General features: G+C 34.8%; 16 protein-coding genes across 23 annotated transcripts in view; 7 read left to right on the top strand and 9 right to left on the bottom strand.

Annotated features, from left to right (window-relative positions):
* Positions 1-11,008: 11,008 nt before the first annotated feature.
* LOC142530223 (putative receptor protein kinase ZmPK1) lies at positions 11,009-13,458 on the bottom strand. The gene has a single exon (XM_075636026.1). The coding sequence runs from the start codon at positions 13,386-13,388 to the stop codon at positions 11,028-11,030; it is 2,361 nt and encodes a 786-aa protein (XP_075492141.1). The 5' UTR covers positions 13,389-13,458; the 3' UTR covers positions 11,009-11,027.
* A 599-nt stretch (positions 13,459-14,057) lies between these two features.
* On the bottom strand, positions 14,058-17,079 carry LOC142529594 (uncharacterized). The gene is made up of 6 exons (XM_075635162.1): positions 16,735-17,079; positions 16,477-16,609; positions 15,899-16,002; positions 15,672-15,816; positions 15,244-15,384; positions 14,058-15,156 (listed from the first exon to the last, which is right to left on the bottom strand). The coding sequence occupies exons 1-6, from the start codon at positions 16,773-16,775 to the stop codon at positions 14,266-14,268; spliced, it is 1,455 nt and encodes a 484-aa protein (XP_075491277.1). The 5' UTR covers positions 16,776-17,079; the 3' UTR covers positions 14,058-14,265.
* A 35,517-nt stretch (positions 17,080-52,596) lies between these two features.
* Positions 52,597-54,413, bottom strand: LOC142529903 (purine permease 3-like). Its single transcript, XM_075635603.1, has 2 exons — positions 53,612-54,413; positions 52,597-53,268 (listed from the first exon to the last, which is right to left on the bottom strand). The coding sequence occupies exons 1-2, from the start codon at positions 54,320-54,322 to the stop codon at positions 52,903-52,905; spliced, it is 1,077 nt and encodes a 358-aa protein (XP_075491718.1). The 5' UTR covers positions 54,323-54,413; the 3' UTR covers positions 52,597-52,902.
* A 1,218-nt stretch (positions 54,414-55,631) lies between these two features.
* On the top strand, positions 55,632-57,495 carry LOC142529077 (putative Peroxidase 48). The gene is given in 6 exon segments (XM_075634471.1): positions 55,632-56,095; positions 56,097-56,159; positions 56,363-56,551; positions 56,645-56,773; positions 56,775-56,811; positions 56,899-57,495. Coding segments are annotated over 6 exon segments (1,200 nt in total). The 5' UTR covers positions 55,632-55,816; the 3' UTR covers positions 57,402-57,495.
* A 205-nt stretch (positions 57,496-57,700) lies between these two features.
* On the bottom strand, positions 57,701-58,264 carry LOC142529411 (uncharacterized). The gene has a single exon (XM_075634945.1). The coding sequence runs from the start codon at positions 58,262-58,264 to the stop codon at positions 57,701-57,703; it is 564 nt and encodes a 187-aa protein (XP_075491060.1).
* A 1,290-nt stretch (positions 58,265-59,554) lies between these two features.
* LOC142529030 (large ribosomal subunit protein eL37x) lies at positions 59,555-60,889 on the top strand. Its single transcript, XM_075634389.1, has 4 exons — positions 59,555-59,700; positions 59,825-59,960; positions 60,448-60,549; positions 60,645-60,889. Exons 1-4 carry the CDS (start codon positions 59,698-59,700, stop codon positions 60,689-60,691), a joined length of 288 nt encoding a protein of 95 aa, XP_075490504.1. The 5' UTR covers positions 59,555-59,697; the 3' UTR covers positions 60,692-60,889.
* Positions 60,890-61,575: 686 nt separating this feature from the next.
* Positions 61,576-75,385, bottom strand: LOC142528828 (uncharacterized). Of its 3 annotated transcripts, none has more exons than XM_075634030.1 (15): positions 74,981-75,385; positions 73,766-74,159; positions 73,512-73,689; positions 73,235-73,374; positions 71,981-73,160; positions 71,776-71,876; positions 71,312-71,456; positions 70,287-70,355; positions 70,148-70,193; positions 69,783-70,063; positions 69,553-69,632; positions 63,065-63,200; positions 62,476-62,677; positions 62,305-62,387; positions 61,576-61,964 (listed from the first exon to the last, which is right to left on the bottom strand). In XM_075634030.1, exons 1-15 carry the CDS (start codon positions 75,087-75,089, stop codon positions 61,830-61,832), a joined length of 3,279 nt encoding a protein of 1,092 aa, XP_075490145.1. In that variant the 5' UTR covers positions 75,090-75,385; the 3' UTR covers positions 61,576-61,829. The 3 variants fall into 3 exon arrangements, with proteins under 3 accessions (XP_075490145.1, XP_075490146.1, XP_075490147.1); XM_075634031.1 differs by having other exon boundaries at positions 71,981-73,118; XM_075634032.1 differs by having other exon boundaries at positions 73,766-74,068.
* A 2,239-nt stretch (positions 75,386-77,624) lies between these two features.
* LOC142529410 (uncharacterized) lies at positions 77,625-78,682 on the bottom strand. Its single transcript, XM_075634944.1, has 2 exons — positions 78,410-78,682; positions 77,625-78,320 (listed from the first exon to the last, which is right to left on the bottom strand). The coding sequence occupies exons 1-2, from the start codon at positions 78,680-78,682 to the stop codon at positions 77,625-77,627; spliced, it is 969 nt and encodes a 322-aa protein (XP_075491059.1).
* A 10,306-nt stretch (positions 78,683-88,988) lies between these two features.
* On the top strand, positions 88,989-89,919 carry LOC142528614 (dynein light chain 1, cytoplasmic-like). The gene is made up of 2 exons (XM_075633678.1): positions 88,989-89,282; positions 89,502-89,919. The coding sequence occupies exons 1-2, from the start codon at positions 89,145-89,147 to the stop codon at positions 89,655-89,657; spliced, it is 294 nt and encodes a 97-aa protein (XP_075489793.1). The 5' UTR covers positions 88,989-89,144; the 3' UTR covers positions 89,658-89,919.
* Positions 89,920-90,272: 353 nt separating this feature from the next.
* On the bottom strand, positions 90,273-92,561 carry LOC142528613 (hydroxyphenylpyruvate reductase-like). The gene is made up of 2 exons (XM_075633677.1): positions 92,014-92,561; positions 90,273-90,902 (listed from the first exon to the last, which is right to left on the bottom strand). Exons 1-2 carry the CDS (start codon positions 92,515-92,517, stop codon positions 90,384-90,386), a joined length of 1,023 nt encoding a protein of 340 aa, XP_075489792.1. The 5' UTR covers positions 92,518-92,561; the 3' UTR covers positions 90,273-90,383.
* A 570-nt stretch (positions 92,562-93,131) lies between these two features.
* Positions 93,132-95,808, top strand: LOC142528611 (rop guanine nucleotide exchange factor 12-like). 2 transcript variants are annotated; one of them, XM_075633675.1, is made up of 7 exons: positions 93,132-93,688; positions 93,783-93,899; positions 94,123-94,277; positions 94,359-94,433; positions 94,539-94,802; positions 94,896-95,216; positions 95,318-95,808. In XM_075633675.1, exons 1-7 carry the CDS (start codon positions 93,382-93,384, stop codon positions 95,732-95,734), a joined length of 1,656 nt encoding a protein of 551 aa, XP_075489790.1. In that variant the 5' UTR covers positions 93,132-93,381; the 3' UTR covers positions 95,735-95,808. The 2 variants fall into 2 exon arrangements, with proteins under 2 accessions (XP_075489790.1, XP_075489791.1); XM_075633676.1 differs by having other exon boundaries at positions 93,463-93,699.
* An 8,454-nt stretch (positions 95,809-104,262) lies between these two features.
* Positions 104,263-104,908, top strand: LOC142529109 (small ribosomal subunit protein uS17c-like). Its single transcript, XM_075634501.1, has one exon. The coding sequence runs from the start codon at positions 104,328-104,330 to the stop codon at positions 104,781-104,783; it is 456 nt and encodes a 151-aa protein (XP_075490616.1). The 5' UTR covers positions 104,263-104,327; the 3' UTR covers positions 104,784-104,908.
* A 1,415-nt stretch (positions 104,909-106,323) lies between these two features.
* LOC142529407 (homeobox-leucine zipper protein GLABRA 2-like) lies at positions 106,324-110,015 on the bottom strand. Its single transcript, XM_075634941.1, has 6 exons — positions 109,950-110,015; positions 109,476-109,860; positions 109,297-109,395; positions 106,901-107,113; positions 106,560-106,734; positions 106,324-106,421 (listed from the first exon to the last, which is right to left on the bottom strand). Exons 2-6 carry the CDS (start codon positions 109,782-109,784, stop codon positions 106,324-106,326), a joined length of 894 nt encoding a protein of 297 aa, XP_075491056.1. The 5' UTR covers positions 109,785-109,860; positions 109,950-110,015.
* A 14,791-nt stretch (positions 110,016-124,806) lies between these two features.
* On the bottom strand, positions 124,807-127,485 carry LOC142529110 (homeobox-leucine zipper protein GLABRA 2-like). The gene is made up of 3 exons (XM_075634502.1): positions 127,217-127,485; positions 126,846-127,084; positions 124,807-125,399 (listed from the first exon to the last, which is right to left on the bottom strand). Exons 1-3 carry the CDS (start codon positions 127,283-127,285, stop codon positions 125,288-125,290), a joined length of 420 nt encoding a protein of 139 aa, XP_075490617.1. The 5' UTR covers positions 127,286-127,485; the 3' UTR covers positions 124,807-125,287.
* Positions 127,486-139,477: 11,992 nt separating this feature from the next.
* LOC142529405 (uncharacterized) lies at positions 139,478-140,354 on the top strand. Its single transcript, XM_075634939.1, has 2 exons — positions 139,478-139,576; positions 139,932-140,354. The coding sequence occupies exons 1-2, from the start codon at positions 139,478-139,480 to the stop codon at positions 140,352-140,354; spliced, it is 522 nt and encodes a 173-aa protein (XP_075491054.1).
* A 1,086-nt stretch (positions 140,355-141,440) lies between these two features.
* LOC142528636 (golgin candidate 5-like) overlaps positions 141,441-144,179 on the top strand; it is a 10,271-nt gene continuing 7,532 nt past the window's right edge. Inside the window, exons 1-3 of one of the 5 annotated variants that reach the window (XM_075633715.1) lie at positions 141,441-141,544; positions 141,700-141,923; positions 142,734-143,632. In XM_075633715.1, coding sequence (XP_075489830.1) covers positions 141,767-141,923; positions 142,734-143,632 — 1,056 coding nt within the window. In that variant the 5' untranslated portion in view covers positions 141,441-141,544; positions 141,700-141,766. Of the gene's footprint in view, positions 141,924-142,733; positions 143,633-144,179 lie in introns of all 5 variants that reach the window. The other 4 variants (XM_075633716.1, XM_075633718.1, XM_075633714.1 and 1 more) reach the window with 4 other exon arrangements.

Below are 144,179 nucleotides of genomic sequence, written 5' to 3'. Positions count from 1 at the left end.
AATGATATAATTATTAATGTATTTTTGCTATAATGCAAAATGATGATTATCTTGAAATACAATTTGTAGTGATTGTCAATAAAAATGATTGACAAATGACATGTGAAATATGAGCACACTTTAGCTCAGAGTTTCTAACCCAAAGTCGGTTATGATAAAATATTTTCAGTTGTCATGGATCAATTGATTTGACAGTGATATGCATAAAAAAATCCTCTTAGGATTTGAGGTGTCAAATGAATTTAGATTCAACGTCCAAAACTATTATTTCAATAGAACATGTCATTATATTAAAATGATCATGGTACATACTATTGATTTATATAAAGAGATTATCAATAACTGAAGATGATGGATTGGTTCGGACACCCGCGAAGGTGCTTCAAACACAATATTCTCAATGAGCTGCAATAGCTCGTGTTCTAATAATGTAAACACTGATGAATTGGAATGAGTTTGGTTTTAAACCAAGTGAAAAATACTCGAAATAATCATTCGTTAAAAAAGCTGATAATTTTAAAACTTTTAACTTGTGTAAACTGTTTAACTGAAATAAGAGGGATCAGTTTTGGCTTATATCAGTTCATTATGGTGAGAACTGAACTGATATCAGCTAGAAGTGATCAAATCAGTTTAAAACGAAAGTTAAGCAGTTAAATACACAAGATATGTTTATGGATGTTCGGAGACTTCAACTGCTCCTACGTCACCTCTTCTACCACCTCGGGTAGGATCCACTAGAAGAATTTAAGTTTATACAACGTCTTGTACAAATCCACTCAGCTTAGGACTTACAATACTGCCTAATTGAAGTCCTAATCTAGACATGAAGGCAGCATCTTTCAGCCAACACTTGTTTAACGTTTATGTGTCAAAAACTACATACACAAGTTTAATGTCTTTGCGCAAGACTCACTCAGCTTATCAGTATGATCGATCTTCTGTATATGTGAGTGCTTATGTGTGTGTGAGAACTGATCTATGAATATAATACAAAAGTTTTCTCACACACTGAGTATTTTGCTTCTAGACTAAGTTGTTGGCATGCCCTATTTTTCTCTTGTTTTCTGATCTTCACACACTTCATTTCTTTTGTTGATGGTCTTGATCTTGTATATATAGAGGCTTTGTGACCGTACATCAAGTCTCATCAAATATGTTCGTTGCAGTTTGAATTCGTTCCTCGAAATTTGTCTTGTACTTTTCGACAAGCTATTCTGGAACGTTTTGGCTTTAAGTTTTGTTGCAATGTCCATTATTGTCCTTTGATCAGACATTTGCTTTTATACCGTTGTGCACAGTTGGATTCTACTTAGATAAGCTTGTCGTATTCTGCAAATTGGTTGGTTCCTAATGAAAATTTTGTGTTTTTTTAAGAAAATGGGCGAGTATGAGTTTAATTATATTCCATTAAAATTTGCTTGAGCCTTAGATCGATAAGTTATAGGTTTTAAATTTATATAAACACTAGTAATTGATATGCGCCATGTTATGTGTTAGAAAAATAGTTTTTAAAACTTATACAATAGTTTTCTATCAGTGGGGAAATAAGCTTTTAGTGTAAATATAATTTAAATTTCAAGAGCCACTAAGCCTATTTTCAATCCATGCATATTTTTTGTTTTAACATTGTTTTTAAATTTTTCACTGTGATTTTGATATTGTAGATGTAGCAGTTTTGTATACTTAGGTACCGTTTGGTTCATGGTATGAAATATATAGTATGGAGATAAGTAATATTTTGTAATAATAAAATAAATAGAAAATGATAGTTAATATAGTGTGTGATTTAATTGATTTGATTAATTAAATTTGAGATAATATCATATTACTATTTTGTCATTGTTGAAAATATTAATAGAATATTAATATATTATTTATTAAGGATAATATCGTAATTTTATATTATTGATTTGATTGATGTGAGTTAAATTATTACGAATTTGATTGATAGTGAAATAAATAATTAATAATTTGATTGATCGAGATAAATAATACTTGTACAAAACAAGTGATATGATAGGACTATTTATATTAGTACTTACAATTACTTGAACCAAACAGTAGCTTAGGTGAAGTTTAGTTGGCTTACTTATATGATCAATCTAATAAAATATTTGGTCACAATTTGTATCACATCATTCAAATAATTAATTATTTACAACAAATCGATTAGATTATTGAGTCAAAATTATAATTTAATCATTCATATTTTTTTATTAATAAATTATTTTAAAAAAATATCATACTAACTTATCATTTCATCACAAATTTAATCAATTAAATCAAACATATCGTTATTTATTCAATATAATTCCATAAACCCTTACAAATTGTCTGAGGGATTTTGGCTTTATTTTGGATTCTGAATTTAGCCGTTTAGACGTGTCTCTCAAAGTTCAGAGGTACCACTCCACCAACCTAGGTGTAGAGAATCCTATGAGTAATGACGCATGGGAAAGCCCGTGAGGGAAAAGGTCCCAGTTAGGGATGTAATCGAGTTGAGCCGAGCCGAACTCTTGAAAGTATGAGCTTGGTTCGTTTATAATCGAGCCGAGCTCGAGCTTTATTTAACGAATATATGCATGGTTCACGAGCTTATTCAAGCCTTTATCGAGCCTAAACAAACTTAATAAATATGAATTATACATTTAAATTTTCATTAAATTAATTAAAAAGTAAATTATATATTTAAAGAAAAATATATTATTCTTATTAAAATTTGTAAATTTATTATAATAAATAAATTTAATAGATTTTCTATATATTTCATAAATAATATGCAAAATCAATAAATCAAATATCAAAACTATTATTTTTTCATCTAAAAGATTACTCATGAACTTACCAATGAACATGTTCACGAGCTAGCGAGTCGAATACTGTAAAGCTTGAGTTTGGTTTGTTTATCTTAACGAGCCTCGTTAAACGAGCTCAAACGAACTTTTATCGAATCGAGCTTCGAATAGCTCACAAACGTTTTGGTTCGTTTTCATCCCTAGTCCCAGTAGGAAACCCAAGATGGGACAAGGCCCCCGAGGGAGCCCGAGATCGGGATAGCCCATGGTCGTTACAATAAAAAATATGAACTGGTCTTGAACTGGTGTGGTAAAATCTGTTGGCTCGTCAGCTGAACTGATTTCACTGCTTCAGTTGAACTGATCAACTGAGATTCTTCATCAGTTGAGCTCTTCATCAGCTGCTCGGGCTTTTGAAGGTCTTCTGCTGAACTACCTCAACTGGACAATCATTTGAACTGGTATTTGATATATCAGTTGAACTGGTTCAGTTTGGACAATCAGTTGACACTTTCAGTTTGCGTCTCGATAGCTTCAGTTTTTTGGCTCGGTAACTGATCAGTTCGAACCTGATCATTTTCAGCTTTCTGCGCACTTAGATAAATTCATTAGAAACAAAATAATAAATTTTGTTAACATTAAAATCAACATTGCAAACATGAAATGTTCCAACAGAATATAATATGACCGATCTTTTTACAAAATTATCACATGCATCAACTTTTGGTAAATTAGTGTACAAGATCAAAATACGAAGAGTTGATTATTTCAAGTGATGCTTGCAATAGGGGGAGCAGTCAAAGTTGTACTATTTTTCCTCGTATATTATTTTTTCCCCACGTGACTTTTCATTTCAAGGTTTTTAACGAGATTAGCGAGAGATATCGTACTTTTTTTCCTTCAATAATATTTTGTCACATTAGGTTTTTCCTAGCAAGGTTTTAAAGAAACGCATCTTTCGTTGGGAAGACATCAAAGAAAGTATCTATTGATGTAATATTTTTTTCGTCCGGATTTTTCCCAATGTATTTTACTGGAATGGTTTTAACGAGACAACATTGAGTCCCGATGAAGTTTCTAAGCATCCATCTTGTCAAATGGATATTTGACGAATCGATTGTTTGTGTAAATAATCATCTAAGGGTGGGTGTTATAAATATTTTATTATTATATATGATTATCTTATTTAGTGAGATTTGTAATCAAGATAAATATGACAAGATAAAATATGTAAAGATTTGTATGTTGTAATCTTTTCCTATAAATAGGATGATTATGTTCAATGAAAATTGCGCCCGAGTATGAGTCACTCTCTCTTTTCTTTTATGGATTTTCTTTATTCATCTATTTCTTTTATGGTTTATAACAGATAGTATTTAAATAATTCTCAAATTTAGCATGAATATGAGAGAATAAGTTTTTGAATTTAGTAGTCTTATCTCAGTATTGGTGAAATAAATTTGTTTATATACCGAGGGCATGTAAGCAATAAGTGACTCTCCATGTCCAAACTTCGGACAAAATACACTTAAAATTGCAAAAAGGAAGAAAGTTCTTGTATTACGATTGAAATTTGAAATCAAAGTTAGGCTAAGGACCAAGAAAGTAATTTTGGGGAAAAATAATTTATTTTGTATTCCCGAGAAATGAATTTGCACCCTATGCCTCATCCAAATCCAAAGTATTAACAAGTCTCAATTCCAAATTCCGAAATACCTGTTAAGTTTTATATCCAAACACAAATGATGAATTTCATTGAGGATTTCAGAATTCAGAGACTTCGTCTGTATTGGTAAGTTACAAGGACAAACCAATTTAGTATAATTAGTTTAGGCAAAAACTTGTCTGAGACGGTCTCACGGGTCGTATTTTGTGAGACAAGTCTCTTATTTGGGTCATCCATTATGCTAAAAGTATTACTTTTTATTGTGAATATAGGTAGGGGTTGACCCGTCTCACAGATAAAGATTCGTGAGACCGTTTCACAAGAGACCTACTCATTAGTTTATATATATATATATATATATATATATATATATTAACTAGAAAAGTGCACGTGCATTGCACGTGAGCAACTAAACTGCTAAAAATATATGTCCGAAATTTTGATAATATTTAAATGAATTAAAGCATGGCTAGTAACATTTATCAATTGAAACAAACCAAACAACAAAAAATAAAAAATCATGATCATAGATGGTATATGAATTGGAGAAGTATCTTTATCCACATGACACACTTTTCAGTATGCTTCTTGGTTGTTTTACAACTCAACAACTCTTTGTCGTAGTTTGTTATATTATGCATATAACAATTTTGGTATACTCAGCAAGTATATGATCGTCTTTAACATCTATTATGTTATTTACAATCCCCATCTGTGATCTAACATGCTCGTAGTTTGTTTTCCTATCACGACATTTTTTCGGTTTTCTACATTGTTTTTATTCGTTAATCTTATTTTTCCGACTATTTGTTTTGTTGTTGAATGATTTTTCAGTTTTTTACAATCATCAACTATAACTCCTAAGAAAAAATGCTTTTAATAGTGATAGGTTTTCGCTTGTGGTGAAAGGCCATCAAAGTCCAATAGCTACGAAACTGAACTCACTTTTGAATGTGCGAGGAAATAAAGTGCAACTGACTCAATGTCTCAATGTACTAAAAATGCACAAAATTGATTGATTGGGTTCACAAAGCTTTAGAATTGTTCTCATACTAATATAAATAGAACGAGAATTATGCACAGTTTGTTTTTATGTATTTCTTTTTCGGAATAAATAATTTTTCTTTTTGAAAAACAATTTTATTCTTTGAGAAATATTGACATTTTATATGGTATCCATATGTCGCAAACCATGAAGTAGAAACAGAATCACTATATAATGCTTAAAAGTTTACACATACAATGCTTCAATTTCTTCTTCATTTTGCTTCATTGAAATTTAAATTTGAAATATCATTCTTGATCTTATCATTTTGATTTAAAATACGATTTATATATATATACATACATATATATATTTATTTATTTATATAATTCACATATATATGTATATGTTTCATGTTACTTAGTTAGACTTAATTTCAAATATCTATAAAAAAATTGTGTTTGAATTATATCATACAGAAATGAGGACATAATAATACGCAACATTATTTTTTTATTTAACATGTTTTTTTCATCCACTATGTTTGTCTTAACTTTTTTGTTCAAAACTTGATGCATTTCGTAGGCTATTTGTATGAAGATCCAAGTAATTATATAATTTACAGAAACCATTTATTACATTCTTCGTAGAATAGATGACCCAAAATACGTGGTTTTGATTGGTGTACTCTCACACCTATTTTCATGTAAACAACAAGGTAAATCATAGAATATCAGAAAAATCAATTACTGCCAACAACACTAACCAAATAAATAAAAGAATTCATAACACAAACAACCTTAGTAAGAAAAAAATGATAACTCAAAGTTTAAAAATGATTTATTTAGTATAATAACAAATAATTGAAGTATATACGAGCAACAAAAAGTATAAATCACTCTCAAATTAAATACTAACTCACATTGTTCACAATTTGTATAAAATTTTCAATATTTTTTTCAAATAAAGAGAAGACACTTTATTAACGTCATTCTTTCATAGATATTTTACTTTTTTTTTTAAAAAAGGAAAAAATAGTGCCTCAAAATCATCATGAAAAAATCCTTTAATAAGACCATTAAGAAAAATGGTCGTAAAAATATAATATGAAGTCATACAATTTTTCTTAAACCAAAAAAATATTAGATCGTTGAAAAAATATATCTGGTAACAACAAAGCATACTTTAACTTGATATACAATTAAGATTTAGAATCAAGCATAATCATTGAATTAGAACAAAATAGCATATCAAAAATATAATGGATATTATCTCTTTTAATAATTTATCCATGTTTGTCGTCCATTAGAGAACTCCTAGATCCACCAATTTTTTTAGTCCACCTATTATTTTCACAATAAATAATACTACAAAAATAATATAAGCAAGCACATAAAAACTCAAATTCAAATATCAATCTAAATAAAAAAAAATTGAATTGAGATTATAATAATGTCGTAAAAATTTTGAATATCGATTATAGACAGAAGTCTGGAAATAAATTTGCCCCAATAAATAAAAAAATGTTATCTCTGGATATTCTGAGACATAAGGTAAAAACTAAAAAATATTTCATCATTTTTAATATTTTTTAAGTCACTTGAAACTAAATAATCTAAGCAATCAGAAAACACAAAATTATGTGTTTAAAAATTAACAAAATATCTCAAGAATAAAAAATTGAAAAATAACCATTTTTGTGGGATATGTGATTTTTTTTTTCTATTTTCTTTCGGTAAACAAACAAATCACATAATCAATCCAAACATAACATGATCAATACAAATGATTTATAAAAAGAAAACATATTAACGTTAGGGTAAAAAACTCTTCTCATTGCAAGAACAAAAAATGATCAAATAAAGCATATTATTTAGTAATATTTATTTAGCAACGTATATAAAAAATTGACTAAATAACTTAAAAAGAGTGTTTGAAATCATTTACATACAAACATTTATCTCAATCACGTATCTCTATTGACACATAAAGAGTCTGAAAATATATTTATTCTAATTGAGATCAAGAAGTTTTATATGACCTTAATATTTATTAATAATTTATTTTTATTCAGTCCGACTCATCTCCCTTCGTCTTCCCGTTATTACCTATCATTAATATAGTATAAATTTTACATAAATTTGACAGCAGTGTATAAATTTAAGTAATTAAATTTAAATTAAAATAATAATTAGTTTGATTGAGTTAAGTTCACTATTAATGATCATATTAAACTAACATAAAAAATGACGTAAATAACATCATGAACATGACAAATTCTAAAACCAAAAATGGTAAAATAGTAAACTTACAAATGAAAGTCATATATTTAATAGATTAATTAATTAATAGATAATATATTATTTAGTAATATTTATTTAGTATCATATGTCAAAAATTGACTAAATAGCTTAAATATTTGCATTGAAATAATTTACATAAAAACATTTTCTGTCAATCACGCAACTCTGTTGATATATAAGTAGTCTAAAAATATATCTATTTTAAATGGAAAAAAGATGATTTATATGACCTTAATATTTATTACTAATTTAATTTTATTCGGTCTCACTCTCTCCATTATTAACTTGATGTTAATGTATAAATTAAAGTAATTAAATTTAAATCTAAAATTAAAATTAAAATAATAATTAATTTGATTGAGTTAAGTTCACTATTAATGATCCTATTAAACTGACATAAAAAATGATGTAAACAACATCATGAATATGACAAATTCTAAAACAAAAAAAAATGGTAAAATAGTAAACTTACCAGTGAAAGTCATATATTTAATAGATTAATTAATAGATAATATATTATTTAGTAATATTTATTTAGCATCATATATCGAAAATTGACTAAATAGCTCAAATGTTGGCATTGAAATCATTTACATACAAACATTTTGTGGGGACCCGGACGCTAATTCATTTCTTAATCGTCTTTGGGAATAATTAAAAACAATTAAAAACAGGGTCTAAAATTTTTTTTTTTAAATACAAAAGCGGAAACATATGAAATAAATCTTATTTCATTTACAAGATCAGTATCCAGATCTAAGTACAAGTCCTGTACAAAAGTAAATCATAACGACTACTGTTCATTCACTACATATCAGGTAATGAAACAGATCTACTTCTGGGTCCGAATCTCCACACTAAACTAGTCCTCTCTCGTCCTCGTCTTGACCCTGGTGCTGTCCCACCTGTTGTCATGCACACATACAAACAAGACAACAGCCGGATAACTCCGGTGAAATTATATTCCCAGTATAAACCATGTATACATGCATTTCATATAAACATATATAAAAGTATGAAGCAGATATTTATAACATGTATCACAGTCAGAAACATGAATCAATATCAAACTGTAAATCACACTCTGAACATGTATCAAAATCAGAAAACATGAATCAATATCAAGCGGTAAATCACGCTCTGTGACTCTGAGACTCTGACTCGACTCATTCCTAATCTAGGGATCCCGATCTGAATAAGAACACAACAATCTCCCACCTACTCTTCCGATCGTGGTGGCGGTACGTTCTTATTACGGACTTTGGTCCTGTCCATATTGAATCTCGCTGTAGAAGTTGCTCCACTCCTATACATTATCAATATGACCAAACGTCCGGTGTCTTGGCATATCCTGCCAAAGACTAGGCCTATCCGCCCTGGCATGTCCTGCCACTGACTCATCACAACACATACTAGACTATACATCTATAGCCTAAACATATCAAACTTATCAATTGCAAATATCGATGCAATAAGATAAAGTATGTGATTTTGGGAAACTCAAGTCAAATCAAACTCGAGTTGTGCAATCTCGAATCAACATTAATTTATACATTTCTCTTCTCGGTCTGACGAAGTCGAAGTCTCAAATTCAAATCTGTCCATATCAATCTGGCAATGACAATATCGAATAGACACGATATCAATATACTCTTCAATCAAATCAGTACTGGATATAATTAGAACTCAATCAAATTCTGTTTTAACGGCATAACTGTACACTCTCGAAATACCGGCAATACAATATCAGTATATACAACCAACAACTCATCTGATCCAAATCTGAATAATATCAATATATCCAGCAATACAGTATCAATCAGATATCAATCCCAACATCTCATAATCGATAACAACACGATTCTGATATCAAATCGGTCTAATCACAATCAAATCAACTCTGAAAATCATGACAATTATATACGGTATTCGTTCTTCAATCCGGTTTCGATTATACGATGTCTAACATATCAGAAACACCATATATGAACCATATCCGATTTCCTCCATATCATAATTTCAAAACATATCAAAACGTAATAAAACTTACGTCCAGTTGAAGCTCTCGTCGATAGGAACACGGTATTGAAGTCGGATTGAAAATCAGACGGACGGATCGAAATGTAAAGGCGTAAGGATTTTTCCCACAATTCTTCTGACCCTTTCTTGTTCTTTCTCTTTTCCTCTGAAAGAATTGAAGGAACTAATATATATATATATATATATATATATATATATATATATCAAGTTGCATGTTCATGATACGTGTCTCTTTCTTCCAACATTTCTGTCGGCGCTCGGGCGGTCAAGAAGTACTGCTCGGGCGCGAAATGTTCTGTCCAAATATTTTCAGATTGCACATTGGCGCTCGGGCGGTCACAAACTACCGCCCGGGCGCCGAACCTTCTGTCCAAGAGTTCAGCTTATACAACATTGGCGCTCGGGCGGTCAAAAACTACCGCTCGGGCGCCAAACTTTTTGCTCAAAGCTTACACCATTCGCATGTCTTACCCAATCTGGTCTCGGAGTGATCTGTTTATAATCATATCAATTCAAAATCAATAATCTCAGATTAATATAATCAAAATCTCGGACATTACACATTTTCTCTCAATCACGTATCTATGTTGATAAATAAGTAGTCTAAAAATATAACTATTCTAAATGGAAAAAAGATGTTTTATATGACCTTAATATATATTACTAATTTAATTTTATTCAGTCTCACTCTCTCCATTCGTCTTGTCATTATTACTTATTCTTAATATTAACAATTTTTATAATGTATAACATTATAATAATGATTTTCTATAAATTTAATGTTAATGTATAAATTAAAGTAATTAAATTTAAATTTAAAAGTAAAAGTAAAAATAAAATTAAAATAATAATAGCTTGATTGAGTTAAGTGTTTTATTAATGATTTTATTAAACTAACGTAAAAAATTGTGTCTAAAATTTATTTTAGAAACCATTAACAGCTGGAAGAAAACAAACAAACAAAATATTTATTATTATTAGCTTCAATTTATTTTAAATTCTATTAATTAGTATATTAAAAACAAACAAACAAAGATATTTTAAATTTCATTAATAATTAATAGATGAAAAACAAACAAACATGTATTAATGATTATTATTAAATGAAAATAAGGACATACATGTAAAGATGAAAAATAAACAAACATGTATTAATGATTATTATGTAAACCAAGACAAACATGTAAATTCACGGTTTAACAGATAATAGATATTTCATAAACCAACAGAGGGAGTTATGTTTCTAACATACTCAAGACTTCTCTCATCGTTGGCCGATCATCTCTGTTTTCCTGAGCACACTTTAAAGCCACTTCCACTAAATTCCCCAATCTTTCCGCGTCATACTCACCTCCCAAACTAGGATCAACAATTTTCTCAATCCATCCCTCTTCATTCGTAGTCTCCATCACCCAATTCATCAGCATCTTCCCCCCCATCCCGCGGCTTTCCGTCTCAACGTACAAATCTTTCGGGTTCTTCCCAGTCACCATTTCCAACACGACAATCCCATAACTATACACGTCAACTTTAGAAGTGATTGGGAGGTGACTAACCCATTCAGGAGCCATGTAACCTCTTGTCCCTCGTATCCTGGATATGTTCATGTTCTCCTCGCTGCAGCTTCTGTTCAGAAGCTTCGAGAGCCCGAAATCCGCCACCTTCGGCTCGTAGTTTGTGTCCAAAAGTATGTTCTGAGGCTTCACATCACAGTGGAGAACCCACTCCAAGCATTCTTCATGCAAATATGCTAGCCCTTTAGCCGTGCCTATTGCGATATCATATCTTTTCTTCCAATCTAGTTTGTTGGAGTAAAGATTTTCTAAAAGAGATCCGTGTTCTGAATACTTGAAAACGAGTATCCTATACTTCCCTTCAGCACAATAACCCCACGACTCGATTAAATTTGCATGATTCAGCCTTCCAATCAAGTTAACTTCAGCTAGAAACTCAGCTTCTCCTTGCATTGCTTCAATATTTAAGAACTTGATGGCCGCGATCCGATTATCCAATAAAGTTCCCTTATACACCACACCGCTGCCTCCTCGCCCAATTTCTTGGCTGAAGTTAATGGAAGCCTGCTTCAGTTCTGCATATGTGTATCTCTTGAATCCAGTAGCAGCTTGAACATACCCTTGTCTGGTTGGACTTGAACTTTTGTGGGTTAAATACAAGTATATAAGCAGACAAAAGATTTCAAATGCTCCGATTGCCATAGTGCACCAAAATAAGTACTTGAACCAGCCATGCTCCTCCTCCTTGTACTGCCTGCTAAGTTGTGTGACGGAGCTCGGACACTGCATGTCGATATGGTCTAGTGTCGAATTTCTACCAGCAGGCCCCCAAGATTGAGGTAATTTTAAGTAAAACCAGGACTGCACTCCCGGAGTTTGTAATCCATTTAACAATGTTGGCTTAGTATAACAAGTATACGAGCCAGTACTCTCTTGGTCGTACTGGAATCCTATACATTCACAGTCACTCGAGCACAATTTCTTGCATTGATCCAAAGTGCAGTTTGGGAAGAACCCCTTGTCGTAACCATAAAACTGAAATTGATTATGCTTAAGAAAGTATGGAGAATAGCTCTCGTTACACGGAAGCTTGAATTCTGGGACGCATCCTTTCGACCAATCGGCAGCGTTTTTCATCTTGTGTCCTGGTAAGCACGAACACCTCCGGCTTGAATCATGTCTGTAAGTGCACACACTATTGACACCACAAATGCCATGGATCTTACAAGGTTGCCTGAAGACTTGCCATGTGACATTCCAAATCCTCAGCCCTTTGTCTAAACTGTAAACTCGAAGGTTACCATCGTGATCCAGAGTCATTCTTCTCTGAGGCCCGAAACCATAATCCGATGTATTGTGCTGGAATCCATCCGACGAGTGAAAAGACCCTCTTAAATCAAAGGTGGCAATCTTGCTGGCATTATAGCTAGTCCTTCCTTCCTCCCAAATTGTTCGCCACGGCGGAGGCCAGTAAATACTACTAAAATCTTCACTATCGTAGAGAAGAGATAGGACGTTATCATTGCCAAACAACAACTTGTACAAACCCGAAGAATAGTCACTACTGCTTCGCGAGGCTACTAGTTTCGTATTTCTTCGAAGTGATTGGAGAGGAAGAAGTGTGTTCGTCGGGGAGTCGAAACTTTCCCAAATATCGACACCATCTTCTCTGTGGAGAACAAGATTGCCATTATCATGGAGTTTCAATAGCACCGGCAAAGATGATTCGGTTCCACTGGTCCATACAATAGACTGTCCCGCGTCATTTAGGACAAGATTTCCTGAGTCCAACAAAGAGAGCTCCGTGTATCTTCCATTAACCGGTTCATCCCGATTAGCCATCCAAACCACAGTCAAATTTCCATCGAACAGCGGCTCCGTGTACCATAACGAAAAGATGTACGCGTTATCACCAACCGGGTAGAAACCAGCAGTAAAAATTCCTGATGGTGAAGAGATTAAAGAGTCACGCTCAAGGACCAGAGACGAACCTCGGGTTAAAGTTTCATATCTGGTGGAGGATGATGGAAATGGTAAGAATAGGATCAAAGCAAAATGTGTAAGACCAAATACGATCTTCATATCTAGGAATGTATTATGTGTGTCTCCTCTGCTTCTTCAAATCCGGAGGTTAACGAGATGCCACAGCAGGTCGACTCATTCCGACGGCAGAAAAGTAGACCTATAGGAACCTTCGAGGAAATATAAAAACAAAGACTCGTCGTTGAAGTCCGGCTCACTATTTTCAAAGATATTAAAAATAAAATAAAATGAAGGAGAGTCGGGGTTAAAGACCCCGAAATATTATTTTATAAAATATAAATACTCTGATATAATTAAAATAATACAAGCCAAATTACTATAGTATAACAAAAATAACACTAGCAAGTTATTATAGTATAACTAAAATATATTGATATTTCATAAATCGATAGTGTATTCAGTGACAGTAGTGTGAGCATTAATTTTGATGAGAAATCGAGAAAGTTGGAAATAATATAACTAATGAAAGCAGAATCCTTTTTTTTTTAAAAAAAAAGAAGAAGATATTAGAAGCTTTTTAAAGAGCAAACGGGTAAAACGATGCGTACCATAACTCAACAAATATTTTCCCAAAGAAAACTCAACCATCTTTCTGATCATTATGCAAATCCTACTTCACATTTGATTGAGCAGAACGATTTGAATTCTAAAAATCAAGAAATCATAAATTAAATATATACTTTGCATTAAAATGGACGACTCCAATAATAATAATAAAAAAATATTGTGCTTCAAAACAGGATTGATATGTACATAACAGTAATTGCGAAAAGAAAAGAAAAAAAAACTACGAGTATGGTAAACTGGTATGAGTTGCATATCACAATCAAGTAATGTTGGTGTACATATTTCTTGAGCCATATATTTAACAAAGAATGTGGAGAAATCTGATGATGAAGAATTATCAAATATACATTCAACTCCTCCTAAGAGCTGCTAATCTGGCAACAAATTCATCGTAGTCCGGCAGTTTGGGATGCACATGCCCATTTCCATTCAACATCTCGGGCTGTAAAGAAAACGCTCTAGCGTGTCGTTTGTGGGTCTCGCTGGTTGGGCTCGTAGCTTCACTGGGAAGAGACGACACCCTGTTTGGAGCATGTTTAGTAGCTTTGGGCGAGTGTCCATGATCATGATCCGGTGGCATCTTGATGCTTGAGCCTGATTTGACGGTTCCATGGGGTGTTTTTTTCCTGCTGTAATGAAGTAAAAGCTTATCCATCATCTTTTCTTCTTCGTCTCGTTCATTGTTGTCGCCCTCGTCTAAGAATTTCAAGACTCTTTGCCCCTGTGCCGCTGCTTGTTCTTTGTTTGTTTCTTTCGGTGTTTCCTCGTTTTCAGAGTGGACTTGTGCTGGTGGGGGTTTGATGGGCCGCCTCCTCACAGATTTCGGTGCTGGCTTAGGTTTAACAGTGGGATATTCTTGATCATCTGTTTCTTTAGGTTCCGCCTTCTCCTCGCTCGTCGTCTTTTTCACATCGGATTTGATATATGGAGGAGGGATTGACCCATACTTGAGAGGCTTTTCTTCATGTTCTTTTTCATTCTGAACACGAGATTCTGGTTGGTTATACTTATACATCTCATTTCTTTTAATAGCATCCACTTGAATGTCCTTGATCGGAACATCTTCACTTCTGCATTTCTGTTCATAGCCAGAAAGGCCATCTTTCCTCTCAGGACCGGTACATTTTCTGGGGTTCCAGCGTACGTAATCTGACCTATTCCTGGATTCATTCTTTAGAACTGAACCCTCCATCCTATCACACGGAACGTACAGTTTATCTCTGAAATCATCAGCAATATCCTGTAAAATAGTTGAAAATTTTGCAAAATAAATTAATCTTTAGGCCTAGTTTGTGTTTAAAGTGTGTAAATATGACTCAGGTCTCACCTTTTTACCAGCAGTTTCATGATACAACTTGTTTTCCAGAGCTTTTGAGCTCCATTCCACGCCTGATTCCGTGGCAATATCTTGCAATAACTGAAGCTTCATTTCTTTCGATGGGTGGCTTGATTTCAACTTCTCAATGAACTACACAAGATATATCAAACTCTTGGATTAAATTCAAGTGACCGAACGCAAGCAGATTTATGTTCGACCGATTGAATCATTGCCCTTTTGGGCTTTGAAAGACTACATATTCACTCAGAATATAGATATTGTTGAGATGTGCATATCCTCATAGATATATATCAAACAAGAAATGAGCATAACCAACAAAACTGGAAATAAGAATCCGGCATAATGATTTACACGGTTCGAACATGTGGAACATCGATTTTTTTTAATGACACAAGGGAATTCACCGCAGACCATACCTGTTTGTCAACATAAAAATCCAGCGAATTTGTATATCTTTCGGAAAATAAAGTTCGAAGTTGCCTCAACTCTGGCAGTTCAGCCAGTCTCGCTGCTGCGAACATCAAAGAAGCTACAGCTTCCCTGCACTCTTGTGGACATTCCCTGTAAACATAAAACTGCAAGATTCAGACAAATTCGAAAACAATATCATTTATTATTTTCTATATATATATATATATCATACCTCTGTTTATCCACGGTTCCAAGATTGTTTGCTATGGTAACACAACATTGATCGACGAATTCGAAACAGCTGGACCGATTCAACTCGTTTAGAAGTCCTTCAGCCTGTTTCGAGATCGACAAAATGTTAAGGAATCCTTTCAAGTAACAATTCAGGAGCAGTTGACGAATCTTACGGAGAAGCACAAAATTCTAAAAAAAATTATTCATAAAATTCGAGTTCTCTTTACATGCTATTTCTTCTACTAAAGACAGAACGAGCAAGGCAGTATAATTTTGCTATGATCATAAATTTTACAACTCAAATATTCAAAACTTCGTCAAAATTTAAATCAGCCACAACTTAAATAGCAAAATTAATCTTTAAGAAACTCTTTCAAGATTTGACCTCAAGAAACGTAATCATTTACACAATTAACCAAGAAATTGAAAGAATGCGATGATAAAGAATAAAAAAACACAAATAAGAAGACAAATTCGAAGCAATAAATTCTAGAAAATCCATTTTCCAATAATTGAAAACTCATTAAATAAATAAAATACCCAAAATCTGGAGTAACAAATATGGAAAAAAAATACCCTTCCATAGGCGTTAGTATCCAATCCATTTTTAAGAAGATCAGCAATATCATTCCTCAAATATTTCTGGATTGCGTTTCTCTTCTTCTTTATCAGCTCAATTCGAGTCTTCGTCTGCTTAATATCCGACTTGCTAAATTCAAGAACCAAAAAAAAAAACCCCCCAAGAAAATACGTAATTAATCAAAAAATGAACCCACGAACATCGAAAAAAAACACCAAGAAAATGAAATTTATCGGCGTAATTGCAGCACTTACCATCTGGAAAAAAACTTGCTTTTCAACAACCCGTCGAACATTTTCTTTTTCTTCAGCAATTCCCTCTTCTCTCCTCCTCAAGAATGAGAAAAAAATCTCTGTGTGTGTGTATCTATATATTGTATGTATATCTCTAATGCCTGAAATATACGCCAAGAATAACCAAGACTGAAGAATATTTATATATAAACTGCAAAGAAAAGAAGCTGGTTCGAGTGAGGGAATCGAAAGAAGAATACTTATATTTAGTGGAAATCAGGTTTCCTTTTTTTAAAATTGAATTATTGTTATTATTGTGAAAGCCAATAATCGCCGTCAGACAACCTCTCAAGAAGATTGAAGATACAAATATACATACATAGATTATATATATATGGAGAGTGGATTCTGGAAGGTGGGTGTGCCACGTCAGATTCGAACCAAAATGGTGTAACAGTGGGAGGTTGAATGACGAAAGTGGGACTCCTTGTTCAGTGGATAACGGCTGTAAAAGGGGAGAGAGCGGCGGGGAGAGAAGGGCAGTTTGGGGATTTGAAAAGGTGTCGTGGATAGAATTTAGAGAGAGTACGAGGTGGCGGTGTAGGGTCCACATGAGAGTGGGGAGTGTAGGGAGAACAAATCGGGTCAACCTCCATGGCCCATGTTTTTAGCTTCATGTTATTTTTGTGTGTATGTCATTTTTTCTCTTATTTTTATTTCAATTTAAATTGGAAAATAAGAAATACGTCTTTGAAAATAAACCTTTTTTCCTTTCAAAATAACTTAATTGATGGGGTAATTTATACAAAAAATTGAAGGATTAAATATTCGATACGTTATCAAAACTTATAATTAATAATAATAATTTATTTCTATTCTTTTAAATAATACATCGGTCTAACTTTTGTTTATGACTATACATTAGCCACAAAATCTTAGAATATAAGACAACAATTGTTTCCTTATTGTCATTATTAAATGAAAAGAAAGTTATTACTTTTAATAGATTTTTGATAAATCAATTAGTTCCTTTCCAATTTAACTTATATCAATTAAAATAATAAAATAAATAAAAACAAACCCTTATATTAAAAAATGTATGAATCCGACTATTGGTTTATTCAAATAGAGATTGAGTATCATGAATTATGGTTAAAATTAATTTAATAAATTTAAAATAAACCAATATATGTAAATCCGACTATTGATTTATTTAATTATATTTAAAAATAAATAAATATGATTGTTAGGTCGTGGAAATTCTAACAATATTGATTTTGATAATAATAAAAAATTTTATTGTGTTTTTAACATATTTACTTAAATGTAAAGTTGTTATCTCAAGTTTGAAGCTGGAACTCGAATTTTGTAAACGGCTAGACTCTGGAGAGTTTCAGTATTTCAATGAAATCTCATAGCTCAATTAACTAATGACCAGCAGGCAAGACAATTTAACGAAAAACTCAATTTTATACAAGTCATATATCATACCATTCGGGTTAGTTCGGATGTTATCTAGACGAAATAGTTGTTTCAAGATCAAGATGGAAGTCCGAATACAACAAGCGGTTGGACTTGACCAACTCTGGTAATTCAAATTACCAAAGGTCAAAGCATGATCAGTCTATATAAAAAAAAAACAAACTAAAATAAGAGCAAACCCAAAAAAGGAAGTCAAAATAGATATATTAGCTTAATGAAAGCTTTTTTTTTGTGTGTGAAGATGTATTTGAGAACATATACAATGTAATAGATTAATTTTCCCCCACACACAATCACTCACACAAAAGAAAGCTGAGCTTCAAGAATAACTGAGTGTTAATTGTCACATAAAGACATTAAAGATTATGTTTTTAGTCTTGATACAAGGACGTTAAACATTATGCGTATTGTGAGGTTACGACCTACAATCGAGAGTGTGCTAAGAATTTCTATTAGGCAAATGATAAGTCATAAGTCGAAATATGTTTGTACAAAAGACTGTATAAATCAAACTCTTCTAATGAATATTTTCTAAGTGGAAGAAGTGGTGAACGTAGGAGTTTTATCTCCAAACATCCATAAAAAAAATTGTGCATCTCACTTTATTGCATTTAGTTTTTACTACTGTTTTTAAGATGTATATTGAAATATTTTATGTATATTCAAATACCAAAATATTGTATATTAAGTGTGGTCAAATATTTCGACCAAACTGTTTTTATTATTTTAACTTGCATACTTTTAAATGCTTTATAAAATTATTAACCGTTTTTTAAAAGGATTTTTTTGTGTTTCTTTTGTTTGATTTTAGATCCAAACTCAATTTAATTCTTGATGTTGGTTCATTTTTGAATATTTTAAGAACGAACAATTGTAACTCTTTTAATCATAAAATATTTTAAAATTTTTATTCATCCCTTCAAAACACATCCTCAATCCTAATCCTGGTTTATTTAAATTATTTAAATTAATTAAAATTAAATTAAATTTATTCATGAATGCAATCGTATATTGCCGTAAACTATAAGATTCGTGGCTCACTTTTTTATTCTATAATATTTTTTCCCTACTTTGTAATTTATAATTTAATCATTTTTTTAAAAAAAAGCAGTTGTTGTTTTTGTGAACTGGTGCCCCTTAATGTATAAATGGAAAGTTATATATAAATGAGAGATGGGTATTAATTTATTACCAGTGTCTAAATAATTCATCCCAATACTTGAAAATAATATATATTTCGGGTGAATATTTCTTTAGTTTATAATTGTGATTTTAGAAGTAGTCGTTATCCTAGACGCAACTAATGATGCATGCACTTAAAAGATCTAGTACTAATTAGTACACGTAGGCAGCATTTTGTAGGGGTGATAAGGTGGGTTTATGAAGTTGTAACACACCTTATCTCTTGTTTGGTACAATTTTTATTTAACCAAGTCAATCTCCCTTATGAATGATTAGGTTATATTAACTGGGATAAAATAATAACTCCTCACCCCTTAGGATTATTTATCCTACTCTTAATTCATCTTATTTTTTTAATTTTACATTTCTCCTAAATCCAAACTCACCACCACATCCCTCCACCGACCGTCACCGACCACCGCCTGCCGTCGCGGGATGCCGCCTCACGCCGTCGACTCTGTCGGCCGCCGACCACCGCCGCATCCCGACGCCGATCACCCCCTCCGACCCCCGCCGGCCACCGCCGACCGTCCCCCGACGCCGCCGCCGACGGCCGCTACCGACCACCCCCTCCTCCTACCGCCCAATTTTGTCAATTCATCAAAAGATTATTATTTATCTAATGCTTAATAATCATATCAAACATAATATTATTTTATTATTATCTATTTCAATCATTCTTTTTATTATTTCTCTCTTAATCATTTCAAAACTTTATCCTTCAACCAAACGTAACCGTAGTATCAATTTTGAACCCATGGAAAAATTGTTTAAACATTCCGAACATACATGAAATTATCGTTCCTCGATCATGTGCTATCAAATATAAATAAATGGATTAAAATCTTTTCACATTTCATGAGAAATGCCGATGAGTGGAGTTTCCAATACAAACTTTGAACGACTCTTCCTATTTAATTTGTCATTATTTAACCAAAAAATTTCCATTTTTTATCATGCCAAAATAAATCTAAAAATAAAATATATGCTTGGAACTGTGCGGTGAACGAAAGGCATGCAGGAGGAAGAGGCGCTTATTCGGCGGGGACCGGACTAGTTACGGCACTTGTCTGCTGCACATGGCACTGACTTGCCGTCGAAGGAACGCGAGTCCACCGGCCCCAATGAAATGCCAACCACCTCCATAACACACCAAAAAGTTGTCTCTATATATATATATGTGTGTGTGTGTGTGAGTGAGGATGACCAGTTGTTATGGAAAAAATAAAAAATACTCTATATTAAATTTATGATTTTTAGAAACATAGATAAAGATGATCACGTAAATAATTATTTTAATTTAATTATTTCGATTTATCATTTTTTCTTTTATCGTTATCTTTCACGAGCCAATTGAGATTCAATAATTATCTTGTAATATAATAAGTTATACACATAATTAATTACTTTACCTGATTATCAAATTAGCTAGAAATCTGAAATCTAAGGTAAAACTGGTCTTACCTACCTAAGACATTTATTTCCCGATTAAGTTTAGGTATTAGAAAATAATTTTGATTAAGTTATAGTTTTTTTTATAGGAAAAAATAAATAATTGGTGCATTTATTTAAATCAAGAAATTGTTGGCTAATGGTTACAGCTTGGATTCATTGAAAAGGAACCAATAACAACTGATAGCATTGTCTGATGCGACTTATTTGACCTCGAAGAACTTTAGGAAGATTTTTTTATATATAAATATAATATAAATCCTTAAAAATATGAAGCTAATACTTCTCTAAATTTCATATTTGTATCATATTACAACTATTTTGTTGTTTGTGAAGTGTGAAAGATAATAAAATTAGTATTATAAAAAGAAAAAAAATGCAATATTTTTCTATGTATATATTATTTTATGATTTTGATACCATATGTTAACAAATTTCAGGTTTGATGTATTATTTTTATTATTTTTGTAACTTTAAGCGTTTTTTCAATGTGATGCTGATGTGAAGCTCATCGGCGTTTACATGGCTTCAATATGACATTGACGTAAGAATGTCACATCAATACTTCCGATGAAAGAAGAACTAAAATTGCAAAAAACTGAAAGATACAAGACTAAAACTAAAGTGAGACAATATAAAATATCAAAATCGCAAGAGAAGATACATATATGACTAAAATTGTATTTTTTCCTATAAAAAATCATTGTGAGTGAATTTTTTATTTTTCATCGCTTAAATTAACTTTAATAATTTTGTAAAATATTAATTAAAAAAACCGATTTGTTACACAAAAATTATGTGTTCTTTGTTCATAAATGCATCTAATTCACATAGAGATAGTGGACGACTAGCTAGGTTAAAATATTTAGCACTATGCTTTCTTTTTTTCGGTGGAATAAACGCACAAAATAAGTTGACGCTTTTCGACATCGTGGTTAACACTTACACGCGTTTTAATTCACAATAAAGTCGCTAGAGAACCTATTGACAACGTATGTAATAAAGGTGAAAGATCTAATATTCATTAAAATTCAAATTAATTCCTATTTTTGAGAAATTAAATATACTGTTACGAATTTATTTTAGTTTTTCCAATAGAGATAATCAATGGTATTTACTCTTTAATTTGTATTATTTCTATTTTATTTAATATATAAAATTTATTTATAAAATAAAACAGAGAGTGTAAATAACATAAATACACGTGAGTTTCCATGAAAATCTGGTCGGAGTGAACTATAGATCACGTGACCCTACCACCAAGGCCACCACCACCTCCACCTTTAAAGTTCACTACATTTTTAGGGTTTGTTAAATTCCAACAAATTAAAGTCGACCTGCACCATAAATTAAAGTTAGACATATATATTAAATTTTCTAAATAAATATACCGCCATCAAAAAAATAACTTATGAAAAATTTTATTTTGTTTAGTTATATATATATTTTTTATTTTATTACTATGATGCTCCTCTTCAATTAAAAAAATTAGGGAAAGATGTATTTCTAATCACATGTAGTTATCTCTTTGGGATTTTGATCATTTATGTTGTTAAATTTCTATTTTAATATTATATTTTTCATTTTCATCGGGCATCGGGATTGATGATGTGTAATTGCGTATTTCAGTGTCATGTCGGCACCATATTGTTACCACGTAGGAAAAATGAATAAAAATGAAAAAATATTAATAATAAAAACACAGCAGTCTAAAACTGAAATTTGACGACATAAAAAATTACGGACCAAAATTGCAATGAGATAAATATACATAACCAGAATACAATTTCCTAAACATTATAGCAAAAAAACTATGTAATATACATACACATGTGTGTTGTTAAAAAGTTGAAAAGTAGGTATAAAGGGTGGTAGATATGATGCATGTTTTGTGTATTAGAGGTACTTGCTGTCATCTAAAAAAGTCGTTCGGTCGGGGGTGTTTGAAAGAAGCTCCACCGGCTTCAAATTTTAATAGGAAAAAAGTTATAAATTTATATTATAATAGAATGGAAATTTCTTTTTTTTTTTATACAAAATCTCAACTAAAATTATCCTTTTTTGGATTTAATTACCTGTCATAATTATTAAGTGAGCAACTCTATCCAGAGAGTTGTGGTTGTCGTTATCCTTGGTTGGTTGAGCTAAACTCGAATGTAGAAAAAGACAAAAGAGTTGTGGTTATCTTTGGTTGGTTGGGCTAAACTTAAAATGAGGAAAAAGACAAAATGATAATGATAATGGAATAAAGTATTTTTTCTTATATATTTCTTTCGAATATATTTTTATTTTATATTTTGGTTGGTCCCATTAATATATATTTTAAATAGTAACATATATTTTTTTTATAAAAAAAATATAATTTTCTCATCTTCCAGAGAAAATTCTTAATATGAATGTGTTGATGTAGTGTCATATATTTTTTTTATAAAAAAAATATACTTCTCTCATCTTCCAGAGAAAATTTTGAATATGAATGTGTTGATGGAGACTGATTATAAATTGAATTCGGAAAGAATTCTTTAACATATACATGAAGCTCGTGTAAATTCGATGAGTTAGGTGAGTAATTTATCGGGTCAGGGTTATGTTTATTTCTTGAGAATACTGTTAACTGGGAAAAAAGATCATGAGCTGAGGATCTGCGCACTTGGAAAGCAAAGAACGTTAGTAGGATGTCAGAAGGGTTTTCGGTATAACCACTCTGATGTTCAAGTCAGATGAGTCTACATGCAAAACAAATACTCATGAGAGTATGTAGTATATAGTGAGTGCTTTTGATAAATATTAAGTGAATGTCTTAAATGATCGAGCAAATCTAAATATTTATAAGAGATTATAAGCGAAAAAGTAATGATGACCTTGTTTTCGGTGTCTGACTACTCCTCATGATTAAATGGATGCACATGCCTTGTCCACCTGACACTATCATTGCTAACAACCCATATTGTCGCCAGTCTTGTTACATCGCCTCTACGTGCTATGACTGACATATTAATAATTTCGAGGCCATGTTGATCCATACCTGTGGACCCAGAATCAAGGCATGTCCTGAAATGCTTGGACAATAATGGTCATGATGAGAGGACACAAACAAGGTCCCTGATCCATTACGATAGTCTTCTTATATCGTTCGGGCTAAGCTGGGAACCTGCGTTTGTTTGAACATGTGCTGGTCTACTCCACTTCTCTAGTTGCTACATAGCCGTGATGGTTTATGTGAGAGCACTTTTTTTACCCAGGCTGGTCTTCCTCCCGATAACCCTAGGCTCTCGATCACTCTGTCCGAGTCCGAGGATGATCCGGGCTCTTTCCGGGACATCAATATAGGAATTTTTTTCATTTTATTGCCTTCACACTTCATCTTTTTTCCATAATAATTAAAAGTTTCAAAACTCATCATCTATAATAAGTGACTTCGCAGTCGCACCATGCCAATCTGAAACTAAGGAGGAATATGTATTTTTAAGTTAACATATGTGTGTGTTGTAACCAGGGGTATTCATCAAATGGTTAAAACTGAAAAACCAATTTGGATCATAAATTTTGGTTTATTCGGTTATATCTATGCTATATTATTAAGTGTGAGGACATAATAATAACTACCTAGAGAGGACACCAATTTTTTCCTAATATTACACTTTTGTTTTTTTTAATTTCAACACACAATCTTCCAATTTTACCCCTATATGATACTAATATTACACATTTATTTTTTTATTTTTTTTCAACTTCAACACACACTTTTATTTTTATTTTTTTATTTCAACAATTCAAATATCAATTTAGTCCCTCCATAATTTGTCAAATTTCACTTTAGTCCATCGATAATGATAAAAAAGATTGTACACACACGCATCGCGTGTGCAGAGTAACTAGTTTAAACGTTTTTTTGGCTGACTACATTTTTAAGTTTCGATTTAATGGTTCTGTTCCGATTTTTAAAATCAGAAACCATAAAAACCGAACTGAATGTTCTATATAATATATGCTAAAATAATTCAATTCGATAACGCATCCTTACATTTTTTTCCCTTATAGGAGTAGATTGATTGTTGTTAGAATTGATCGTCTGCATAAGATTTGAATTAGTTACAATAATCACAACAAGTATAAAACAAATATTTTAGAATAAAAAAAACTTTTATACTGAAATATTAAATAATTTTTTCAAAAACTATTTGTTACAGACAGTGCTTGTTCTTTGTTTATACTGAGATGTTTTCAACTCTTCATGATCTATTGATTGATCCATTGACCATTAATAGTTGTATTGTACTAGGTGAATGATGTGATTAACACCATTTGTAATGTAGTGTAATATTATTGTACATAGATTATGTCTTAGACCATGTATCCTTAGCCATAGATTGATTATTCCTTAGACTACGTAATTAGGTTTATTACCCATTAATTCTCCTTTTCCACCAAGTATGCTGAACGTCTTGAGGATTGGGATAGCAAAAATCATCAGATAATGACCTGGTTTTGTAACACCTCTACTTCATCAATTCATATTCAGTTCGCTGATTTTGATGGTGGAAAAGAAATTTGGGATTTCTTGCCAAAAAGATATCAAACCACAGGCCTTGCACATTATTATCAGTAGTTTACCACTCTTAACAGTCTTAAACAAGAATCTGGACAATCTGTTAATGAATTTCTTGCCGTCAATCAACCTATATGGAATCACTTAGATTGTGCTAAAATCAACAATGATCATCTCCATCTTATTCAAGTTCTTATGTCTCTTCGTTCGGAATATGATTAGGTCTGTGTTGCTCTCTATTACATCGTGATCCCTTGCCAAATTTGGATGTTGCAGTTAAAGAAATTTTATTTGAGAAAACGCGTATCGGTTTGATTCATGAATTTACAATTTGCATTGACATATGAAATTGAATACACGCTCATACTCATAGTCTGTTAACTTGCACAAGATCTGAAACAGAAGATATGTTTTTCATATATGCATCGAAGAATTACAAGGGAAAGGAAGCTGCTATTTATAGCAACTGAACCAACCAAAAACGTAAAAAGGCTGAAACACGTTTATTGGAATGACTAAGTTCCTATACACTAGCTAACACACCCCCCTCAAGCTTGGTATAAATTGCAAAGACCAAGCTTGGACAGCAAAAAAGCATGTTGTTCTCTGCCTAAACTTTTCGTGAATACATCGGCAAGTTGTTGATCAGTAGAGATGTGAGCTGTCTGAATGATGCCCAACTTGAGCTTTTCTCGGATCAAATGGCAATCTATTTCAATATGTTTGGTTCTCTCATGATACATTGGGTTGGCAGCAATGTGTAGCGCAGCTTGATTATCACAGAATAAGGTTGATGGACCAGTCAGTGTAAGACCCATATCACTGAGAATACCACGGATCCAAACAATCTCACAAGCGGCAGTAGCCATTGCCCGATATTCGGCCTCCGCTGATGATCTTGAGACTGTATTTTGTTTCTTGGTGCGCCAAGATAACAATGAGGGACCAAGTTGGATACAAAAACCATTCAACGAACGTCGAGACATGGGGCATGACGCCCAATCAGAGTCGCAATATGCTGAGATTGTCAGAGAATTCTGTGAGGAGAGTAATATGCCCAAACCAGGGGAGCCTTTCAAGTTCTTCACCACTCTAATAGCAGCATCCATGTGGGATTTTTTTGGGGAATGCATGAACTGACTAAGGTGCTGCACAACATAAAAAATATCAGGTCTGGTGATGGTAAGATAAATCAATCGACCAACCAACCGTTGATAAACATCGCAATCTGAAAGTAATGGATCATCAGATGGAACAGCTGAATTCGGAGTTAAGACAGAGTCCAATTCCATGGTTGTCAATTTCTTGTGTTGCTCCATTGGAGTGTCAAAAGATTTGCTGCCAGAAACACCAACATCCTCAATAAGCTCTAATGTATATTTTCGTTGGTTTAGATAAATGCCATCAGAAGATCGAGCAACCTCAATCCCCAGAAAATATTTCAACTTCCCAAGGTCGCGGATTTGTAATTGAGAATGTAAATAACACTTCAAGTTAGAAATCATATCTTCATTACTCCCTATAATGACTATGTCATCCACATAAACCACAAGGATTACAATATGATTGGAATCTTTTTTAACGAATAATGAATGGTCGTGCTGTGATTGTGTGTATCCTGCCACACACATGATCCCAGCAAACTTGAGATTCCATTGCCGAGACGCTTGCTTAAGTCCATATAATGACTTACGTAATCTACACACCTTACGTTTATCTTGAACATGATAACCAAGTGGCAATGTCATAAAAATCTCTTCATCCAGATCACCTTGGAGAAACGCATTGGCCACATCCATCTGCGTAATGGGCCACTGATATGTTGCTGCTAGGCTCAATAAGCACCTAATGGTGACAATCTTGGCCGTGGGTGAAAAGGTATCATGAAAATCAACTCCCGGCTGTTGAGTATAACCCTTCGCAACAAGACGTGCCTTGAACTTATCCACTGACCCATCGGAATTGTGCTTAACTTTGTAGACCCAACGACAACCGATTGGTTTAATATTATGTGGGAGATCAACTATATCCCAAGTGTGGTTCGATTCCAAAGCGACTAGCTCCAAATCCATGGCCGTTTTCCATCTAGAATCCTGCACTGCCTCATGATAGGAATGAGGTTCATGGGTAGAAGAAATGACAGCCACGAAATGTTGGTAAGGGGGAGAAAATTTAGAATAGGAGATATGGTTAGATATGGGATAAACACACTGGGAAGAGTTACTATGGGGGAGAGTAGAACAAGAAAATTCTTTTGTCCAGTGGGGTGCAACTCTTGTCCTAGAAGAACGACGTAGAAGTGGAAAAATGTTAGGATCATGTAACTGTAGAGTAGAAGGGTCAGATACAGGAGATGAACTCTCAAAGGAATCGGAACTAGGTGAATGGTTTGGAAAAGGAGGAACAAAAGAGGTCTCTGTGGCAAAAGGAAATATGGTTTCATGAAAAACGATGTCTCTAGATGTAAGAAACTTATTATTTTCAAGATTCATCACTTTATATCCTTTTTGCACATTTGAATAGCCTAGAAAAACACATGCTGTGGCACGGGCATAAAACTTGTGATCAAGATGGTGGAAGGAAACATAACAAAGACACCCAAGTGTTCTCAAATGATTGTAAGAGGGAGATTTATGAGACAGTAACTCAAAAGGAGTTTTATTGCATAATAATGGGCTTGGTGTTCGGTTTATAAGGTAGACTGCAGTCAAGACGCAATCTCCCCAAAATTTAAGGGGAAGGGAAGATTGGAAGCGTAAAGTTCTTGCTATTTCAAGGATGTGTCTGTGCTTTCGTTCAACCACCCCATTTTGTTGAGGTGTATATGGACAAGAACTGAAATGTACCACACCAAGAGAAGAAAAGAAATCTCGACACTCTGCTTTGAAGAAATCAGCAGCATTATCACTTCGGATCAATTGAACTTGAGCTGAAAATTGTCGTGCTACTAAAGCAAAGAATTGCTTGATCAAACGAAAAACATCAAGCTTAGAGTTCATAAGGAATGCCCAAGTGCCCCGAGAAAAATCATCCATGATTGTCAGAAAATAACTCTCCCCATTATATGTGGGTGTATTGAAGGGACCCCAAATATCAACATGTATAAGCTGAAATGGACGCAAGGATTTAGAGACACTCACTTTGGGAAATGTCAATCTTGTTTTTTTTTATTGTGGGCAAACTGTACAATGTGTCAAAGACATTTTTGTCGATAAAAAAGGTAACAAATACATTCGAGAAATTGACATGTGACCTAATCTCTTATGCCAAACATTACAATCAACAGAGATCCTAGGGACAGCAGGACTATGCTGAACTTGTAAAGTATTACAACGAAATGAAGGTGATGACTTATTGTTGGCTGTACTTGACTGCTGGAACAGATGATTGGTGAGATGATATAATCCATTTCTCTCTTTACCAATCCCAATTATCCTCCCATTGGCTAGGTCCTGAAATAGGAAAAAATGTGGGTATAATATGACGAAGCAGTTATGAGTTTTGGTGAACTTAGAGATGGACAAAAGATTGAATTGGAAATTAGGAATACAAAGCACATTAGATAAGATAATGGATGGTGATAAGGTGACTGAACCAACATGACTAATGACAAGCTTGCAACCATTTGGCAGTCTAACAGAACTAGAGGAACTTCCATGGATTTAGCATTTTGCAAGAGGGATGAACAACCTGTCATATGTTCATTTGCACCAGTATCTATGATCCAGTCATCACAAAACTTCAACATATTATCTGCCATATTAGCGATTGGATCATTGGGAGAGTGAATGGTATTAGCCCCCAACAGCTTCATGATCTCCGCATACCGTGCTAAAGTGAAAATAGGGGCAATAGGCTTGCTGGCAGCTCCTTCTTCTTCCTTAGATGGACAGTCCTCTGCTAAAGTCACGGCTACAGATGGTTTCTTAGGTTTTCCATAACCTCTGAAATTCCTTTTATTGTCATAACGAAGTTGCTGACCATAGAAACGGTGCCCTGGAGGATAGCCAATCAGTTTGTAACAATTGGCTTTAGTGTGCCCGGTCATGTTACAATGTTCACAGTGATTGGGATTCTGATCCTGAAACTGATATTTCTTAGTGTCCTCAGACTTGTATTGGGAGGAGTAGAACACCGAAGCTGGTTGTGTCTCTAATGGAATCAAAGATCGATGAGTTTCCTCTTGTGACAAAATGGAAAAGGCTTGTCCAACATTGGGAAGTGGATTCATCATCAGGATTTGGCTACGAATTGACATATAGCTATCATTCAACCCTATAAGAAATTGGATCAACTTTTGCTGTTGCTCGTGCTTCAAGTATTGCCTTGCAGTGTCACATTCACAAGATGGCAGAGTAACTAAAGAAGCATACTCGTCCCAAAGATGCTTAAGTTTGGAATAATAGACAGAGATAGTATTGTTTCCTTGAACCAGACGGCTGATATCACGATGAATTGAGAAGATTCGTGATCCATTGACCTTATCAAATTGCTCCTTCAAATCAGACCAAACTACTGATGCATCTGTGGAATAGACAATGCCACCAAAAATTTCTTTGGAAACGGTATTCATGATCCATGAAAGAACCAAAGCATTACAGTTGTTCCCACTGGTTCAGAGTAACATGTCCAACTTCAGGTCGCGGATATGATCCATTGATGAAATTAATTTTGTTCTTAGCTCTTAATGCAATAAGCATGGCTCTACTCCAGATTCCATAGTTTTCTACTCCGAGAAGCATATTGTTCACCAAATTCATACCTGGCATGTCCGAAGGATGTAGAAACAACGGATCATTGAAAGCATGTGCGGTTGTCATCACGAAATCACGGAATCAGGAAAGAGAGTTCAATTAACTGCAATCAGCAACACATATATCAGATTGCGATCGAGCGTTGCTTCGCCTGTGAGAATTCTTTCAATCGCGAGCTAGATCTTGATGACTAGATCAAAATCAAAATTCATCCAGCAGCAGAAGCAAGGGATTTCCTGCTCTGATACCATGTTAACTTGCACAAGATCTGAAACAGAAGATATGTTTTTCATATATGCATCGAAGAATTACAAGGGAAAGGAAGCTGCTATTTATAGCAACTGAACCAACCAAAAACGTAAGAAGGCTGAAACACGTTTATTGGAATGACTAAGTTCCTATACACTAGCTAACATAGTCCAATAGGTCGAAAGCTAGGAGATTTCATAAATCATGCATGCAATTCACCGTTGAGAAATAATTAAATTCATCGTGTCAAATTAGTTTAACATAGCTTGAGAAAGCTTGTTAATTATTTAGGAAATCTTGTTAAAGGTAATAAACATTAGTCAAGATTAATTATTGAAAATAACGAGAAGTAGGTGAACCGAGATTCCCAACAAATTCACTTCCTATCTGATTTTAATTATTTGATTGAACCGAGATTTCCTTACTCAAATTTCCTAGCTACAAAACTATCTTTATCATCTGGTGGATTGCCCACATATCTTGTACCCGATTCACTCGGATATCATCAAAGACAATTTTGCGCAAACTTTAATCTCCACATTTGTGGGTTTCATGCAGCAAAGGTTCGTAAAAAGTCCATTGTGTTCGGATTTTTATGATGCATGTGATATCAATCAAATAACTATATATATATATATATATATATATATATATAAATAATCTGAGACTTGGGATCAGAATGAGGAATCTGATACGTGGCTTTGTTTTACCAAACTTTTCCTTAGTGGCTTTCGCACACATGGAGGTTATTGGTTTTCAGCCTATATACCATATTCAACTCTGATTGAGCTAAGAAAATGAAAAATTTAAATCTCAGAATAATAATGAATATAAGATTCATATTTGGAACTTTTACAAAACATAAAAAGATTTATAAAAGATATATCAAAGAAATTAAACAACAGAGGATTTTACCGAGGTCCACCTCAGAATCATAAATTCATAAAAATCACCCATGAACGCCTTAAACGCCATCTCTCGGCTAAGCAGGCTAAAGGGCTACAACATGAATTTATTTTTCCTGGTTAAACTCGAACCTTGTGTTTACCATTTCCTGGTTCATCTTTTTACCTATGTTCTAACCAAAGACTCTTATATTACATTAAATTCCAAAAATTTAAATAGATCTTTTATTATCTCAATCTGATCTCAAGAACAAATAAATATAGATCATGTCATAGTAAGGTAATAATTTAGCACGAATGCTTTAGCCTGTCATACAGGCTCAACTAATGAAATATAAAAATTTAAAACAGTAAATAAAAACAGAAAATAAAAATAGTAAGAACTTACAAAGTTGTTACCAGAACTTCAAACTTTTATTGATATACTTCAGAAGGGTTTTTACAAGAGAGAAATGAGAGGGGAGCAAACTCAACCGTGTCCTCCTAAAGACACAGAATGAACCTATAAATAGATAGAAGAGCCGGACATGAAACTCCGGATTCCATCTAAAATAAAAACAGTACAATACTTTATTAAAGTTAATAATACAATGCATTATTAATGCAAATAGTAGTCAAAAAGTCTACAGTGATATGATATTCCACCCGATATGCCATGATGTGATATTCCACCAACTGCACCATCTGCAAATTCTTTTTCTGACAATTTTAATCATCTTTAATATTGTCTTTTAAGGAATTTTTCAAATTCTCAAAAATGTCATCTATCTGAGAAAATTGAGGAATATCATCCTCAGGGTCTTGAGCATCATGCATCTTCATAAGATGAATAAATTGATTTTCACTAGATTCGGACGCCATAGATTTATCTGATTTTGAATCAGCACCTCCAATATTCTGGAAAAGATCTTTTTTCATTTCTTCAATATAGATCTCGATCATTTTTTCTTTTGAATATATTTCAGAATATTTTTGAGTAAGAATCTTGAAAGGACTCATAGAGGCTTTTTCCTTTTCTTGTTGATTATTAATTTCTTTCTGGATCATCTCTTAATAATTTGTCCCAAAATTTTGTGAAACTAACCCTCCATATGCAAGGGATGCCTTCATCAGTGTAACCGAATTCTGGCTGCCATCTCCAGATCCATGGGATTCCAAATTCCATGAAAAATAGACATAGAGTCTTTCCATCAATCCAATGTTCAGAAAATGATTTTTTAATACTTGGAGAAACATTTAACCAAGTATTCATGGGTTTTATAAAAATCTCTGGCAAAATCTTTGCGGATGGACCAAATATCTTCCACCATATTAAAAACCAATTTGGAACTGGATAGTGAAAAATATTTTCACAAATTTTTAAAAACCAAGTATGTTTTCTTTTTTCATTTTCATAAAACAAGGTTTTATTAAAACTTTCAATATAATCCCAAAAATTGAATTTAAAACTCATTTTATGATTTTCAGAATAAAATTCTTTTTCAACTAATGGAGATATACCCCATTCTTCAATAGATATGATCTTCTTGATGATAAACTTTGAAAAGTTATAACTTCTTTTCTGCTGAGTATTACTGAAAAAGTGAGTTATGTCAACACTTTTTGTAGATATCAGAAGATTTTCATAAAATCCTCTTTGCTTATAAGAACCATATACATATGATGTATTGTTTAAATATCTTTCCATTATAGTCCATGGAGTTTTTTCCCATTGGGTATCTCTTTCTTCTATAAGAAGAATCAATTCTCGATGTTTTGTCTCTGTATATAGAGCTGAATCATTATCATCCTCTTTGATAATATTAGCATATGATGCTGAAGATTGAGAATATGTATTACTTCTCTGCTTTTGTTTCAAGAATTCTTGAAATTCATTGTATAACTCTTATTTTGCTCAGTATTACTGGCTGATAAACTGGATAAGTTCTGGGCTATAAGCCTGTGTTTACCATGCTGTGCAATGATATTAGGGGGTTTTCCCCTACCACCTCGCCCTCTGTAAGAGGACTTTCCTCTTCCTCATCGGGAATACATATCTGTAGATAAAAACATTAGGATAAATATTCTCGAGTTAAGAAATCTGGTAAGTGATTATCTTCACCTTTTTTATAAATGATTTCAAAATCAAAAGGAGCTAAATGAGCCTGCCATCTTGCAAACATTTGTTTAGAAACATCATGTTTAAAATCTTTATTAAACAAAATTTTTGCAGATTTACAGTCAGTTTTTATAATAAACTTTTGATTATATAAATCATCTTGAAATTTCAAAATACATCTGACAATAGCTAAAATTTCTTTTGCTACTGTGGAGTAATTTTTCTGGGCATTATTCCATTTCCCAGAATAAAATCTAATAAGATATTCTTGTTTATTTTGGGGATCTTTCTGTTTTAAGATTCCTCCAAAACCTATATCTGAGGCATCAGTTTCAACTATTTTATCCCATTGGGGATTAGCAAGCATAAGACAAGGAAGATTTTTAACATTTTCCTTAATATTTTTAACAGCTATTGTATGTCTTTCAGACCAAGATAAAGGATTTTTCTTTAACCTATCATATAAGATAGCAGAATCTTTAGTAAGATTTTTAATATAGGGAGAAATATAATTTAAACTTCCTAAAAATCTCTGTAACTGAGTTTTATCAGTTATAATATCAGGAAATTTTGAACCAAATTCTATACTTCTCTGTATAGGAATTATTTTTCCTTTCTCAATCATATGACCAAGAAATCTAATATTGGTTTGAAATAAAATCATTTTAGATTTTGAGATAACAAGTCTATTTTGAATAACAATATTTTTAAACATATTTAAATGTTTAAAATGTATTTCAATATCATTAGAAAATACTAAGATATCATCAATATAAACAATTATAAAATTGCTGTAATTATAAAAAATATCATTCATAATTTGTTGAAATTCAGAAGGGGCATTTTTAAGGCCAAATGGCATTACTGTCCATTCATAATGTCCTATTGGAACATTAAAATCAGTTTTATATCTATCAGATTCTTTTACCTGAATCTGCCAAAATTCTGATTTTAAATCAAATTTTGAAAATATGATAGCATTTACAAGTCTATCTAATAAATCTTTTTTATTATGAATAGGATGTCTAATCCATTTTAAAACCTTATTAGGAGGTTTATAATTTATGACTAATCTTGGAACATCTCTTTCCTGTTCAGAATGTTTATTAACATAAAAAGCAGTACATGACCAAGGAGATGGAGAAGGCTTTATCAAACCTTTTTCTAATAAAGAATGAATTTCATTCTTACATAATTCTAAATATTCAGAATTCATTTGACAAGGATGAGCCTTGGTAGGAATATTTTTTTCATCAAAATTCTCTTCATATGGAAGAGATATAATATGCTTCTTTCTATTCCAAAAAGCATTAGGAAGATCAATACATATTTCTAATGAAAACTTATTATAAATAAGTTTAATTTTTTCCTGTAATTTAGGATTTTGTAATTTATCATCTATAGTTAATATATTAACTTCTTCTTTTAAAGAATTAATCTGAAAAGTTTTCCTATCAATCTTTTCTTGTAATTCATTAAGAATTCTATGAACAGGTTTAGTTATGAACTTAAAGGAAATAGGATTACCTTGAAAAGTTCCTATAATACATGTTTCATCAACATAAGTTAAAGGATAAATTTGATAAATAAAAGAAAGACCAAGTATAAGTTGGCTAGAAATATCTTTTGCTAATAAAAAACTGGTTTGAATACAGTTTTTATCTTTGCAAATATAAACTTTTGGTAATTTATAATTTATTTATAATGGTTCTCCTCCTGCATGAGAGAGAGAATGAGTAGTTTTATGAAAATATTTCGTAGGAATTAATCCTTCCTGTATAACATTTAAATATGCACCACTATCAATCATAGCAATGAAATTCTTTTTATAAGAATTTTCAATTAATAAAGTTATATTGGTGTAGCATTTTTGAGATATAATCATGCTTAAAACAGATAAATGGTTTTTATCTGGATCAGGAAAAGAAATATCTTGAAGATTATCAAAACTATCAGAATTATTAAATGAATTATTATTATTAGTTTCAATGATTGAAACACGATAATTTAAACTATTATGATTGTGTTGTAAAATTTTTACTTGTTCTTTAAGATTTTCTATTTCTTTAACTAAATCCTATATAGTAACTGGATTCTGTTTACTATATTTCTGTTGTAGAAGATTTTTAACTTCTTTCATAGAGTAAGCTTGTTCTTGTTTAACAAGAATATTATTATTATTATTGCTAGTTGAAGCAGTATTCTCCATTTGATCAATAATTGTGGATTTTAATACTGGATCCTTAATCATTTTAAGAAATTCTAAAATATTATTGTTAGTTAACACATTAATATTTAAATCATTGAATTGAGACATTAGTTTATAAAATTCATCATTTTTATCTTCTATATGATTTAAACAAGATTTTCCTTGTATACAATTATTACATTCATTTAAATCATCAGAAATATCTGATTCACTATCTATTATTTCTTCGGAAATATAAGATTCTGAAGAATTCTCAGTTTCACTGTCAGAATTATTATTTGAATCCATTATTATTTTAAATAATGTTTCTTTTAGATTATCATCTATATCTAAATTATTAATTTTATTTTTAGCCCAACATTGATTAGCATAATGTCCTGGCTTTTTACATTTTCTACAAATTATTAATTTATTTTTGTATTTTTCTTCTTTCCGTAAATCACGGCTTTCTTTTCTTTTCTTCTTTTTATCTCTTTGTCTATCAGACAAATGTCTTTTCTTTCTATAAAGTTTTTCATCTTTTTCTTTAATTTTCTTCTTACCTTTATTAGGTAAGTCCATATCAAATTGATCACAAAATTTACCTAATTGTTTTTTCTCAAGTAAATTCTGTCTTTTATTTTGATTATTTAATTTTAATTCATTACAGAGAGCTTAAACCCTATTTAATGCAAGTATTAATTAAATTTCCATAAGTATAATTATCATATGGAATATTAATCTCATCTTTTCTTAATACTTTTCTAATTCTTTCAGCAAATAGAAAATGTAAACCATATATAAATTTAGCTTTCCAGAAACTATTATTACAATCTGGTATCTCATATATACGAGATAAAAAGGTATCTTTATACCATCTAAAATCAGTAAATGTTTTATATTTTAGATTACTTAATAAAGTACGAATCTTTTCACTATCATCAGTGAATTTACCAGTAAAATGTTCAATCATAGTCATTATTAATGAATAAAAAACATTTTCTGATTGAATATTATTCTCTATCTTAATAGAATTAATAATATCTTCTTTTTGGAATTTATTTAAATAATTATCCCACCAACCTTTAAGTTGGCCAGTAAAACCTGATATAATCATCTTAGCAATATTTTTATCAGTATTTCCTGAAGTTTTACACACAGTACTATACATAAGCATTCTGTGAGCAGTATTATAAATTTGTTTATCACTAAAACCATCAATATTCCATTCATAAATACTTTTCCCATTATAACTATTAGCAAATATATATTCTTGTTCTTCAATAAGAACGTCCATGGGAGTAGGTCTATTATAATAATATTTATTTTGGTTAGGTCTATCTGCCCATTTAATTTTATTAATTTCTTCATCAGAATAATTCTCATTATTATCTAACTCTTTATTAAGAGTATTTAAATTAAGATTTCTAAATTTTTCTTCTAATAATTTTTCTATATCAGAAACAGAAGATTTAAATTTAAAATTCTTTATATCTGGAGGGGATTGAATAGAAGAAGTAGCAATAGAAACAATATTAGTTTCTTCTTCTTTTGTTTGAATATGAACATCTGGTTTAATTTGATTAATGGCCAGAATTATTTTATCAATACGATCCTTAAGAAAAACTATCTCTTCTCCTATTATCGTAAGATACAAATTTGTATAATTCTGTTTTTCAATTATCTGATTAATATGTTTAACAGTTATTTGTAACATATCATTTTCAAATAATTTAGAAAAAGCAGTAAAATTTAAAATTTTATTATTCTTTTCTATAATAAAAGATTGTTGAGGAAGATAAACAGATTTTTGAATCTGTCCAGAAGAAAGTTTATAATTTCTTTCAAGAATAGAAATATAATCTATAATAAATGTTTTAAAAAACCAAGGAACAAAATGAATTAATTTATTCTGGTTTTCACAATATGTATAAAATTCCGAAACAATATACTCAAATTCTTCTTCAGAAAAACTTTTAAAGTACCAATTTCTGAAAGATTCCCATTTGGGTAAATAAAATTCTGCATTGATCCTTGCTCTAGCAAGAGATCCTTTAGTAAAATCAATTTTAGATTTACTATCCATTAAATACTAAAATTCATATCTGAAACTGTATCAGTTTCTCTAACTTTTTGAAAGTTACTTTTATGCACAATATTATTCTGATTAATAATTAATTCATCTACTGTATCTTGTACAGGAGACTCAACATCTTCTCTTATCTGAGAAGTAGAAGCTTTAGAAGTTTGAGGAATATCCACCAAATAATCTAAAGGCTAAATAAAAGAATGACTAGATCTTGATCTAGTATAGATAGAAGATAGCAATAATCTTCTTTGTTCATTATTAAACTGTATTTGAACAGATCCTTCATTATTTTGTATAACCTATTGTAAATCTCTATTTATTATAGGATTTCTAGTAACAGCTTGTTCAATTATCCAGCTTTCTGGAAATTCAATTTCTTCCCATTTTATAGATCTATGGGTTGTAATATTAGATCTATTAAAATTAGTTTCTATAAGAATAGTTTCATTTAATTTTTTATCTATTCTTTTACACATAGGATTCAGTGTAAATAATGGTTTATAATAAATACGATAACAGATACATATTACTTCTGTACCATGAGTATAATTATAACCATGAGTTTTAACATTTAATGTTAAAGAATCTAATATATTTATATCAGACAAAGATAAAGATAAATTTGGATAAACATCAAAATATACTGGATCATGAGCCAGACTAGATTGAATTATTCCCATAAGGGATTGTTTCCAATTCAAATTTCTACCATCTCTTAAAGCTGCTATGAAGCTTTCTGGTAGTCCTTCTAATGTTAAAGGTCTAAAAGCTATTTGAATTAAACCTATATGCATGAATCTGTAATTTTTCCTATAAGGTAAAATATCTTTATTGTTTAACAATCTAATAACCATTTCATTATCATGAAGAGGTACTGAAGATTCTGTAGTTTTAACTACTTGTTTAAAACTAATTTTTTCAAAAGTTCCTAACTTATATATCATTTTAGAATCTATCTTAGGAATAGTCCATTTATTCAATAAATCTAAATTCTCAGGTAAATCATATTCTTCATTTAAACTGTTTTGAACAGTTTCTTTAAAATCGAAAATATTCATTTGAATAAAAAGTGCTAAATTATTATCTAGACTATTTCCATGGCTCTGATACCATCTGAGACTTGGGATCAGAATGAGGAATCTGATACGTGGCTTTGTTTTACCAAACTTTTCCTTAGTGGCTTTCGCACACATGGAGGTTATTGGTTTCCAGCCTATATACCATATTCAACTCTGATTGAGCTAAGAAAATGAAAAATTTAAATCTCAGAATAATAATGAATATAAGATTCATATTTGGAACTTTTACAAAACATAAAAGGATTTATAAAAGATATACCAAAGAAATTAAACAACAGAGGATTTTACCGAGGTCCACCTCAGAATCATAAATTCATAAAAATCACCCATGAACGCCTTAAACGCCACAATTACTTCAAATATCATATCAGGTATTATAATGTATTTTTTAGATGTTCAAATCATTTACAATTTTTCAACGAATGCATTTAATAACGGATAATTGTTGGTCCCACGTGCGGAATTTGAGATAATAAAACTCGAAAATAAAGAATAAAATGGAAACCGAGATTTACGTGGAAAACCCCTAAAAATTATTAGGGTAAAAACCACGGGCAAGATGAAAAAAATTCCACTATAATATTTTATGGTGTACAACTCACTCACTGTGTTTCCAAAGAGAACACACACTCTCTTAATACAGGAGAACAAAACACCTCACAAATATTATAGAACTAAGCACTCAAATGCTTATAAGATGAGAGAAAACTCGAAGAAGGGATAATTTCAGAATGAAGGGGGGAGCTCTATTTATAGATCCTCTTGACCGTGTGAATACGCGTTAAAAACACGTATTCAAATTCCGTCTGAATTATTAGCCAACTTTCCAAGCCTGCAAAAAAACGTTTTAATAATTTTTGTCCCCACCCCATTTAATGTTTGCCGACATTTCTCCCACTTGGAGATTTGATTAAGAATCAAACACATCTCCACACATCCTTTCAATCTTGCCATTACCTGCTGCTTACGTCTCTGCTAGGCCACTTAAGAATCTACACCACTCAAACTTATCAGTGTTCACTGGCTTGGTCAGAAAATCAGCTATGTTGTCCTTTGTATGGATCTTCTGCATATCCACGCTTTCTTCTTCTACTACTTCTCGAACAAAGTGAAATTGTACTCCAATGTGTTTTGTCCTGGAATGAAAGGCTGGATTCCTTGCGATGTGCAAGGCACTCTGACTGTCACAAAACAAAGAACATTTTCTTGTTTGTGCCCGATCTCCTCCAATAACCTTTTAATCCATATTGCCTCCTTGCAAGCTTTAGTAGCTGCCATATATTCTGCTTCCGTTGTAGATAACGTCACAACTGTTTGCAGTTTTGAAACCCAGCTTACTGCTCCCCCTGCAAGTGTAAACACATAACCAGTAGTAAATTTCCTCTTATCAGGATCACCTGCATAATTTGAATCGACAAAGCCCTTGAGTATAAAATCCGATCCTCCATAACATAATGCAGCATTCGAGGTACCCTTAATGTATCTAAGAATCCTCTTAACAGTGCTCCAATGCTCTCTTCCAGGATTCGCCATATACCGACTAACTGCTCCCACTGCTTGAGCAATGTCCGGTTTTGTACAGATCATGGCGAACATCAGACTTACCACTGCTGATTCATACGGTACTCGAGACATCTCCATCCTCTCTGCTTCACTGCTAGGACACATCTCAGAGGATAACTTGAAGTTAACAGGAAGAGGGGTCGATATTGGCTTACTATCTTGCATGTTGAAGCGTTGCAAGACTTTCTTCAAATAATTTTTCTGAAAAAGCCAAATCTTTCTGTTACTTCTGTCTCGGTGAACTTGTATCCCTAGAATCTTGTTTGCCGGTCCCAAGTCCTTCATATCAAATTCCCTAGCCAAATGTGCCTTCAATCTTTGGACTCGATCTTTGTTGGGGCCTGCTACCAACATGTCGTCCACATACAACAGCAAAATGATATAATCATCACCAGACCTCTTGAAATACGTACAAGGGTCTGCACTCAGTCTGTTGTATCCAAGGCTCATGATATAGGAATCAAATCTCTTGTACCAACACCTCTGTAAGGCTTGAGATTCATTAGTCTTCATTGATGTGATATTCGAAGATATGAGAATGCATGACAGGTAATGAGAGGCATTAATTGAGATTATGAAGGGTTGCATGAAGTCTAGACCGCACCCGCGCTATGAACAAGATCGCACCCGCGGTTGATGGACAGAAAGTTGGCTATTTTTACAGTAGGGTCACCGCACCCGCGGTCCAAGAAAGAGTGCACCCGCGGTTGATGGGCATAGAGTTGGCCATTTTTACAGTAGCAACACCGCACCCGCGGTGCCAAAGTGACCGCACCTGCGGTCGATTTTTCTGAATTTTTGGATGGCCTGCCGAAGCTTGAGCGTAGCCGCGGTATATGAGCTACCGCACCCGCGGTCATACGTGTTTGCTGAAGAATTAAACACTTGCCCTTAACCATGCAATATAATGAGTTGTCCTTGTTCCTTTCCTTCTTCAGCAGATAGAACCGAGAGATTCAGGGGAGAAAGCTTCAACTTTTCTTGTGCTCTTAAGCTTGTGATTTTGAAAGATTCACACATCCAAACTTTAATCCGATTTCGATTTTGAGCTCCTCTCTTCAAGGGCTATCAAAGGATGTAAGTTTGGTTATGTTTCAGCATGTTTTGAAGTTTACGTGTTGAGGAAATTCTGTTATGCTTATAATCATATGTTCTTGAGATCATGGACATCGTAGAAACGTAAACGGATCGAGAAAATGAGGGCATATGCAATTGTTATGAATTTCCAGTATATATATGTATGAGCTTATGCAGATTTTGAGATATGATACATAGATTGTATTGATTATGAGTTGAGGATTAGGATTTGTTGAGATATGTTGAGATTTGAATGGACCGGTATCGAGAAACTATGCCGTTATACCGTCGAATTGTATCAAGATTTGATATTGAACCGTACTAGTATTAGTTTTAGTTGTGATTTGATTTTGTGCATCTCAACATTGTCATTTCAGATTTGGATTGACAGGTTCGATATCCCTACTGCGAGACTTCGATTTATTTCGACGACAAAAAGGTATAATTCATGTGACTTTGGGGAGATATAACTCAAATGAGATTCAATTTGAGTTTCCCAACAAAAATCACATACTAGAATAGTTGTTTATCTTTTGATATGATTATGATTTGTTTATAGATTTATATTCAAATCTTTTGATATGATTATGCATTTATAGATTTATATTCATGCATCTAAGATAGGAAAGTCATTGGCAGATTTGCCAAACTTCTAGATGTTCGGTGTATCGACGCATAGGAGCAGACTTTCTCCGATTGTAGACATTCGATACAGATATGACCTGAAGTCTAGAAATAAGATGTACCGTCACCCCGATTGGAGGGTAGGTGGCAGACAGTGACGTCTTATTCACACCGGGATCCCTAGAGCTAGAGTCGAGTCGAGTCAAGACATGATTTGATTTGAATTGCATGCCTATATTGATTTGGTTTCATAGACTATGGAACCTATTACTTTTGAATTTACTCATGACAGTATGCTTCATGATTTATGTTTTGTATATGCATGTATATCATGTTTTATACTGGGATTTGTTCTCACCGGAGTTTCCGGCTGTTGTTATGTCTGTATGTGTGCATAACAACAGGTGGGACAGGATCAGGGTCACGACAGAGATGAGAGATCGAGATAGCGTGGTGACTTCGGGCGCAGCAGATTACTAGTGGTTTCTTTTACTAGATATGTACTATATTTTGATTATGGTTGGGATTGAACACTAGTTTGTATATAAGTGTTGAAACAAGACATGTTTGTGCTTATGGTTGTTGAAATAAAGTAGAGACATTTTGCTTTATTTATACATTTGATTTAATGTTAAAAGAAAAATTTTGACCCACGTGTTCTAACAAAGATCCAATTATCCCAAAAAGAATGGAGTTAGAGCCCGGGTCCCCACAACCTCGGCGCCTGTTTGAGACCGTACAGAGATTTCTTCAACCTGCAAACCAAGTTCTCTTTGCCTTTTTCCGCAAAACCTTCTGGCTGGAGCATATAGATTTCTTCTTCAAGATCCCCATGAAGAAATGCTGTTTTCACATCTAGCTGTTCTAGATGTAGATCAAACACTGCACACAATGTCAGCACCACTCTGACTGTTGTAAGCCGAACCACAGGAGAAAATATCTCATTGAAGTCAATGCCTTCTTTCTGAGCATACCCTTTTACCACCAATCTAGCACGATACCGCTCCACTTGGTTATTGTCATCACGCTTGATCTTATAGACCCATCTGTTACCAATGGCTTTCCTCCCTTGGGATAGTTTAACAAGATCACAAGTTTTATTCATGTCTAATGCCTCCAACTCTTCTTGCATTGCTATCATCCACAAGGATACATCCGAGCTTTGAGTAGCCTCGTGGAAACTCGATGGCTCACCATCCTCTGATAATAGACAATATGCAATGTTGCTTTCAGTGACATAATCTGAAAGTCAACCTGGTGGTCTTCTGTCTCGAGTTGACTGCCTCACATTGGAAACCTCAGACTCAACATGTTCTTGTTCTTCGTGCTCTGGTACTGCTTCACAAGAAACTTGATCTTCGTCCGTCTTATTTTCCACCTGAAAAATAGTAGTTTCTGAATTCGATGTTCCTTTGTCTCCCTTTACTTTATCTTCCTCGAAGATAACATCCCTGCTGATGACAAGCTTGTGAACAGTAGGATCCCACAAGCGAAACCCCTTTACTCCATCAGCATGACCCAAGAAGATACATTTTCTGGATTTCGAGTCCAACTTTGATATTTCTTGCTCATTGTACAAAACGTACACCGGACTTCCAAATGTATGCAAATGAGAATAATCTGTTGGATTTCCGGTCCACATCTCCATCGGAGTCTTCAGATCAATCGCCACTGAAGGAGAACGATTGATATATAACAAGCGGTTTTGACTGCTTCTGCCCAAAATGACTTTTCTAGACCTACAGTCCTCAAAATAGCTCTTATTCTGTCCAACAAGGTCCTGTTCATCCGCTCCGCCACTCCATTATGTTGAGGTGTGTAAGCCGCCGTGAACTGTCTCTTGATGCCCTCATGTTGACAAAATGCATCAAACTCGTCAATGGTATATTCTCCTTCATTGTCAGTCCTCAGACACTTGATTTTCTTTTTAGAATCAAGTTCAACCCGCGCTTTGAAATCTTTGAAGACTTGGAAAACATCTAATTTCTTCTTAATTGGATACACCCAACATCTCCTAGAGAAATCATCAATGAACGAGACAAAGTATCTCGCTCCTCCTAGGGATACAACCGGTGCTTGCCAAACATCCGAATGAATCAGCTCCAATATGCTTTTGCTCCTGGCAGTAGAAGTGCCAAACTTTTGTAAGTCCCGGCAGCAGCTTCCGTTCTGAGAGAATTTTCAACCCTCGTTCTGACATATGCCCGAGCTTTCTATGCCATAACACTGTTAATTCTTCTCCTGAACCAATTGATGCAACAGCTAGTTCTGCCTCTTTGTGTGTTTTTCCCAATAGTACATACAGATTTGCAGCAACTTTTTCCGCTTTCATAACCACAAGCGCGCCCTTCACAATTTTCATGATCCCGTTCTCGATCCGAGTTTTGCACCCGATATCATCCAATTGCCCCAAGGACAAAAGATTTTTCGTCAGTCCCTTCACATGTCGTACCTCCTGTAGGGTGCGAATGGTGCCATCAAACATTTTAATTTTGATAGTACCGACCCCATCGATTTTCAAGGCATGGTCATTTCCCATGAATATAGATCCTCCTGAGACTGGTTCATAATGATCAAACCATTCTCTCCGAGACGTCATGTGCCACGTCGCTCCTGAATCCATAATCCATGTATCACAAAATTTGTGCCTGCCTTCTGCAACAGTTGCTGCTTCGCTGAATAATATTTCACCACTTCCTGAAGTACTGGCCACATTTCCTTGAGAACTTTTATCGATACTCGTACACTCTTTCTTGAAGTGCCCTTTACCACCACATTTAAAGCAGTAAATATTTTTCTTCTTACTTCTTGACTTTGATCTACCTCGCCTTTGGCTCCCACTGGAATCACGGTCCATAAATCTTCCTCTTATCATCGGTAACGCCTCTGCCTGCTTCGAGGTTACCAACCTACCTTCCTTATTCTTGCGCCGGCTTTCTTCTCCGAGAACCTGCAGTTAAGACATCGTCGAATCTTAGAAAGCCCATAAGAATATTGTTGGTTATGTTGATGATAAGTTAATCATATGAATCTGGTAGACTTTGAAGTAGAAGCTCCGCACGTTCATTTTCCCCTATTTTATGCCCCATGGAAGTAAGTTGGGCAAATAGAGTATTTAGTGTATTGATATGGTCGGTCATCGATGAGGATTCCGCCATCCGAAGAGTATAAAGCCTTCTCTTTAGGTAAATCATGTTGTGTAGCGACTTGACCTCGTACATCTTTGTCAGAGTATCCCAGATTACTTTGGTTGTTTTTATCTCAGAGATACTTGACAAAACTTCGTCAGCTATAGCCAGGTGTAAATTGGCAACAACATTATCATTCATCTCATTCCACTTTCCATCATCCGTAATCTCCACCGGTCTATCTCCAATAGCCGCCAAGCAATTCTCCTTTCTTAAAACTGCTTGTATCTTTATTTTCCACAGCATAAAATTGCTTCCGTTGAACTTTGCTATCTCGTACCTTTCCGCCATTATGTCTATAACAATTTTAGTAGACCGGACAAAATAATCCCGCCTTAAATAAAAAATCTCAAAAAATCTTTTCTGATGTAGAAGATCAGTCTAGGCTGCAACCACAGAGCATACTCAGAATTTTAAGAAATTTTTAAATCAAGGCTCTGATACTACTTGTTGGTCCCACGTGCGGAATTTGAGATAATAAAATTCGAAAATAAAGAATAAAATGGACACCGAGATTTACGTGAAAAACCCTTAAAAATTATTAGGGTAAAAACCACGGGCAAGATGAAAAGGAATTTCACTATAATATTTTATGGTGTACAACTCACTCACTGTGTTTCCAAAGAGAATACACACTTTCTTAATACAGGAGAACAAAACACCTCACAAATATTATAGAACTAAGCACTCAAATGCTTATAAGATGAGAGAAAACTCGAAGAATGGATGATTTCAGAATGAAGGAGGGAGCTCTATTTATAGAGCCTCTTGACCGTGTGAATACGCGTTAAAAACGCGTATTCAAATTCCGTCTGAATTATTAGCCAACTTTCCAAGCTTGCAAAAAAACATTTTAATAATTTTTGTCCCCACCCCATTTAATGTTTGCCGACAATAATGTATCAAATAAGATTGGATTTTAAAAATGAACAAAATGACAATTTAGAATACATTGTTTTCCGTAAAAAAAAGGGTTATATTATTAGGTTATGGAGAAGGGAAAACCCGATTGTGATTAATATGTATGACTAGCTAATAATCATATAATTTATTGGCTAATCGGTTAGTGAGTTTTCCGATGAATTAAGAAGGTGAAACCGATGAGAAAAAAATTAGATAGAAGGTGAATGGTTGCGCATATATTATATTTTTAACAATATAATTATCCATTATCAATTATTTTTTTCATATAAAAAATTCATGCTCTAAATTAATTTAGCTACGGATGCAAATTCCTTGTTTCTCCCATGGCCGATCGGTTCTCTTCATTCTGAAGTTAAGGCTCAACTTCTTTTGTTCACATGAGGTGAAAGTTATTAGGTTTCCAATTAGATTTGCAAGTTAAAATGAATTGTGTTATTTGTATATTAGTGGAAGATATATATTAGAAATTTTTTATCAGAAAGCGAACAAAGAATATGCATTTGTTTATAGCAAATTAGTTTTTGAAAATCTTTTACGAAAATTTATTTCATATCTTATTGATAGAGTATTAAAATTAACTCATAATTATGAAATGAAGATCGAGATGGAAGAAGGAATATTTCTATTAGATATATCTCAATTTTCTATGTTGTGTATTTTGCAAAACTGCAGCCGACATTGACAAATTTTAGCTGTTAAATTTTTTTTTGAACGGTTAGACTGACCGCTAAAAAAAATACTAAGTGCAGAAATTATCCGACTAGATTAGTGATATTGTATATATATTCAATGCAAGCGATCGATTAACTTAGCGGATAGAAATTATAGACAGACACATAAAGTTAAATGTGCAACTTAAAGAGACGATGTTTTATGGATGTTTAAAGATAACAATTGCTACATCACACTTTATTTCGTTTAGGAATGAATCTACTAAAAGACTTCGATTAATACAATAATTGTACAAACCTACTTCGATTAGGACGTATCACTGCCTAAATCGAAACTTGTAATGATAACTTAACAATAACTTTTAGTTGTTTAAGAATACTTGGTTCACCAGACAACAACTTTCCAATTGGCAGCTTTGAACGGATAAAGTTGGTAGGTAACACAAGTTCATCCTTAGACGATATGATGTAGAATATATGCATGTGCTAGAGAGCGGCTTGATATTTGAATAAGTAAGAGTACTCAAAATCTTTCGTAATATAGATTGGATAATACTTTAAACTTCTCTTCTTTGATGTTATAATTATGCATATTGATAGCCAAAGTCTTCCAATAGTCGAAAACTTTTCAATGATCATTTTTACTAACCCTCTTATGTAAGATGAAGCATGAGAGCTACATTTTATTTGTGAAATATAGTTGGTGGAATCAAATATGACATGCAACTTTGACCAAAGAAAAATGGATGAAATGTGACAGCTCCATTTTTTTTCTAAGATGTTGGTGGATCATACAGTCGGAAGCTTTTCAAAGCATTCCAAAGTTGGGAGAGCAAAATAAAAGAAAAGTATGTTTTCTTGAGTGTTGAGAAGCTTTCTTGTGTGAGTGAGAAAAAATATTTTTTCGTTTAAACTCAAGGTTGAGTTTTGAGAGATCGAGTGTTTAGTACGTATACATTTATACTATATTTCCATATAATATAGATTTGCATTAGCTCCATTGACATAGTCAATATTAGGTGAATCACGTAATTATTTGTGTTCTTGTTGATTATTTTATCCCACATTTTTTATATTATATTACTGTCAAGATCTCATTCACTTTAGTGAATTCCACAACAACTTGTATCAGATCATTTTTGTAAAATTTCTTAGAATTCTGAGTATAATATGTGGTTGCCGTTTTGTCTGATCTTTCACATTAGAAATTTTTTTTGAGATTTTTTGCTAAGCCTAAGAGAATCGATGGCCGGAGATGATGGATCGGGGCCTGGAATCAACAAGCTCGAAGGAACAGATTTTTCATTATGGTGGTTACAGATTAAAGATTATCGTATGACAACATTCTGCATCAACCTCTATCAGGAAAGAATCCATAAAAGATGGAGACTAATGAATGAGAGCTCCTTGACTGATAGGTGTTAGGTGTATTATGGTTGACATTAAAAAAAAACATGATACATAACGTGACAGAGGCACAAACCACTAAGAAGATGATGTCCATTTTATCGAAGATATACGAGAAGTCATAAGCAAACGACATAGGTATATCATATATATAAAAACTTTGTTCAACTTGAAGATGGGAGAAGGTGATTTGGTGGCTATACACATCAACGAGTTCAACAATTTTGATGATGATATTCGTGCATTTATCCTATTTGTGTCTTTACCAAATGTTTGGGAATCGATGCAGGCAGCTGATAACAATTCTGTTGGCAAAAAAAAGCTACAATTCAATGATATTAGATATCAAATTTCTTGCTGAAAAAGCTCGCAGAATGGATTCCTGTGAAGGAACATCATCGAGATCTGCTCTAAATCTCGAGAATAAAATCAGAGGTAGGAGTGACAAAAATAATTCTAACTGATGGAACGTAGATCCAAGTCGGGAAATGGAAAAAAAACACACATTTGAAAAAAAGTTGAAGTGTTGGGGCTGTAGTGAGACTGATTACTTGAAAAAAATTCAAATCAACAAGGAACAATGTTTATGTTGTTATTGAAGAGTTACATGATGCTTTGGGGCTGTGGTGATACTGATTACTTGAAAAAAATTCAAATCAACAAGGAACAATGTTTATGTTGTTATTGAAGAGTTACATGATGCTTTGTTGATATCTATGGAAAATTTGGTTGATTCTTGGACTATGGGCTCAGGAGAGTTTCATTCCATACCACTGGTAATCATGATGTATTCAATAATTACATTGCTAGCGATTACAAAAAAGTTTACCTTGCAGATGGAAAACCTTTGGAAATATCTGGCATGGGTGATGTTCATATAAATATGTCAAATAGATATGTTTGATAAATCAACAAAATAAGACATGTATCAAAATTGACACGCAATCTGATCTCAGTAATGATGAAGGTAATAATGTGACATTTGGTGATTGTTCCTATAAAGTAACAAAAGAGCCATGATTGTTGCTCGAGTAAAGAAAACTAGAACACTTTATATAACTTCCAGTTGTAGAGATACATTAGCATTTGTAGATGCTGGAGCTAATTCAAGTCTATGACATTATAGACTTGAGAATAAGAATGAGAAATGAATGAAGATGCTTGTATCAAATGGAAAGCTACTGGAATTAAATACTGTTGAACACAAGCTATGTGAAAGCTATATCTTTGGAAAGAAGAAAAGTGTGAGATTTTCAAAAGGCGGTTGAGAACCGAAAGCAACAAAGTTGGAGGTGGTTCATATTGTTGTATGGGGATCATCTCTTATGACATCCATTGGAGGCTCAAAATATTATATATCATTTATCGATGATTCGAGCATCAAAGTTTGAGTTTATTTTTTGAAAAATAAATCTGATGTTTATGAGACCTTTAAAAGGTGAAATTCTATGGTTGAGTATGACACCAACTTGAAGGTGAAGTGCTTACGGTCTGATAATGGTGGAGATGACGAGTTCAAGAAATATTGTTCATAAATTGGGGTCAAGATGGAGAAAACAATTTCTGGTAGACCTCAACTGAATGGTGTAGCTGAAAGGATTAACATGATAATGAATGAACACGCTAGGAGCATGAGATTGCACTGTGGATTACGAAAATCATTATGGGCTGATGTTGTTAACACTGCAACATATCTGATCAATAGAGGACCTTTAGTACTGCTTGATTGCAGACTGCTGTTTTGGAGCGGCAAAGAAGTAAACATTTCTTTCTTCAAAGTGTTTGGATGTTTATCCTATGTTCATATTAATTCAGCTAGCATAACAAAATTTCATATGAAATCGAAAAGGTGTTTTTTTATTTGTTATAAAGATAATAAGTTTGGCATTCAGAGTAGAGATGTAATCTTCAATTAGAAAATATTGTACAAATACAAATCAAGTATTGGAGCTGAAGATGAATGTCCTAAAGTCAAGAAGACTGATGAAGTGTCATTGAGAATTATTCATTTGAATGAATCAAAGATCAGTAACCAGGAAGATGAAAAAGAAATTGCACAAGATGATGACCCACAAATCGGTTATTGAACTCAGGATATCTTCGAGAACAATTAGACCATGTGAGAGATATTTCCCTGCACTTCATTATATTTTGCTAATAAACAAAGGTAAACTGAAGATCTATGAAGATGCAATGTAAAATGAAGATTCAACCAAGTGAGAGTTAGTCATGGAAGATGATATGAAATCACTGTCATCTAACCCGACGTGAGAATTGACAAAACTTTCGCAAGGCAAAAAATCATTATATAACAAGTGGGTGTACATGTTAAAAGGTGTTCATGATGGTAGTAAGCGGTACAAGACAAGATTTGTTGTAAAGGTTTTCAAAAAAAAGAAGATATTGATCACACTGATAATTTCTCTCTGGCAGTGAAGTTAACCACTATCAGAATTGTACTCGGATTAGTGGCAAAAGAAAATTTACATTTGGAGCAGTTAGATGTAAAGATGATGTTTCTTCACGGTGACCTAAATAAAGAAATTTATATGAAGCAACCACGGGAATTTGAAGTATGGGGGAAGAAAAAATAGTGTGCAAACTTCAGAAGAGCTTGTATGATCTCAAACAAGCTCAAAGGCAGTGGTACAAGAAGCTTGATGGATTCATGAGTAATAATAGTTCTCTAAAATCACTATTATTATGCGAAGAAGCCTAATGGTTTTTATATCATTCGACTACTATATGTAGATAATATGTCGATAATAAGAGCTTGTCTGAAGGAGATTGATAAAATCAAGAAAGAGTTATCAAAAGAATTTTCTATGGAGGATTCGAGTGTTGCAAACCAAATTCTTGGAACGAGGATATTAAAAGATTGGGTGAATGAAATCTTGAAGTCATCTTGAGAAGAGTACATGAAAAAGTTGATTAGCGGATTTAATATGGATGAAGCTAAACATGTTAATACTATTTTGGCTACTCATTTTAAACTAATCAAAACACAATCACCATCGATAGAGCAGGGTTATATGAACAAGATTCCATGTGCTTATGCTATTAGAAGCCTCATGTATGCAATGGTGTGAACGAGACCAAACGTAGCAGATACAGTGGGAGTTGTGAGCAGATTTGTGAGCAATCCGGGAAAACAACATTGGGAAGCAGTTAAGGATTCTCAGGTAATTGAATGGTGCTGTTCAGGAGTTCAAAATTGGGCTTACAAGGTTTCGTCGACATAGGTGGTGACCTCGATGACAGAAAAAGTACTACTGAGTATGTGTTCAGCTTAGGTGATACGGTAGTAAACTGGATATCTAAGTTGCAAAATATAGTCACGCTTTCGACTGCTGAGGCTGAGTATGTTGCATCAACAGAAGCTAGCGAGGAAATTATATGATTGAGATCCTTTCGAGTAACTGGGTAAGAAGGTTTATGGATCATGTTACACTATGACAGTCAGAGAGCTATTCATTTAACAAAAAATATCAATTTTCATGCTAGGACAAATCATATACAGATTCAGTACCATTTCATCAGATCAATACTGGATGATGGTATTTTGATGCTTTAAAAGATTTCTTAGAGTAAGAATCTAGCTGATATGCTTACGAAGACGGTAATCGGCAAAATGAAGTTATGTTCAACTTCAATTGGAGTTTATATATAAATGGAGAGATATGAGCTGCTGCATTGATATTGTGAAGGCATAATCGAAATCAAGTCTTCAAATAAGAGAAATGTTATGTAAGATGAAGCTTGAGAGATGCGTTGTATTTATCAAATATGGTTGGTGGAATCAACACATGCAACTTTGACAGGAAAAAATGGATGAAATGTGACGACCAAATTTTTTTCCCAAAGATGGTTGGTAGATCATTCTCTTTCATTAACACCAGCAGAGAGCTCTATAAATAGAACTAATTTGCTCGATCGTAAATCATCTGATCAGAATCTTTTCAAAGCATTCCAAAGTTGAGGGCAAAATAAAAGAATTTTTTTTCTTGAGTGTTGAGAGATTCTCGTGTGAGTTAGAAAAAATATTTTATCGGTCGTACTATTTTTGAAATTGTGAGAGATTTGAGTTTTTGTATATACTTAATTGTAATATTTCTCCATATAATAATGATTTGCAGTAGTTCCGTGGACGCAGTTATATTGAGTGAACCACGTAAATCTTCGTATTCTTGTTGATTATTTTATTTTGTATTTTTTATATTATATTACCCCTCATGATCTCAATAGCTCAAGTGAATTCCACGACACCGACAACATGATATTGTCATAAAACATAACATGTGCAAAATCTACATTTTAGCCGTTCGTGTATATAAAAAATATATCATAAATGAAATATAAATGATAAAAATAGTAAAATTAGTGATGACTTAATACATTTGAATTATGTTTGTGATCATTTGAATTCTGCAATTAATTCGATATATCATGTCGAATTTGGTGTCAATAACATGTGCATAACTTATTAACCAATTCTTTCATCCACATAATCTAAACTATTCACTCCTTCAGTAGCTCATTTAGTGACACCAAATCTCTCAAACTAGTGAAGCTTTACAAATTTTCAAGAAAGTTCCTTTAATTCTTTTCTTTTTTTTGCATAGTCGACTTCATGAATGCTACACAAATTAAATCTGCCGGGTCTGCAGCACCAATGAATCATCGCGATTTTGAAGGTCTAAACTATCAATCAAGGAGCAGCTGCACCAGATTGGTGAGATTCAACGATCATCTCTGTTTCTGCAGGCCTCGTCATATCGTTGTTCTTGATGGACGTCTTAAATTCACCAAAAAAGTAGGAGATGAATCCCCAAACTGCTAGAAAAAGAGACACACCTTTCTCCGGTTGGAACTTCTCGTGATAAAAAACGACGGCTAATAACTGAGTTAACGGCAGTAAGACCGTGATGACGATGCCGGATAATAGGGAGGAGGAGTAAAATATAACCCCGACCACGCCCAAGAAGAAACACTGCCAAAGAATGGCGCTGCATATTATTACCACGTAGTATTTTGTTTCCCCTAGTTGGTATTCTTTGGCTTCTCTTGGAATTGCCTGACCAATAAAATAATAATATATGGTTTGGGTGAGTTTATTAATTTTTTTACAATTAATGTTTTATCATCAAACATCTATATTTGAATGTACTGATTTACGTTAACACGTGCTTGCATTGTTCAATTTATAGCATCGGGTGTTAATGTTGAGTATGTCTCTTGTTAGACTGTCTCACGAACAACCTTACCGATATTCACAATAAACACATGCTTATGTCATCTCAAAAAAAATGTAAAAGCTAAGTCCCATTTAATTCTTAATATTGCATAAAAATATTGAATATTTTGTCAAAAAATTGCCAAAATATGTTATATTAAAACAAAAATCAGTGTGATCTAACCTGCAAATCATTGTCGATGACCATGCCGACGGTGCAAAACGCAGTAGCGAAGAAACACATAACCAACTGAACCTCCAGCACCAAAGTGTAGTTCAAAGCCTGTTTAGCCTTCAAATACATCAGCTCCACCAATGGCAGGATGAACCCGTACAGCGCCGCCGCGGACATCGTCATGAAAAACCCCAGAAAGTACTCCTTTTTATTCTCCCCCTCCGGCCTGTCGCCGCTCGAGTGAAGCCCAAGAACCACCGCTCCGACCGTCAACAACACCACCGCGTTCACAGAGTACGCCGTGAACTTCTGCTTCACGAGGAGGAAAGCAAAGGTCGCAGTGAATCCCAGGTGCGTGGCGACGATGAGTGCGCAGGTCGAGATGGGGATCTTCGCGACGCCGTACGCATACAAGTAGTCGTCGAGGCCGGTGAGTATTCCGATCGCCGCTGATCCGAAGAAGAGGCGGGGTTTCATGAGGAAAAGCTGGGCGTCGTCCGCGGCTTTTCGGCGGCGCATGTAGGCAGCGAGGAGGGGGATGAGTATTATCGGGAAGCCGCCGCTTTCGAGCCAGCTGGTGAACCAGATTCGTTTGCCGCCGCGGATGAAGTATAGGCGCATCACTAAAGGGCCGCCGCAGTTGCCGATCGCTAGTATTAGACAGTTGATGGCTAAGAAGATTTTCTTCATAGCGCCCGTGGTGATCATTCGAACTTCCATTGACCCAAGCTTAGTTTTTTATCTGTGAAAACTTTTTTCACTATTTACACGATTGAGTCATTTTTCATAGTATATTTTAAGTTATTCAAGTTTCATATATTTATATAATTCTTTTGTATCAAATGAATTCGATGACATTTCTTTATTGGAATTTCTAGGTTATTTATTTTTGATGTTATCATCCGTTAAGTTGCATTTTGTCTTCAATTTTAATCATTTTTATCCAAAAATTGACATCATTATTTTATAGTATCACACACACACACACATACACATATATATATATTCTTGTAGTGGTCTAAGTCCCTAAACAGTGAGAAATTTTGGTTCTCGTTATGATAATGAGACTTGGCTTTAATTTCTATGGCAATTATTGGAGACATCGTGGCCCCATATTGAAGGTGAGAAGGAGAAAGTTAGCATATTAAAATTTTCAATTCCAATATCTTGTGGACGATGATTAAAGTGTGGGAATGACCATCGAAGATCATTTGAACTCCGGTGGGGACGACGACGACGACGACGGATAGAATTCCGATTTTCAGTTGGTGATTATTTATACTTATCATAATATTAGCCAATCAGAAAATGTTAATCCGTGACGAATATTTATCTGTAAGACGGGTCAACCCTGCCTATATTCACAATAAAGAATAATATTCTTAGCATAAAAAGTAATACTTTTTCATGGATAATCCAAATAAGATATTCGTCTCATAATATACGACCTGTGAGACCGTCTCAAACAAGTTTTTGTCTATATAAAACGACACAAACTTTTCATCATGGACTACATACACAAATCTGGTCATTTCAATATACTCCACGAATTGATAGACAAAATTATTTAATTCGAATTTCTAGTACACAAATTCAATTTTTTTATATTACAAACGCTTAAGAAGAATTAGTAAATCACTGATTTTTAATATTAAATAACCCAAGAAAATTCTAAACATATCATTAGCCATAATTTTAAGATTTGAAGAGTCAAAATAGTAGTCCTTTGTATATTATTAAGAAACGAATTATCAAGAACCATAATTTTTTTAAAAAAAAATTAAATTCTCTCCCATTAATTTGTTATTTATCTCATCTTTTTTATCGAGTAAAACCCGCAACCACGGCCTTTTCATGCGCGAGTGGAGGAGTCACATATATGACCACTTGGGTGGTTCATTTTTAATTTTTTTTATAAAATTTTGGATTGATTTGATATTAATCGAACAACTTAATTTTTAAAAGTAAAAAAAATTTCAGAGTTTAAAATCTTACTCCCCTTAAGATTAATAATTTGACTGTAATCTAAGTCAATTCGTCTTTCTCGATTCCCGCTTCCTAACAGAATAACGACTTCGAACTTCACAAGTCCCGTGAACTAACTTCTGCGGCTAAAATCTTCTGCACAACAAATCCAATCAATCGCAAACCCCATTGCAGAAATTGAGAAGTGGGATTCCAGTTGGATTCATCTCCATTCTTGAAGTTCATAGCATGGATTTCACAAGAAAACTCAGTTTCCTAGTGTTTCTGCTGTGTGTTTTGATCTCTCTCAAGAACCAAAATGCGGAAACTAACAGAAAGGGTTCGTTTCAGAATGCAGATTACTCTCAAGAAGATCCGCTTTCGATTCTCGGGGATATATTGATCGATATAAAGCTCCAAGAAAATGATATAGGCCACCCTCCTCATGAATGGCTCAGGTATGATTACTATAACGAATCTTGCCCGTTCGCTGAGCAGATAATCCGGTCAATTGTTCGAGAGTTGTATTGAGCTGCGGCCCGATGTCGCCCCAGCTCTGCTGAGACTTTCCTTTCATGATTGCTTTGTGGAAGTAAGTTTTCCTCTGCTTTCACTTATTGGTATGATTTTGAGATGAAGATTTTGCTGTTTTTCCCCCCGAATTTGGTCTTTTGGGAACATAACTTCTTTCAATTTTTTCCATGATTCCCATTGTTCTTGTTCTTGAATCGCATTGGTTTGTTTGCATTCAATCACAATGATATGTTATGTTACTCGGCCCAAATTTTTGTATAGGGATGCGATGCCCCAGTTTTACTGGATGCTAGTGATGTAATGGAGAGTGAAAAGGATTCTCCACCAAATGAATCTTTAAAGGGCTTTGATGTTATAGACATCATCAAGTCGGAGCTCGAAGAATCGTGCCCTGGAGTCGTTTCTTGCGCTGATATTATTGTTTTGGCAGCTAGAGAGAGTGTTCTTCTTGTAAGCCTTCCCCTGTGATTTTAATACATGTTCGACTATGTGTTCGTAAATATTTGAATCTTTTGTTTTCTGTCTTACATTTTGGCATTTCAGGCTGGTGGTCCTTTCTACCCTCTGTATACAGGTAGAAAAGACAGCACGGTGTCGTTTTTCGAAGAAGCAACATACGAGCTTCCTAGTCCACAAGATGATCTCTCGAAAACCATTGAATCGTTTGCAACTAAGAGGATTTGATGAAAGAGAAACTGTCAGTCTATTAGGTACACTATATTAATTGATCACATCCTTTCCTTATGAATCAAAGGTTGTTTCTTGTTAGACAAATCTTGTTTCATGGTACAATGTAGGCGCCCACAGCGCCGGAACAATTCACTGCAAGTTCTTCCACAACCGGCTTTACAACTTCAGTGGAACAGATGGACCCGACTCATCTCTAGATACCGAGTTTCTTGAGCTGCTAAGGTCCACGTGCAATCAAAGTCATGCCATGCCAGCATCATCACCATCACCATCACCGTCGTTTTCGTTTTCTCCTTCTCCTTCATCAGCGTTGCATATTTTAACAAACACCACCTTATTTCAAGATCCGGGGATGAAGATGGATTACGAGGGACATAGAAAAGGTTTCGGTATATTATACTACCGGAGTCTTCTGCAAGGCAAAGGATTGCTCTTCGTTGATCAGCAGATGACATCTGGGGAAGAAACTGAGACTTGGGTTCGAGCCTATGCGTCGGATGGTACCCTGTTTCAGAGGGATTTCGGCCTTACAATGATCAAGCTTTCTGATCTGGGGGTTCTGACCTCACCGATGGGTCAGGTTCGGCTTAGTTGCCGAAAAGTGAACTAAAATTTTATGTACACGAAATCTTCTGAATTGTGAAGTTGGTTTTCAATGTGATGTTTCATGATTCATTTCACGGAAATTTCCTTTCTATTCTGTATCTTAGCCTTTGGCTTTCGCTGACCAATTGATTAATGTCCAAGAATTTCTAATAGAAGCAATGATCTCAGAAAATTTACAGCCAATAAAAGGAAAGAACAATGGAGGACTCACCACAGAACCTCTTTTAAGATGCACTTGTTTTACTAATAAAACAGTAACAACATTGAAGCAAGAAGAAATAGATTCAAATGAACATAAATTTTCTACAGATTTAGAGGGCCTAGACTCCTCATTGAACTGTGAGCACTGGCTAATCCTCCAAGTTTCCTCATTGAACTGTGAACGCTGGCTGATCCCAGCTCCCTCATCGAACTGTGGACACTTTTCGACAGGTGAGGAACGATGAATTCTGAATACATATCCATGAAAAACCTGTCCACAAGTTCAAGATAAGCCGGGCATGTAATAAGAGAATAGTAGTGAAAGAATTCTTCCAAATCCGACACATGATCCTCATCATCATTCACATTCATCAAGTCTAAATCGTTCATTTTCTGAGCTAACGTGTGCACGGCCAAGAAACCAGATTTTTCTTGTTTCACTACAGAGTATGTAATTGTCTTCTTCTCTTCTTTCAAGTACTTGAATCCCTTTTGATCTGCTCCATACATGGAGGTCTTTATACATCTTTGATGCTCATCACCTTTTGTTGGCTCATTAGGAGAAGAAATAGGATCCAGGAGAGGAGTTTCAGGTTGCTTTTGTTGCCTCTGTAATAGCACAGATTTGAGATTCTTGAATGTTTTTTGCAAGATTTTGCTCGTCATGTAAAGGGTTTGTTTGATTCTTCTTCTCCTTCTAATATGTGCTTCCCTATCTTTAGTGACTAGAAAGCTCCAAATTTAGTTGGGATCATTCTGGTTTAGGAGCTGCAAGTGTTGTTTATATGTAATAAAATAAACTGGATTGAGACAAAACAGCAATGAGCAAAGGACAAATTTTATCAGATTTTGATTCACTAATTTGCTGTCTTTTGACTCATGGTGGGATTGGATTTCGATTCCCATGATAAAACAATACAATCTTTTTTAGCAAACAACATAAAAATAATAATATAGTTCACATTTCCTTAACCACTTGACATAATCTAAATATTCTTTTCAAAATTGTCACAAGAAGTGTGGAAAGGCAGTAATTTTGAGAAACACATCCATAAAAGAATGAAACTTGATAATGTGAGAGGATAAATTTTTTTAAAAAAATTTACAAAAATTAATGAACTGTATCCAATCATTAAGGTAAACTTCAATCCAAGTTTTTTAAATTAAGACTGTCATTTAGATCTTGTGCCATAAAGGAGGGAATTGTTTACATAATGGCAGCATTAATATGGAAGTGATTGGACCCCTACCTATGACCATGGTAGTTGAAAAGTGGGATAAAGCCAGGACCAAATTAATTGAAACCAAGAAATAAGGTCATCACATCACTGTTTGTGTAGTCACTTTCTGACAGTTTAGTGCCTGAAACCCTAAACCATATATGTTGTCAAATAAATATTTTAAGGATTTTTTTTTAAATTCTTAGCAATTCAGCTTTAAAAAAATTGATATCCTTCAATATTAAACTAACCGAATCAAGATAAATATTACGAAAATTTAAGGCTCAAATTCGGATCATATTAGTTCTACTGAACTTCGAACTTGATCTAGATCGAAAATTTTAAAGTTTTTGCTTGAATTCAGTTCAAATTAAAGCTTGAATTCAAGTTGATTTGACTTGTTCACGCATTATTCAAACTATAACTCGAAAATAAGTAATATGAAAAATCAAAATTTATTTTTTTAATATATACTTGTATTATATTAATAAATATTAAAGTTCATGACTGGCTCGCGAACTTTAGAACAAAATAGTTTGAATTTGAGTTCGACTCAAATTTTATAAATTCAAATTAATAAATCAATATTTTTTAAGTTAGACTAAAAAAAATGACGAACGACTAAGTTAATCTCTATGGGAGCAGTTGACTGCTGTTTTAAATTGATAAGATAGCGCCCCGTGGCCCCAAATTGTAAGATAAATTCTGGCTGTTGGGCTTTTATGATACCCAACAGAAATCATAGGCCCATGTGGCCCAATCATCTTCAAAGCCCAACCCTAACATAATTCACTTTTGTATAAGACTTCCTCCATCGCCGCAGTGCATCTCTGATCTGCGAGCTCGCGAGAAAATTAGAGTTTCTGCGGTTTCAAAGCTATGGTAAATTAGTGGCTGAATTCTCGATAATTTTACGTTTTTGAAATTTATTTCAATTCGATCTTTCGTTGTAAGTATAGTTCTTGTGAATTTTTCGTAGTGTGTGTAACGTGTCGTACTGTTCTAGGGTAAGGGGACGGGGAGCTTTGGGAAGAGGAGAAACAAAACCCACACACTGTGCGTGAGGTGTGGCCGCCGCAGCTTCCACCTCCAGAAGAGCCGATGCTCCGCCTGTGCTTATCCCGCCGCTCGCAAGAGGACATGTACTGTATTTTTTTGTGAACATATTTATTTTCACTACATTTGGATTGAAGTTGAGTGGATGCAAATAGTAATAAACATGAGAAGGCGACACAATGATTGTATAGTTTAGTCTCAGTTTTCCCTAGTGCAAAGTAGGCAATTAGGGATCATATAGAGTATTGACTGATGTATAGGTAGATTTGTTAATTGGTAAATAGTTGATGAGATTTTTAAGTATTATTCCTATAAGATTAAAAAATGATTCCTTTACAAAAATTATTGCCCAAGTGGTATTCATTTAATTGTAGATTTTTGTTTCAAATTCTTTGTTGGTTGATTTTGAGAAAATATTACATCTAAAAAATGCTACCTTTGCTACTAATATATGGGCCAAACATGTTTTTTTGTTTAACTGAATATGTTGTCACTTCATTATTGATCTGAATGGTAAATAGATGATACAAAATATAATGAAAAAGAGTGATCGAATCATATTCTACATTTCAGATAACTGGAGTGTGAAGGCGATTCGTAGAAAGACTACTGGAACTGGACGAATGAGGTATCTTCGCCATGTACCCCGCAGATTCAAGACCAACTTCAGAGAAGGTTTCAACTTTACTGTGCTTTTTCATATTATTTTGAATTGTTTTGAATTTTGAGCATTTCATTTATTTCCTTTAAATTTACGCCGATGGATTTAGGTACCGAAGCTGCACCCAGGAAGAAGGCAACAGCAGCTTCTGCTTGATAGCCTTATTAAATTGGTACTCGTTACTGTACTTTTCATTGCTATATTTGAAACTTAAAGAACAATCGAATTTTGGGAATTTCCTTTGAAGGGATCTTTGCCTTGTTTGATTCTTTGTTGGATAAAAAATTTGTTGCTGTACTTGGCTGTTTTGGTAAGGAAGGATGACACACTATTATTGAGCTTTTAGTTGGTATTTCTTTGGAGTATCTGAAGGTGTTCAATTGTTTATGATAAACTAAGTTTCTTTGAATTTGAGCTGATGTGGTTCAATGCTTGTGCAACTGGTTTGACTGGTCCTCGTTTATATGTTCCACTTCCACCGCAGTTACTTAAAATATACTGAAATTTACTTGTGCTGAGGGATATAACAGTGGGCATGGTAGACCGAGGAGAACTCACTGTATGATTCCTTGATATTTATCACATTCTGGCTTCACCGACTAAAGCCATCGATGCAATATGTGAGGCAAATAAAAGGTTTATTATATTATATGAATTACCCAAGTGATGTGCTGGTCAAAATATGTTATTGATGGATCGGATAGATCGAGTCTTTCACGCTGGTTTAATCTCGCTCACTCCACGAAATTTTTTTGCTCACCGTCCTGCAAATTTAATACGGTGGTCGGCCGGTGTATCGTATCATCGTGGTAAAGTTTCAAAATTGATGCGGTTTATTTGGGATCCTAGGGAGTATTTTCATTTCGTCTCTTTAAGAAATTTTGTAGGTGGATGTTGCAACCGGCAAGTGAATTGTGCACCTGCAGAAATTCTTGGATTTAACATCCTTTTATTATCATTCTTATTCTATTTTTTAAACATAATTAAGTAATTTAAATAATTACTTATTGCAGTAATTTAAAATGTAATCCCAAATCCATTTCTAATCAAATTCGTCGATTAAAACCAGGAGTACCATGTGTGCTTGTGTGTGCGGGGGAATGTGAGTTCACTTGACAATAAGACATAAAAAAATATTTCTGACATGAAAGTTACAGCCTAAAAATGAACAAAATCGCAGCGAACGAACTATTATGAATTTGTTACATCGCCAATGAACTTAGAAAGAAATCACTATTGACATAGCCGTTGAGCTTTCAACAAGAGAAAATCGACATGTAAGATCTTGAATCTCCTAATTTAATTCAAGTTTACCAAATTTATCCTTCTCTTCGTCCAACAGTCTGAATACATCGCTGAGCTCTGGAAATGCGGACAAAAGTAGCAGCTGAAGAAGATCAAATGCCAGCTGCTTCATGAAAACAGATGACTGTACATTCAAATCAATGAGATCATTTGTTAATTTCGGTTCCAAGAAAATGCAGATAAAAAGCTCGTTTTTAACGGACCCCCCAAGTGCCCCAAGCATTCCGCACCACCGTTTCAACGTGAAACATATGATGGAACAATTCAATCAAATGCATAGGAGTGTAGCAGAAAATTTGCTTTGAATAAAATCATGAGTTTGCAATAACTAGACACCGTATATGGTGTGAAAAGATGATGCAGCGGTTGAATAGGTGCAAAAGATATATCCTAGATGTAGACTTCAGTCACTCTTGCACACACAAACGGCAGGACAATTTTCAAGAATGAGTGTCTACTCTCACCTGGATGAAATAGTAGAGATCCTTTGCGCACAGATCATATTCCTTGCGTCCAACAAGGCCTACAATAGCAGCTGGTGCTTTATCTGCAGGCGTCACCAGTAAAGGCCCAGTATAAATACTATGGGTCAAGATTTGAGATAATGCACTTAATAGACAAAAAATAAGTATTACCAATCATTACTTCATACACTAATTTTGCTTGCTGTTCAGCTACTTTCTGTTGCATCTCCTCTAAACTATGGGAATCATCAATTTTATGTGAGGAAGGTGGACTGGAAGGTTGGTGCCTTTGAGAATTGTCGGATGGACTAGTAGGTGGTGGTTTCTGTCGGGCTGGATGCTTTGTCATGAATACTCCATCAGGCCAGAGGATCTAGCACATGTATAGAATAGTATTAAGTGAAAATTCGGATTTTGCAATGAGATCGAAAGCGTAACATTCCACAGGCATCGGACCATAGAAATTAACAAATGCATACGATGGTATTATTAGTATCCATGGATTTGTTATGACTTGTGAGATTGGCCATAAAATCTAACACATGGATATAATGGTATTATTGGCATCCACAGATTTGCTATGGAATAATAAGCATAACAATTACAGATGCTTACGTATTTGGTATAAATTAATTACAAGTCGTAAGTTGATATTTCACAGATGTAGCGGTTTTATTCCACAACGTCTAAGAAGAGTGTTATTTGAGAAACCATTGAACAAAAAAGAATTTCTTCCTACATTGGAACAAGAAAGATATACCTGCTCCAACCTCCTGATCCCGGAGGCAACAACTGATCCCTGTCGCAGAAGCTGGATTTTCTCGATCAGCCAATCATCAAAGGCATCACCCATTCCCAATTGTAACACTTGCTTAGCCACCCAAAAAGCTTTTCTCCTGTATACAGCTCCAATTATGTACAAGCACAAAAAGCAAATGGTGCTTAGCATCAATTCTTTTAGGAACGAATCCTATCTCAATGTATTTAAGATTATTGAAAATATATTCTATTGAATTTTTCCTTAGATAGAATACGGAAGTATACACAATATAATCATAAAGATAGAATAGGATTTGATTAGATCAATTAGGTCATGATTATCTTTCCTTATATTGTATTCGGACAAACATGCATATATTATTTATCAGAATTAATAGGATGCAAGCAAGAAAGTTTATGTCCAACTCTTGTTTCACGGTATTAGAGAAGGCCATACTTGTCTTTGATTCACTTGTGTCTGTTTCATTGTTGTTCACAAAATGGCCTCCAAGTATCCTCCATCGTGGAAACCACAACCACCATATCCAAATCCCCTTCTACTCCTTCGTTTGACAACCAGTTTCTACAAATTACGCATCACAAACTATGGCGTGAATTTTCGAGAATGGTTTCAATCCGTCATAGTTGTCATCAAGGGAAGAGGAAAAATCGGCTACCTGACTATTGCAATTACTGCCCCGAGAGAAACCCAGGCTGGTTGTAGCACTTGGGAGGCTGAAAACTCGATCTAACTTGGTGGGAAACTCTGAAAGGAAAGAGGGGCGGCTTGGTCTCGCTCCCTTCCCGCACTATTCCTCCCCACTCAAAAGAGTCATGGCTTGGCTCATCGATTCTATGGAACCAAGCATTGGTCGAACATATCTTTTTTACCATACTGCTAAGAAGATCTGGGTTGCAGTCCAGGAAATTTGTTCTGATCTCGAAAATACATCTCAATGTTTCGAGATTCGCTCAAAAATCCACAACACCAAACAAGGTGGTCTCCTTATTACAAAATATTACAATTCCCTCGTGGAATTGTGGTGAAATCGGATGAGCATGTCCTACCGATGCCGAGAAGTACAAAAAAGATGTTGGAAAGAGAGCACACAAGCCACTCTCCACTCTGCGTGAATCTTTTGTGGAAGTAAGGTGAGAAGAAAGCAAGAAACATATGATGTTAACTTCCTCACAACAAGACTCACAACCTTTGGAAACTCGAGGTTCTGCCCTTGTGACAAACAAACATAACAGTGGTCGAAACACTACATCTTTTGACAAACCAATGTGTGATTATTGGAACAAACCATACCACACACGTGAGATTGAACATAAAATTTGCTCACTTGGCTGAATCAAAGTCCAACAACAACGCTGGACTTAAAGACATGCTACTGCAACTCCTCCACCGGACCAAACTTTCAACAAATGCTGATGGTCAAAACTCTAAATCTCCTACTGCTGCTATGGCACTTACAGGTACAATCAGCCAGACCTTTCTGTCCAACTCACAACAACCTAATTGTTGGATTGTAGGTACTGGGGCTTCAGATCATATGAGAGGGTCTGTGAAACTCTTTGATGATTATACCAATAGTCACAATCACAACAGAATAAATGTGTGGGTGGGGTGGCAGATGAAAAAACCTCACCACCCCTGGGCCAGGGCACGGTTTTCTTACCCTGTATGATATTGAAATCCGTTCTTTTTGCGCCTAAGTTGACACAATTTGTCGTCTGTTAGTAAGTTGACGCGTGATATGGATTGTGTTTAACCTTTTTATCCTCTCATTGTGAATTGCAGGACCGTTCTTTGGGGAAGATGATTGGCATTGCTGAAATAAAAGATGGCATTTACTACCTTTCGAGAGTTTAGAATTTCAATAATATCAAGTCAAAAAATACAAGGTCGTTGTTTGTTGTTTCTAATTCTGATATTATGTTATGGCATCAACGTTTAGGACATCCCAATTTCTCTTATATGCAGATGATGTATCCTTGTCTTTTCATCAATAAAGAAAAAGATTTGTTTCAGTGCAAGTGTTGGTTTTTGCAAAACAATCCAGAAGTTATTACTTATTATCCGTCTCATACATACAAACTCTCCCACCCCCGCCTCATTGTAATCTCTAACCATCCAGGTTCTTTGAACAGATAATGGTCGAGAATATTTTTCTCGTGAGTTTTGTCAATATTGTCATTTGGAGGATAATGGGATACACCACCAAAGTTATGGGGTTGTCCAACAAATTGGGGGAGGCTATTCTCACGTCTGCTTAATTAATTAATCGCCCACCTTCAAAGACCCTTCAATTCAGAACTCCTTTCAATGTTTTTGTTGACTACCTCTCAACCGTGAATCTTTTCAATTCGTTGTCTCCAAAAGTGTGGGGCTGCGCTGCCCATATCCATAAAACACAACCCAATCGAAGTAAACTTGATCCCAAAGCATTTAAATGTGTCTTCGCTGGGTATTATCCGACCCTAAAAGGATACCAATGTTATTCTCCCTTCCTCAACCGTTTTTATCTCCTGCGATGTCACCTTTTTTTTAAAATAGGATGTTCTATTACAACAACCGTCTCAAAGGGGGCGAATTTGGATGAAGACGGGCATTCGGATCCCACTGTACCATTTCCTGGGCAGAGGCGCTGTTTAAAGTGTTGCGCTAACTATAGTTTTGGGTCCTCCACAACCCAGTGAACCCACTGTGTTTGCCCCATCTCTTTTTTACTACTATTGAAACATATTGCCTACATTTGCTCCTCAAACTAACGTATGAAATCCCTAGCCCTAATAAATATAACTGGGCCATGGTCTTCCTCCTTTTTCCAACAGACAATACTGGGATTAAAAGAGAGATAACCCATATATTTTCCTTCAATCTCTACGGCTATCCATGTGATACCTCTTCACCCACATGGTAAAAATTAAAGATTTAAAATGAGTTTATAATGAGCTACAATATACTTCTATAGCAACTTGGGTTTATCATTTTTATAAAACGATGACAAATATGAAGTAGTTGTTATAGGGACCTATTGTGCATCTCTTTCCCCAATCCAGCAGAAAGCTCACAAGAATTGGCTATCTTCCAACCATTATACCCTATGATTAACTCCATGGCGCTTAAGTTCCGGGTTTCTCACAATCATGGATATCCATCCCATCCGTTATCTCTCTTCGTACTCCAGCCCAATTTGTTTCTTATCGGTAAAAGAATTTGAAATCACATCTGCTCCTTCCTCTGTCACCACCTGATATGAAGTTTGTAATGCTTGAGTAAAATAAGGTCCAAGCTTCTTTGCGTGCTTCTGAATAACCTCCTCAACCAATTTATTTGCACTTTGCAAAACTCCCTCGTTCTTTTTCATGATAGCCATAATTGGAATGAGTAAGGCTAGAGACATATCCTCACTTTCTTCTAAAACTCGAGTCATCACTGCTGCCATAGATTCAAAATAATATTCGAGTAATGTCGTAATGAACCTTTTCAGCCCTCATAAAGTGCTCAAACATCTCAACAATCACCTGATTGCGTTCTAAATCCAACATGATAACACATTACCTTACCTTAGCCATGGTTTCGAGAATGCTTACCCCTTAAAATAATATCTACTGGTGGTGTCCGACTGTCTGAGAAATCCTCAAAAACCGATACTATCAATTGAAATACCTCCTTCATTTTGTCATCATCCTAAAGAGCAACGGTTGCTGTAATTCTAATAATCTCGCGGAATCAAGAAGCAACTCCTAGCTTCACATCAACATCAGAATGTTTCAGGAAATCTTCTGCTATTAATGTCCCATAAGTTGTGAAAGAGCGGTTTGCATGGATTCGGCGGGCGATTGGTCTACTTTGGCTAGAAGTCCCTCAATTCGATTGAGAAGAGAGAGGAGTTCATCCAGAGATTAGAAAGACTGAGAAAAAGCACTCCCAGCTGTTACTAATAATTCTTTAAGTTTCATATCGGCACCGACTACTTTGCCTCGTTGCCTCAAATTGTGTGGTTGCCTTTCTTCTTCTCGTCCGATGGATAATCCGGCAGGTCAGACTGATTTCATAGATAAAAAATAATTCTTAATGCTGAGATGTAAGTTTATATATATGAAATATAAAATGTAAACTCAGTGAATTAACTCCGTACAAGAGCTCTTGCTCTCCCTTAGCAATGCTAGTTACAAAACTCTCAAGGAAAATAACCCAATGAAACCCCAGCGTTCCCCCTACTTCACGCCTTTTTCCTCTCTCCCCCGCGTCTAGATTCTTCCAAGGCCTCGGGAAACTCTTGGGCCCAAGTCCTTATTAGGCAGGCCCATTAAGTATTGAGGCACACAACACTATGTTCATAAAAAGGGGGAAGCTAATAAAAGAGTCATTCTAATTGTGTATGCATAGTTGTCAAGGACGCAAGACGCACCGAGGGCAATGGAGCCTGAGGCCGCACGCCTTACCGAAGCAAAGCGCGCATTTTAAATTTTTAAAAGAATATATTTATCTTAGAATAAATTTATTAAAATATGAAATAATTAAGTCATAGTAACTAGTAATATGACTAAAAAAATTTCAATCATCCGAATCAAATCCATCTTCTTCCATCGAATCATCAGAGTCCTCAGAACTTCGGACATATATTCTTCTTGGTCTTCATCATTTTCTTGATCAACATCAATTTCTTGTCCTCTTCATCCAAAAGATGTGAAATCGGTCTTTTTCTGATTATTTTGGATGTCCTCGTTCTTCTGTTTAGATCTTTCTTCTTCTGATTCCAGTGTTGGGGCGTTGGTTGCTAGGGTTTGGGTTTGGGCTACTTGTTTAAACAAGTAATTAAAAAAATTTACCCAGGAGCGCGCTTTTACTTCCAAGGCTAGTCCAGGTGAGTGCCTGGGATCGCCTTAGTGAAGGCGCTCGCATTTGACAACTATGTATGTACGTAGACGATACTACCGAGTTTCATAAGCTCAAGATCCGGCTGAAGGAAGAATTCCAATTGAAACACTTGGGACCCTTGAAATATTTCCTTGGGATGCAAGTGGCTAGAAGTAGGAAGGTATTTTCATGTCTCATTTCTCTGAGAAAATGCACCATTGAACTACTGAAAGAAACCGGGAAGTTGGGATGCAAACCAGTGAGTACTCCAATGGAAAGAAATTGGAAGAACAAGATTAAAGATGATGAGCCATCCGTGGACATGGGGAGATACCAACGCCTAGTTAATAGATTGATTTACCTCTCTCTTACACGACCAGAAATTGCATATGTTGTGAGTGTTGTTAGTCAATACATCCATTCACCTACCCAAAAACACCAAGAGACGGTAAATCATATTCTGAGATATCTGAAAGGAACTCCTGGGAGAGGACTGGTGTTCCTTAAAAATGAGAACAAAAGTATTGAAGGTTATGTTGATGATGAATGGGCAAGGAATGAAGATTGCAAATCAACTTCAGGATATTGCACCAAGTTGTGGGGTAACTTGGTCACTTGGAGGAGTAAGATAAGAAACAAACCGTTGTTGCAAGAAGTAGTGCAGAAGCAGAGTTTCGGGCTATTGCTCAAAGAACGTGTGAAGTTACATGGCTTGAGAGACTAATGCAGGACTTGCAAATCCCTACTCACCATCCAACCAAGTTGTACAGTGATAGCAAATCTGCCATTAGCATTGTAAAAAATCCTATCCAGCATGATCGAATGAAACATGTATGAATTGATCGAAGCTTCATCAAGAATGAAATTGAGCAAAGAGGCTCCAACTTATGTTATATCTCTTCCCATGCACAAGAGGCAGATATCCTAACAAAGAGTCTCCCTAGGCCAAGTCAAGAAGATCTACTAAACAAGCTTGGAATGCGAAATATCTATTCCTACGCTTGAGTGGAAGTGTTGGATATTATTGGAAATATATTCTATTGTATTTTTTCCTTAGATGAAATAGGAAAATATACACAGTATAATCATAAAGATAGAATAGGATTTGATTAGATCAGTTAGGGATTTTCATGATTATCATTGCTTATATCGGACAAACATGTATTTATTCTATATCAGAATTAATAAAGATGCAAGCAAGATAGTTTCTGTCCAATTCTTGTTTCAAATAGGAATGGGATATTTGCATTCGACCCCATTTGACAACTTCCACGTTGCATGTGACCCCTAGATATAACTTTTAAACATAGGGAGTTCTAAGCTTGTGTTTAAAAAAATGGAGGACCCAGTATCTTGTTAATTTTACTTAAGAGGACGTATCATACGGAGGTCGAATGCAGTTAGCGCAATACTAAATACCTGATCCAGCCACGATCATTTAAGTCTGCACTTAGCCGAATGCAGACTTAGTAGCCTGTTATCTACGAAGGCCGAATACAGTTAAAACATAGAGAGTTCTAAGCTTATGTTTTAAAAAATGGAGGACTTAGTAGCCCGTTAATTTTACTTAGAGGACATATCATACAGAGGCCAAATGCAGTTAGCACAATACTAAATACCTGATCCAGCCACCATCATTAAGCTGCAAAACGACATCAACCAAATCCAAAATGGGAATACCTAGATTTGGTGGTATAAACTGCAAGTAGGAAGAAAATCATCATCACCGAGCAAAATCACAGGCACAACAAATTAAAAATTTCAAGTGAAATAATTGTTAATAATAAAGATTCTGTCGAGCATTGTGCATAACCAACAGCATAGCCAAATGAAAAGAATTCGTAATGACCTCACTGGGGAGGGCCGGATCAGAAGTCTCAATGGAATGTGAAGCTTTCTGTTCTCTGTTTATTCTTCCCAAATTTCTGGCTGAACTTATTTTATTTTGATCTACATTTTCTGAGTTGTTACTGGGTTCAGACTTTTTCGAAGAAGAAAGAGCCTGATTTTTTATTTTCAACTGTGATCCGTTGCTGAAATTCTCTTTTTCAGATGAAAACACATCATGTAATGGCCCTGCGGTATCCCAATTTTCCTTCCTCTTTTCATTTACTGTGGCATTACGGTCAACTGAAATGCAAACCAGATTTAAAATGTAAAAAAGTAAACTGAGGATCTAGAGAGGAAAGCCTGCAGCTTATAGTGACATTTCACCTGCAATGGTCTCGACAATAGATAATGAATTTGAAAATATATACATCTGCAGTATTCAGACAATAATCAGGTCAAGCACAGATGGGGAAACCCATATAAAGATCCGAAATTAAGCTTTTGAGAATGAAATATGCCAAACCTGAGAATCAACGCTTAAAAAATCCCAAACTTCAATGGAGCACGAAACAGTAGGAAGCTGCAGAAGCTTCTGCAGAAAATGGAAAGAAATTATAGGCCATAGACACTGCACTGTTTTCCTGATGCATGAACACAGATGGGATGTAACAACAATATTGTATGGCCAACATCAATGTGGTCCAGGGACAGTGACCTTTTTCACAGGTGATCCAAACATCATGGCTTGTCATGTTTCTAGAACATGGAAGAATTGCAGACATATTAATTTGTTTTGTCATTACGAAGCACAAAACAGAGAAAACTAATTCACCAAAGGTAGTTACAGTTCTATCAGGTGAGCAAAACAAAGAAACTAATTAAAAACAAAGGTGATTTCCGTTAAATCATATTATAACCCTTGTAGTAGGAATATGATTATGCTATTATGCCTGCCAAAACAAAACTGCAGACATCTATGGATAAGAAAAAATCAATAATCATTAATCATCATTCATTAATACTGTACAGAAGTATTCTCCAAATGAATTCAGGAGGAGTTTGTAATATGTTTTACGACTTAGCGTGTGTAGATTCAAACAAAATCCATAGAGAAGATCGTGATCTCTGGAAATAATTGGTTGAAAATTTATAAGCTAGTCCAGAAAAAATAAGAAGCCACCAAATAGGTTTTTAAGAAATTTTAAGTTCCTTAATCCAACCCAAGTAAAGACAGATCTTGAAAGATATTACTTTTCCGTATACATGTTTGCTCAAAATGATTGACAACTTATTATCAGAGAATAGCTCATCACAAGCATTCACTCTTCTGATATGCTCCAAAAACACACAAAAGCTCTCACATCTTATAACCTCGAATTTGTCTCATAGTATAGAAACTCTCCTCCTTAAATCAATTTATCAACTTCTAAATCTCCTATTTCACGGTAAATGTCAAGCATACTTACAAGCTAAAACAAACAAAAAGATGTAAAATGGCAAACTCAGACAAAGGAATAGGACATGAATATAAAGTGTACTAATGACGACCTTCAAGTACTGGTCAAGTAATTTACAACGTTCTTGAATGATGAGTACATCTAAAGCAGTTGAGAGGAAATGCTTTGGCGGCAAGTGGAGATTATATTCCGGAAAATCTTTAAGGCGCCTATGTAACTCCTCAAAATGACGAAATCTGTGATCATAAAGTCAGATAATGGACAAGCATATGGAAAGTGTACCTCTTTGTACACAGGGTTTCATTCTGTTCAGGACTCAACAACTTTTTTGTTTTTTTGATTTCTCCAGTCATAGGATTGACATTTGCTTTTGTCCCTCAAAGATTTTAAGACCTCGATTTGTCAAAAGGGATAGAAAAGTTGCACAGAAAAATAACTTTTTCTGTTCTCATCTATAAAATTGTGCTAATTAAAATAAGGATGTTGAATCCCGAACAAAGGTATAATTATAGAAAACAATGGATAAAGTGGAAAGTTTGCAGAACAGGTTTGTACCTTCTTTTGATGGACCAACTGTTATTATTAACATCTGTAACTGATATGGAATAAATAGTAAATGTTTTAGACCCACTCTTAACAATATTGGCACCTATTACCTGCATAAAGAAATAAATTCCCATCCTTCAGATCTACAATCATAAAACACATCCAGGTTTGGCATAGTGCGACTGGCAGAAAGTTTATGATGTGAATGGAGTACCTCACATCTTAACCTGAAAAACGAATTGGCAATAATTGAATTTTTTGCCGATTTAGCTACTAAACTATGACTTTCAGGTAACGAAGCCAAAGACATAGATGATGAAGTTGTTGCTCCACTACAAATTCTGTCTGTCTGTTCAGCCTCAGAATCCTCACTTAAGTTTCCAGGTTTGACATTTACGCAGGACAAATTCTCTTTACCCTGCATCCGTCTCAACAAAGAACTTGTTCTTTCAACCTCTTGCCAGCCAATCTCATCACGAATACTTGATCTAGACCTTTTCTTTGCAGACTTGGTTATGTGCAATTTCTTAGAATGAAGGCGCGCTTTGTTTGGCTTTCTATTCTTGTGCGCCTCAAAAGTTTCAAGAGGGTGATGAATGTTACTGAAATTTCTTTTATTTTTACTATCCCAGACTTTAACGCCAGGAGTATCAAGACCTGTAATATTGTTGGTGTCTTCATCCTCAGTACAGCTGCTTCTCCATGATTCGACCCCATCAGAAGGTACATTTCCATGTTCATTTTCCTCTTCATATAGTGAAGTAGTGGGTGCCACAGGGCATTCATTATATCCAGAGTTAGAAACATTTTTCTCCAAAACACTACCCTTGGTTTCCCACTCCGTTTTCTTTTGCTCAGAAAGCCCTTGTGACTGTTCCACAGAATCAGATACCCCCAACAAAGAGTTCCTTTGCGACGGAGCAGCCGACTGGTTTTTGTCTTCCTTTTTGTAGCCTCTTCCTTTGGTCCACAAATTGTCTAAATGTTCTGGAGTCAGAGCCTCATTTTTCCTTCGTGAAAACACATCCAGCATATCACCCCATTCTGCTCCAGAGCGATGTCGCTGAATTCCTATTCCCTCATTATTCTGAATTTCTGGCACATAATTCCACGAACGGGTAGATTGTGGATCCGTGGAAAGCAGTGGATCCTTAGAAAGAACCGCACCATTCACATTGTTAGATGAAGGATACTCTGGATCTTTTTTATTCTGGTCCTTCTTCAATGGTACCAGTTCAACACCCTTAACAGAGGGATCTGGAAACCCTGAAATATGATCAGATGATATCTTTGAAGATCCATCTACCTCCCGTGAGGTTGTGCTTGATTCCTTACTTCCTTTATCACTCTTGCTAGCAGAAATTATTAAAGATTCAATTCTCTCATTAATAAACCTGACAATAAATTGTGATGAGCATAAAGAGCGGAAATACTGTATTTCAAGAAGCAGAATAAATAGTACACTTACCTTGGATTAGCAAGATTTAAGACTGGTCGCATAACAGCACAAGCTAGGAGTTCCCTGACAATATAGCGAAATAGGGAGCAATGCAGATCCTCAGGCTTGAATGTAAATAAAATGAGACCATCCATAACATGCTGGAGAACCTGTTAGAACAAAGGATTGACAAAAGGAAAACATTACCCTTCATATGGACCACATAATTGCTTCTGCCTACAAAAAGCATTGTTACAAGATTGTGCATCCCATACTAGCTGCAAAGAGGATAAACCAAAATAAGAACCTTATGCTCAGCTTTAGCGGAAAATAAAGCAGGATGCAGTTTATTTTCAGCAGCCAGCACAACTTTCAGTTCGACATCTCTCTCTGCAATGGTCAAAAATCTGGACTGTTGCTTCTCAATTTTGCTCTTACAAGAACGAAAAAGTTCCAGCCTACTGCTCAAGAGATTGATGATATCCCTGTGTTATACCAGTCAAAAAATCATCCAGTTAAAGCATTAAAACCAATGTGAATAAAGAAACAATTATTCGGTACCTTGTTAAAAGATCTATGAGATTAATATTTCTCATGCGATTTGACATTTCTCCAAATATACCATTGATGATCAGCGCTAATTCTTCTGGGCCTTGTCTATCAGGAGTTATGCGGCAGTACCATAGGTCTGTCACCCACTCTGAAACAATGTGTCCAGTGAATTGACCAATTGCGTCCTCAACAACAGGTGAATTCACCTTGTGCTTCCAGTTGGCCCTTCCAGTAACTTTGAAATCCTCGAAAGGTTTTCTCCCAATAGAATTGTCAGAGGATGTTGGTTTGGATTTGTAAGTTGCGGCTTTCCTTCGCATATCAAGATCCAGAGATAAGTAGCGAAGGCTGATTAGTAAGAATGTGGCCACGGGCAAGTTCACTATCAGTGATGAACTTGTTACTGATAGAGAAAGTCAGATGTTAAGAGATAACAGATAGACATTCAGCCCCTAACAAACTAATATCCGACTCTCTTTTCTGAAAGAGAAAGCATCCATAGTAGAGAAAAAGGCAGCAGTAATTTAAGGATTCCTTACGAGATACGCTACACAAATTAACTTCCTTTCCAGCTTTACATCATCAGACAAATATTGAAATGTAATCAATACCAAAGACAAACTACTAAAATCATTTATTGCCAGTTTCCAGAAGAAACTCAATACCTAGTATAAATCAAGAAGCCAAGTCACAAAATGAAAAAGACATTGTTTTTCAAGTGCCATAGCGAATGCGTAATAATGAGTAGAAACTAAAGGATGCAATTACAACTTGTGAACCAAAGCAGCACAATCTCGTCAGTTATCAGGTAAAATGAACATCAAACTAATTTTAGATTCCTGCATGATATTCCCTACATTAGTATAAATCAAAAAGCTATTTCACAAAATAAAAAAGGCATTGTTTTTCAAGCGCCATAGCGCATGCGTAAGAATGAGTAGAAACTTCAAGATGCAATTACAACTTGTGATCCAAAGCAGCACAATCTCGTCAGTTATCAGGTAAAATAAACATCAAACTAATTCTAGATTCCTGCATGATATTCCCTACATTTCACCCATGCTCTCACGCACGCAATAATTCCAGGCAAAGTCATCCTACTCCAATTTCAATAAAATAAAAAAACAAAAAACAAAAAGCAAACTACAGTAGAATCGTTATTCTTCATCGAAATTAGCACAACCTGCGGGAAACAAACAAGAAGATGCAAACAAATGTACTCACATGACATGAGATAAGATAATCCGACAACGCAGATAACGAGAAACACAATCCGCTTCTTAGCTTCATCCACGAGGTCTCGCACACTCACAGCTTGTCTCTCGCTGCTCATTTTCGTACTTCCAAAAATCACTTCACTCGAAAACTCATCCAAAAATCAACCAAAAAAATTCATTATTTTACCCCCCAAATCCATCAATAGCATCATCATCATCGCCGCGATCATTCGAGAAACAAACCGCCGAATCAAAGCAAAAATTCACCCTAAAAAAGGTGGTTCACGCATCTAATTCAATCAACTTCCACGTCAAATACCATTAGGTGTCGGCCTTCTCAGGGAATCATATGCGATGCGTCTTCTCTCTGGTAAAACAGCTAAAAATTAAATTCTCTCCCGTATATTTTGGTTTAGGGCTTTTTAATTTTAAATTAAATTTAATAGAGCCAACTAATTAATTAAAGTTTATTTTTTTTTAGTTTAGTGAAACACTAGTCACAATTTGGCGTCGGACTCGAGAGACTCTTTGGTAACAGATCTGACGTAAGATAATCGAATATGTTCAAATTTTTTAAGTCCATTCGAAAAAATATTTGATTTGTATTCGAGTTTATTGCATTCGAGTCGAACTCAAACTCAAACATATTCAAACTTTTTCAAGTCGAACTCAAGTCCCAATTATTATGTTCTATAATTTTTGAATCTTTATATTTTAATAATATAATATAATTATATATTAAATAAATAAATTGAGCTTTTGAATTTTCTTTCTCTTGTACTTTTCTTTTTCGAGGTACAATATCCTTTGAACCAATTGGTCGACCATGCTTCTGGCGTATTTTAGATTCATTTGCAGGTTGAATAATAGCTGGTCCTACGGGGACATCAATTTTTACAGGGGTATTCTCTGCATGTATATGTGACTTTGTCACATTCTTTGTATTAACAAAAGCATCGGGCAATTGATTTGCAATTCTTTGCAAGTGAATGATTCTTTCAAATTCTTGCTCACATTGATTATTTCGAGAATCATAATGAGATAGTGTTTTCTCATTCCAACAAATCTTTTGTTGTTCTTCGGGACACAACTTTATTTCTCCTAGATTTGGAAATTCCAATTCATCGAAGTGGCAATCTGCAAATCTCGCAGTAAACAAATCTCATGTTAAAGGTTCCAAAAATCTAATAATAGATGGTGAATCATATCCCACATAAATCCCAAGTCTACGTTGTGGGCCCATTTTGGTTCGCTGTGTAGGTGGGAGAGGGACTTGTACTGCACAACCAAATACTCGAAGGTGAGAAACATCAGGCTCTCGACCATAAGCAAGTTGTAAGGGTGATTATTGGTGATAATTAGTTGGCCTTATACGAATCAATGATGCAGCATGTAATATGGCATGTCCCCACACAGATGATGGAAGTTTGGTTCTCATCAATAATGGTCTAGCAATGAATTGCAAACGCTTAATAAATGACTCTACTAAGCCATTTTGTGTATGGACATGGGCAACCGAATGCTCAACTGAAATCCCTATTGACATACAATAATCATTAAATGTCTGCGATTTAAATTCAGCAGCATTATCAAGACGAATTGTCTTGATTGAGTGATATGGGAATTGAGCTCGTAATTTAATAATTTGCGCAAGTAATCTAGCAAAAGCTATATTTCGAGTTGAAAGCAAACTAACATGTGGCCATCTAGTAGACGCATCAATCAATACCATGAAGTATCGAAATGGTCCACATGGTGGGTGTATAGGTCCACAAATATCCCCATGAATTCTCTCCAAGAAGGTTGGGATTTCAACATCAATCTTTGTAGGGGAAGGTCTTATAATTAGTTTGCCTTGTGAGCAAGCTACACATTGATAATGATTATGTAAAAGAATCTTCTGGTTCTTTAGAGGGTGTCCATGTGAGTTAATTATTATTATGCGCATCATTGTTGCCCCAGGGTGATCAAGTCGATCATGCCATAATTTGAAGCTCTGTTGGTCAACAAACTTCTGGTTTGTGACAATGTTTGCTTCGACTGTTTTTATTGTTGTAAAATACATTCCAGAAGGAAGTGCACATAATTTTTCTTTTATCTGCTTCTGGCCAGATATAATAGATGTTATGCAAAGGTATTCGAAATTGTTTTCATTTAATGTTTCAATATGGTATCCATTTAGGCGGATGTCTTTAAAGCTAAGCAAATTTCTACTGGATTTGCTCGCATATAGGGCATTTTCAAAATATAGGCTTGTATTATTTGGTAAAATGATTTTTGCCTTTCCATAACCTTCAATAATTTTTGATGCACCCGATATTGTTGTAACATTATTTTCAGCTAATGTTAACTCCAAAAAATACCTTTTATTTTGAAGAATGGTATGTGTTGTACCACTATCCACTAAGCATTCATCCTGACATTTCATCGTTAATCTAAAATAAAAATATAATTCAATAAGCTAAATTCAATAAATAATGTGTAAAGCTTTCAAAGGAAATATTTATTGAATAATGAAAACATTTATTGAATAACAAAATAAACCTCCATGACAAATCCTAAACATGAACTGAACATCAAAATAAAAACGAGACCACGATAACCTAATAAACAATAGAAATTCAAAGTAGAAACAAGAGCAATGAAAGTAATTACTTATTATTTTCTAACACACCACCACCAATCAAATTATCTATATTTTCATCTGGATTAGCAAAGAAATCAGAGACGTCTAAGTGAGTTATATCAATTGGATCATCATTTTCCACAAAATTTATCTCCATTTTTCCATTTTCCTTGATTGATTTTTGGTATAGATCCACAAGATGTTTTGCCGTACGACATGTACGAGACCAATGCCCTTCCATTCCACATCTATAACATTTTTCTTCATATATTTTGGAACTCTTCTCCTTTGCTTCTTCATTATTGGAATTCCACTGCTGGTGGCTTGTTTTATGTTTCTTTCCATTTTGTTGCTGATAGTATCTTCTTTGGCCACGCTCACGCCCACGTCCACGTCCACGTCCACGTCCATTGTTATGATTTTGAGTGGAATTAGCATTCGCTTCAGGAAATGCAATTACATATTTTTCAGGAAATGTAGTTCCATTTGCTTCAGGAAATGGTGTGGATCCAGTTAGGCACATTTGGTGATTTTTCATTAGCAGCTCATTGTTTTGTTCAGCAACTAGTAAGCATGAGATGAGTTCAGAGTACCTTTGAAATCCATGTTCACGATATTGCTGCTGCAGGAGCACGTTTGATGCATGAAAAGTGAAGAATGTTTTTTCTAACATGTCTTGATCAGTGACTTTCTCTCCACAAAGTATCAGTGTGGAACTATTCTTGAATAATGCAGAGTTATAGTCACTTACGGACTTAAAATCTTGTAACCGTAGGTGCATCCATTCATATCGGGCTCTTGGAGAATTACAGTTCGTTGATGGTCAAATCTTTCTTTTAGATTTTTCCAAATCTCTCGTGGCTCTTTCACAGTGAGATATTCGAGTTTCAACCCATCATTGAGGTGATGACGGAGAAAAATAAGTGCATTTGCACGGTCCTGCTGGGACATTTCATTTCCTTCTTTTATTGTATCTTCTAAATTCATAGAGATAAGGTGGACCTCGGCATCCAAAATCCATGATAAATAATTTTTTCCTGTCAAGTCATGTGCTTCAAATTCAAGTTTGATGATATTCGTCATTGCAACTTAAAAAAAAATTATATAATTAGAATCATGACATAAATAGAGTAAAATTGCATTACTATTATTGAAAATAAATATTATAACAAATTATGCATGTTTCTACTTTTACTATATAATTTTGAAATTTTGCTTTTCTATTTGTTAAACTAACATCGATGCAGGTGTACATTGAGATGTGCTCAATTAATAATTTATGTATCTATTACAAATTGCATTAATTACAAATTGTAGCATTATAAACTAAAGAAAAAAATAAAACTCTTTTATGCACAATTATTCTAAATACGTAAAACAAACATCACAGAATCCTGACCAACTTCGTAAACAAGCCATATATTTCTTGAAAAGGAAAAAATCCAACACTTTGGACTTAAAGAAATTATAATAAAATTTATGTCTTAAAAAAAATTACTCTCACACCTAGAATTTCTCACACCACTACTGCGGTTGTGAAGAATTATTGTTATTATTTTTTTTGGTCCAATTGATATCAAAAATAGTGTTGTGATTGACTCAAAAATTATCATAAAACTAGTAAATACTATTATTCACATAATATTTCAGCGACTATTTAAATCATCAAAATCCAAATAATATAAATCTTAAATAAGCAATCCAAGATATGAAAAAAACTTAAATCAAAACAACAATACATTTATAATCAATATTCTTCAAGAATATTGTCGAAACATATGATAGTTATCTAAATTCTTCAAGAATATGATAACATTATATTTTATATCAATATTATTCATAGATATTGATAGATCTTTATGATTTTATATCAAGATTCTTCGGGAATATTGATAAATCTTATTCATCTATATTTTATTCATAGATCTATCAATATCTTCAACATAAAGTTGTGTTGTGCTACTTCAGGAGTATCAACATAAAATTAAAAGTTGTGCTTCTTCAGAAGCATCAATATAAATCTATAATTTGTGCTGCCTCGGGAGCATCAATATTAAATCTAAATATTGTGCTTCTTCAAGAGCATTCATACAAGAATAAGAATAAATTATTTATAAATTTTACCTTGAAGAACACTCGTGCTGATAACGTGTTGTGAATAATAGAGAATATAGAGAAGAGAAATGATTTTTTTTGTGTGTGCTTTATTCATCATTGGAGACCTCTATTTATAGAGTAGATTTACAGAACTTGAATAGGTAACAATATCAATAATCATCTATAATATCTTTTCTATAATAGACCGAGACTTAATCTGTTAATTATTAAGAAATTTTTATATTAGTGGATATTGAGTGATTTAATATAATGATTTCGTAAAAATTTACCAACAAATTATGAAAATTATTTTGTTTACATGTGATCAAGTCACTTGACTTCTAAAATAAAATAAAACGTGAACGGTCTCACATGTCGTATTTTGTGAGACAGATCTCTTATTTATCCATGAAAAATTATTATTTTTTATGCTAAGAGTATTACTTTTTATTGTGAATATCGGTAGGGCTGACCTGTCTCACAGATAAATATTCGTGAAACCGTCTCATAAGAAACCTACTCAAACAATTATAGTTACTTTTATTTTCATCTTAATTTATTTTTATTTTCACTATTTGTTTAAAGAAGTTATGTTTCGTACCATTCTTACTTTTAAATTTTTTTTAATTTCATGTCTTCTTAATGATTTATTATAACTTCAAGATTAAATTTTTTTTAGTTAATCATAATATCTTATTAAAAGGGATATATACCTACTTACAAAATTGTAAATTATTTTTTATCAATTGACCGTTAATATATTTATACATTACGATTCTTCCAAAAAAAAATTTAAAAATATAAACTAATTTTACTATGTTTCGTTTTTCTATATAGTAAGACATATTTCAAATAAGATCTTTATACTATATAATTTATATTGTTAATTACTAAAGGATATGTCATAAAAATAAAATAAAAATTCTCAATCTTAATCATAAATTTCATTGAATAATATTTTGTATATCCATAATAAAACTTGGGATAATAATATTGACATTTTAAGGTCAATATTTATATAATATTTTATGTCTCTCTTTCTTTTGATTTCAGAAGGATTCTACTACAAGGATTCATTAACTCTATTGACCTGAAACTCCTAATCTCAATACCGCAACTTAATCTGTTCAGAAACACACTCTTGGCGGTTACAATATTTCTCACTATACAATATAGCTTGTGTTTAAACAAAAGATAAGTGAGAGATCTGATTGAACTTTTAAACGTGTGCAAATCAGCTTGAATATAGAACTTGAAGATATGCTGATATAAATTCATAAATGCTCCATGATATACAAGATTCAAAATCGCACAGAGTGTGTTAACATTTATAAAGAATTCTCATTTTTATAAAAGATGGTCCCAACATCAATAAATTTGAACGATACTCACAATGTACTGAATGATAAAAAAATTGCAGAGAATGTCACATGGTCTTGTCGCCTTTTCAAATATAATACCGGTTAATTGAATTTCTTTGGACACTAGCTAGATGAGGAAACCAACGGATCTTTTATTCTGTTACAGAAAAAGAATGTTTGTCCTTGTCGATCAATTTAAATTAAACTCGGAGATAATTGATAGTGTATTTCATAGTATGTCTTCAGATTAGTCTAGGGGTAAGCACGATCAGTCTTGTCTGTATTTAACTTAGTTTATCCTTGACTACTATATATGATCATATCAGTACCATTCTTATCATTTCACTTCTAAATTCATATTTGATCACTTGAGTGTTGTGGCTTAACTGTTTTGCGTTGTCAGATTGGATATATTCATCATTCGACATAATTATGTCATATAAGTTTAGTTCTTTAAGAGATATGTGTCCAAAGCTTAGTTTTATCAGCTAGGTCTGTAACCATGGTTTGCAGAAATGGCATCCGGCCGTTCCGGAAAGGGAACGAGGCCTACCTTGACGAAGTTCCAGGATGTGAACGTTGATACTTTGGATCGTCGTTACGTAGATAGAAAACGCTTTGTTATCGATAGAACGGCACGGATCGACGAAATGACACGGAACAAAACGTTAAAAAGAAAAAAAAAACGATAGTCGAGTCCTTGACCCAGAGCTCGACCCATTTCGGGGGGTCGAGCTCTTCACTTTAATTGAAGAGCTCGACCCAAGAGCTCTTCACAATTGGGTCGAGCTGTCTAAAGAGTGGGTCGAGCTCGACCCAAAATCTTCGGTCGAGTTGAAGAGCTCGACCCACTCTTTTGGGTCGAGTTGGTCGATTTAGATACAAAATATATTTTCAAATAATGTACATTGCATTTATTATTTGATTTGAAAGCACCGTGTAATGGTTAAATTTACCATTTTCTTGATTTGCATATCACACACATATCCATACTCAATTTTGTAGCTGTCGTACTCAGAATTCTAAAGTATGAATATATTGTGTTTTCTTTTGAAGTAATACATTATATTTATCTTTATCTTTTGTCTTTTGAAGTAATACATTATATTTCTTTATCTTTTGTATTTTTAATTTCGAAGTTGTTGGAATTTGATAAATATTTGGGCTTTTTTGTATTTTGTTTGCATTTTTAAATTTTATATAAGTCAATATAAGTATTCTAAATCCTTGCGTGGTGTTTTCTAGAATTCTGGGTATTATAAAGTTAATATTTGCATTGAAAGGTTTCAAAAGTTTAATTGACTATAACCCAAAACTTTCTTAATAGTATATTTCAATTTTGAGAAGGTTGTGAAATTTTCGATATATAACAAATATATAATTTGTGATTCAATAAGGTGTGAATAAAATTTAAAAAATATATTTACTATCTTGTTTTCATCAAATAATCTATTTAAATAATATTTATTTTGATTTACATATTTTTTAAAATTTTCAATTTATATTAATTTTAAAAAAATATCCGCGTCACGTTCCGTGAAATGTCATGACAGCTGGAACGGTGACCTCCACGACGGTCTCCGCGACTGCGATTGCGAACCATGTCTGTAACCAACACTACTTCAATGTGGTTTCTTGTGTTGAGACGGAGCAGGAAGAAGAAGAGCAGATGACTTGGGATTTTCTAACTGCTTCTTTTACCCTTTGTCGGAATAATTCTTATCATCTTGAAGAAATTCAACAACTTGAGATAGTTGTTTGCCAATAGTCTAGATTTGATTTGACAACACCACTTCTTTTTTATCAATTCTGCAAATCATATTGGCAGTTGATCGAAATTTGTGGCCCTCATATTAGAGATTTTCCCAAAGTGCAGAATGACGACGCTAAGTACTTATGAGATATGAGAATTTACATCGGTCTTAAAAATCTCGAGATCTAAGGTACATTCCAAGTGATCTACTTGGAGACTAGCTATTTCAGCACCTAAGTTGGTGAGAGACTGATTTACTGAATCCAGTGTGCAGAGAATGGGATCTTCAAGATTGTCCTGAGTCTGTTCTAGTTCAAGTTCAGGATGATGAGGTGACATTTGGGTCGGATCAAGTTCAAGCATATGTTGATCTAAACTGATGTGCAAACCAGTCTGATTACCTGCGATAGTCTCAACATCCTCAAAGTGTGGTGTTTTATCTGATTGAAAGATGTTATCAAAAAGTTCCTCCACTATATTTTCCTTACGTGGGGTAGAGTTGTGATGAACTTCTGATTCAATGTGAGGTGGATGAGTCAGAGTTGTAAGATCCTCAATTATTTCAGTTGTCTCAATCAGATGAGATGAAGTGAAAATTGATTCAATTGGCTCGATGGGTGGAATGGGAGCCATTTCAGCTATTGTGATACTTTCCAAGGAAGTAAGTATCTCAGCAGCAGAGGCCAGAGGAACTTCTGAAAGTTTTTCAGATGAGGTCAGAACAGAAATGTGTTTTTGTATGTGCTCAATCCGAGGTTCATCTTGTTGATGATGCTATGAAGAAACTGCTTCAGTGTGAGATGGATTGGTATCAGTCACTGATTGTTGAATAGAATAATCATGTTTGTTGGACTGATCGAGCTAATCAAGTTGAGCTTCAAGATCTATCTGTTCGGTTTCGTCAATAGTTGGTCCTATCAACGGAAGAGGTAGTTTCACATCTTCCCTCATGACTTTTACATTCATAGGACACCATAAAGGCATCCATTTCGAGCTGACTAATTATAGCGACATCATCTCGTGTTGTTGGACTGTGAGGGTTGAAGTTTTCCCTGTTCTTATTCAGCAAGATCCGTAACGTGCTTTCTCTCCTCCTCATCATCATAAAGTCTCTTCTTTCCAAGGCTTCTGAGATCAAATCAATTTCATTGCATTCCAGGATATGATTTCAATAGTTGTAAGGATCTCTAACTTCTTTAACGTCTTGATCGGAGAAAGGTGAATGACCGTCCTGTTATTTACCCACTTTTCAAACTTGTTTAGTTTGATGTGTACTCTTCTTTTCTATTTCCTGCATCGTCAAATTGATCGCCGTCTGAACGGATGAGATTGATTTAGTTGGTTCAAGAAGAATTCATTTGCCTTGAGCCTTCGGACCAATCTGAAGCATACCAGATTAAGTGGAAATCACATTTGTTAAAGCAATCTTGATTCCTGGTAGCACTTTGCTGGTGGGAAGGGCAAGAATCAGAGCTGGTTTGATTGGTTCATTGAAGTTCTTTACTAAGCTTATTTTTTCTCTTTTTATTCCCTGGAATGGATGGAGAAAAGACCCGAGTCAGCGGAAACTTCTCACATTCAGTGTCTGTGCTGTCTGAGTCGGATGAGTTAACAACCAAATTCCTTTTAACTTTCCCTTGCCAGGGGACTTATTATTATTAACCATTTTATTCTTGACTTGAAGTAGATCATATTTCGTAATGATGTTTTTTATTTGTATATTGCAATGGAGTTTTCATTAAGAACCTTGTGTGAATGTATTGAAGAAGACAAATCCATATGCACTTGTGACCTTTCAAGTACTCGAAAAATGGGTACAACAAATCCTTGATGTTGTTTGTTTTAAGTAGAAATAACTGCGACAAAAATATCATATAGAGAGATAGACCAATTGATTTTTATGCCAAATGAGATGACCACCATTAGCTCAAACCATTCAACTGCGAAAGCATCAAGTGATCCGACCTTAGAAGTCAAGGATTTGACCACAATATCTGATAGGCTCGTAATAGTTAGTATTTTTATTTTCATATTTCTTATTATTCCAACCTCCGATATGTTTAATTGATACATTTTTGTGTAATTTTATTGTAGGATGAATTTTTACGGTCTTGAAGCAAATTTGAGTTAAAAATGTGATGTTTATCACATTTGAAGTTTCCAAGATAGAGGTTTGAAAGAGAATGACGAACCCAGAAGAGGTTCTGGAACAAGGCGTGACCACGTCTTGTGATTATGTTTCAGCTGCCTAAAATTGCAAGAAGTGAAAAATCGGATTTTGTGAAGATTATGCAAGATTTGAAAGAATTATTTATGGTGTATGGTTTAGTGGATATTCTTGGAGAAAAACTCTAGATAATATATTATCTATTATTTTATATTTTATGATTTAGGGTTAATTAAGAAATTAGTGGGCTTTTCTATTTTTTCATTGGACCCAAAAATATTTCTCTTCTTTCCTACACTATTCACGTTCAACAGGAGGCGGCAGAGTACACAATCATTTTTTCTCTCCAACAACTCACGTGAAGAACAAGAAGAAAATGACTCAAGGATTTTCTCTCTAAGTTTTTAGTCTGATTCAAGGGATAATCTACTATTTTAATTTTATCACTGTGAGGTTTTTGCACTTTAATTTATTATTCTTGTTTGCCCAAGTATTCGTTGATTTATGATTTAATTATATGAATGTTATACGTCAATTAATCTGACAATTTAATTTGATGTATGATTTTCTAATGCTAACCATGAATTCAGTGATCCGTAATTGTCATGAACGGTTGGTACGTGAGTAGCACTAGGTTAGATGTGTTGTGCTATCATAATATGTTTAATCTAAATAAATCGACGGAACTAGATCTTCCAATTGCAGCTATCTCGGTTGTTAGATTTTAGGATTAACTGTTTTCACGAAACTAAAATGCCATCTTTAATTAATATGGAACGCTATCGTGCCCAATTGATTATTGGTAAGTTTTGACTGGATGCTGGGCGTGGTCAATTAATTTAGGAAAACACAAGAATTTTAGCGGCTATCCCTATTATTCTAAGGTTAATTGCTTTAATAACATGAATAAATGATTGGTTAACCGATGAACAGTGAGATAATTAAATAGTAGAATCCCTTTGAATCAGTATTTTCTCATAATAAATTTTTCACTTTATTGTCGTCGATTAATTTTCAATTCTAGACTCAGTATTTTTCTTGCTTGGTAATTTTAGTGTAGGTTATTTTATTTAGTAATTATCAAAACAAATCCTCCATAGTTTATTTTTATTATCAAAATAAATAAATCTACCGTTCCATGTGGATTCGACCCTACTCACCATTACACTCGTTTTTATTTAAAAGAGTAGGAATTAATTTGGCGGTCAACGACAGCGCACCAATATCATTGAAAAGTTTGTACTCAATTTCCATCTCTTTCTTCTTGCCAGACAACTTGATGGGTGCTCCAGTTTGAGAAAATATGAGGTCATCTCTTCTAAATTTACTGGAGGCAGTTTGTTGAACTCAGTGATTCCTTCACATGACAACATGAAGGTCTCAACAAAATACTTTTGATCAAAAGAAATGTTTTATCCACCAACAGTGCATGCCACATGTTGATGTTCAATGGTGGCAGAGGCAAATAATTGAGAAAGTCATTCTTTATAAATGCGGCTAGCGCATCCCAGAAAGCCTTTCAGACAATAAGATTTGATCGAGTGTGCGGAACATGGAAATCATTCCCTCGTCCTGCAACAGATTGGCAAACATATCAGGCCACATATCAACTTGTTTGTGGAAGGAATTTGAAAATTCAAAAAATTATTATTCTTACATTAATGGTGCTAAATAAATATACATGAAAAAGTAAATTTGAAAATTAATTTTGATTTAGTCAAAGTTAAATAAATTGATTAAATAATATTTAAAGGAGATGTGACCGCTGTTATCATATTATTTTTTAAAACATGTATCATCAGTTCAAAGCTATAGAATAAGATCAGACTGAACATAAGCTTGAGATGACTTTCAGCTGGGGCTTAGAAGTATGACTTATTGTTTTATCAGCTCTGATATTAATTATAGGATCGAGTGTTTGTCGTCTTATCGAAAGTTATAACTTCTAATATTTTAAATTGTACAACAGTTGAAACAACATGTATCGATTATCTATTTCAATATGGAATATATTCATATTCGGCCAAAGTACATGTTGGACAGCAACTGTAGTGGGCTTATGGTAGGTTTTATGTCGCTTATGTTAGGTTTCGTGTGCAGTGCTCTCATGCCTTCTTGGTCATTCTCTCTTGGTTTTATACTTTTTTAATCTAATACTTTAAAACTTGAAGTTTGAAAATTTTCTAAAATATGAAAAAAAAAAATTTATAAAAAGAGAAGATAATGAGTATAGATTACATATAAAAAAGTATTGAGGTCACATAAAATGAATAAATATTTATAAAGTAAAATAATTTATGATTTCATTAAATTTAAGTGTCCATAATGTCTAAGTTATAAGATCAACTGTTTGAATTTAGTTCTAGTTTTTATTATATCGAATCAAAGTCTTAGTGTAGTTTTTATACTCAAACAAATAAATTGTAATTTAAAATTAGTAAAGTAATCAGTTGAAATTAATTATAATAGTAAATTCATTTCCAAAAATTTAATATGACTTTATTTAGATTGTAGATACTCATATTCAAATTCATTAATTGTTTTTTTTAGGAATATTCAAATTCATGAATAACCTTTTAAAATAGTTGAGTCGTTTTCGTCCATATAATAAATTTTGATGAATACATTTTCAAGTATAGAACTAGTAGAAATGTTCTCAAAATATCTGAATTTATTTATTTATTTTGCATTTAACGCGCTAAACATTATTGTCGCCATCAAGAAGAAGACAACTGACTAGTTGGCAAAAAAGATCCTTATTTTTCTTTAAGAAAAGAATGTGATCGGTTAATTAATATCTCAAAGAACAGACGCTGATATTCTAATACAATTTCAAATCAAATAATAAAAATGACCAATAATCATGATTCTTTTTATCAACTTTTTCTTGAGTGAGTTTATAATATATGATTTGTTTAATACGATTTACCTGAAGACTATATTAGCACGTGTGTTTATTTTTATTATAATATAAATGTAATATTTTAAAATGTAAATATCATTTTTGGTCGATCTGTTCCACTTTGTTTGGATCAAGGAATTTTAGTTAGCTTTTTGTAACATTGGCAAGAAAACGACAATTAAAATTCATGCAAACATATGGTTGGATGATTTTAGGCCTCACCGGCTTTATCCTAAAAAGAGTTTATCCTCATGACATAGAAATATGGACGCCGTTGCCCTACATATATACATTGTGTTTGAGAAGTCCAAAAGTGAAATCAAAAATATTTTATTCGTTTGATTCCAAACAAGAGAATATTTTATTTATAGGCGCCCCACTTTGAAAATGTATAAATTGAATGAATAGGAAGTTTTAGGTGTATTTGGTTTTTTTTTCAAATAAAATAACATTGGATAACAAAAACTGGTGTGAGACGGTCTCACGGGTCGTATTTTGTGAGAAAGATATCTTATTTGGGTCATCCATGAAAAAATATTACTTTTTATGCTAAGAGTATTGCTTTTTATTGTGAATATCGACAGGGTTGACCCGTCTCACAGATAAAAATTCGTGAGATCGTATCACAAGAGACTTACTCAAAATCTTTTGAAATAATTAAAAGGTTTGGAGTTTTAAAAATATATATATACCTTCCAATATTTGTTCTTTTTCTCTTTAAATATCAAGAAAATCTATTTCTTCGTTGAATTGAGACTTTAAAATTATTTAAGTTTTTAAGTCCATTAGTGGCATATCTGATATCAACCTTAATTATAATAATATACTAGTAACTTATATGCATGTGATGTTTGCTTGTACGATAAACTTTTCTTAACAATTATTGTTGGAGTTTAGTTAATATTTGGATATTATTGAAATAAAATATAAAATTTTATAATCAAATAATTATATTTGAAGTTGAGATAATCCATCCGTATCTCAGATTCGTGATTTAATATTTTTAATAATAAGTATATTTTTTTTGGGTGAAAATAATAATTATTATTAAAACAACGGAATTTGATCACTTGTGTGTGTATATATATAAGTGGCAAAGGCTGAGAAGGCACCGAATAACTCCTCAACACATGGAGGACTCGAAGTACATTCACGTGTAGGCATTCTAATATCTATCCTTTTCTTGGTTTCGAGTACCTCAAGCTTTCATGTTTAGCATATAAAAAAAAGAGGGATTTTGTCGGTTTAATCTAGTAAATTCAAAGATGTTGGAAGGAAAAGCTTTGATAGAGGACACAGATATGCCATTGAAGATGCAGATTCAAGCCATGGCTTCTGCTTCCCGAGCTTTGGATCTTTATGATGTTTCGGACTGCGAATCCCTCGCTGCCCATATCAAGAAGGTGGCAAATTCTGTTTATTCTTGTTACTTTTCTTGCCATTAACTAACCTTATCCGAGTTTTCAAGAAGCCCTTTTATGTATTAGTCTCTTTGGAGGAAAAAGTTGGTGCCGAAACGGGATATTTGGTTATTTAGACTCGACCAACCTGAAAATGACCGTCCCTATGTATTAAATGACTCGTGGCGAAACTAATCGATATAATTTGCATTGGGGGTGCAGGAGTTTGATAAAAGATACGGGAATGGATGGCAGTGCGTGGTGGGATCCAACTTTGGCTGTTTTTTCACACACACAAAAGGGAGTTTCATATATTTTACGGTAGAAACCCTCAATTTTCTCATCTTCAAAGGTGCCTCTTCAAGGCCTTCTTGCTAAAGGTGTAAGCTATATATTGGAAACAGATCGGATGATTGCTGGTGTTCTCCTGTTCACTTTCTAATTTTGTAAATGGTGGGTATACAAGTTTCTTGTGTTCTAAATTATATATTAAACACATAATAAGTGATTGAATACATATAGAGGAGATTTGGAAGTGCACGAAACAAAGTCATTTTTTTAAGCTGATGCAAGAATTCTGGTAATGGATCAAGAGGAGATAGAGTCACTGCAATTAATGAGCTCAAGTTGTGTCGAGAAACGCCGTGTAATTCCAAGAAACAAAGCCTCCGGAAGATCATTCTCGAAGACTATTTAGTCATTTTGGGGCTTCTACATATAGAAGAATATTACTAATCTTGTCTCCATATATGTTAAAACAAGATCTGTTTACTAAAATAGCATAGTACAATAGGTTACATTGAAAAATGTTACTGAAAGGTTAAAAAAGTTTAGATGCCTTGAGATATATAGATATAAATTTAGTTCAAATAATCTTAGAATAAATTGGAAAATATTTTAAAATTCATGTATCATTTATTTACGTATGCATGGGGGGAATGGCGGTCGTCAATATCTATTATGATTTAGCCATAAGCTCAGCAACACATAAAGTTTAAGAAATTCTCCCTTCATATGAAATAGTTAGCAAAATTCAGGAGCAAACTTCAAATTCAGTGATCACCAGTATTGGATGTACTCACAGTTTTCATACCGTACAAATTGTCAAACGACCTGAGTCAACAGCCGTTTCTTGGCAAAATGAGCTTCCAAATTCCCAAGAACAAGGTCAGCCATGGCCTTCCGTGTTTCCACTGTGGCACTCCCTACATGAGGCAAAAGGACGACATTTTTCAGGCCAAAGAGCTCTTCCGGAACGTGGGGTTCCTTTTCGAATACATCAAGTCCAGCACCACCAAGACGGCCCTCCACAAGAGCTGAGACCAATTCGGCTTCATCAACATGTGGGCCTCTTGCAATATTGATGAGAACTCCCTTAGGGCCTAATGCATTCATCACTTCTCGATTGACAACATGAATCGTTTCGGAAGTCAGTGCACATGCCACGACTAGGATGTCACAGTTTGAAGCCAAGTCAACAACAGTAGAATAGTATTTGTAGTCTTCATTTGGTTTCTTGGATCTTGAGTAATAACTAATGGGGCAATCAAAGGCCTCCGCTCTCTTGGCAATTGCCAACCCTATTCTGCCCAATCCTATAATGCCCACTCTCTTGCCACTGAACTACAAGAAAGAAAAAAGGGGGAATAAAAAGAGTCAAGGAGACGACACAAAATAATTCAAGAACAATACTTCCCACTTCGTACTCGTGTCCTGGAGCACCAAACATACATTCGACTTTAAATACCAAAAGATAAGTATTTTAAAAAAAATTATGCACATATTCCCACTCTCAAAATGGTGCACCCCACCTATTATCTTTACCCGTCCAGGTGTCTGGTCCAGTGGAGCTGGTGCAAAGAATGATAAATATCGCTTTTGTAATTATATACAGCAAACCTAACAAAGAAATTTGAAGACAGTGCTAGACAACGTAACAGTCAGGGACCAAGGAATGGCAAATTTGAAATTGTTCACCACAAAGCATTCTTCTACATAAATACACTGAGATGGGAATGGGAGAGCAGGATAGTACTCTAAACATGAAAAACAGGCAAGGCAAAATAAATGATGGAACGTCTTGAGCCTACCAGGTCTATAAGTATGAGTTAATTCTGGAGGTTGAGGGGAAGCACCTCCAAATAGATGGAGCTACCCTGGGACTGAGCTAAGAATGAGGGCTCCACAATGAAAACGCAAGTTTGAAGACCCTGATGATGGATCATGGTTAGCTGAAAGAAGGCGATGGAAGAAAAATGGAAAGAATATAAAGGGCCATCTCTTCTAGGTGTTTCTTGCTCACCTACCCAACACTGGATTTAAAAGATAAATTCCAGTCGGCAGTAAGTAACCTAATGCATGCGAAAATTATAAGAAATTAAGATTGGCAATGGGGAAGCTCCCATTGGTCTACCCCATTCAATCCACCTTTGATGATACACTGAACGAAAGGTTGGAAACTTGGTCATTGATCATAAAATCTTCAATATTACATGATTATCATCCAACAATGATATCAACAGCATTTACCATTAAAAAGTGCTCTCTCTGTGCTTCGAATAAGCTATACGATGAGCAATATTTCTAAAGGAAAAGAGAGAGAGACAACCTTTACCCTCTCACGAGTTCAAAAAACTCAGTGAACCCGTGTCTCAGTTGTCAGTAAATCACCATAAAATCCATATCAGAGATTCCCCATATCAAAAATTCAAACTAAAAAGGCAAACCAGCATACCCTAGTAGTCAACTTGAAGTCACCAAATTTCCAGCCTCCAGCCCTCACATGTTTATCACACTCACAAATTCTCCTCAAGACCGCCAGCATCAATCCGATCGCCAGATCGGCCACGTCATCCGTCAGCACATCAGGAGTGTTGGTAACCCTAATCCCCTTCTCCCTGCACTTGTTCAGATCAATCTTATCCAATCCCACGCTGAAACTCGAAACTATCTCCAGCTTCGGCAACGCGTCAATCAGATCCGCGTCGGCACCGGCGGAGGCGTTCCCGACAACCGCGCGGATGGAATCAGAGTTCTGTGCCAGGAAATCGCGTGGCCGAGGCTGAGTCCAGTACCGGAAGAGATTGAAACGCCTGTCCAGCTCTTGCTCCAAGTAATTGTTCGCTGGACACATTAACAGAACTCCGATCGCCTCCATTTTATGAACACGGCGGCAACGGAAGGTGAGGTTGGCTTCGAGTGGTGGAGAAACAGAGGTGAGAAATTTATCTTTGTTCATAGAGAATGGGAATGGGTGCGCGAGTGCGACAGATGGACGGCTGCGATGCGTCTCAACTCGCCGATTTGGCCAAAATCGTAACGAGGAATCTGCGCGGCTCCTTTTACCAAAATTCTTTAATACCATCAATTTATTTATTTGAATTTTTTAATTTAAATCTGTTTATAATTGAGTAAATCACACTAAGTCAAATAATGAATACTAATTATTCTACACATGCGATGTATATGTGTACAGTTTTTTATCATTATCGATGAATTAAGTGAAATTTGATAAATTATGGAGGGACTAAATTGATATTTGAATTGTTGAATAAAAAAATAAAAATAAAAGTGTGTATTGAAATTTTAAAAAAATAAAAGTGTAATATAGTATCATATAAGGGCAAAGTTAAAAGAAAAAGTTAGTGTCCTTTTTAGATGGTTACTATCTATTCGATCAACTCAGAGAAAAAGTGAAATACAAACATAATGTATAAGTATACATTGTATAAAATTTAAAATGATTCACAGCCATACAAATTTCATTCCACGATCACTCTATTTCATTCTCTAACATCATGCACCCCACGTTCCTCCAACATTCCATATTTTGTTTACAAACCAAGGCGAATAATAAATGTAATGAAAGATTAATTATAAACCAGACACAAAATATAGTCTCGAAGTTTTCATTTTCCCTCATCTGCAACTTCAAAACAAATCATCTTCCTTCTCTTTCCATTGAAGAAATCCTTGGAAAGGGAAAGAAAAATAATAATCTTGTCAATATCTTTCCCTCTCCATTCGTCTCACATGAGTTTTTCTCCCATTTCTATTGTATAATACCTTCTATCTAGTCTCGAATCATCTCGAAAGTTTTAAAATGGTTCGAGCCTTGGAAGAAGAACGAGAAATTTACAAATCTAGGATAGGATATTTCAAGGGAATGCACGAAAATGAGGGGAGACAGACCCGGAGTTCGATCCTCGAAAGCGATAATTCATTATCACCTGTTGATCAGGACAGGGTGACATCAAGAAGTCATGCTTCCATTCCTTTGAATGATCATCAGCCTTTGGATCAACAGCTTAAGATCGGATGTGCTCTTAATAGGACCGAGAATATCACGTCCAGATTGTCCATGGAGGGAAGTGCAGCCAATTCTAATGCTAGAGACAGGCAACATTCAGGCAAGAAACCGGTGAATAAATGATCTTTCCTTTTCTTGAGTTATTTTCATTTCGTTTTGCTTTTTTTAAGCCTATTTGAATGTGTGATTTTTAGATATGGAACTTATGAAGGAAAAATTTACAAAGTTGCTTCTGGGAGAGGATATGTCTGGTGGGGGAAAAGGTGTTTCATCTGCTCTGGCTCTGTCAAATGCTATTACAAATCTTGCAGGTAGATCAGCTTTTTCATTATATATAGCCAAAAAATACATCATATAAAGCATTTTGCATGATGCTTAAATTTAGGTTTCTTTCTTTATTTTGTTCTGTTATCATGTTTTGAGCAAAAGAATTTGAAGACTTGAAGAATATCAGATTCTTTGAGCTTCAACGTTATGTTTGTTTAGCGATTTCAGATGTTAAAATTTCATCTTTTTTGCCCTCTATTAATGCAGCTTCTGCTTTTGGAGAACAAAAGAGATTAGAGCCAATGGCAGCAGAGACCAAAGCAAGATGGAGAAGAGAGATTGATTGGCTGTTATCTGTCACAGACCACATTGTTGAATTTGTCCCTTCAAACCAAAAATCCAAAGATGGAACCAACATGGAGGTACGACTTCTCTACTCCTCCTTCAGATTAAAAAAGCTCGTGTTTGATCGATATTTAAAAAGAGTTCATGTACTTCGTTAGATAATGGTGACGAATCAGAGAACTGATCTCCACATGAACATTCCGGCGTTACGAAAACTAGACACAATGCTCCTTGTAAGGGAAACGTGTCATTTTTTTTAGTTCTTGGTTTTTGGTTGAAGTCGAAAGGGTTCATTTCATTCGACAATGCTCATATGTTTTCCAATCTTTGGCCAAAAGGATTGTCTGGAGAACTTCAAAGATCAAAATGAGTTCTACTACACATCAAAGAACGATGATGATTCTTATAAAGCTAGACAAGAAGATAAATGGTGGATTCCAACGCCTAAAGTTCCACCAAACGGATTGTCCGAACTTACAACGAAATGGCTGCAGTTTCAGAAGGATTCTGTGAACCAAGTGCTCAAAGCAGCTATGGCTATCAATGCTCAGGTCTTATCTGAAATGGAGATTCCTGAAAGTTACATCGAGTCTCTCCCTAAGGTACAATTATACTCGATAGAGTATTGATCCCATGTTCTAGAATTGTTTTCATTTCCGAGCTCTGACAGTCTATTGTCGACTTTATTACCCCAGAATGGGAGAGCGAGCCTTGGAGACTCGATATACAAGAGCATCACAGACGAACACTTTGATCCCAATAGCCTTCTCTCAACTCTGGACTTGTCTTCAGAGCACAAGATTCTTGACCTTAAAAATAAGATTGAGGCATCAGTAGTGATATGGAAAAGGAAGATGAATGCTAAAGACAGCAAATCTTCTTGGGGTTCAGCTGTGAGCATGGAGAAGAGGGAGCTTTTCGAAGATAGAGCGGAGACTATTCTTCTGATCTTGAAGCATCGATTTCCCGGGATTCCTCAATCTGGTTTAGACATCAGCAAGATACAATTCAACAGAGTACACAATTTCAATTTACTGGAGAATAAAATATATTTTCTTATATGCTGGGATCGTATCCTCAATTTTTAGGCTAAACTCGAACCTTTTTGATGTCTCAGGATGTGGGGCATGCAATCTTGGAAAGCTATTCGAGAATCATAGAGAGCCTAGCATTCACAGTGATATCAAGAATAGACGATGTAATGCATGCCGACTCTCTGGCGAGAAACCCTGACGCAGAACTCGAAAGGTGCCCTTTAAAAGACCACTCAGTCCAAGAGAAATTCCCTAATGCTCAGGAAGAATTAGAGAAGTTGAATTCATCGGAAGCACCATCGTCAATGACACTGTCGGATTTCATGGGGTGGAATATGGATCAAGGAGAGACAGAAACGAGAAAAGATTCTACAGATAGGATACCCAGAGATGTTGATTCAGACAACCTCTGCAAACCGATAAACACAAACAAGAAAGTCTCCTACATAGAACGATTAGAGAATCTAGGCGGTTCAAGGAGCCCACGTGCACGACACTAGCACGATTCGATTGCAGAAAATTTAGCAAGAACCTAAGCCTGGATGTACATACAAAATGGTCATATCTTAGAGTTGCTTATCAAAGTTATACATGTATGTATCTAGCTTCTATTGAAACAGGGATGCCTTTTAGATATACACGGGGTTTCCTATAAATTAAATGACTTCCCCGTATAGTAGTAGTTCTGAGCCAATTGTACCCAGAACATTTCTGCTATTTTTCTAGTCGAATGATTCACCAATGAATAACATGGTGAAATTGTGGTGGAGCTGTTTTTCTAATGTCTAAACACAACGGAAGTTTTAAAAGTTTTAATTTTGACGTTCAAAATATTATTTGGACACTCGTGTGCGGATATAGCTCTTGTTGTATTTCTTCACAAGTTCTTCAAAATCTCGTTTCTTCAATTCTTCTAATTAGATCCACCGTTAGAACAATTGTTCATCTTCTAAATTACACTAAAAAATTTAGAAATATTTTGATTTTGAGATCAAAGAAAAACAAAATGGCTAAAACCCCTCTTGAGAGCTAAAAGTGGATGGACACTTTCGCCCTTTTGATAAGCTTCGGGATCCACAATCATATAAACCAAAGTAATAATTTTTATTATTATTTTAACTAATTGTTGTTTCTTTAATTAATCACATTAATTAAGTTAATGGATTTCAATAAATATTTTGACTCTCGAGAATAGCACACCACAATCATGCATATTTCGAAAATATGCATTTATATTATTGCAATTATTGATTCTCCTTTTTGTAGTAATATTTATTTTGGTATCATTTTCTTTTCATACATTAATTGATACCATGTAAAATGTTTAACCCAATTGCTTTATTCAGGTCCAACTAGAATATAGATTAATAGCAAAAATTTATGTGAGACGGTCTCACGGGTCGTATTTTATCAGACTGATCTCTTATTTGAGTCATCCATAAAAAGTATTACTTTTTATGCTAAGAGTATTACTTTTTATTTTTAATATCGGTAGGGTTGACCCGTCTCACAGATAAAAATTCGTGAGATCGTCTCACAAGAGACCTACTCTAGATTAATTATCTAAAGTCCATCTAGAACTTCAATAATTCAGTATGATGGGGTTGTACTAGCCCAAGATTCCATCACATTATACCATTTTCATCATAATCCCGATCAATTATCCAATATGATCGATGTGATTATTTAAACGTGTTCGTCATTATGATGCACACTTTATTTTCGAGATAACTCATATCTAAATAAGGCAGCTGCTAATTTTTCGAACATTTCCACTTAAATTAGGCATTGTACTCCCCTTGACTGTTTTTAGCAGTCATCCTCTCGAAATTTCTATAAGCGTCTATAAGCTTATCGTTTGATCCCATCGAACTCATTTTCTTATAAATTTAACTCCTTGAATTTATTCTCTCAATGAGAACAAATGATCAAGTGTTTATGTGACCCTCAATGGTTCACGGATCCAACTAGACGTGGGTTCACAACTCTTTGTGATTCAGGAAATTTTTTTTTATTCGGGCTTACCCTAATTTGCCGTATTTCGTGCATCAATATTTGATCATGAGAATGTCAGAAATTATTTTTCTGATTAAACTCATCGAATCATGGTAAGAGCGTCTAGCAACATCACCTCATAATTCCTTAGGTATCACTGATAGTGCCTGCAAGAACCAGTCGTTTATGAATAACGTGCAGTACGGTCCCTTCATCTCATATATCTCGATCGAATATGCAACCATTGGTTCATCGAGGGTTGCATATTAAATCCGATAGCTATGTGATGCTTTCATGAAATATTCACAGTGTCATTGCATTACAACTAGAGAATCATCTCCCTAATGTACATCTCACACTCTGGCAAGAGATTTCATGCACTATTATTTCGTTAGATCACATAGAATATCAACACTCGTAGGTGAGCAATAAATTCCCGATTACAATGCACTGACTCCTACACACTTCGCAATTGCACCCAACCTCGCCACCTTGTGACCCTCGCGGAGTCGGTAAACAAATGAAAACACAATCCTAGCATTTAGAGCATCAGTGTTGTCCCGGATCGTAAGGATTAATGATGTACAATCACAACCACAAACTTTTCCTCTTGATGAATGATAACAACTTGAAAAGTCCAAAGGAGGGTTGTTCGGTACAATCATCGTATGATTACTCATCTGCATAATTGGACATCTCTATGTCTTTATCATGAAACACGGTACACAACATCATATGTTAATCCGGAGTTCAGGAGATCTCTATCCTTGTTTTTAGGAGGCAGAATTGACTAGGAACAAATTTAGAATATACATTGCTTACAAATGAGTTTCAAGATCGAATTACGATTCATTTGTATTAAAGTATAATCAATAACTTTATCTATGACGATTGCATGGATATACAGATAAAGTGAAAAGAAATCATGAAAAGTTAAATTGTATTAAAATAAAATTTATTTATTAAACTTGAGTCAATAAATTTCATAGTCAATAGTTGACTTATAAGACATCTACTCTAGCATAAATAACTTGATATTCCTTATACTAACGAAAGATTGTTAACACAATACATCAAGCACGATAAAAGGTAAAAGAAATAAGCACATATGTGGAACTAGGACATATTCTAGCCCAGGTTTTGGAGGAAGTTGAGGACCTTAACGATCGGTAGAACGTCCCCGGTCGCTTTCACAAAAGCAAGTATAGAGCCACTTCTCAGTATCAAGAACTTAAGCAATAAGCCTCTTTTGTGAGTGGAGCAACAAATGTCTCGAAGAATTTGCTCTGCATTTATGAAGTTGTGTTAGTATAAATTCCAGTTTGCGATTTTAATTATGATATTCCATCTGTCTCAAATATAAGTGATATTTTTTTTTACACCCAAATATATAGTAAAAATTTTCATATTTATGATTATTTTATCTGTTATACATTTTATAATTTTGATTTTTTCTCCTTCCCAAATATAAATTGTTGGATTTTTTTTCACATTCGTCTCAAATATATATAGTTAAAACTCTCTTGTTTAAGATTATTTTATCTATTATTTTTACTTATCCATCTTACATCAATTGATTTCAACAATTTTTTATATTAAAATATTAATTAAATAAATGGTAAATTTGTGAAAAATTCTTCTGTCAATGTTTGAATTAAAAGTCAGTAACCAACAACATTTTTTAAGAATCAGTACCTGACAAAGCTATTATTTTAGTTTAAACTCCCTACAAACCCAAATTTATATTTTTACCATTTTATTATTTAAATAAATATATTATTTATTCACAAAATGACAAGTGTCTTCTCCATCTAAAATATAATTTTAAAAAAATATTGTTTCTCAGTTATCATGAAATAAGAATAAATACTTATTTTGACATACAAAATACTTATTATGGGATTTCAGATATTTGAATATTCCAAATATATAAGAAAATATTATATTTACGAACAATCACCACAAAATCAGTCATTGCTGGTCTTTTCACGAAATATGCATTATGATGACTTATTCATGTCATTTTTTTTAAAAAAAAACATTGTTAATCACTCATCATGAAATAAGATTAAGTATTTATTTTGACCTACAAATTACCTAATTTGGAGTTCCAGATGCTTGATTTGGCTCTCTGAATACTCCAAATGTGCAAGAAAATACTAAATCTTCGAGCGATCACCATAAATTCAGTAATTGTTGGTTTTTTCATTGAAAATGCATTTAGATGACACTTATTCACGTCATCTAATTTTTGAAAAAATAAAATTTCTCACTCATCATAGAATTAGAAAAAGTACTTATTCTGACCGATAAAGTATCTATTCTGGGGTTTCAGATATTTGATTTGGCTATTTGAATACTTCAAATGTGTAAGAAAATACTCGAGTTTCAAGTAATATTAAGTGACTTTTGATGAAGTCATTTGTGAAATTAAAATTGATATCTAAATTGGTACAAAGAGTGTCTATTTAGAGTCTACAAATACATGATTTTATTTCCTAAATACTCATATCCAATTATGTGAGGATGCCAAAATATACAGTTTGAAGTTAATATTGAGTGACACTGATGATGACATTCGTGAAGTAAAAATGTGATACCTAAATTAATACCTAATTCGAGTTACAAATAGTTGATTTTATCCTATAAATACTTATATCTGATTATTTGGGGATGTCAGATTAAACATTTTTAATGCCACATTTTTAGATATCACATTTATAATTCATGTATGTCATTATCAAATAAGTGATATGTCACTTTTTTAGGTATCACATTTTTACTTCACGAATGTAAAAAGAATATAGTTTGAAGTTAATAGCTTTTGTTGGTACCATTACAAAAAGCCAGTTGATAATATACATGGAGTCGAATTAATTACTATTATTATTAAATTAGGTATCACATTTTTTTTTTGAAAAGAATTAGGTATCACATTTTTACTTCACGAATGTAATTATCAAATGTCACTCAATATTAACTTCAAGTTATATATTTTGACATCTCCATAATCGGATATGAGTATTTAGGGGGTAAAATCAACTATTTGTAATTCGCATTAGGTTTCCTTGTACCAATACATGTATCACATGTTTACTTCACGAATGACACAATAGAAAATATTTACTTCAAACTATATTTTTTGATATCATCAACTAATCAAATTGAGTTTTTAAAGGGTAAAATCAAGTATTTCTAGACTCAAATTAGATATTATTTGTATTAATTTAGGTATCAGCTTTTTACTTCATGAATATCTTCATCAAATGCCACTCAATATTATATTACATTTAAACTATATATTTCGACAGAAAAATTTAATTTCATTTTAATATTTAAGGAGTAAAATCAAGTATTGATATACTAGAATTAGATATTATTTGTATCAATTTACGTATTATATTTTAACTTAAAAAATGACATATCAAAAGACACTCAATATTACTTGAAATTATATTTTTTGATATTCCTAAATAATTAAAATTGAGTCTTAAAAAGGTAAAATCAAGCTATATGTGGGACCAAATTAGGTATCACTCAATATTAACTCAAAACTATATATTTTGACATCCTCAAACAATCAAATTTGAGTATTTAAAGTGTAAAATTAAGTGAACTCGAATTATGTTTTATTTGTATTAATTTAGGTATAACATTTTTACTTCACGAATATCATTATCAGTTCCATTCAATATTAACTTCAAACTATATTTTGGCATCCCCAAATAATTGGATATGATTATTTTAAGAGTAAAATCATGTATTTGTAGGCTCTAATTAGATAATCTTTGTACCAATTTAGGTGTCACATTTTAACTTCACAAATGACATAATAAAAAATAACTTAATATTACTTGAAACTCAAGTATTTTCTTACACATTTGAACTATTCAAATAGCCAAATCAAAGATTTGTAATCCCAAAATAGATAATTTATCAGTTAAAATAAGTACTTTTTCTAATTCTATGATGAGTGAGAAACTGTGTTTTTTCAAAAATTAGATGACGTAAATAAGTCATCTTAACGCATTTTCAATGTAAAAACTAACAATTACTGAATTTATGACGATCTCTCGAAAATCCAGTATTTTCTTGCACATTTGGAGTATTGAAAGAGTCAAATCAAACATCTGAAACTCTAAATTAGGTACTTTGTAGGTTAAAATAAATACTTAATCTTATTTCACGATGAATGATAAACAGTAAACTATGTTTTTTTTTTTTTAATAAAATGACATGATAAGTAATCCTAATGTATTTTTTTATAAAAAAGACCAATAATGACTGAATTTGTGGTGATTACTCGAAAATATAAGATTTTCTTATATATTTTGAATATTCAAATAACGAAATCAAGTATCTGAAATCTCATAATAAGTACTTTGTATGTCAAAATAGATATTTACTCTTATTCCATGATAATTGAGAAACAATATTTTTTTAAAATTATATTTTAGATGGACAAGATACTTGTTATTTTTTGGATAAAATAATATATTTATTCAAATAATAAAAAGAAAAAAAATGTAAATTTGGATTTGTAGTGAGTTAAAACAAAAATAATATTTTTGTCAGGTACTGATTCTTAAAAAATTGTTGTTAAATATTGAGTTTTAATTCAAACATTGACTGAGATATTTTTCACAAATTTATCCTTAAATAAATAAAAATTTTCATTTTTCCAACTGTTTTTTTCCAATAACTTTCTTAAAGTGTGTGAAAATACTGTGGCGAAGGTGCGTCGGATCCATACAAGTCTTGTTGGCATGTGGTGTCGCCGATATCATCCAAATCGAAGAACACTCTTTTGTCACCATACTTTGCAACCACTATTCAGACAGTAGCAATAATGTTGTATTATTAGATCATTCGATTCCAGATTGAAAAGTAACCTGTAGTAAGAGAAGACCTGAATTTGAGACGAGATTGCCGGAGATGGAGCTTAGTTCCGGCCAGATAGCTTCCGGCGAGGCCATTGGCCGCGGTGGGGTGGGCCGGCCGCAACAAAGGTTGCGATGGATGCTATTTCTCAATTAGGCCATCTCCAACCACAAAATCTATTTTGGTACAAATTTTACACTAAAATAGTGCGATTTCTGCACCAAATACAACATTCATCTCCAACTCATTTACTTAAAATCTTAAGTCAAAAAAAATATTCTCGAAATATTTTTTTATTTTACATATATTAATTATTATATTTTATTTAATATATTTTTAATTATGACAAAATGTATTTTCCTTTCGATTATTGACTTTGTATTTGCATTTGTATTTAAATTATGTATTTCAAGTTGCATTTGTATTTCGATTATTTTTTCAATTTATTTATGAATTTTATTGTTATATTAATTTTTTTATTAAATTATATTAATTAAAAATCATAAATTTAACAATATGAATATAAATTAAAAAATTAAAAATTTATTTTTTTTAAAAAAAGATTACCTTCTACGTCAAATTTGGCGCAGGAGGAATGAGGCTGCACTATTTTGGCAAAATAGTAACATTTATACCCTCCAAAATTTTAAAAATTGAAAAACTCTATAAAAAAGAAAAATAATTTACAAATAAAATAAATATGTGCTTCAAAAAAAAAAATTTTTTTGATAGCAAGAGAGCATCAGTGGCCAAGATATTCAAATACTTTTTAGTATCAACATTGACCTTTGAAGTAGCATTATTTGATGTTATTAATCCAAAGTAGTACTCTTGTGAGACGGTCTCACGAATCTTTATCTGTGAGACGGCTTAATCCAACGGATATTCACGATAAAAAGTAATACTTTTAGCATAAAAAACAATATTTTTTCATGGATGACTAAATAAGAGATCTGTCTCACAAAATACAACCCGTGAGACCGTCTCACACAAGTTTTTGTCATTAATCCATTGGTTTAAAAATTTAAATTAAACTTGCTGGGTTTTTTTGGTTAAATTTATAAATATTCAAAACAAATTCATTTCACCGTTAGACTTGTCAAATTGGGTTAGGCCCGTCGGGTCGGCCCGCCCCGCTATACAAATTGAATGGGTTGGGTTGATAAAATAGCAGGCCGTTTGGAGGCGGGCCAAATGGGTTGAGCCCGTTTGGGTTGCGGGCCAAGACGGGTCGAGCCCAAATGGGGCGGGCTAGTCCGCCAAATTAGGATAAAATTTTATATTTTTAGGTTTTAAGTTTTATATAAAAATTAGAATAAGTTTCATACGTCTCCATGTCTTAGAACAAATATATTGATAATTTACTCTTAGAACAAATTTATTGATAATTTACTCTTAACACAAATATACATAAAGAAAATAAAAAAAGAGAAATTTACAGATATACATAAAGAAAAGAAAAGGGAAGAAATTCCTGTAAATTTTATTCATGAATCTTAAAATAATTTTTAAGCATAGCAGTTGTTTGTGAACCTAAGAGTGGTTTCGTTTGAAGTCCGACGAGTTGCAGTGAAATTTTGTGGACCCGACAGAGGTTTGCTAATTATATGTATTGTTGAAGACATAATATTTTTTAAAATTTACAACCGTCTCTTTCCTCGACTTTATGTTCTCTTCCATGTCTCAATCTTCATGTTTGGTTTAAACACTTTACTTTTTATGGATTATGTTGTATGCTTTCTTAATTTCTTATTTCAATTTTTTTATTATTTTATGAAACTATTTGACTGAAATATATTTAAAATTTTTTTCTTAAAAAAATAAGCGGGTCGGCCCGCCTAACCCGCGGTCCAAGGTGGGTTGGGCTGGGTTGACCATTTAGAAGCCCGTCAAAAGCCCGCCCCGTCCCGCCTAATGACGGGTTGCGGCGGGTGGCGGGCTGGCCCGCCCCACCAACCCATTTTGACATGTCTATTCACCGTTCGATTACTCAATTTTTGGAGTTCAAAATATTATCATATATTACTTTGTCATCAAAATTCATTTCACAATTTTTATAACGATTGAAGTTTAAATAATTATCATGTCATATTTCGTCCAACTTATATTAAATTAATTTTTTTTAGTAAAAACAATGGCATAAAAAACTGCAACGTGACCGCTGTACAATATACAAACTTGCATCATCTTCTTATCCGAAAACACACCTCAATACAAATGTCTCTCCTCTCTCCACAGGTTCTCCAAATCAAATCCCTCACCCTCGCCACTCCGTTCCTCCATGGGGCCGCCGCCGCAACCACCCATCTCGGCAGAAACCCCAGATCGCCACCCTACGTTCAGCCGTCCGCCGCCGCCTTACCTCTAATCAGAGCCATGAGGACGATGCAAGGGAAAGTCGTGTGCAACGCCAGCGAAAAGACTGTGGCCGTAGAGGTTTTGCGTTTAGCCCCACACCCAAAGTACAAGCGCCGGGTGAGGAAGAAGAAGACATTCCAGGCCCATGACCCGTTGAACCAGTTCCAAGTTGGGGACTTAGTTCAACTGGAAAAAAGCCGCCCCATTAGCAAGACCAAGACGTTTTGGGCCGTCCCTGTACCTGGCCGGTCTGGCTCCAAGGATGGCGCCGAAGCGCCGCAGGAACTGGTGATTCCGTTAGAGTCTGAGAGTTGAACGAAGTAAAACTGTTGGTTTTTTTGTTTTGGTATTTTGGGTTGATTTGTTATGTCAATTGTGATGGGATATAATTTTGTTTCATATGATTCATGGCCACAGACGTGGTTACTGTTTATGGTTCATTAGATTTGGGGATATTTGTGGAATCTGAATGTGGCATACAACTTAATCTGAGTATGCCATTCTATTCAGGTGCAAAATTACCGAATTTAGGACAAACTGGATTGCTTCATAGCATCTTGACTGTGAAATTCGTCGGTATATGTTTTCTATGTTCGAATAGTAGACGAGCATGAGCTGCCTTAGCTCGAGCACGTATGCTCGAGTCCTAAGTCGATAGTCTACGTTATTATATTGGAAGATAGCTGCCTTAGCTCGAGCACCGGGGCTCAAGTCTGAGCTCGAAATTAGAGGTCAAGCGGAAATTACCTAACTTTAATTATGGATAATTTATGGAGGATTGATTCACATGTAGTGACTATATCAATGGACTATTCATTTTTGTTGATTAATTTTATACCTATTTTTTCAAGAGTGCAATTCCAAGTTTACAGTGGAATAACTTTGGAATTAATAAAATTAATATATGTAAATTAAAGAGTTTAATTTATTATCAATTTTATTGGAGCTTGAAATTGTAGGTCCATAGTTTCCCATGTCATCTCCAATTTACTTCGAACACTTATTCATTAACTTAAAATTTTTGCTCAATTTCAATTTGTTTGGAAAATCGTAAAGAAAATGTTTTTTCTTTAGCGATACTTTTATCTCATCTCAATCAATTAATTTTGAATTAATTGTCCAACAATATTTTGTGATAGAGATCACAAAAAGATATACATTTCAAATATTTAATTTTGAATTATTAATACCAATTATTTTCTCTTTGAAATATTTATTAGATAAATATTTGATAAACTAATTTTTGAATTATGATGGAGATGAGATCTTCTCCGTTGTTCATGATGATTCTTGTGATAATATATATATATATATATATATATATATATAGATATGGAATGTTACATATAATATAATAATAGATTGAGTAGTGGAGGAGATCATGTCTCATCCACTTCAATCACGTAAATCACTTTCCTAAAAGAGAGGGAAGTGATTTTAAATTTAAACAAAAAGTTTGTTTTTATATCATATATAGAAGATATGATTTTGAGATGAAAAATCTTAACAAATTGAGAGATATTCTACACAATAATATATTTTATCTTGATTTTTCTCAATGGTTGAGATTTATAAATAGAGAAGTATATAGTGTACTGGTAAGCGAGAAATTTTTTTTTTTTCGTGACGCCCACACGTCAGTTTGTTGGTTCAAGAGAGTAGGCGTGGAAGAATTACGGTGTATTAACTCAAAGTATTCCAACCTCATTCGACAGAGGTATATTCTATCTCTGGTTGATTATTTATTAAATTATTATAGATATTGATTGTTCAACATTTTGGTGGAAAATATTGTTTTATACGATTCGATCTATGCCAAGCTTCCGCAAAATATAAATTTTTTTGAAATTCGGTTTCAACAATATCTAGATGTGCTGAGTGCTCTACAATAACTCGCTGTCATTCTTTGTGCCAATTTAAGAATGCTTTTTCTCCCAGCAAGTGTTGTAACACCTGTTTTGTTCAACAACTTTTTAATCTTGATAGGTAAAGGAGAAGCATTGTAAGGACGAAGCACTAGGATTAGCGAAACGGGAGATTTGACATAGTTGAGAAGATATTTAGTAGTGCAGAAGTCTAAAGGATTAATACCACTTGAATCCTTTGTGGGAACATTTGTGGCCATGTAGAACACTTGTCGCTCACATTGCTGTTGCAGCGTTGAAATCCAATGCTTTGCGCTAAACGCTTGGCCGCTGTTAACTATGGACCGATAGAGAGAATTGACCGTGCTTTTCTGGGATTCCAAAAGCTCTACCCAACTTACCTGATAATGAAAATCGAAGAGACTAGTAATTTTTTCTTGAAATGTTCAATTAATCAGGATATATCTTTCTGTGTGTATACTGTATTGGCAGCCGAGGATCAAAATGCCTGATGAATTCATGAATTTATGGACAAAAATTTGTAAACTTCAGATATTCAAGTACGACCTTACAGTGGCCGTTGAAATTATACTCAATGATGCAGCCAGATGGGCATTTTCTGCATTTCAGTACAGAGGTATCTGTATTATCTTCAACTTTGTCTATAGAGACGTCTGTAATAGCCCACTGGTGAGCGTTCAACTGTTTGCAGTATCGAATGAAATACATTTCTCTAGTAGCTACCATTGGTGTTAATATTTGGATCTCTGCAAAAAAATGCTATAAAAATTCAAATATAGAATATGAAAGGAAAGTTTTGTGAAACGTCTAGTTGTTAAAGTAGCCGAACTTTAAAAAGTTGGATGTCGTTGTTAGAGTAGATGTCTTGCAAGCCAACTGTTGGCTAGAGATTTTATTGACTCAGTTGTAATAAACAATTTTTATTTTAATATAATTCATTATTTCATGATTTGTCATTTCTTTATCTGTATACCTATGTTATCAAACATAAATAAAGACCTTGATTATGCTTTAATACAAATGAATCGTAATTCGATGTTGAAACTCATTTGTAAACACTGTATGATCTAAATTCGTTCCTAGTCGATTCAGCCGCCTAAAACATGGATAAAGGTCGCTTGAGCTCGAGACTAGCATATGTGATCTTGTGTACTGCGTTTCTTGGTAAGGGCATAGAGATATCTAAACATGCAGATGTGTAGTCATATGATGATTATACCGAACAACCCTCCCTCGGACTTTCCAAGTGGTTATCATTCATCGAGAGGATAAGTCCGTGGTTATGATTGTACACCATTAGTCCTTACGACCCGAGACAACACTGAGGTTCTATATGCTAGAGCTATGCTTTGACTCGTTTACCGGCTCCAAGAGAGTCATCAGGTGGCGAGGTTGGGTACAGTTGCGACACATATAGAAGCCAGTGCATTGTAGTCGGGGATTCACCGCTCACCTACGGGTGTGGATATCCTATGTGATCTGATGAAATAATAGTGCGTGGAATCTCTGGCCAGAGTATGAGATGCACATTGGAGAAGGAGTTCTCCAGTATAATGGTACATGCGATGCCACTATTTATATTTATAACATAGTTGTCGAATTATTATGCAACCATCGATGAACCAATGGTTGCAGATTCGATTGGGATATGTGAGATGAAGGGACCGTACTGTACGCTAATCATAATTGAATGGTTCTTGCAGGCATTATCAGTGATACCTAGGGAATCATGGGGCGATGCTACTAGACGCTCTTACCATGGTTCGATGGGTTTAATCAGAAATATGATTTCTGACATTCTTATGATCAATCGTTGATGCATGAGGCAAATAAGGGTAAGCCCGAATAAAGGATTATGTCCTAAATCACAAGGAGTTGTGAACTTACGGCTAGCTGTATCCCTAAACCATTGAGGGTCACACAAGCACTGGATCGTTTGTTCATGTTGAGAGAATAAATTCAAGGAGTTGAAATTATATTATGATATAGTAAATTCAAGGAGTTGAATTTATGATAATTAAATTTTGAGAAAATAAATTCAAGGAGTTGAATTTATGAGATATTAAATTCAAGAAATTGAATTTATGAAATTTGGAGAGAATAAATTAAAGGAGTTGAATTTATAAAATTTAATAATTTAATTTATTAAACTCAAAAGTTGGATTTATTAAATATTAAATTTTGGAGGTGATAAGATTCATGGAGTTGAATTTATAATTAAATTCAAGTGTTGAATTTATAAGGGATTTAAATTAAATGTAATGGGTATATGTATAATGGGCTTGTAGGAGTACAAGACTAATATACATATTATTAAGGTTATTAATTAAGCTTTAAAAGATTAATTAATTAATTAAACTAGTTGGACTAGAATAATTAATTGATTAAACCCATTAAGTTTTTAATTTATTAATGGGCCCTAAGCTTATATATATGTATTAGGGTTAAGGTCACAACACACAATTTTGATACAAAAATTTCGAAAAAACCTAGCCTCCATCTCTTTGGGTTTTTCGAAATACTATCTCCCAAGGTCTCTCAAATTTCGATCTCCAACGTCAAAACTTCTTCCAAATTTTCTAGTGCAATTTGGAAGAGAAACAAATCATCAAGTCGTTGACCTGATTAGAAGAAATGAGTCCTTGAAGAAAGTTCGTAGGGATTCATCAAGAGCTATATCCGCCTATACCGGATTAGTTGAAACCAAGTGATTAAATTCACCAAAGGTATAAAAATATAACGGCCTATAAATGTTTATGATAAAACCATACGAGTGCCCAATCAAAAACATATTTTGATTGTCAAAATAAAATAAAAAATTTAAACTTCCGCTGCGTTTGGGGCACGAGAAAACCGAGATCCAACAGTCGTGGGTTTTGGGGCTCGGTCTGAGATATCAATTAAGGCATGGTAAATGAAAGAAAGATGATAATTCATCTCACCAAGTGAACTGCACCATCTTTGTTAGTTTCTCCATGGCAGATAATATCCACTGTGGCTGCCTCAGAGATCAAGTTAGGGAACAATTCTTTCCATTGATTCTGCCAATGAATAGAATGACATTAAAAAAATATATCACTTGGGTATTAATAAAACATAACGTAAAAATAAATATTCTTACAGCATCCATAAAACTCTTAACCAGCCATGGAAGATCAACAAACACAACCCCACTGTCCCTTGATGCTTCTACTGATTTTTTTTGCCTGCATTTTGCTGCTGGAGTTTTCGAGAGAAATCTGTTTCTTGTATTCGTCGTAATTAAGCATCTGACGCCCCAATTCATAGCTTCGAACCCAAAATGGTTCTCCGTAAGTAGCCATTTTTCGCAACTCATCCATCGCCAGATTTGCAGCATCCACGGTTCTTGATTTCTCGAAGCTAAAAATGCCCTTATAGAACTCCAACGAGCTTCTGTTTCCCTGCTCATTTTCCGAAGTGTGTGGAGAGCTATTCGGAGATGCCCCGCTATAGTATTTCCCGATCATAGTCCTTATCCTTTCAACCTACATATCACGGTCATGTTTGCAACAACTTTAGGTAAAATTTTCATAACGTCTAATTGTGATTTGATAAGTACCAATTTATCAGAAACCTCGGCTTGGAGTTCAGCATTTTCAATTCTTAGTTTTTGCTCTTCTCATGTTGCTGCCGTAGCATCTGTTGAGAAATTATACCGAAGCGATGTCGACCACGATAATAATATAGTACCCAAATAATTGCGGAATAAAATAACCAACAAGAACACAAAGATTTACGTGGTTCACCCAATATAGGCTATGTCCACGGAGCACTGCAACTTTTATAACTGGAAGAAATATTACAACAAGTGTATACACCAATACACTCAATATTTCTCACTCCCAAACCCGAGTATACCGAGAAAATAATTTCTCTAACTCACTCAAGAGAATTCCTGCACTCAAGAAAAAAATACATACGTTTTTCTATGCACTCTCTTTTTATCAAATCTGAAAAATTTTTGCTTTTGGGATACAATAACTGAAGGAATTGAACTATATTTATAACTAATTCCCTCCTACAACTTTTGTAAACATTCGATGTGGGATATGGGATTTAATATAATTTTATTTAATGTGGGCCCCACCTCATTAAATAAATATCACATAACAATTCTCCCACTTGAAGACTTGATTTCAATCATGTTTTCATACCATCAGTGCAGCAGCTCATACCTCCTTTGTTAGTCCAGGAGACCAACTGAAGTCAAACACAACTTCAGTTTTTCAATGATAACAACCTTCGTGAACATATCAACTGGATTCTTGCTTCCAAAAATCTTCTGAAGCTTCAAGACTCCATTCACCCGATCTCTAAGGATCCCCCATTCCAAAGATTTGTTTTGCAGCACCCAAATCCTTCAAAGCAAATTTCTTTGATAACTCTTTCTCAAGTTTATCAATCTCCTCCAGACAAGCTCCTGCTATCAACATATCATCTACATATATCAGTAGTATGATATAATAACCATCAAGCTTCATATAACAACAGTGATCAGCCTGATACCTCAGAAAACCTTCATTATTCATTACACCATCAAACTTCTTGTACCACTGTCTTCGAGCTTGTTTGAGACCATACAAGCTTTTCTGAAGTTTGCACACCATTTTCTCTTTCCCTCGTACTTCAAATCCCTGTGATTGATTCATTTCTTCATCTAGCTTACCATGAAGAAACATCATCTTTACATCTAACTGTTCCAGATGTAAATCTTCTTTTACCATCAATCCAAGTACAGTCCTGATAGTAGTTAACTTTACCACCAGAGAGAAAATATCAGTGTAACCAATGACTTCCTTTTCATCTTTTACAACAAGTATTTCTTTGTACCGCTTGCTACCGTCATGTTCTAACCGGTACTCCCACTTGTTATGTAAAACCTTTTTACCTTCAGGAAGTTCTGACAACTCCCACATGTGATTGGATGACAGTGAATCCATCACATCTTTCATGGCTAACTCCCAATGTTTAAAGGTCTCATAAACATCCGATTTATTTTTCACAAAATAAACCCAAAATTTCCTGCTCGAATCGTCAACAGTAGTGCCATAATATCTTGAGTGATCTCCAAGGAATGTCACAAGAGATGGTCCACATATATCAATATGTACCAACTCCAAATACGCCGATTTCGGTCCTCTAACCTCTTTTGAAAAGATCACATTTTTCTGCTTTACAAAAAATACAGCATCACACAGCTTGTTTTTAACGATCTTTAATTCCGGTAGCTTTCCGTTTGAAACAAGCATTTTCATTCCCTTCTCACTCGTATCTCCAAGCCTACTATGCCATAGACTTGAATAAGCTCCAGTATCCACATATGCTAATTTATTTCCTAAACTGGAAGTCATATAAAGTGTTCCAGTTTTCTTTCCTCGAGCAACAATCATGGCTCCCTTTTTCATTTTCCAAGAACCATCACCAAAGGTCGCCTTTTGACCTTCGTCGTCAAGCTATCCCACTGAAATCAAATTGTGTGTCAACTTTGGTACATGCCTTACTTTGTTAATTTTCCAGACAGATCCATTTGTCATCTTCATCCGGATATCACCAATACCAATTATTTTCAAAGGTTTTCCATCAGCCAGGAAAACTTTTCCGTAATCTCCCGCAATGTAATTATCAAATACATCACGATCACCAGTGGTATGAAACGAAGCTCCCGAGTCCATAACCCAAGAATCAACCGGGCTTTCCATGGATAGTAATAGAGCATCATGTACCTCCTCAGTAACAACATTAGCGTCGTTCTTTGTTGATTTGCAATTCTTTTTCAAGTGACCAGTCTCACCACAGCTCCAGCACTTCACATTCTTTTCAAATGTGTTATTGTCTTTTCCATTTCTTGACTTGGATCTACCATGCCATTGGTTAAAACTCTTTTCGCCACTCCTGCCCCTTCCTCTATTCTCAAGATTTAGAGCAGAACTTGATGATGTTCTGTGAGAACCTGAAATTCCAGCAGTAGCAGTAGCTAGCAAATTTCAGCAGAAGCTAAAAATTTCAGCAGAAGCTAATATTTCAGAAGCTGGTATTTTTCCAGCAGATTGTAATCCAGCAGCAGACAACAGATAAAATCCAGCAGCAGCAGCACGAAATCCCAGCAGACAGTTACTAATTCAGACCATAGCTTGTAACTGAAGCATTTAACACGAAATAAAGATTGTTAATATCAGATTATGGCCTTAATTGGGAGGCTAACAGTCAGAATTTCACCTATAAATATCACCCTCAAACCTCTGAATTGATTTACCAAAAATCTGGAGTTATCAATTGAAATTAGAGTTAAGAGAGTACATTTTCGAAGCTGTAAAATCCAGTAGCAAGGCAAGCAGATTTCCAGACTTCAACCGAAATTCTTTAAGCAAATTACTGTAAGTGGGCTTATGTATAAATATCTTGAAAACCGTTTGATACTTCTGTTTCTAAGTTCAGTTTCTATATGTTTGATTTCTGATATATGATTTTGAAGCACTGAAACTCCCTAGTGAACTAATGGTAGGAATATATATTCTGAACATTTCTGAATTCTGATTCTGGCCTCACCCCTTAGAGGAGAGAACATATAGGGGACTGATATCAGTTTAGCCATGAAATTCACTAACGTGCTCAGTGCTTACTAATTCTGATTTCTGTTCTGAAACCTGTGATATCTGAATTCTGATTTCTGTTCTGAAAAGATGAGTTTCTGTATATTATGGTATTACTGTTTTTGTTGAAAATGGTTTCGAAAACTGGGAGTTATTCCCGCCCCTGCTTACTGAGTGACAACCATATCACTCACCCACTAAATCCATCTCAGATAAGAACGAGGAAGAAATATTAGAGGAGAAAGAGCAGATCCAGTTCTGGGGCTGGTGAAGAAGATTATTGTTTTCAGTTTATGTTATGTTATGTTAATTCCGCTGTATCTGTTAAGGCAATGTTGTGTCTGGTTTTACATTTTCGCTGTAAAACATCAGTATCCGAGTTGTAACAGACAATTGATTTATTTCGTATTATGAATAAAAGACTGGCTTCTGAATTATGTACTCTGAGGCTTGTTGTTGTCGAATGTAAATTTGAGAACAACGCCGGTGTCAACCAACCCCCGTCCCGGGGCGTGACATAGAAGTGGTATCAGAGCGAAACCGGGTTTCATAATCTGGGAAGGAGGGACTAGAAATAATAAGTTCTTATAGACTTCTGAAAGTTACTGATAATAAGCTACTGTAATAGACTACTGAAAATAAGCTACTGAAATAGACCACTGAAATGATAGACTGAATACGTACAGTAGAAAAATCAGTAGGGAAACAAATCAGTAAACCAGTAGATCTGAAACCAGAACCAGTAGATGGAAACCAGAACCAGTAGATGGAAATCAGTAGACCCAAAACCAGTAGCCCGAAACCAGAACCAGTAGACGAAATCAGTAGGTCTGAATGAAGAAGACTGAGTCAATAGACTCAGAATGCAGCAGACTGGTTCTGACAGTGCTGGAAAAGCAGCAGATTGATTGCAGTAGCTGCAGAATTTCAGTAGACAGTGCACTCCAGCAAACGAATGCAGTAGACTTTGTTAATGGCATGGAAGTTGAGGTGTTTTTCGCGCAAACTTCAAACGGCCATAACTTTTGATCCAGAAGAAATTTTTACTATTAAGAGTAGGCGTTGGAAAGCTCTCGACGAGGAGAACCTAACCTAGAACCGTTCAATTGTTCTAGCAACGCCGACAAACCCCAAAATCCTTCTTTAAGATAGTGATATCATCAGTTCCGTAAAAATTTCCAAAATTTTGAAACTCTGAGGAATTTTCATTTTCAAACGGCTTAGTATTTTTGCACCAAACTTGGTACCATTCATGTTCTTGATGAAACGTCTACCGTTTTAAAAGTGCGGAAATATTTTTTTTTTTTTTTTACTAAAGCTCTCATTTTGAAAATAACCATTAAACATTTCGCATGCATGCACTGTACAGAAAAATATAACATTTAAAAATGATCTTAAATATTTGCCAACAAGAATAACGCATTTAAAAATAACTAACGTCATCCAAAATCAACGAAAGCGTAAACGTGTAAAAATCGTAATATCATCAACATATAAAAATGTGCAAATCCTCTCAAAAGACGTGAATCAATATGCGGAAAAATAATGGTCCTCGGGTCGTGTCACCGCGCATCCCGCCTGCCAACTCAGTCTTCGGCACCTCCGGTCCCCTGATCAAAATGCTCACCTGCATCACACACGCCTAGTGAGTCTAAAGACTCAACACACCTGTACCAGTAATAACAAGTACATATACGTAGCACACAGCACTGAAAAATAACATAATCAAAATACATTTCATGAGCTTAAAAACATGAACATAAGCGTGTCGTGTAAAATCGTAACGTGTCAAAACATGTCTCATCATGTTATCATATCGTATGCGTAACTGTGACCTGTCAAAACATGGTAATAGCATGTATCATCGTATCAGCATATACGTGTTAAAATCTTAATTTGAATTCCGTTCATTAGCTGTGACTTTCGTATCATCATGTCATCATGTCAGTCGATGGATCCATCTACGTGTAACCGCGGTACCCGGTGGCGGGGGACATCAGCGACACTCTCATCCGTCACATGAGCCCGAGCCTATCATGTCATCATATCATGTCAATGGAAATACGATCGTCGGGCTCCCTCTGGGGCCTTCTCCCGTAAACGGGCTCCCTCTGGGGCCTTTTCCCTCACGATATCTCCAATCATATCATCGTGTCATCGTGTTAGTCACAACTAAATCACTTCCTTCAAAACGTGTCATCATATTCATCACTTAATAAAAACATGCATATACGTAATTTTTCTTTTAAACCAAGCATGCACCGTATTTATCATAATTGCGTAAAACTTTTAAACATGATGCATAAACATTTAAAATATCATAAATTTGTACTCAGGGCGCTGTCAGGACCAAAATCTCACCCTGGGTGCAAAATGACCATTTTGCCCCTGGAAACCCAAAAATTATCGTTTAACCCCTGGACCTCTAAAATTTACCCGAAGCTTATCAAACTCCTTAAAATGTCCCAAAACATTTTTAAAAGCATTCCTAGACGTAAACTCAAGCCCATAATACACCTAACCGATTCATTTTAAAACTTGGATCGGGGTCCCGGTTTTAACCCGAATCGCCTCGAAACTTAATCAAATTTTTCCCAAATTCTTCCCATATCTTAAAAACACTAAAAAGTCCCTAATACTATAATACTCCCCCAAAAATCTTCGGCTGAAAATCCCACAAGAGCCAAAACTCTCGGCCCCCTATCCTATATTCACTTTGCAACACGGCCCCCAATCCCATAACCTTTCGGTCCCCTCCAATCTCCCCACCTGTCCAGCATTTTAATCTCATTCTTAAGGCTCTAAGAGACCTCCTAAACCAAGCTTAGCCGAAACATAAAGCTGCCGAGCAACCCAGCGTAGAAATGATCGCTTACACCATGGGAACCGAAGACCCTATTCCCTTGGCTCCCAAGTTTCGATCCTAGCAACCCGATGGAACCAACCATTAACCAAGCTCAAGTAGACCACCCTCAGATCCCTCTAGAGCCACAAGAGTCACAACCACGGCTCCATACAACCCATAGCCACCCACACGATCGCTGGCATGCCCGAAGCTCGGCCGAAACGAAATCACCTAGAACCCGACGGCTACCTGCTCTCATACTCGACTCTAGCATCAAGTTCCTTAAACCGAGACATGGTTCAACCCTCTAGCATCAGCAACCCACAGCCCCTTGCACAGAAATATATGAAACGTGAACAACCATCACAATAATGCAATAATTTCATGGAAAATCGAAAGGTTCTTCATGTACTAGGATAGATCAAAACTTTTCATGCATAAATACAACCACCAGCATATAAAACATGTGTGATGCGTAAATAAGTGATACAATGCGTGCCTTAGGTAGTTGATGAACGAAACGAGACCAAGGGGACACCGGGGAAACTTTTCTTTGCAAGAATGGTGAAGAAATCCACTCTTTTCAGCTGCTAGGGGTGAAGCCGAGGGGAGGGGTTCTGAAAACGATGGTGTCGGCTGGTGGAAACATTAGGTTTAGGTTAAAGTGTGTTTAGGTGGTTAATTATATAGTAAACTAATGGATAATGGGCCCTAATTATGTAATTAAAAGTTTAGAAAAATAATTAAGTCCTATAAGATTAAAAGTAAGCCCATAAAAAACCAAACGCACTCCCGAAAAATATTTCGTGATGAAAATATTTTGAAAATATTAGCCGAACCATTAAAAAGTCCCCCGACTCGATAAAATTTGCGTACCGTTAAAAATTAAAATCCCGCGGGTAAAAATTCCCATTTTCAAAAAATACACTTAAAAATGCTTTAAGTTAATTTATAAAAATAAATCGTATAATAAAATAATTTTTCTGAAAATTCTCCGGTCTCCGATCCTCGTTCGAGCGTGAAATGCATCTAAAAACCCTAATGCGTGAACTTTAAAAATTTCATGAATTAAATCGTATCATGTATGAATTATGCATAAAATGCATAAAAATAATTAAAAACAATTTAATAAAATGAACAAGCATTTAATGCTTTAAAACAATTTAATAACTTGCATGCATGTGGTTCACATGGACCTTCAGATTTTCGGGACGTTACACTTGATGTGAAGGAATTTTAGTAAATTTTTCACGTCATTCTGAGATCGAAAAATTTTTGAGCCATTTTCTTCTACAAAATATTATAGGCATACTGATTCTATTCATTCCAGTAATTATTGTCTATAGTTCGACTTGTATTCTTGATATCGTTTCTGAACCTTCGCTCTAATGTTTTGGATGTAGGATATGGCGGACCAAAGTAGCTACATTAAGAGCTTAGAGAAGAAGCTAGAAAAACTCAAAGAGAATAACTACTGCCTAGAGTTGGACAAAGATGAGTTAGAGCGTCGAACAGAACATTTGAGGTGGGATGTTCAACGTTATGCTCACTATCTGCATGAGGCAGAAGAGAGGAGTAGGAAGGCTCAAGAAGAGTTTGAAACCTCCCAAGAGACTGTGACAGAATTCATCGAGTTACGTGATACACTAGTTGAGAAGATCCAAATACTCAAGGATCAAAATCACCAACTCGTGCACCAGCATAATCAGTATATTGAACAGACTGATGCACATATTCATGAGTTGCAGAGTACTGTTGAAGTTCTTAGTGACCAGAAGCAGTTCTGCATGGTCATATTGAACACCTACAAGCAGTAATAGCCAACCTAGATGAACCCGAGGAGGATCCCGAAGAAGAAGAAGAAATCGAAGAGGATCCTATGGATTTGGGATTAGGAGAAGTGATAGATTAGAACATCAGTAGTGGTTTTCTTTGTAATACCACGTGTGCCATTTGCACTTATGTTCTCATTTTCGATGTTTGGTTGTAATTGCACTTTCTTGAGGAATCAATAAAATTTATTTCAATCCATTGGTTTCATATTTAAACTTTGAGCAATTACTCTATCATCGTGCTTCATTTGTTTAGTCTCTATTCTGCCATCAACCTTAGAACTTTCTTAATTATAGGAAATGGACGGACGACCAGTTAGAAACAATCGCAATCCTCGCTACGGCAACCGTAACAATAATGAGGATGCACAGCAACAACCACCGCAACCACCACCAGCAGTTGGCCTCAGTCAGGTGGACTTGATGGCTATAGCCACGATTGTGGCAACCACGCTACAAGGGTTAATGAATCCTAATGCTAACCAGCCACCGCCACCACCTCCTGCTCAGAATGGGACTAAGCAGCACTATGAGGCTCTCCGAAGAGCAAGAGTCCCTAACTTCGATGGAAGCTCCGATCCAGAGGTCGGACAGAATTGGATGAAAGAGGTGGAAAATCATCTTCGATTACTTGAGGTTCCACAAGAGATCAGAGTAGATGTGATTACACCTTTTCTTGTGGATAAAGCTGCCAAATGGTGGGAAGGAGTCTCACCAGCTATGTTAGAGGTGTGACCTATCACTTGGCAAAGGTTCCGAGAGGCATTCCTGAGGCAGTACTTTCCAACAGCGGTTCGAGTGCAGAAGCTGTCAGAATTTGAAAGTTTGGTTCAAGAACCAAACATGACAGTGGTGGAGTATTCATCCAAGTTCCACTCATTGGGAACTTACTCCCCAACCATCATGGGAGACGAAGCCTTGAAGATGCATCGCTTCAAGAAGGGATTGAACAGCCGTATTCAATCTGCCCTTGCTGTTATCGAGCCCAATAGTTTTGATGAATTGATGGGAGCCGCCATCAGGGCTGAGAATGACATCAAGAGGCGTGAAGGCGAGAACAAACTAAAACGTCCTCAGCCAAGCCAGTACAAATCGGGCCAGTAATTCAAGAGGCCTAGGTTTTCAAGCAACCAATTTACCAGTGCTCCATCCAAAGGAACCACTTCTTCTCAATCAAACAAAGAAGGAGTCAAGTGCCAAACTTGCGGATTCACACACACTGGTGAATGTCGTAGGAATTCTGGAGCTTGTTTCCGTTGGGGAAAGATGGACCATCGCATTGCTCAATGTCCTCTTCCAGACCCAAGGAATGGACCAGCAGGAGGAACAACTCCAAACAAGCCTAAGGAGAACAAGCCAAATGCTCGAGTTTATGCTATCACTCAAGAGGAGGCCGACAACTCAAATGATGTCGTAGCTGTTACCATTCTAATCAATAATATAACTGCTTATGTGTTATTTGATTGTGGTGCTACGCATTTATTCATGTCTAAGAGATTTGCCAAGAAGTTAGGAGCTAAGCCTGATAACTTAGAAGAACCATATAGAGTAGCAACTCCTGCTAATCGAATTTTAGAAACTCGCACTTTATATCGGAATATTGGTGTTCTCATAGAAGATCAGAATTTCAAGACAAACCTAATCCAACTAAACATGGTGGAATTCGACGTAATTCTTGGGATGGATTGGTTAGCCAAGAATCATGCTTTAGTGGACTGCCATGGAAAGACGGTAACCATCCAAGCTCCACACCAAGAGAAACTTTTATTTCATGGCAAGACAAAAGAACGAAAGATTCTTCTTTCTGCTTCTCAAACTTGGAAAGCCATGAAAAGTGGAGAAGAAGTTTACCTGGCTATGTTAAGCGAGGTAAAGAAAGAAGGAACCACACTGACACTAGAAGAGATTCCAGTGGTACAAGAGTTTCCGGATGTCTTTCCTGAAGAACTCCCTGGCGAACTTCCCGATCGCGAAGTGGAATTTGAGATTAACTTAGTGCCCAATGCTACACCAATCTCAAAAGCACTATACCGAATGGCTCCGGCAGAGTTGAAAGAACTCAAAGAGCAACTTCAAGAATTGTTGGATAAGAAGCAAATCCGACCAAGCGCATCTCCGTGGGGAACTCCTGTCCTATTTGTAAAGAAGAAGGACGGAAGCATGAGGATGTGTATTGATTACAGAGAGCTAAATAAGATTACAATAAAAAACAAGTATCCGCTTCCAAGGATAGATGACCTGTTTGACCAACTCAAAGGAGCTTCAGTCTTTTCCAAGCTCGACTTAAGGTCATGCTACCACCAATTGAAGGTCAAGACAAATGATATTCCGAAGACAGCCTTCAGAACAAGATATGGACACTATGAGTTCATGGTAATGCCATTCGGATTAACCAACGCTCCAGCAGTATTCATGGATCTCATGAACAAGGTGTTCAAGCCATTTCTTGACAAGTTTGTTGTGGTATTCATCGACGATATTTTGGTGTATTCATCAAGTGAAGAAGACCACAAAGAACATCTTCGTCTCACCCTCCAGACACTGAGAGAAAAGGAACTGTACGCCAAATTCAAGAAATGCGAATTCTGGCTAGAGAGCGTCGCATTCTTGGGACACATAATATCAGCAGCAGGAGTATTGGTGGACCCTAAGAAAGTCGAAGCAATCTCAGATTGGCCTAGACCAAAGACTGTGACAGAAATTAGAAGTTTCTTGGGATTAGCAGGCTATTATCGAAAATTTGTTGAAGGATTCTCTTCAATAGCCATACCCCTCACAAAGCTCACACAGAAGAACTCTAAGTTTCAATGGAATGACAAATGTGAGCAAAGCTTCGAGACTTTGAAAAAGAAACTTACCCCCACGCCAGTGTTAGTATTACCGATGGAAGACAAAGACTTCACAAAATCTACAGTGAAGCATCTAAAGAAGGTTTAGGATGTGTACTCATGCAAGAGGGAAGGGTGATTGCATACGCATCAAGGCAGTTGAAGCCATATGAAAAAAATTACCCAACGCATGATCTCGAACTAGCTGCAGTGGTATTCGCACTAAAGATTTGGAGACATTATCTTTATGGAGCCAAGTGTGAGATTTTCACCGATTACCAAAGTTTCAAATATTTTTTCACACAAAAAGAACTAAATATGAGACAAAGACGATGGATCAAACTCATGAAGGATTACGAATTGACAATAAGCTACCATCCAGGCAAAGCCAACAAAGTAGCAGATGCTTTAAGTCGAAAGAATATGAGTAAGGTGATCCTGACATCACTTTCAGCACAACCATGTCTTCGAGAGACAATCAAGATGAGTCAAGATAGAGATTCCGCTTTGGTGAAACTAAAAGAGCAAGTTAAAGAAGGGAAACCACCAGATTTCGAGACGGGTAACAAAGGAATCTTGTGGATGAAAGGACGATTGTGCGTACCAGACATCGATAACATTCGACAAGAAGTAATGTCTGAGGCACATAAGTCGAAATTTTCAGTCCATCCTGGCAGTACCAAGATGTACAGAGATTTGAAGAAAAATTTTTGGTGGAGTGGAATGAAGAAAGACGTGGCAATATTTGTTTCCAAGTGTCACGTGTGCCAGCAAGTCAAGGCAGAACACCAAAGACCTGGAGGACTTCTGCAACCTCTAGAAATTCCAGAATAGAAATGGGAACATATCTCCATGGACTTTGTTGTCGGGTTACCAAAGTCTAGACAAAGTCATGACGGCATCTGGGTAATCGTAGATAGACTCACAAAATCTACACATTTCTTATCTGTTCGCATGAATTATAATTTGGACAAGCTAGCCACATTGTACATGAATGAGATCGTACGATTGCATGGAGTTCCAGCTAGCATACTGTCAGACAGAGATCCGAGGTTTACATCCCGTTTTTGGAAGAGCTTTCAACAAGCTATGGGGACCAAAATTACTCTGAGCACGGCCTATCATCCTCAGACCGATGGACAAACAGAGAGGACAATTCAAACTCTAGAAGATATGCTGAGAGCATGTGCTCTAGACTTCAGTGGTAATTGGAGCGAACATCTGCCCTTAATCGAGTACGCGTACAATAATAGTTACCACAGCAGCATTGGAATGGCACCATACGAAGTTCTGTATGGACGAAAGTGTCGATCACCACTGTATTGGAATGAGGTAGGGGAAAAAGCCATTGTTGGACCCGAAATGATCCAAGAAACAGTGGATAAAGTTGCCGTGATCAAGGAGAGATTAAAAGCTGCACAAGATCGACAGAAAAGCTGGGCTGACCTTAAAAGAAGACCCGTGGAATTCGAAGTTGGAGAGAAGGCATATGTGAAAGTGTCACCCATGAAGGGTGTTATCCGATTCAATAAGGCTGGGAAACTGAATCCCAGATACGTCGGATCATTTGAAATCCTCGAGAAAGTGGGAACACTTGCTTATAGATTAGCACTTCCACCCGACATGTCAAGAATTCACAATGTATTCCACGTTTCGCAGCTGAGAAGATATATTTCTGACCCTAGTCATATTCTTGAAGCTGGACCACTGTTGGTTGAGGGAAATTTAAACGAAGAGCTGAAATATGAAGAAATTCCGATTCGAATTGTGGATGACAAAGACCAAGTACTGAGGAGACGAACTATTTCATATGTAAAAGTACAATGGCCCAATCACACCGAAAGAGAAGCTACTTGGGAGTTGGAAGAAAAGATGCGAGAAGAATACCCTTATCTTTTTGAAGATATCATGCATAGCCAAGTTTCGAGGACGAAACTTCTCATAAGGAGGGAGGGATGTGAGAACCTGAAATTCCAGCAGTAGCAGTAGCAGCAGCTAGCAAATTTCAGCAGAAGCTAAAAATTCCAGCAGAAGCTAATATTTCAGAAGCTGGTATTTTTCCAGCAGATTGAAATCCAGCAGCAGACAACAGATAAAATCCAGCATCAGCAGCACGAAATCCCAGCAGACAGTTACTAATTCAGACCATAGCTTGTAACTGAAGCATTTAACACGAAATAAAGATTGTTAATGTCAGATTATGGCCTTAATTGGGAGGCTAACAGTCAGAATTTCACCTATAAATATCACCCTCAAACCTCTGAATTGGTTTACCAAAAATCTGGAGTTATCACTTGAAATTAGAGCTAAGAGAGTACATTTTCGAAGCTGTAAAATCCAGTAGCAAGACAAGCAGATTTCCAGACTTCAACCGAAATTCTTTAAGCAAATTACTGTAAGTGGGCTTATGTATAAATATCTTGAAAACCATTTGATACTTCTGTTTCTAAGTTCAGTTTCTATATGTTTGATTTCTGATATATGATTTTGAAGCACTGAAACTCCCTAGTGAACTAATGGTAGGAATATATATTCTGAACATTTCTGAATTCTGATTCTGATTCTGATTCTGGCCTCACCCCTTAGAGGAGAGAACATATAGGGGACTGATATCAGTTTAGCCATGAAATTCACTAACGTGCTCAGTGCTTACTAATTCTGATTTCTGTTCTGAAACCTGTGATATCTGAATTCTGATTTCTGTTCTGAAAAGATGAGTTTCTGTATATTATGGTATTATTGTTTTTGTTGAAAATGGTTTCGAAAACTGGGAGTTATTCCCGCCCCTGCTTACTGAGTGACAATCATATCACTCACCCACTAAACCCATCTCAGATAAGAATGAGGAAGAAATATTAGAGGAGAAAGAGCAGATCCAGTTCTGGGGCTGGTGAAGAAGATTATTGTTTTCAGTTTATGTTATGTTATGTTAATTCCGCTGTATCTGTTAAGGCAATGTTGTGTCTGGTTTTACATTTCCGCTGTAAAACATCAGTATCCGAGTTGTAACAGACAATTGATTTATTTCGTATTATGAATAAAAGACTGGCTTATGAATTCTGTACTCTGAGGCTTGTTGTTGTCGAATGTAAATTTGAGAACAACGCCGGTGTCAACCAACCCCCGTCCCGGGGCGTGACATGTTCATTCACCAGAATCCATCTTGCGAACTTCTTCGGCAAGAATTTGATCTCTGACATCATTGAATTTTAGTTTTCTTTTTCCAACAGAGTTGCTAACCGTTGCCCGCATTGGTTCCCAAACATTTGGTAAAAACGCCAAAAGAATAAGTGCACGAATCTCAGCATCAAAATTAATTTCAACCGATGTTAGCTGAGAAACAATCGTGTTGAACTCATTGATGTGTTTAGCCACCGAAGCACCTTCACCCATTTTCAAGTTGAATAATTTTTTCATGAGATGTATTTTGTTGTTTGCTGATGGCTTCTCGTACATGTCTGATAAAATGAACATCATCTCTTTTGTGGTTTTTGCCTCCGCCACGTTATGTGCCACATTCTTCGTTAGGGTCAGTCGTATCATACCTAACACCTGTCGGTCAAGGAGCTCCCAATCATTATCCTCCGTCTTTTCCGGTTTCTTTCCTAATAGAGGTTGATGCAGCTTCTTACTGTACAGATAATCTTTTATCTGTAACCGCCAGAACGAAAAATCTGTTCCGTCGAACTTGTTGATTCCTGGTCCCTATCCATCATCTCCAGCCATCACTTCTCTAGCTTTAGCAAAAAATCTAAAAAATCTTTTCTGATGTGGAAGATCAGACAAAGCTGCAACCACAGAATATACTCATAATTTTTAAGAATTTTCATAACAAGGCTCTGATACTAGTTGTTGAGAAATTATACCGAAGTGATGCCGACCACGATGATAATATAATACCCAAATAATTGCGGAATAAAATAACTAACAAGAACACAAAGATTTACGTGGTTCACCCAATATAGGCTACGTCCACAAGCACTACAACTTTTATAACTGAAAAAATATTACAACAAGTGTATACATCAATACACTCAATATTTCTCACTTCCAAACCCGAGTATACCGAGAAAATAATTTCTCTAACTCACACAAGAGAATTCCCGCACTCAAGAAAAAATACTCTTTTTTTCTATGCACTCTCTTTTTATCAAAGCTGAAAAGTTTATGATTTTGAGATACAATAACTGAAGGAATTGAGCTCTATTTATAACTAATTCCCTCCTACAACTTTTGTAAACATTCGATGTGGGATATAGGATTTAATATTAGGATTTAATATTATTTTATTTAATGTGAAGCCCACCTCATTAAATAAATCTCACCTAACAGCATCCTTGTTGGAGCTAGAGAATCCACAGTTAGGACAACATGACTTTTTAACGGCTTCTCTTAATGTCTTGGTATCTTGTCGAAGCTTTTCGATTTCTGTTTCAAGTAAAGAATTCTCGTGGCGTTCCTGTATGGGCCTGCAAGAATTATAACAAACCATGTGCAATGAATAGGATAAACAAGCCAGCAATTTGGTCATATTTCGACTCTATCTCTAAGATCTAGCAAATCACTCGAACCAAACCGAATCAGACTGAACATCACTCATTTTTTTCAATGTTTAAGCTAGAGCACAAAATCTTTTATCCGAAGCAAGCTCATTTTACGTATGATCGACTCGAAATCTCTTGAGCTGGTTCAATTCCTAAGCTACTCAATCATTTCTTAGAATTAGAGTAGTTTACCATAACTTGAACAAGGCAACCAATTACATGATACACTTCCGAATAATTGTGAGTAGAGAAGATATAACGAATTACCTTGATTTAGGTTCTACGGTTTTGAAACCAGAACTTGACTTGCCTAGGATGAAGGCCCAAATGCTTGCTTAGATGGAGCCTCTGCTTCTCATCTGGATGAGGCGATTCTTTAAACAAACTACAGATTATTACATGCAACTAATTTTTTTGTCAAAATAACTTTGGAAAATATCGTAAAAGAGAGATGTTAGTTTCATGTAGTTCAGGAAAGGCAAAAACTTGTGTGAGACGGTCTCATGGGTCGTAGTTTGTGAGATGGATCTCTTATTTGGGTCATCCATGAAAAAGTATTACTTTTTATGCTAAGAGATTACTTTTTATTGTGAATATCGGTACAGTTGACCCGTCTCATAGATAAAGATTCGTGAGATCGTCTCACAATAGACCTATTCTTCGGGAAATGGGTATTGATTTTGCGTATGGATCGGGTAATGAATCTTATAGAACCAGACTGAAACTTGACATGTTTAGTAAGTTATATTTTTTAACATAATATTAAATAAGAGAAAAAGAAAATTATAATTGCATTCTACATTTATTACCTATAACATGCCATTTCTAAAAAATTTACATAATTCTTATATTTATTAACATGAATTTCAAACATCACTAATTTATCAACTTGTTTATCTATATTTGATATGGAGGAAGACTTGTATGAAAATAATTTGATTGTATCGGTTTTGTTATAAGAAAAACGTTAAAATTCAAATCTATTGATTTGATTTATTTTAACTCAATCTTCTTCATAAATGTTCAGTTAAAAATAAAAAAAAACATATCAAAAATATTATGAATATAATTATCCGAGAGATCTACCGAATCAAATCTATTAAGAGTAGGTCTCTTGTGAGAGGGTCTCACGAATATTTATATGTGAGACGGTCAACTCTACCGATATCACAATAAAAAATAATGATCTTAGCAAAAAAAGTAATATTTTTTCATGGATGACCCAAATAAGAGATCTATCTCACAAAATATGACCCATGAGACCGTCTCACACAAGTTTTTGCCATCTGTATTGAATTTTAGTCTGGAGTCGAGTCGGCGATGTGTTACAAATGGAGCTCAAATACTATAATACAATACACAAGAAAAATGTGCTAATACAGACAATATAATATACATACTTACCTGTATACGTAATATAATGCAATATAAATAGTTACATACGTAGAAACATTTTTAGGTACTATGTACACTTCTTTTTTTGAATCAAAAGCTAAACTTAATTTTGTTCTAAGGAGAAATGTTCATTAAATGAAAATTCCTTTATTTCGCTGGGGGGAGAAAGAGTATACAATTTTGTCGGTAGCCCTAGATTTATGGCTACAAATTTAACAAAAACCTCAAATTTGATATTTTCTTATCCTTAAAATTGGTTAATTTCAGAAGGTAATTCATTCTTGTACCTCAAACTTTGTAAACAACTCATTTTTTCCCCAGTTTTTGAAAAAAAGAATAATAATTTATTAAATGTAGCTTCGTTTTTACAATTTTGTTTAGCAGGGAAAAAGAAAATAATGAAAATAAATAATATTTTTTTTAAAAAAAAAATTACGCTTCCAATTCTCTGATTTGGCTGGGAGCGTGCCTGTGATATTTCTTCCTCTTCTTCTCCTTGCTTTCATCTTCTTCAATATGCTGCTGTTGCTCCCCTCCCGCCATTTCAAAATCATCGTTCCCGGGGCCGGAATTTTCGCTGCTTATCTCCAACGTCTCCTCCTTCCTCCCTCCGCCGCTTCTTTCCTCCCTATCCCCCACCTCCTCAGCCGCTGCAGCATCCCTGAAAATCCCAGCCTTTTTCGCAAACCAGACAAAACAAGAAAAAGGGTCATAAAAGTAAACCAGCTTCATGCAAAAAAACAAGAAATATATATACAGTGGAATAAAAATGTATGAAAACTCAAGAAAAATAGAGAGTACACATACAAGAGAAAGGGAGAGGTGTGGAGTGGAAAGGAAATCTCTGGCATTATGAGATTTGGGAGAATTCGACATGTTTGATTACAAGGTTTACGTCGATATGTTTTCTTTTTTTTAAGGCATTTGGTGTTAGAACGGGGGTTGTTACTTAGTATTGTTTTTAAGGTAGCAGTATTATTAGACTGTTAGTTGGAGCAGTCATGTTGATAAAGAAAATGACAACAGGGTGTGGGGTCTTTTCATTAAGAGTATGGAACAAAAGGAAGATGCTGATTTTTCCTTGCGGAAAATCCCGACTGCTCTTGTTGTCAAACTTCTGAAAGTTACCCAAAATTTTTGCGTAAATGGATAAAATTTGTTGGAGTGTCCATCGTCGCCGTCGAACTATTCTTCTGTGTGCTCGTAGACGGCTGTGTCTGCACCTCCGAGTGGTGCACCTTCGCATGTTCACCCGTCACATAGTATGGATACATACACATTATAAAGAAATAAAATTATACGTGTGTTAATGAGTTGTAATTTTTGAATTAATAATAAGTGTTTGATCTAACAATATTAATATTTAAAAAAAAATTATATACTGAAATGTATATATAATATACTATCAATTAAACTTCACATTTATATAGTAACTGATTTGGTCCGTCAATATGACATCAAATTAAATTTATATTTGTAGCCCTCATACTTTGATTAATAATAATGTAAATATTAACCCAAAAATATAAGAAAAAATTGTTAGAGTAGATGCCTTGCAAGCCAACGGTTGGCTAGGGAATTTATTGACTCAAGTGAAATAAACAATCTTTATTTTAATATAATTTAACTTTTAATGGTTTCGTTATACTTTATCTGTATACCCATGCAAACAGCATAGATAAAGTCCTTGATTATGCTTTAATACAAATGAATCGTAATTCGATGTTGAAACTCATTTGTAAACACTGCATATTCTAAATTCGTTCCTAGTCGATTCAGCCGCCTAAAACAGGGATAAAGGCCGCTTGAGCTCGAGACTAGCATCTGTGATGTTGTGTACTGCATTTCTTGGTAAGGGCATAGAGATGTCCAAACATGCAGATGGGTAGTCATATGATGATTATACCAAACAACCCTCCATCGGACTTTCCAAGTGGTTATCATTCATCGAGAGGATAAGTCCGTGGTTATGATTGTACACCATTAGTCCTTACGACCCGGGACAACACTGAGGCTCTATATGCTAGGGCTGTGCTTTGACTCGTTTACCGGCTCCAGGAGAGTCATCAGGTGGCGAGGTTGGGTACAGTTGCGACACATATAGGAGCCAGTGCATTGTAGTCGGGGATTCACCGCTCACCTACGAGTGTGGATATCCTATGTGACCTAATGAAATAATAGTGCATGGAATCTCTGGCCAGAGTACGAGATGTACGTTGGAGAAGGAGTTCTCCAAATAGTACACGCGATGCCACTATTATAGTTATCACATAGTTATCGAATTATTATGCAACCCTCGATGAACCAATGGTTGCAGATTCGATCGGGATATATGAGATGAAGGGACCGTACTGTACGTTAATCATAATCGACTGGTTCTTGCAGGCACTATCAGTGATACCTAGGGGATCATGGGGCGATGCTACTAGACGCTCTTACCATGATCCGATGAGTGCAATCAGAAATGGGTTCTGACATTCTTAATCAAGGTGTTGATGAAAGGAATGGGGCTAACTGGGGTAAGCCCGAATAAGAATAAATATTATTCAGAATCACAAAGAATTGTGAACCCACGGCTAGTTGTATCCCTGAACCATTGAGGGTCACACAAGAACTGGATCGTTTGTTCCCGTTGAGAGAATAAATTCAGGGAGTTGAATTTATATTATGATATAGTAAATTCAAGGAGTTGAATTTATGATAATAAAATTTTGAGAAAATAATTCAATGAGTTGAATTTATGAGATAGTAAATTCAAGAAGTTGAATTTATGAAATTTGGAGAGAATAAATTCAAGGAGTTGAATTTATAAAATTTGATAATTTAATTTATTAAACTCAAAAGTTGGGTTTATTAAACATTAAATTTTGGAGGTGATAAAATTCAAGGAGTTGAATTTATAATTTAAATATTAAATTCAAATGTTGAATTTGTAATGTATTTAATTTATTAAGCTCAAAAGTTGAGTTTATTAAAAATTAAATTAAATATAGTTGGAAGTATGTTTAATGGGCTTGTAGGAGTACAAGTCCAACATACTAAATAATTAAAGTTCTTAATGAACTTTGATTTATTAATTAAACTAGTTGGACTAGCTCAATTAATTAATCAAGCCCATTAATGTTAATTATGATAATTAGGTCATGAAAATTTCTTTTTAAAAAGGAGTTTGACCTAAAAGACATAGCCTCCACCTATTCTAAAGTGTGACTCACGAGAATTGCATCCAAAATTCCTCCAAAATATTTTGGCCAATTTTCAAGAGAAGAGATTTGAGTCTGTCTCAAAATTTTAATCTCTACGCAAAAGTTCTTCTAAATTTCTAGTGCAATTTAGAAGAGGAACAAATATTTCAGTCGTGGACCGGATTAGGAGATCGAAGAAAGTTCGTAGGGATTTACAACAAGAGCTACGTTCGCTAATACCGATGTAGTTGGAGTCACGTGATTTATTCACCAAAGGTATAACATTCTTTACACCCTATGAATGTTTTTGTTAAAATCATACCAGCGCCCAAAGCAAAATATATTTTGATTGTCGAAATAAATAAAAATTTTTAAACTTCCGTTGCGTTTGGGCGTGTAGAAAACCGAGATCCAACAGTGGTATCAGAGCCAAGGTTTTTCTAAATCGTATGATTTTGATATTGAATAATTTATTTCTAACCACACAAGAAAATTTTTCAGAAAATTTAGCACCACGAAAATTTATTTTTTTTTCAGATTTTCGGAAAAAAAAAAATAATAATAATAAAAATTAAATCTGCCCGGAACTGTTCCGGGAAGTCCGTGCGCGCAGGGCCGCGCACGGCAGCGCGCAGCGTGCGCGCAGGCGTCGGACGCCTGCGCGCCCCGCGCTAGCGCAGGCGCCGGACGCCTGCGCGCACAGCGGACGCCTGCGCGCGGCGTCGGCGCGCCTGTGCGCGTTCTGCGCGCACAGGGCCGTTGTGGGCAGCGAGGGCGGCTGCCCGGGATCGTCTCGGGAAGCGTGCAAATTGATGGGCTTGAATTGTTTGGGCCCAGGGTGCAATTTTCTAATTTTTCAAATTTTTGGGTAAAATTGATATTTTTGAAAATTGGTTCAATTTTTATTTTTGAAAATTAATTTTTGAAAAATTAATACTTTTCTTGTAAAATAAATAATTAAAATATGATTTTAATTATATATAGTAAAATGAGTTTTTACAAGAAATCAATTATTATTGATTTAATTGGAAATTAAATAAAAGAGTTTATTTAATTTATTAAATTCTTTAATAATTGTGGTGGTTAGTGATAAAATTATTAGATATATGATTTATCAATTAATTAAATTAATTAAATTGATGTTAATATTTGATATTAAATGCATGAAGGATGATCGAGAGCCTTGACCAATGTGTTAGGTGTATGTTAGGATATTTTACTGTTTTATTCGTTTTTAATATTTGATATTATTAAAGTGGGCCTGGTTTATGGCCCGTTCCCACCCCATGAGATGTATCCTTATGTGCCATGGCTATTTAAATGTAATTATTAGAAATAGTGGGAGATCAAGACTGGAAGATGGTGGGCCCGATGAACGAGATGAAGACATGTAAAATATTGGAAGCTCTTGTAATAGTTGCATTTGCATCCCTGCATTCACCTAAGTTTTGGACCTGGAATCCATGTTTGGCTCACATGGATCTAATAGTGTTGGCGATCGATCATCCTTATTTATTGTTGAATGTCATATTATGATATATGTGATATATAGTAGTATGCATGTATGTATATTATTATATAATATAGTTGCATGAATCCGGCAAACATACAAACTCGTGGCACGCGATTTTTAAATTAAAATGATGAGACAATTTTAAAATTAAAATCCCTCATTTTGAATATGATTCAAAATTCATATCAAACCGTAAAAGTAAAAATTAAAAGAGTTTAATTTTTCCTTGCCTTCCATCAACCGTGGTTGCATGTTGATCGCTACCCGCGGACAGTGTCTGGCTCATATTATTGGGGAGGCCTGGACGCCGGAAAGCTGTGACTTCCATCGGACATATGATGTGAATTGAGTGGAACTCCCATGATTTCGGCTCATATTATTGGGGGAACTCATGGCGACCGTCTACTACAATTCAATATTGATGGGTCGGTTTGACACGCGAAAATAAACGGCGTCATATTATTGGGTCCTTATTAAACGTGAGGCAAAACACGCGGAGGTTGTATATGGATGCAATTGGATTCTACCTTTTAGAAATTATAATTGGCTGATATTATTCGGGATTATAATTGGCTAATTGGATTCTACGTGCCCACTAAGAAAATACGATTTTCCTTTTTCATCAGAGGGTGGTGGAAATGTCAAAATAGTGGAAGGGAGATTTATAAAATAAAATCATATTTTATATCTTAAAATTATTTTAAAATAATCAGCAACAATTATTCTGTTTCCACATCAGTATATTTTTCGATTTCGTCACATAATCCTATTTTGTTATTAACAAGCTAATCGAATCTAATTTTCAAGACTGGTTGGGAAAATTGTTCTGAATTCAGAGAAAATAGCATACACATTAATGTCAGTCATGTTGAACTGACAAAGCATACAAGATAGTAGGACCATAGTATGCAAGCTAAAGTGTGATGTGCTCGCTTTTACGTCAAATGAATTGTAGGGACAGTTTGAGGAAATTTTGAATGCTGCTGACATTCGAATGCACGTGCAAGAGTTGCATGGTGCATGAAACTATGCACACCACTTTCAAGGAGCTCATGACTACACGCATGCAAGACAGGGCTTTGGCCCATGAGCATGGTGTACGTATGACTGGGCTTATTAAGAATGTGATGAGCCTGGAATATGTGATTCCTAATGAGTTACTAGATAACATCAATTTGTTGTCTTTCTCATCCTCATTTGACGGGGTTATGGTGAACTTCAATTTGAATAAGATAGATGATAGCCTTGAAGAGCTAGTCAATACGCTTATAACTTATGAGATCACCATAAAACAGGGAATTATTATTTTTCTTATGGCCCTCTCGTCAGACGAAAATGGCCCACAAGGTAAGGAAAAGAAACGTTCTGTCCCTCACAAGAAAAACAATTCCAATAAGAAGCAAACTCTGAAAGACACTTAAAAGGCCTACAAAGCCCGATAAGTTAGAACATATTTATTTCACTGCAAGAAGTCCGGACATAAGAAATTATATGCGCCAGAAATGTTCTGGAAATGATAAGTGAATGTCCAAGTAAACATGATTTCAATAACAAACAAAGAAAGTTAGATGATCCAAATCCCACACAAATATGGCACGCTAGAATAGGTCATATTTCCCAAAGAAGGATGCACAAAATAGTGGGAGAAGACATGTTTGACTTGTCAAACATAAATTCTCTACTTACTTGTGAGTTCTGTCTAAAAGAAAAAATGACCAAGACTCCATTCGATGGAAACATGGAACGTGCGCATGGTCTACTGGATTTGATCCACACAGACATTTGTGGCCCGCTAAGTGTTAGCACAGAATATGGGCAATCCTACTTCATTACCTTTACTGATAACCATTCGAGGTATGGGTACGTTTATTTGATGAAATACAAATCTGAAGCATTTGAAAAATTCAAAGAATTCAGATCTGAAGTAGAAAATCAGCTTGAAAAAAGTATTAAGGCAATTCGATCTGATCGAGATGGAGAATACTTGAGTGCTGAATTTTGGGTTATCTAAAAGAGAATGAGATTCTCTCACAGTGGACTCCACCAGCAACACCACAATTAAATGATATTTCTGAACGTCGTGAGCGAACCTTGTTGGACATGGTTCGATCTATGATGGGATTCACTGAATTGCCTACTTCGTTTTGGGGCTTTGCGCTTGAAACTGCGGCAACATTGTTGAATAATGTCCATACTAAAGCAGTGGATTAAAACACCATATGAGATATGGATGGAAAAAACTTTCAAATATTCTTACGAGAGAATATGGGGATGTCATGCTTACGTGAAGCAGACAGTGGAAGACAAATTGGATAATAGATCCACTTTGTGCTACTTTGTAGGATATCCAAAGAATTATGTTGGATATCATTTCTATCATCCCAATGAAGCAAAAGTATTTGTTTCAAGAAATGACACCTTTTTGAAAAGGAATTTCTATTAGATAGAAAATGCAAGATGACAGAACTTGAAGAAATTCAAGATACTCCCTCAACTATAGTAGTTGAACCTAATCCCCAACAACCAGTAGTTGAAGTACAAGATCCTAGAAGGCCTGATAGGGTTATTAGACCACCTGCAAGATATACGCTTCTTCATGAACAAAGCCATTATGAGCATTGTGTTGGATGTGATTCAATGATTTTCAAAGAAGCAATATCTGATACTGATTCAACCAAATGGCTTGAAGCCATGCAGTCAGAAATGGACTCTATGTATTCAAACCAAGTCTGGACATTGGTGGATCAACCTGAGGGAATCGTTCCCATATGGTGCAAATGGATCTACAAAAGAAAGCTTTGGGACGAATGGGAAGGTAGTGACCTTCAAAGCAAGGCTGGTTGCAAAAGATTATACTCAAAGGCAATTAGTTGACTATGAGGAAACTTTTTCACCAGCTGCTATGTTTAAGTCCATTAGAATACTACTAACCATAACATCATGGTATGACTGTGAGATATGGCAAATGGATGTATAGACTGCATTCCTCAATGGAGACATCAAAGAAGAGATTTATATGTCTAAACCTGAGGGATTCAAATCAGTAGGAAGTGAGCATAAGGTATGCAAACTTCAGAGATCAATATATGATCTCAAGCAGGCGTCAAGGAGTTGGAACCTCAGATTTGATAGCACTATCAAAGAGTTTGGTTTTGCTAAGAATCCTGAGGAACCGTGTGTGTACAAGAAAGTTAGTGGGAGTGCAGTGACATTCCTTGTACTTTATGTTGATGATATCCTGCTCATTGGGAATGATGTAGGATTACTGCAATCAACTAAAGTATGGTTAGCAAGGTAAATTCTCCATGAAAGACATGGGTGAAGCATCATATGTATTGAGAATACAAATCTATAGAGATAGATCAAAGAGGATGCTGGGACTCACCCAAGTCACTTATATCGATACCATTTTGAAACGATTCCTATGGAAGAGTCCAAGAGAGGATACTTACCAATATGTCATGGTGTTACTCTATCTAAAGTTTTGTGTCCCAAAACTGATGAAGAGATAGAGATGATGACATGTATTCCATAAGCGTCAGCTATTGGTAGTATCATGTATGGTACGATATCGACACGTCTTGATGTTGCTTACGCTCTAAATGTTACAAGCAGATATCAGGCGAACCCTGGTCCAATGGATTGGAAGGCCGTGAAAGATATTCTTAAGTACTTGAGAAGCACTAAGAACTTGTTCATGGTCTATGGGAGTGGAGAATTGAAATTGGAAGGCTACACTGATTCTAGCTTCCAATGTTACGTAGATGATTCGAAATCGACCTCTGGCTTTGTATTCATGCTTAATGGTGCAGCTGTCTCTTGGAAAGGTTCCAAGAAAGACACCGTTGCGGATTCCACTACTGAAGCTAAATACATTGTTGCATCTGATGCAACCAAAGAGATAGTTTGGATGAGGAATTTTGTCCAAGAGTTGGGCGTTATTCCTAATGGAGTTGATCCAGTCTCGTTGTACTGGGACAACACTGGTGCCGTTGCGCAAGCAAAGGAACCAAGGTCTCATCAGCGATCCAAACATGTACTGAGGAAGTTTCACATCATACGGGAGATAGTGGGAAGAGGAGACATATCAGTTGAAAGAGTCTCCTCTGCAGATAATGTTGTTGATCCACTTACAAAGCCCTTGCCAGGACCATTGTTTGAAAAGCATCGCAAAGCAATGGGATTAAGGGTAGTTGGCTCTAGGGCAAGTAGGAGATTGTTAGAGTAGATGCCCTGCAAGCCAACGGTTGGCTAGGGAATTTATTGACTCAAGTGAAATAAACAATCTTTATTTTAATATAATTTAACTTTTAATGGTTTCGTTATACTTTATCTGTATACCCATGCAAACAGCATAGATAAAGTCCTTGATTATGCTTTAATACAAATGAATCGTAATTCGATGTTGAAACTCATTTGTAAACACTGTATATTCTAAATTCGTTCCTAGTCGATTCAACCGCCTAAAACAGGGATAAAGGCCGCTTGAGCTCGAGACTAGCATCTGTGATGTTGTGTACTGCGTTTCTTGGTAAGGGCATAGAGATGTCCAAACATGCAGATGGGTAGTCATATGATGATTATACCGAACAACCCTCCTCGGACTTTCCAAGTGGTTATCATTCATCGAGAGGATAAGTCCGTGGTTATGATTGTACACCATTAGTCCTTACGACCCAGGACAACACTGAGGCTCTATATGCTAGGGCTGTGCTTTGACTCGTTTACCGGCTGCAGGAGAGTCATCAGGTGGCGAGGTTGGGTAGAGTTACGACACATATAGGAGCCAGTGCATTGTAGTCGGGGATTCACCGCTCACCTACGGGTGTGGATATCCTATGTGACCTAATGAAATAATAGTGCATGGAATCTCTGGCCAGAGTACGAGATGTACGTTGGAGAAGGAGTTCTCCAAATAGTATACGCGATGCCACTATTATAGTTATCACATAGTTATCGAATTATTATGCAACCCTCGATGAACCAATGGTTGCAGATTCGATCGGGATATATGAGATGAAGGGACCGTACTGTACGTTAATCATAATCGACTGGTTCTTGCAGGCACTATCAGTGATACCTAGGGGGATCATGGGGCGATGCTACTAGACGCTCTTACCATGATCCGATGGGTGCAATCAGAAATGAGTTCTGGCATTCTTAATCAAGGTGTTGATGAAAAGAATGGGGCTAACTGGGGTAAGCCCGAATAAGAATAAATATTATTCTGAATCACAAAGAATTGTGAACCCACAGCTAGCTGTATCCCTGAACCATTGAGGGTCACACAAGCACTGGATCGTTTGTTCCCGTTGAGAGAATAAATTCAAGGAGTTGAATTTATATTATGATATAGTAAATTCAAGGAGTTGAATTTATGATAATAAAATTTTGAGAAAATAAATTCAAGGAGTTGAATTTATGAGATAGTAAATTCAAGAAGTTGAATTTATGAAATTTGGAGAGAATAAATTCAAGGAGTTGAATTTATAAAATTTGATAATTTAATTTATTAAACTCAAAAGTTGTGTTTATTAAACATTAAATTTTGGAGGTGATAAAATTCAAGGAGTTGAATTTATAATTTAAATATTAAATTCAAATGTTGAATTTGTAATGTATTTAATTTATTAAGCTCAAAAGTTGAGTTTATTAAAAATTAAATTACATATAGTTGGAAGTATGTTTAATGGGCTTGTAGGGGTACAAGTCCAACATACTAAATAATTAAAGTTCTTAATGGACTTTGATTTATTAATTAAACTAGTTGGACTAGCCCAATTAATTAATCAAGCCCATTAATGTTAATTATGATAATTAGGTCATGAAAATTTCTTTTTAAAAAGGAGTTTGACCTAAAAGACATAGCCTCCACCTATTCTAAAGTGTGACTCACGAGAATTGCATCCAAAATTCCTCCAAAATATTTTGGCCAATTTTCAAGAGAAGAGATTTGAGTCTCTCTCAAATTTGTAATCTCTATGCAAAAGTTCTTCTAAATTTCTAGTGCAATTTAGAAGAGGAACAACTATTTCAGTCGTGGACCGGATTAGGAGATCGAAGAAAGTTCGTAGGGATTTACAACAAGAGCTACGTTCGCTAATACCGATGTAGTTGGAGTCACGTGATTTATTCACCAAAGGTATAACATTCTTTACACCCTATGAATGTTTTTGTTAAAATCATACCAGCGCCCAAAGCAAAATATATTTTGATTGTCAAAATAAATAAACATTTTTAAACTTCCGCTGCGTTTGGGCGTGTAGAAAACCGACATCCAACAAAAATAACAATTCTAAAGAACGAGCAAGCATTCTTCTTCCACTAATTTAGCCTCAAAACCATGAAATACATGTAGAGCCACACCAGTATATATACTAATAAGTCACAGATTCTTTGATAAAATTTATACTATCTTTGACTTTTAATTTCACCCATAGTCGGATACGTGATAAAGGTCATAATCACTGATTCATTTCTTGTGAAGATGATTCCCCTTGTAGTTGGGGGCCATTTCTTATGTTTTTATATCAGCCAACAAGTTTGACATATGCACGTAATTTTCAGTAGTTTACCAGATGACATGAACAATTTAACTATTGAATATTTATCAAAATAAGATATTTATATTATATTATATATTTCAAAGTCAGTATTTGCAAAATTTATCAAACTATGTTAGAATATTTCGGTTACTCCTAGATTTGCATATAGACAAAATAACATCAAGTTGTTATAGGAAATCAATAGTTATATTATTTTGTATTTCAGGTTTCTGACCGCTGATGTAATATTCATTCTCTCAAGTTACCTATTCAAATCCAGCCGCTCTATTGCTTCATTCTTCACCAACGACGGATCTTTCATTTTCTGACTATTCAGCCGCCAGAACAGTATACCACCAACTCTTGATATGACAAAAAGTTTCTTCAAAAATGTATAAAGTCAAAATAGGTTTTCAGAAACTATGAGCTATAAGTTCAAAAGTAAAAAAACATTAAATGACTATTAAATTATATGTACTTCGCCTGAAAAAGACAAGTTCACACTGTCAGAAACTGGTACAAGTGATCGTTGAAAGGCTTTATATGATCGTTGCAAGCTTTCAACTATTTATAGATGTAGATTCAGCTTCAAGAAGCACTGAATATACAACTCTCGTGCATCTTTCAATATGCATTATCAAGATTTCTAAGTATTCCTGCAAGAAATTCTTCAAGTTTGCTCAATCTAGCACACGTTTATCAGAATTATATCAGATTATCAATGATCAACTTGTGTCTCACCAACACCTCAAACCGTCAAGTTTGACCGTTGAGTGTGGTATTTGTTGTCTGGTGAATCAATGATTCTAAATATCCAGAAGTGTAAAATGGTCGCTAAGAGTTTAAGTTAGACAGTGATAAGTCCTAATTGAAGTGAGTTATTACAAGACGTTGTAAAACTAAAGTCTTTTAGTGAAAATCTTCATAAGTAGAAGAAATGATTACGTAGAAGTTTTATTTCCAAACATCCAAAAAAATAATTGTGTTAAATTACGCACTTACATTTCTGCAAATCTCATTTCAAGCCGTTTATTATTAAATTGCCAAATTAATATATCACTAGTCAAGTCAAATCGTTTTCGCACTTATACTATTTAGTGGTTCAACAGATCTAGTCGTTCAAAAATATTTCTTAACAACCTGAAAACAGTTAAGAACGGTTCAAAAGACAAAATAAAAATAAAAATAAAAGAGTGTATTAATCTCTCCTTTAAATGCTAACCCGATACGAATAAATAGTATAAGATAATGTTTTTCTTAAACTCTGATAACTATATTTTTAAATGACGTCATTTATCAAAATTATTATCTTTTCTAAAGAAGATTTTGACGACTAAAAAATATGTATGCATGCACATCTAGCTGTTAAGGATGATATGTAGTATATCATCACTGACGGTCCAATAAAGATACTCAAAGTCAATACAGTCGTTGTAGTATCTGATGGTGCTCCACAAATGATCGAGAAGCACCGGTTAGAGTAAACGGCTGATGACAAGAATAAAGAAAATATCGACAACATGGCCAATGACATTTTATATAAAACCCTGGACAAAAACATGTTTAACAAGTTCAAAACTTGTACAACAGCCAAAGAAATCTGGGAGAAACCGACCCAAATGTGCTAGAGCAATGATCAAACCAAGGAGAACAAGCTAACCGTTGCAATCCAGAATTTCGACAATTCCAAAATGAAGAAAATAGACCAAATAGTACTTTAGATGTTGCTGAGGAGTCAAAGAACAAATGGGCCGACTCAAATTCATACGAGTCCAGTTCAGAGGCATCCTCTAGTGAAAGTGATGGTGAGAAGTTCCAGTGTCTGATGGCGGATGTTGATCCGGATACTTCAGATGTTGAGTTGAAAACTATCGATGATGTAGTATTTAACTTTGACTCAGATGAATTTACACGAGATGTTAAGGTGATTACTGATATTCATATAATTGGTCCAGTACAGACCCAAGATTCATGGATTTGGCATTATAGCAAGAATGGCACCTATAACATGAAGACGTGAAATCATCTGGCTATGAGTCTGGACGTGAACTCCGACTTACGTAAGATCCAAGGAGAATGGAAAGCGATATGGAAGATGAAATTTCCACCCAAAATAAAAAAAATTCTCTGACGTGCCTGTAGGAATTGTCTCCCTAATCGTATTAATCTGCAGAAGAGGGCAATCCATGTTTCATCACTTTGTGTGGTTTGTAATGTGGAACTAGAATCAGAAATGACACACATTCATAAGTTGCCTTTTTGCCCGTGAATGTTGGGAGAGAGCTAATGTAATACGTGCGGTTGACTCTAAAGCGAGAGTTAATGAAGGCTTCTCGGAGTGGCTATTTAACATAATCAAAGCTCTCAGTGACCTAGAGCTGGGTAAATTCACAACTGTCCTCTGGGCAATCTGGAAGCAAAGGAACTCTATGCTATGGGACAATCGAATGGACTCACCATCTAAAGTGGTGACTACATCAAAGAGTTTCTTATATGAATGGATAGCCTCTTCACGGAAAAACGAGACACCACAAACCTCTGCTTCCTGGAACCCACTATGCATCTGGACACCACCCACTACGGGTGCTGTAAAATGCAACATTGATGCAACCCACTTTGAAGACATAAAGGCCGCGGGTATAGGCACGATGGTGCATGACGAGGAGGGAAAATTCATTTATGGCCAGAACAGCTTTGAATGAAAGGACTGCGATACGTCAAAGAAAGAGAAGCTACAGGCCTGCTTGAAGTCCTGTCATGGATACGCAACACATATTTCACGTCTTTCCTTTTCGAGATACGCACACAACTAATCTTCCAAGCTATGAAGGCCAACGAATGCGGACTTGATTGAGTTTGGAGGCATTATCGATCAACGCTGATATTTAATAAAATAATTTACTAAAACAACCAAAATGATTTAAAAAATTTATAAATAATCAATGAATTTGTTGAATGGTGATGGAATGAATAAAATATATTAAAATTTTAACCATGTATGATGGATATAAATTCATATTTATTGAAAAAATTTACATGTTAAAAAAATTACAAACAACTTAAAAACCGTAGAAACAAGTTATTTGACCGTTTATAAGCAGTTTTTAAAAAGTTGTGATACCCTACATTTTTTCAAAAAAATCTTATTTTTATATTTCATTTCTCTAAAATAACTTTTTATATATTTTCAAATCCTCATTTTATTCTCACTTCTTAAATCTTCACTTTATCACTTTGTTTTTTATCAAATTTAAAATAGGGTTTTGTTCAATCTTTTTATTAAGATATAAAAATAAAAATATTAATATTTTATTGAGTAAATTATTAATACAAATTTTTTAATCAATATTTTATTTACATACATTAAAAATAATATTAAATATTTTTTTCTCCAAAAAATATTGATTTTTCTGAATATAAATATAAAATAAATTTTTTTTTCCAAATATTAAAATTATAAAACCATTTTCATACATATATAACTATTTATGTTAACTCATAATACTATATATATTTTTTATATAATTTTGATAATAAAAAAATCTTACAATAACAAACATATTAATATATTTAAGTTATTAATCACTTACATAAATCCAAATAATCAAATTTCAATATCTAGAAACTTATTTGATAAAAATTGATAATTTATTTGTTAAATTATTTTTGGCAAAGAATTACATAATTTTAATACAAATATTTGAATTTTTTATCAAAAAATTTATTGTGCAAAAAAGATATCTCAAATAATTATTACATCATAAACTTCTTAATACAAATTTTAATAAAGTTGAATTCTAGTTACCCAGGTTCTTATACATCATTATTCTTTTTGCTAATCCTAGCTCAGATCGATCCCTTTCATTCCCATTGCAGATCACAGATCTTCAAGGTTTGAAAGCTGCTATCATCTCTCAATCAAGCAATTATTTGTTTCGTTTCACAAATCTAAAGTTGCAAAATTTCATATTTAAACTTTTGTTTTGAGAAAATAGCTTAATTGAGGACGCGGATGGTTTTAATTGCGGATTTTGATTAACCTGGTAGGGGTTTGTTGAACATGCGGGGTATGCGATAATTGGTTATCGTTGGATCAAGCTGGGTGGTTGTGAACATGGCGTGGTTTAGCGGGAAAGTTTCTTTGGGGAATTTTCCGGATTTTGCTGGGGCGGTGAATAAGCTGAGTGAGAGTGTTAAAAATATTGAGAAGAATTTTGATAGTGCCCTTGGGCTCGAGGAGAAATCAGATGCTACCAGTAGCGGCAATGAAGGTATCGCGTTGTTTTCTTTTTGTTGTTATGGATTCTTTGGTACAATAACTTTTGATCGCTTAAATTTACAAATAGAATTTTCGAATCTGATTTACAATGTGCTTTTGATGTTTGAGGATTGTGGAACTGGAATATATGTTCGATAACCGTGATGTTGGTAAGTTCGTGGAAAAGCTTGAGAATTGCGCAATGATTTTAGAATATCTGGCATTTGCATTATGTTAATTACTCGCGTGATATTGGTTCACCGGAAGGTATCATAAAACCTAAAGTGATGATGGATCAGCTAAGCAATTTAGAGCTTGAATAATACTCCAAAAATTGGTAGAAGTGTAGAGTGTGAGGAGATGAGATATGATGTTTGTTAAGGCATATACCCCACAATTATGTTTGCTCGCAATATGAAGTCTATATAAACTGTTACAGAAATGAGTTTCCTAAATAAATTCAATAGCTTTTGGATCCTAACAAACTTTGTGAGCCCATACTACTACTTGCTCGTGCCAATTCTGTTGCATTACCTGCTTTGCCTATGCTCTTCACAAAATCTTGCTGCCAATCAGGATCTTAACTTGGACAATGTGACTTCCTAAGTGGTCTTGGCCTATGCCTTTTGGTCCTTCTAGGCATTAAGGGTTTTTAGGAGCATGATGGCCTATGTCTATGATTAGTACATGTAGTTAGATTCTTGAAATTTTCTCCTAGTTATAAAGCTCATGAAGCTAATTCTAATGCAATTGTATCTCTATGATCATTATGGAGCATATGCGCTGATCAAAACAATATTTATCATTAATTTATGCTTTATAGCATCAGGCGCATTATGGCCTTCCGCGACAGATCGGAAGGCATTGTTTGAGCCCATCATGGGATTTATGGGGCAAAAAGGTGAGGAGAGCACCGCCGCATCATTAGAACAGCCTGATTCCTTAGAGTCTAACTCTCTCTTAAAGGATAAAGAAGTTGAGGATGATGGTTCTGCGAATGATTCTGCAGAAGTAGCAAATGAAGAAATAAAAAAAGCAGGTGTAGATGCAGAACCAGTGGAGGAAATAAAGTATAGCAGTGAGGAGCAAAAAGATAACACTGATGCAGGTCAAGATGAAGAAGAGGGGGTTTCAGGTACGACTTTTGTCGAAGCTTCCGAACAAAATCCTGAGCATATACGAACAGAATCTTCAAAAAAAATTCAGGAGGAGGGATCAGAAGAAGAATCAACATCTTCTTTGGAGTCAGAACAACCAGCAGCAACAAGTCCTGTAGATCAAGTTGAAGGTGATGCTTCTGTGCCTAAAATGGAGGATACTACTGGATTGCCTGAGAGAGTAGACAAACCGAAGGCACAAGCAGATGCCGTTGAAGTTTTTCCAACTCAATCTCAGGATATATCACCTGATGGCCTAGTTGAACGCTTAGAATCTTCTGCTTCTGATTCTCCTGTTAAAACCGGAGATGCTGGAGATGTTTCTGGAGACAACTTGACCATTTTACAGCATAATGATGCTGATGCATCAAAATCAGACTTCGAGGCTATTGCTAAACCAATTGAGTTAAAGCCAAACTCAATGAACGATACTGACGTAAAAGAACCTTTGAGAACTGGAAGCAACTCTTCTGTAGTTACTAACTCTGTAGCTGAACTGGAGAAAGTTAAGAAGGAAATGAAAATGATGGAAACTGCATTGCAAGGAGCTGCTAGACAAGCTCAGGTATTTTAGTTGTGATGCTTTATCTTTGGACTTGAGCATGACCATTGTGTTTCTCTGCCAGTAGATTTTTTGACATGTAGAAAATAGTGACGCCTATCAAACAAAATGGAGTGGAAGTTAATAATAATTTTATTTGATGGATTTAAATGTTGATTTGTTCTGAGTATCAGGTAAAGCCAAATGGTTATGGATTTGTCAAATCTCATTGCATGCTTAAGGAATTACTGTTCAAGAGATGATTCAATAGATTACAGGCTTGCTGTAATAGATTTGTTTTTACTGAGTGAAATCAGAGTGTCTCAAGAAAAGTGCTTGGTGAAATGGTTTTAGTACTGTTACTGTGAGAAGATGGAAGGATTATTTTTCTCCATTGTTGTACTATCTATGTAGCACGGATACCTTGTTTTTTTTTTTTTTGAAGTATCGAATATGGATACGACACACGGATACGCGTGTCGGATACGGTAAAATCCGTGTCGTTGACTTTTATTAGGGTTGACCAGCCGGATACGTTTTGGACACGGCGAGGACACACCATGGATACGAC

Source organism: Primulina tabacum, chromosome 16, assembly GCF_025594145.1.
Source record: "Primulina tabacum isolate GXHZ01 chromosome 16, ASM2559414v2, whole genome shotgun sequence".
In the NCBI taxonomy this organism is placed as follows: Eukaryota; Viridiplantae; Streptophyta; class Magnoliopsida; order Lamiales; family Gesneriaceae; genus Primulina; species Primulina tabacum.
The sequence above is the reverse complement of the archived record's forward strand: the minus strand, read 5'-3'. Positions and strand labels throughout refer to the sequence as shown.

Coding starts and splice junctions, on each gene's coding strand:
- LOC142530223 (XM_075636026.1), bottom strand. CDS start 13,388: ATGAAGATCGTATTTGGTCTTACACATTTTGCTTTGATCCTATTCTTA.
- LOC142529594 (XM_075635162.1), bottom strand. CDS start 16,775: ATGTTCGACGGGTTGTTGAAAAGCAAGTTTTTTTCCAGATG. Junction 16,003..16,476: donor ATACTAACGCCTATGGAAGG/GTATTTTTTTTC, acceptor ATCTCGAAACAG/GCTGAAGGACTTCTAAACGA. Junction 15,385..15,671: donor ATTTTTATGTTGACAAACAG/GTATGGTCTGCG, acceptor TATCTTGTGTAG/TTCATTGAGAAGTTGAAATC.
- LOC142529903 (XM_075635603.1), bottom strand. CDS start 54,322: ATGGAAGTTCGAATGATCACCACGGGCGCTATGAAGAAAATCTTCTTA. Junction 53,269..53,611: donor TCATCGACAATGATTTGCAG/GTTAGATCACAC, acceptor TTTATTGGTCAG/GCAATTCCAAGAGAAGCCAA.
- LOC142529411 (XM_075634945.1), bottom strand. CDS start 58,264: ATGACGAGCAAAATCTTGCAAAAAACATTCAAGAATCTCAAATCTGTG.
- LOC142529030 (XM_075634389.1), top strand. Junction 59,961..60,447: donor CGCCGCTCGCAAGAGGACAT/GTACTGTATTTT, acceptor TCTACATTTCAG/ATAACTGGAGTGTGAAGGCG. Junction 60,550..60,644: donor CAAGACCAACTTCAGAGAAG/GTTTCAACTTTA, acceptor CGATGGATTTAG/GTACCGAAGCTGCACCCAGG.
- LOC142528828 (XM_075634030.1), bottom strand. CDS start 75,089: ATGAGCAGCGAGAGACAAGCTGTGAGTGTGCGAGACCTCGTGGATGAA. Junction 74,160..74,980: donor ATTATCTTATCTCATGTCAT/GTGAGTACATTT, acceptor TTTCTCTATCAG/TAACAAGTTCATCACTGATA. Junction 63,201..69,552: donor AATGATGGTGGCTGGATCAG/GTATTTAGTATT, acceptor AGCTGTATACAG/GAGAAAAGCTTTTTGGGTGG.
- LOC142529410 (XM_075634944.1), bottom strand. CDS start 78,682: ATGACGAATATCATCAAACTTGAATTTGAAGCACATGACTTGACAGGA. Junction 78,321..78,409: donor GATTTGACCATCAACGAACT/GTAATTCTCCAA, acceptor GCATTATTCAAG/AATAGTTCCACACTGATACT.
- LOC142528614 (XM_075633678.1), top strand. CDS start 89,145: ATGTTGGAAGGAAAAGCTTTGATAGAGGACACAGATATGCCATTGAAG. Junction 89,283..89,501: donor TCGCTGCCCATATCAAGAAG/GTGGCAAATTCT, acceptor TTGGGGGTGCAG/GAGTTTGATAAAAGATACGG.
- LOC142528613 (XM_075633677.1), bottom strand. CDS start 92,517: ATGAACAAAGATAAATTTCTCACCTCTGTTTCTCCACCACTCGAAGCC. Junction 90,903..92,013: donor ACTTCAAGTTGACTACTAGG/GTATGCTGGTTT, acceptor TCTTTCTTGTAG/TTCAGTGGCAAGAGAGTGGG.
- LOC142528611 (XM_075633675.1), top strand. CDS start 93,382: ATGGTTCGAGCCTTGGAAGAAGAACGAGAAATTTACAAATCTAGGATA. Junction 93,689..93,782: donor TAGAGACAGGCAACATTCAG/GCAAGAAACCGG, acceptor TGTGATTTTTAG/ATATGGAACTTATGAAGGAA. Junction 94,803..94,895: donor ACATCGAGTCTCTCCCTAAG/GTACAATTATAC, acceptor TTATTACCCCAG/AATGGGAGAGCGAGCCTTGG.
- LOC142529109 (XM_075634501.1), top strand. CDS start 104,328: ATGTCTCTCCTCTCTCCACAGGTTCTCCAAATCAAATCCCTCACCCTC.
- LOC142529407 (XM_075634941.1), bottom strand. CDS start 109,784: ATGAGCAGGGAAACAGAAGCTCGTTGGAGTTCTATAAGGGCATTTTTA. Junction 107,114..109,296: donor AAGATGGTGCAGTTCACTTG/GTGAGATGAATT, acceptor GAATTTTTATAG/CATTTTTTTGCAGAGATCCA. Junction 106,735..106,900: donor ATTTCAACGGCCACTGTAAG/GTCGTACTTGAA, acceptor TTTCATTATCAG/GTAAGTTGGGTAGAGCTTTT.
- LOC142529110 (XM_075634502.1), bottom strand. CDS start 127,285: ATGTCGAATTCTCCCAAATCTCATAATGCCAGAGATTTCCTTTCCACT. Junction 127,085..127,216: donor CACACCTCTCCCTTTCTCTT/GTATGTGTACTC, acceptor TTTGCGAAAAAG/GCTGGGATTTTCAGGGATGC. Junction 125,400..126,845: donor CAAATCAGAGAATTGGAAGC/GTAATTTTTTTT, acceptor AATAATCTGTAG/TTTGTTTAAAGAATCGCCTC.
- LOC142529405 (XM_075634939.1), top strand. CDS start 139,478: ATGGCGGATGTTGATCCGGATACTTCAGATGTTGAGTTGAAAACTATC. Junction 139,577..139,931: donor AATTTACACGAGATGTTAAG/GTGATTACTGAT, acceptor GAATGTTGGGAG/AGAGCTAATGTAATACGTGC.